This window comes from Schistosoma haematobium, chromosome 7 (genome assembly GCF_000699445.3).
Source record: "Schistosoma haematobium chromosome 7, whole genome shotgun sequence".
In the NCBI taxonomy this organism is placed as follows: domain Eukaryota; kingdom Metazoa; phylum Platyhelminthes; class Trematoda; order Strigeidida; family Schistosomatidae; genus Schistosoma; species Schistosoma haematobium.
Window position 1 is genome coordinate 5,723,461 of NC_067202.1, and position 144,179 is coordinate 5,867,639.

The 144,179-nt window shown below is 34.8% G+C and overlaps 3 protein-coding genes across 5 annotated transcripts; 1 reads left to right on the forward strand and 2 right to left on the reverse strand.

Moving 5' to 3' along the window:
- Positions 1-1,029: 1,029 nt before the first annotated feature.
- MS3_00009486 (uncharacterized protein) lies at positions 1,030-2,912 on the reverse strand (the record flags this gene model as incomplete). Its single annotated transcript, XM_012936797.3, has 1 exon — positions 1,030-2,912. Exon 1 carries the CDS (start codon positions 2,620-2,622, stop codon positions 1,030-1,032), a length of 1,593 nt encoding a protein of 530 aa, XP_012792251.2. The 5' UTR covers positions 2,623-2,912.
- Positions 2,913-65,584: 62,672 nt separating this feature from the next.
- Positions 65,585-88,861, reverse strand: HMCN1_2 (Hemicentin-1). 3 transcript variants are annotated; one of them, XM_051217864.1, is made up of 10 exons: positions 88,611-88,861; positions 88,409-88,578; positions 88,245-88,366; positions 88,117-88,203; positions 86,666-86,775; positions 84,718-84,884; positions 76,636-76,747; positions 74,474-74,630; positions 70,944-71,089; positions 65,585-66,429 (listed from the first exon to the last, which is right to left on the reverse strand). In XM_051217864.1, the coding sequence occupies exons 4-10, from the start codon at positions 88,194-88,196 to the stop codon at positions 66,296-66,298; spliced, it is 906 nt and encodes a 301-aa protein (XP_051064293.1). In that variant the 5' UTR covers positions 88,197-88,203; positions 88,245-88,366; positions 88,409-88,578; positions 88,611-88,861; the 3' UTR covers positions 65,585-66,295. The 3 variants fall into 3 exon arrangements, with proteins under 3 accessions (XP_051064293.1, XP_051064292.1, XP_051064294.1); XM_051217863.1 differs by lacking the exon at positions 88,117-88,203; XM_051217865.1 differs by lacking the exon at positions 88,117-88,203 and having other exon boundaries at positions 65,875-66,429; positions 88,409-88,861.
- A 4,924-nt stretch (positions 88,862-93,785) lies between these two features.
- Positions 93,786-120,756, forward strand: DEGS1 (Sphingolipid delta(4)-desaturase DES1). Its single transcript, XM_051217866.1, has 5 exons — positions 93,786-93,886; positions 107,801-107,910; positions 113,601-113,932; positions 116,234-116,720; positions 119,718-120,756. Coding segments are annotated over exons 1-5 (1,122 nt in total). The 5' UTR covers positions 93,786-93,885; the 3' UTR covers positions 119,910-120,756.
- The last annotated feature ends 23,423 nt before the right edge of the window (positions 120,757-144,179 follow it).

Consider the following 144,179-nt stretch of genomic DNA (forward strand, 5'->3'; position numbering starts at 1 on the left):
AACACAAGTATGAAAACAATATTACTATTCTAGTTAGAGAACTACTAGAACCATCATCCAGAAGATACAAGTGTTTATTAACAGTTGTCTACACAAAATAATTCGGATCCGTTAGCCAGACACTACACTATGAGCAACAACCTACTATGGGAGAGAACAAACCACATTCCAGCGGAGGAAGAAATCGGGAACAAGCACTGGAAGTGGATAGGAGAGATATTGAGGAAAGTACCCAACTGTGTCACAAGCCAGGCTCTCACTTGGAATCCTCAAGGCTAAAACAGAAGAGGAAGATGAAAAAACACATTATACCGAGAAATCGAGACAGATATGAGAAGAATGAACAAAAATTGGACAGAACTGGAAAGAAAGGCCTATACTCTATCGGGAGTAACAGGCGTAAGTATATAAATAAGTAAGTAAGTATTCCATATATATATATTACTTGATTTACCCACTAATTTCTCTCAGTCGAAACATTTTCTTTACTTACAATATATATGTATATATTTATCATCTATACTTCAACTAGGCAAATGAAACAATAATAAGCTGTGAAAATACAAGTCATTCACAATGTATATCCATGCATATATGTTCAACAATAGGTTATATATATATATAAGGAAAACAATTTACATTATAATTATATCTGGTTGTTTGTTTATTCATGATGAGAACATTACCATGAATACTTTGATTACTTTCAATGAATTCTATGATTTCATCTTCTTGGAACATTCTAGATTCTTCTATTGGAAAATTACTATAGATATACATAGATGGATTTTTCTTCAGTAAACATCAATCTGTTCCAAAGATTATCTATGTATACTCACAGGATAGATGAGTTGACTTTGATCTATAATCATGACATTCAGTTATTATGAATATTTCTAATGGATACTCATTAATAATTGTACTTAGAAACAGAATTATTTCAATGAAAGTTTATCACTATGAATTAGTGTTTTATCAAATGATTAATTATGATTATTGATATAAGTAATATTCATAGTAGTATAAGTATTATTGATATAAAAAATGTTTTAAACAAGTAATATTTTTCAGTAGTATATAACATGTTTGACGAAATCTTGCTGAAAATAATGAATAAAATACAAAATTTAATGCAGCATTAATAATTAATAATACATTTGATATATTTGCATAAATTAATAGGCACTTAGTTGTATATTGTGTTGATTGTATTATACCAGTATTCCATAAATTCATTATTATTGTTGGTACCATACTTGGTAATTGTAATAATACAAATGCTATAACAATTGTAATTAACATTAATGTAATACGATGTTGTTCACCTAATTTTGTACCTTTTTTAATATTCATAATTGGTAATAAATTTGTTTGATAATTCATTGATCGATATGATTGTGTTATACTAGATGTGATACCAATTGTTGTTCTCATACTTGCTTCTAATGCATCACGTACAATAGCTGGTACATTGTGACTTGTTGTAGCTTCTTGATTTAATTGAACCATACTATATTGACGTCCATTATTATTATTATCATAATTATCATTAGGAGTATTACTATTCGATAATAAATCAATATTTTTCGGATCATTTATAATATTGATCGATGGTATACAATTATTATTATTATTATTACCTTGTTTGATCAATATTCTTCGATCATAATTAGCTTTCATCACAGATCTTATTAATAAACTATTAAATATAATTAATAATATCATTGGTAATATAATAAATATAATTTGATTAATATAATCATAACCAATTTTAATTAAAATGATATTGATTTGTGTATCAACAACTAAATATTGATTATTATTATTATTATGATTATTGATTGTTATATTGGTTGAATTATTGATTAATTGATTATGATGATAATGATGATTACTACTATTATGAGTAGTATTATAAGTAGTATGATTATATTTGATGGTTTTTTTAAAATAATCTGGTAATGTTATTAAAAAACATATAATAAATATAATAATAATAACATAACGTGCACGTTGTTTAGTACAATAACGTTTACCTAATATAGGTGATGATATAACAATATAACGTTCTAATGTAAAACTTACTGTAAGCCATGTAGTAATATTACTAAATAAATTAGCAGTACCATGTATATATGTGATACTATATGCATATAAAGTTAATTGTTGAATAGATGGATATAACCATAATGAAAATAAATAAGTAAATAATAAATATAATAAATCACATATAGATACAGCAGTTAAATAAATATTAGTTGATGAACTCATCCATTCTCTTGTTAATATAATAATATTAATAATATTGGATATAAATCCAATTAAACATAATAAGGGGGTTAAAATTTTACCACATATTAAACGCATTATAGATAATATATGATCTAAATATTCTAAATCAATTTCATGTTGTTTAGATAATGTAATAGGGATGATATAAGTAGTATGATGAGTAGTAGGAATCGTTGTTGTTGTCGTCGTCGTAGTAGTCGTCGTAGTTGGATGAGAAGGTGGAGCAGGATGAGGAGAAGACGGAGTAGTAGTAGTAGTAGTAGTATGATTATTAATAATGAAATATAGATTTGTATAATTAGACATATTATTCAATAATTGATCAAACATATTTTGTATAGATCCATTTTAATTGAAGATCATTTTCATTTGGATAAGAGATCCTTTAACAAGTTTCTAAATACATATATGATTGAATATTAAGATCTAATTATACATTTGTGCAATTGAATTCTGATGTTCAAATTGACAGATGATCTTTGTTTGTTTATTTGTGAGGGTGTTTGTATGTAAGTGTGTGTGTGTGTGTTTATGTTGCTGGTTTGGTTATTCTAGTGTACGTTTCATGAATGCACAATCATTGCATTTTCATTACACATAATTATGATGATGATAATAATAATAATAATAATGAAGATATAATTGAAATTGCATTTTATCTTCATCATAAAAACGTTAAGTGTAAATAAGGAACAAATCAAATGAAATACTGACCTACAACATATGGATAATGGATGTACATATATATAACGTATTTTGTCTATTCATTTCTATATTGTATTCTGGTTAGATTATTGGGTTAGGCTAAGTGACAAGGGAGGGAAGAAAGAAAGAAAGAACGAAAGTAAACACACACACACAAATTCAAGTACATATGTACATCTTTATCACAATAAGTAAATATGATCTTAAATTCAGTGTTAAAAAAAAAGAGAAAAGAGACATTTCCTAATGTCCACCAATGAAGTTTCATTATAATTATGTGTTTGATTGAAATCATTAGTCATTTGAAACTAGACTACCATGGAAAACCTTCAAGCACTGAACGGCCGCTTCGTCCTAGTATGGGACTCCTCAGCAGTACGCATCCACGATCCCGCACCCGGCGAGATTCGAACCCAAGACCACTAGACCACTGAGCCGGCATCCAATGGTGTTGATGTATAACTTCAACCATTCTATGAAATTGCGTGACCATATTCCATTGTACCGAAGTGGATACCCGTCTCTACTTGACATAGATTAGCTCCACTAGTCACGACTTCTCACTAGAACTCCGAGAATTCCATCACGAAGCTAGTCACTAATGATCACATAGGATGAAACGGCCATCCAGTGCCTCCAGGTTTTCAGTGTTAGCCTAACATCAATCTGTTCATGATCTCAATCAAAAACTTAGTTATCTCCATAACCCTATACTGATATTTATTTTTTGACCTAAATTCACTTGATTTGTCCGATTGCTATGATAGAGTATTAATACTTATAAAATTGTCGATATATTTTACTAGTATGTATGTATCTATCTATCAATATGAAATTTGAGTACAGTTATCCTTATTGATTATACTTACTTGATGTTTAAATGTTTAATACAAAATTTAGGTCAAATTTTACACTTCTAGGAGCATTCAAATAAAGAAAACTACTGAAACTTTGTAATATTCTTTGAAGAAAGATGTAATTCATACTTCAATAAATCCATGTTGGATTAATATTAGAATTTGGTTATAAGAATAAGTAACAAACTTATGAAAAAAGAGGATAAGTGCTGAAAGTAAATGATTGAATTTCATTCTATTTTATAGTTTTGGATCTATGTCTGAACTTGATCGTTAAACCATTATGTACATAGAAAACAACTTTGATTGACCAGTCTCTTATTGGTATATGAACAACCAGTGCGGGTTACCTCGATATTGTCTTAAGTCACAAGCATTCGGAGTAGAGATGGATGGTGGTTAGCGGTGGAATCGAGGGCGCGTGTTTCGTCCTAATTAGGACTCTTCATTTGGATGTGCCTACATCTCAGAGTTGATGTTCACTTCAGGACTTGAACCCAGTACCGTTCACTTCAAATGCCATCATGTTATCCAGTTAACTACTGACTCCTAATAGCAACTAGCTTATGCAATAAGGTGAAGTGTATATACATTTTGTATTGTTTGTTTGAATCTTCCACTGCTAGCCACCATCCATCTTCTCTTATTTCTAAATTATTGTGTTGTACTAACGATTTACTAAATCAATGTCGAATATGATGTACGTATTCATCACGCAGATATATTTAATAATCAGTCACTAACTAAAAAGGATTAGTACAGTAAAACTATTCAATCAAGGTTTTAATTGTAAGTGAATTCGTACTGTGATCTATTTGTGGTGTGAGTTAATGACAGTGAGATTCGATTCCCTTGAATAATAAATCTATTGAATAAAATTATAATGAACAATGAACTGATTCAGAGAGATCTGACATTATTTCATGAAGCTTTTATTAAAGAGTAAAGCTTCTAAGTGGAAATACGTACCTACTTGTTGATTATCTAAACAATAATGAGAATGATAAAAGAATGAAATTTAGATTATTATTTGTAACGATTCGACTTATCATATTGTTGAATTCACCCCATTGCACAAGGAAGTGGCTATCAGAAATCAGTAGCTGAGTGAATAACGCGATGGGGTTTGAAGCGAATGGTACTGGGTTCGAGTGCATGCAGCTGACGAGTCTCAAGTAGGGCGAAACGCTCGTCCCAGATTCCGCTGCTAGCCACTATACATTATTGCTTATCATATTGTTAGTATAGAGGACTCAATTTTAATCAATCTTTATTGGTACTATATAGATTATCTTGATATATTAACGAATACTGATTATAAATCAATCTTGAATGCCGACAACGGAATATATCAACTTTTAATAGTAATAGACTCGTTGAACAACCTAATGGCTATCTAGATACCTCAATTAACTGAATAGCGTGTTTAGGCGTTTGAAATGATAGGGAGTTGACTTGAGTTCCAGTAGAAACGTCAACCAATTTACAATTATATCCAGCCGAGACCAAAATTCATTTTGAAAGATAGCTATTTGAATGAATACTTAACATTTTTGCATAGGATTACAAATATATTTTAGTATTGTGGACAAGAAAAGCTTATGAAACCATTTTCGACATTATAGAGTGAGTACCTGAGAAGATTTTTAATGCCCTTCGGAATTCATTCAAAGAACTACACTCAGAGTGGTGCTGAAAGTTTAATTGTAAGCCAAGACCGGTATCACAGATATCTGATTACTTTCGCTATTCCACTTTCCTTAAATGGTCGATTGGATTATAAATACGTCTACAGCTCAGTAGAACACGGAATGAAGTGGACAACTTGAATACAGATAGTCAATTAAGACTTCGCAGATGACCTAGCTCTTCTATCCCATACACAGTATCAAATACAGATCAAGACATTCATTGTAGCAGCAGCCTCCTCAGCAGTTGGAATCAACGTAAAAAAGGAAAAAGCAAGATCCTCAAAAACAACACAGAGTACAGAAAATCAATCACACTGGATGAAGAACCTCTGAACCAAGTAAAAATATTCACATACCTGATCAGCATCATCGATGAACAAGGAGCATCTGATGCATATGTAAGGGCATAGATTGGCAAACCAAGGACTGCATTCTTACAGTTGAACAACATATGAAACTCATAACAACTGTCAACCAATATCAAACTCACAATCTTCATAACGAACGTAAAGATAGTTTTACTGTACGGAGCTGGAACTTCGAGATTTTCTACAACCATCATCAAAAGTGTAGAAGTAGAATGGTGGTTGGATGCAATCAACGGGAAACCCTGGACTCGGGTTTCGTGTTATTTGGCACTTGTCAGCAAGGTGTTTATGTACAAGTATTTATAAACAAATGTTTACACAAGCTATTCAGTGTCACTTGACCGGATATTATCAGCAACAGCCCACTGTGGAAGAGAATGCACCAGCGTTCAATTGAAGAGGAAATTGTTAATAAACTTTGCATGTGGATGGGATACACATTGATGAAATCATCAAATTGCATCACAAAGAAAACGCTAACTTTGAATCGTGAAGGGAAACAGAAAGGTGGAAGACCAAAGAATACACTGTGTTGGGAAATGTAAGTAGATATCAAGAGAATAAATAGCGATTGAAAAGAACTGTTAAGGATTGCCCAGGACAAGCTTAGTTGGTGAGTGCTGGTGGACAGCCTATGTAACAAGCGTAACTAATTAAAAAATCATTTTTGGGTTGTGTGGAGCATGCTGGTAGATGGCCTGTGCTCCTGCACGCGGGATAACAGGTATAAGTAAGTAAGTACATGGTTACACGTATATATATATATATATATATATATATATATATATATATCACGAAGTCAGCATAATATCACCATTAATCAATAGTCTATCGGCTTCCGACATTTTAATTGATTTTATAGATAATAACTTTCAGTATAAAATATCTGTCTGTTACACATATATTCTTTAGTATCCTCACTACTGAGGAATCCCACAATAGAACGAAAAGGATGTCCAATGATTCCAGGTTTTAAATGGTTATATACCATCAATCGGTTCATGATCTCGATCAAAAACTTAATAATCTTGATACTAAAAATCAAAACACTATAACAATATGTGGATACAATTTGATTACATCATTTAAATTTAATGCAATATTTTTTTGTAAGCATTGATGGATAATGGCTAGCAGTGGAATCAAGGACGCGCGTTTCGGCCTATTTGGGACTCGTCAGCTGCATGCACCTGCATCTCAGAGTTGATTTCCACTCTGGGACTCCAACCCAGTACCATTCGCTTCAAAACCCATCGCGTTATCCACTCAGTTGCTGATGTCTGATAGCCACTTCCTTGTGCAATGGGGTGAAGTTTAAATTCATTTGGTATTGTTTGGTTTGTATCTTCCCATTGAGAACGTAAGGCGCATCCTGGATTCCACTGCTAGCCATTATCCATCATTGCTTACAAAAAGCTTGTGAATTAAGGTCATATCGAGACATACGCACAGTATGCACACGTGCCAATAACAGACTGATCGATTGCAGACTTAAACCTCAATGGGAAGATACAGGTCGAACAATATCAAGTGAAATGATGCACTATCGTTTAAAATAATCATTTAAATGTCAACATCAATGTTTTCTATACCAGATTAATCACTCATAACTAGTTTTAATGATGACTTCATTGGAAAGTATGTTAAAGTATACTTTCATTCCTTCGTTTTTTTTTGTTTTAATGTTTAAATTAAGCCCAAAATGTAACTTCACATTAAGTGAAGTAAAACGAACCCCGATTTGATATTCATTTACATCTAAGTTGATGAAGTCGAACTAAAGAAAAACAAAGAAGATGGAAACAAAAAGTAAAGAAAAGAGAAAAGTATTTGCTTTATTTCCATGTTGACATTTTGAATAGTTTGGTCACAGATTTGATTGTTTTGGTTTTTTCTCAATATATAGTTGTTAATGCATTGAATTTTTCAGACAGGATGGAATTACAGGGGGCTAAACAACCAAAATTATGCATACATGTACATACATACATACCAAGTGTGTGAAAAGTATACATTAAATACTTTATTTGAAAGTCTTCCATTAATTCTCTCTTATAAACTTCATTATTCCTTCATTTCGATTACTCTCTGTTTACACTGCTATTCTCTTCAATTCGATCTTCTCAACATTCTGCTGCCAGGTATTCCACTTCTGAATAACATTACATACTACTTATGTCGAAAGATATAATTAGCGCACACTATATATATATATATATTTATATATAGATATATATATTTGGGAGAGAGAGAGAGAGAGAGAGAAAGTTAGTGAATAAATATAAAACAGATCGTACGATTCAAATTATCTCAAGTGTGGTGGAGAAGATTTGTAGCTCAGGTGGATGATTTTGATGGAGTTTTGTTCTCTGAGCTGGATGGTTTGGTCGTGAAGCTTTCATGCACAAACATAAGAACAAAAATCAAAACAATGGGAGACAACCAAAACAAAGAAGTAAACAACGACAAATTTAAGGTCAGTAAGAACCAATCAACGTCGAGGTGCACAGAACAACCTTTGAGACACATATGGAGAAATTCAAACACTTCACTTCTATCTGAAGTTTGTGCTGATGATGTCGTTCAGAAGAACGATGAAAGCTCCACGACCAAACCATCCAGCTCAGAGAACAAAACTCCACCAAAATTATCTCAAGTGTACTAAACAGGGTAGTGAACTGACAACTTTCAAGTCACATGATGAGCTGTTAACGTTCGGTTCACCAGTGTGATCGAATGGTTTACACTGTTAACTTTAGTTGATTTTTGATATCACCAGTACAATCGCCAATAACGAATAGTGGTACTTAACTGACGCTAGGATTTTTCAACGGAACTTCAGAGATAATTTGAAGCAAGTTAATGGTAAATTAACTAATATGATTTGATTGATATTTTGTTATTTATTTATTTATTATTAGAAGCTTTATTCAACATTATATTTTTGGTACAATATAGAATTCTCAGCATAATGTATTTCAACAAGTTCCCTTTTCTTATATCTTGATCGATTGTGACGATAAATTTTGAATGATGACCAGTTAGATGTTAGGAGTTCGGTAATCCACATTTGATTAATGTTCATTCGTTTCAATGCATACTGCCAGCCACCACGATGTCGCTAATTGTACCTTTTTATATCCCGTATAGTGAAAGGTTGTAAACGTTTCATAAACGCGCCTGAATAAATTGTGAGCACAACAGACATAATGATGTCTTGAAACAAACAACAAAACAGATAACATGAAGAAATATCTAGATCGGAGGAACAGGTAGCCCAGATATTCAAGCAGGCCGCCAAATATGGTTATTAAATTTGTAAGTTGTATTTGCCAAAGACTGATCTTAGTCAAGGTACAGTTGTAAAGCAGAGAACATTTCATAGGGATTGTACGATTAAACACTGGAATAAAAATTCTAATAGTTAAACATTTGCTGTAAGACTTGAAGGTTGTAAGTTCGATCTCTAATGTAATCGTGAGTAAGCACTGATAGGAAGTCCCATACTGATGGAAAATAAACCTGCATTGTTTCTTGACCTTCAGTGATACCACAAATATGACCAATCTGTGATGCATTAAATCGATAAATCAACACCTTACAACTAATCTTTGAAAAGTTTTTAAAATATAACAAAAAGAGTAAATGAGGAAAAAAAGATAAAGTTTCATCTATTTGAGGTTAATTTTCACTATGGATTGTTATAAGGTGAGAAATCACTGGGAAATATAACGTTGTACATCTGTGTGGATAACGTTTTCGTGTCCAATGAAAGCTGAAGTAACCCCTGTTTGAGTCGATTCTCTGTTACTCCTTATCACAGCCTGAAATGTTACCAATGAGATCCGAATGATTTTCAACCATCTAATATTTAAAAAATATACACACAATATAAAAATCATCTAGTTTACTGGTCAACATGATGCTGTTAACAATGAGCATACATTCAATATGACGTTGATTATCTCTTAATGATTGATCAGTGTAAAAAAGAAAACTAAACTGGGTTTAAAATAGTCAACTGTAGAATCATATTTGTCTGTTCCATAATTGGATGATTTTTTTTCCAAGAATTTCATATGGTTCTAAAATATATAAACAGAAAATTCAACAAAATACGCCTATAATTAGTGAAATCCTGGATACGAACGATACTGGGTTCGAGTTCTGGAATGAACATCAGCTCACGGATATAGGTACTGTTAAGTTCGCTACTTCATTAACACAGAATATAGTATACAACTACGGCACTTGAATGTATAGAAACTTCACAGTCATGGGTATTTATAGACATTAGAGTTTGTTATATCAACATTATAATTCAACTGATCCTCAAAGAGGCATGTTATGCTACTGTACAAAATAGCATGTCACGTTGATATTTCAAAAAGCTTCATTACGTTCTGATTGAATGGAAATTCTTCGGCTCCTTTACGGCCTCTTGAGGTTCCGTCGTAGTTTTCCGAACTTGTCCCAACATGTACATTCAGTTGGCGAGTTCTAAACAGAAAGAAAAACGCGTCTTGGATTACACTGATAGCTGACATCTATCTTTACTTATAGTGCTTGTGACTTAAAGCAATATGTGAGGTAATCCGCACTCGATGCACACATACTAATAAGAGAGTGATTAATTGACGTCCAACATATCACTGAGAAGATTCAAACAAACAATACAAAATGAATTTATATCTACAACGCGTTTACTCAACGTTACAGAATCTTGAAAGTTTTAAAACCTTCCATATAATAATGAATAACTTCAACCCAATTACATAACTACATGTAAGCATGGGGGTTTTGTGGAGATTGCATTCATTTAACAGTTGAGTTCATAAGTCATTTATAACCTGATCACCATGGAAAACCTGAAAGCACTGTACGGCTGTTTCGTCCCAGTATAGAATCGTGCATGTGCACTGCTGAGGAGTACCATACTAGGATGAAACAGCCTTCCAGTGTTGCCAAGTTTTCCATGGTGATCTAGCTTTAATTGTCTGATGAACTCAACTATAAAAATTAAGCACAATTTTCCAAATTATTCAAATATACTCCAAAAATAAAGAAAGAAAGAAACCATACCACATTGCAATCTTATTATTATTTACAAAATATTACATTGATAAAATGGGATCACTTTTATTGTTATTTTTGCTTTGACCAGTGTGAATACTAATTTGTTGGCAAACATTAAGATCATTTCAATTAAATGAATGAAATCAAAGAATCTTATGGAGAAGTTGTGAGCAGTGGGGTTCAACCATGTCCGTTGTGAGAGTTAGTAACTCAGTGATGACAATAATGGACGGTGGCGCAACTTCATGGATTGGTTGAAATTTGACATTAACACCATTGGATGCCGGATCAGTGGTGTAGATAACAAGCACTTGTTCTCAAGATCAATACGTCCTGGGATCGTGTATGCGCACTGCTGAGGAGTCCCACAATAGGACAAAACGGCTGTTGAGTGCTTCTAGGTTTTCCATGGTAGTCTAGTTTCGATTGACTCATGAATTCAACTATTAGAAACTTATGGATATATATTTAATTCAGTGTATAATGGAACCAACTAATGGGTGAAATTAATGCATTCGGAGCCGTTTTTTAGGGGAAGGGGATTGTGTAAATTTAGATTTCTATAATATAATAAGGTAATTTTATATTTGAATTATTATATTTTCCTTATTGTGAGCTTACAGTGTTTTTGATGAAGTTTTATTCTCTGACAATCAATGATACGTTTGTATAATACATACAAACATTTGATTAAGAAAACATTTGATCACATTAATTTCAAATTAAGATTTGCCGCACTTTAACTTGGAATCTTGAAGGGAATTGGAAAAGAGGAAAGCCAATGAACATATTACGTCAGGGAATAAAAGCAGATATGAAAAGGATGAATAACAACTGGGAAGAGCTGGAAAGGATTGCCCAGGACAAGGTTGAATGGAGAGTGCTGGTGGGCGGCTCATGTTCCTCAACGAGGAGTAACAGGCGTAAGTAAGGTAAGTCTTTCTACACCTTTTATCATTAAACATTGATTTGACATGAGTCTTGGTTGATTAGATTGTTTATATTTGAAATTACTCGATATATGTATATTTTCATGCTTAAAATCACAAACTAATCATAGCTAAACTCTCAATGAAAATCTAGAAGCATTGAGAAACTCTTTTGTTATAGTATGGGACTGCTGAGAAATGTGTATTCATGATCTTACATCCGGTAATCATATCCAATATTCTCTGACTCATAAGTGAACGTCTAACTTCTAGGCATTCAAAGGTACACATATCTTACTTCAATCGACTCACAGTGCTATACAATCCCTATGCGACCAAATTTCCTGACTTCAATTTATCGGATTCAAAGTCGTAGATGTGCACGATTAACTATTTTCATACTAAAATGAGATGATTATCCAATGCTTTCAAGTTTTTTTGTAGCAATCTAGATTATATTAGTTCGTGATTTGAACCATGCAAATCATACAATCTCCACTTTGTATTATTCAATAAATCTATCACGATTGATTGATCACTAGGTGGTGATCAATGTCATGTGTGTCAAGTCCTTATTTAGTGCGGGTCGAATGCTGTCGACCATGTTGCATTGTGGCCACTAGTCTAGGTGACTTAACGCTGCGTGCATTATATATTGATATTAGATGGTGGTTCGTGGTGGTCGACAGGAAACCGTGGACTCGGGTTTCGTGCTACTTGGCAAGGTGTACCTGTAATCTTGAGGGAACTGGTACTCCCTGGCGGATTCGATCCCGTGTCACCCAGCTTCACAGTCAGAGACGTTACCAATGAGCTATCCGGGTCACGACTGACCTCCTGTAGGAGTGAGATGTAATCACGATGTAATCACAATCGACTACCTCCAACCACCATCTAATTTCAATACATCGATCCTTTTACAATCCCTATGGTTGATTCTACTGATAAATTTTAAAGTTTTTTCACAATTCTATGATGTTACTGTTTGTATAACTTATAATATCTTCTTTGCTTTTTCAAGTCAACTTGTCAAAAAAAGAAAGAAGAAGAAAACAACATTAAAATCATGGATACAAAAGGCGACAATATGGTAATAGATCAACAATGTGTTGATGTTTCCTTTAAGAATAACATACATCATATGATAGTATTAATTGTTTACTATTTCCAATGATAAATAAAAACAACTTATAAAATGGATAAACCTAAGCATCTTTACTGTTGACATGTTGTTTACTATTAGAATATCATTGTAAACTACTTTATTCCTTAAAGCAGAATATATTGCCTGACATAGTATGTATTGAAATGTGTTATGATTTGACAGATGTTAGCAAATATGATCGAAAAACTATGGTATTTAAAATGAAAAGAAAACATTTGTTCCCGCTTCTTTTTTTTAAAAAAAGACAGATCCTGGGTTCGAATGTTGCAAGGCGAGATCGTGGAAACACACCGCTCAAGAGTTCTATACTAAGACGAAATGGCCATCCACTGCTTCCAGGCTTTTCATGGTAGTGTCTAGCTTCAATTGACACATGAATTCAACTAGAAAAAAATTGTTGTGAGTGAAATGTCAAAATAAGTGTTGTGACTTTTTAAAATCTGTATTTTGAAATACTTAATGACATACTATTATTTCAGTGGTGTGATGTGTGTTACTGATGTCAACAGATATAAGTAGTATGTATCATCAGTCAAAAGTAAAATGCTTAATGGTAAAACATGAAGAAGATTGAAGAGAATTTGACGAGAACAGAGAATGTTTGGTGTGGAAATGATGAAACAATGAAATCTGAGACGATTAACTGATATTTTTGTAAATGAATTATTTACTGTATGGTACTCAGATTTTACGATGTTCTGTAATTTAGTATCCAAATACATTTAGCTGTACCTACTTTTATGTTCTCGTTCACTATAGCAGTACTATCGATTGGTATTTAAGACTTTTAATAACGCCTATTATTGACGTTTTTCTCTCTGAACTACACAAATCTGCCTACAAGATGTTAGAATAATATGTAGATAACAGAACAATATTATTTTCCATTAGATGTTCCCTGGTGCTTCCAGGTGCTTACATGGTGGTCTAGCTTCAATTGACTGACGAATTCAACTATTAAAATGTCTTTCATATCCATAAAAGCCATCTCTGATTATAATTAGATCTTTTTCAAGAAGGACATCATTAGATAATTTCTCATCGAATCATAGTTTTAAGCAAACGTGTATCTTACAATTGATACATTTCTCCACTTTCTGTTTACCTGTTCACGGGTACTTTTTAAAAATTTTGTGAGTAACGTATTTTCGTTAGTATATTGTTAATGAACTGAAACTCCAGGTTTGTGGCCTCATACAAACGTATGTTTGTTCTACGTGCAAGACATGCAGATAGATTTTCTTGGTGTTGGAATAGTGTAACATTGTAGGAGTGTATGTTTTGACACGTAGATACGTTGATCCTATAACACACTTCTATTTTGAAAGTGTATTTGTTTTCAGGTCATTGTGCTAGGTTGTTAGGTGTTTCATCAACCGCGTAAAACTTCTGATCACAAAAAACAGACTAACCCAGTCGGGTTATTTGAATGTAACAAAATGATTCATTTCAACAGTCAGTTATAGGATGTCTTGTTGCAGTAATTCGATTTTTCTTCCCCTACACCCTTTATAAACTACTCCTATCTCAACAAATCTTGCACGTCGGGATAGACAATATTCAGGTATGTCTTTTTTTCATTTAAATATAAGAATATTAAAAATTGATACTATTTTAATTAATACACTATTATTTGATGTTTATTCTTTCATAGACTGATCTTGAATATGGCGTCATAAGAAAATCATGTTTCTTTGAACCGCTATTTCATTCAAATACCTAACTACTCAGCGGTGCTCATTAAGGATCTCACCTGGGATCGAACTCGGGATCTTTGTGCTTCATAATGAATGCTTTACCGTTCGACTTCAGTTCTTTATGTATCCATTAAATTCTTATTTTTAAAGAAATAACGTGCAGTTGGGTAAATTAAAACGTGTTACTTTGTAGTGGCATTAGACAATAACCACACAGTCCACAAAGCTGAATACGAGACTACTCAGAAAATAGATATTCAATATTTAACGCGGATAAATACCTAACGATAGAGAAGGCGCGAACAAGGAGTTGAATGAATTGGAGTTGATCGAATGGCATGGCTCGGCCATGCAGGCGTGGTCCCTACTGAATGTTACCTTATATCTTTTATTCATATTAAATATATTGTTCTTTCTCCAGCCTAACCTTGTTCTACATCATGTATTGGTAATTGATGCGATACAGTGAGTTGGTGTAGACGATGATGTAACTTTCACGTACGATCTTATAGATTAGGCAGTTATATCATGATAAGTCTATAATTTTAGGATTAGGTCTATTATTCGAGCAGTACTAATATCACAGTAGACCATAATTCTACAACTTTTCCTCTAATAAGCTAAATAAATCTAGAATACATTGATTATATAGAGATAATCAAATATTGTTGTATAATTTAATCAAATGTTTTCAAGTCGTTTTTGTTTTCTTCTTTCATTCAATCAGATCATCCAATATATCAACGGCTAAGAAGTTTTACATTAGGATGAAATAGAAATCCACTACTTCAAGATCTTCTATGCTTATAATCAGAGAGGAACTTTGTGGATATTATACCAGGTTTATACTTAAATACATGAGTCAATTAAGCTAGACAACTATGGAAAACCTGGAAGCACTGAATGGTCATTTCGTCCTATTGTGGGATCCCTCAGCAGTTCACATCCACGATCTCACCTCGTGAGATTTGAATTCAGGACCTATTGGTCTTGCGTTCGAACGCTTAAAATCTACACCACTGAACCGGCATCCGACCGTGGTAATGTCTAATTTCAAGCAATCCACGAAAGTGCGCCACCGTCCACCACTGTTATCAATGAGTTACTACCTCACAACAGACACGGTTGTACTTCACTAATCACTACTTCTCACTAGATCTCCAGGAAATATCTCTCAGAGATCATCATTAATGACCACATTATGTTTATAATCAGAGAGGGGTTTTGTTGATATTACACTGATTGTTATTGGTTGAATTCATGAGTCGATTGTCTAACTTCTATCGATTCATGATCATAATAACATTCAACCAATGTCTGATATTATCTGCTTTTGAATATGATTACCTAATACCATTCAATTTCTTTTCATACTACTATTATTATGTTGTAAACTAAATTTTTAAAAAAGTGTTTGACTATGGATCATTTTATTCACTTGGGAAATTACCAATAGTTTACAATTTCTATGTAATAAACTTATTTATATCTGATTACATAACATAATACATTGCTGATAGTATATAATTACAGTTTCATTTCGGAAATAGTCAATAATATTTTGATGGAGTTTTGTTCTCTAAGCTGGATGGTTTGATCGTGGAGCTGAACGATCGTTCCGAAGAACAATGAAAGCTTCATGACCAAACCATCCAGCTCAGAGAACAAAACTCCATCAAAATCATCCACCTGAGCTACAAATCTTCTCCACCATCTCAAAGTCAATAGTATATTAGAGAAAAATAATTTGTCATATACCGATTAAGAACGGAACATTATCTCTGTGTACCCTGTTTATTGTTTAACGTAACGATACCGCCAATTAGAGAACAGTGAATGATCGACCGGATCAATGACGCATAAAACAAGTATGAGCAATCTAGAGTCCTTATAGGTCATGATTACCGCCTAGCCCTGCCTGTTAGAGTCCAGAACACAAATCTCAGCCTCTGTGATATGAATCATTAATTTAAAACATACTAGGTTTATATACCAATCAAACAGACTACATCGTACCATAGAGTAGGAGTCAACATTCGTACAAGATTGAGCCAAATGTGGCTGTGAATGTGGAAGATATTAATTGATAGATTGGACATTACTCAAGAATGGTAAATCATATAATAATCGTTCATAGGTCAAAATAAAGCTTATAATACGAGGAACACGAATATGCCTAGTTTAGTTGCTTAATAATCATACGATAAAAATATACGTATAGTGTTGGTCCATCAATGAATCCCAACAGTTACTGTTCACTATACTTATCGGGAAATAACAATCTCCCATCCTTTTTTTGTATATTCATGTTTACTAATATATTGTATTATGTAACAGTATTAGCTCAATAGTAATATCTTTCAATGTGTCACTAAAAGACAAAAGAAATCAATTATTGATTAGAAGGATTTCTTATCCTAAGAAGAATTCGAGATTGTGATACAACAATTTGTTTTGTAAAAACAAGCTATAACCTCAAGAGTATATAAAAAATCATGGACAACTATTCAATATAAAGAAATCTTTTTTTGATGGAGTTTGGTTCTCTGAGCGAGATAGTTCGGTCGTGGAGCTTCCAACGTTCTTCTGAACGACACCAACAACACAAACTATAGTTAGAAGTGAAGTGTTCAAATTTCTCCACATGTGGTTCAGAGCTTGATTGGCTCTTGTTGACCTTGAACCTGTCATTGTTTACTTCACAACTACCTGAAGTTTGTGATAATGTCGTTCAGAAGAACGATGAAAGCTTCACGACTAAACCATCCAAATCAGAGAACAAAAACCCCATCAAAATTATCCACCTGAGCTTTAATCTCCCCCACCATCTCAAAGAAATCTTCAGTAGAATAATCTGAATTAAAATAAATTTACAGAGAACTTCGTGAAAGAGAAAACTTAGATAATTTAACAGTTTCCTGACAGTGTTATACTACTCAGTAGTTGAATTCATTAGTCAATTAAAGCTAAACCACCATGGAAAACCTGTAAGCACTGAACGGCCAGTCTAGTTTTAATTGACTCATGAATTCAACTATTAAACTACTAAAATTTCCACAAAACCCCCTTCCAATCATTTTTTCGGGTAAGCATTTTTCAGCAAGTTAGTTTTCTACAGGATGGGGTCGCTAACCCCTTGCCTAACCCTACTCCTTCATCCGGGTTTGGGGCTGGCAGTAACCCCTGAGGGGCTCCGAAGGAGTTCCCTTATGATTATACTACTTAGCTAACATACATAGCATCAATCTAACATATATATATATATATTTCCATTGAAGAGAGGTGAAGAGAAGTGAGGATAATTTTCCAGTTGATAGCTAGTGAAAACAAAATAACCGAAAGGAAAGATGAATGGTGACTAACAGTAGAATGCAGAGCGCGTGTTTCGTCCTATTTGGGACTTGTCAGCTGGATCTACTTGCATCTCAGAGTTGATTTTCACTCTGGAACTCGAACCCAGTACTATTCGCTTCAAACTCCATTGCGTTATCCACTGCTAGTCACTATTCATCATTGCTTATCAAACTTGTGAATTAAGGCAATATCGAGGCATTATGCACAGTATGCGTATATGCCAATAACAGACTGATCAATTGCAGTCTTAAACCTCAATGGGAAGATTCAAGCAAAACAATACCAAGTGAATTAAAAATAAGCAAAACTTGTAATGATGTCCAATTGAGGAAGAAGAAATTTAAAAAGAAGATAGACTATAGAATCTAGAAAGGAAGGTTAAGACCATCAAAGAATAAGAGACTGAATATACTAATTTTGTATGCTAAAGTTATGATTGAGAACTGATGGATAACAATAAATAAGTTTTTCAATTTCATTACACTTGAGTTGACTCTTCTAACTGTATGTATGATTTTTGTAAGAGGCTTCTGGTGAAGTGGAGTAACTAGAATTGATTAGATACTACAAGATTTACTTTTTGATTGACTTCTGTTATCCTTTAGAAAGTCTGATAGAGTAATGCTTCGTGATGAGTTTTGTAAGTTCTCACTTTGTATGGCTAAAATAATTTGGTTCATATGAGCAAGTAAATTGAAAGACCCAAGTTATATTCTGACTGAGAAAGGCTCTTCTTGTACATTCAACTAGATGGTCATCCCTACTTTGTTAATTCACACTCATAATGATCAATATATGTTTACACACACGTATACACACACATGTAAGATATCACTTCATAAGTTATTCTTTTCTGCTCTATCATAATTGTAATGTTATTTAGGTTTCGCAAACATGAACATATTCTAATTCACTTGGTATTGTTTGGCTTGTATCTTCCCATTGAGGTTTAAGTCTGCAATTGATCAGTCTGTTATTGGCATATGTGCATACTGTGCGTATGCATCGATATTGCCTTAATTCACAAGCTTTTTGTAAGCAATGATGGATAGTGGCTAGCAGTGGAATTCAGGACACACATTTCGTCCTATGAACATATTCAGGTGTGAAATCATTCAGGATCTAAAAAGAGACGATTATTTTTTCTTGGAAACAATCTACCTTCATTATTATTGGTAATTTAATGTGGTTAAATAATCCGTAAATTTTAAGAATAATTAGATCACTACATGGATGTGTTCCCTCGGACTGAGATGAGTGTGTATGACTCTTGTAAGCGATTCATTACATAGTTTAACTTGAACTTCCACGTTATTTATATTCCGATGAAGTCCAGTCAAGATCTTTACATATTATTGTTGTATTCTTCTTCTTCTTCATCATCCAACCAATAATATTCTCATCGATTTCACTACTACATTAGTTATGCAATACACAAAACACACACAGATATTCATATTACGTTTATTTTGAATTATAAAATCAGTGAAACTGATGTGTGTTTGAAATGATCTTCACTACTTTAAATTAAAAACTCAATTTATTGAAGATGAAAAGCCACAAACGATCACAACTTAATAAGTCTAAATAGATACATAGCTAGGACATTTTAAATACAGGTATAATTGAAATATAGTGATCACTGGAGTTCAATCCATGTGAGATAGTTGTCTACCTCATACAACAGACGAAGGGTTACGCAAGATCGTGGATCGATTAAAGTTACACATTGACACCGTTGGATTCCGCCTAAGTGGTGTAGAGGTTAAGTGTTCGCGTGCGAGATTGAAGTTCCTGGATTTGAGTCGTTCGTGTGAAATAGTGGATGCTTACGGAATTAAATAGTCTCATACTAGGACGAAACAGTAATTCGTTGCTTCCGATTTGTCAATGGCAATCTAGCTTAGATTAACTTATGAATTCAACTTTAAGAATAGGATAAGACGTGAGACGACGTTTAAATTCAGCATAATACTTTTTCGTATTCATTTGGTCTCAAGTTCGAGTCCTGCGTGCGAGATTATGAATGCTCACTAAACTAAATAGTCCCATACTATGATAGAGTGGACATACAGTATTTCCAGGTTTTTATTGTTAGTCTATTATTCAACGATTTTTGATCTCAGTCAAAAAGAAATATCAAAGTTATTCTAATTTATCAATCATTTAAACACATTATAAACAACTATAAGATTAGATAATCATTTGTATACAAACATATTTAAAAGAATTCACAAAACAACCATCCAATGCTTCCAGGGTTTTTCATGGTGGTGAAGCTTCATTTGACACATGATCTCAGCTATGGTAATTTACTTGTACCTGATACATGTACTACTACTACTACTAATTTTATTACTACTACTACTACTACTACTACTACTACTACTACTACTACTACTACTACTACTACATGATGATGATGATGATGATGATGATGATGATGATGATGATGATGATGATGATGATGATGATGATGATGATGATGATGATGATGATGATGATGATGATGATGATGATGATGATGATGATGATGATGATGATGATGATGATGATGATGATGATGATGATGATGATGATGATGATGATGATGATGATGATGATGATGATGATGATGATGATGATGATGATGATGATGATGATGATGATGATGATGATGATGATGATGATGATGATGATGATGATGATGATGATGATGATGATGATGATGATGATGATGATGATGATGATGATGATGATGATGATGATGATGATGATGATGATGATGATGATGATGATGATGATGATGATGATGATGATGATGATGATGATGATGATGATGATGATGATGATGATGATGATGATGATGATGATGATGATGATGAGGATGATGATGATGTTCATAATCATAACAAAAACTTCCTAATTATATTGCACCTATTATAGAATTTAATTCAATTAAACAAAAAAATGTTTATCTTTTATTTTCATTCTTCTTTGTTTTTTCTCACAAACTTTAATATCCAAATTATTTTCCCCCTTTTTTTGGTGCGTGTGTGTGTGCGTGTGTATGTTTAAATGTTTAGCAAACCAAATCAGAAAAAAATGTTGATCAATTATTGATTCCATATGGATACATCATGGGCGTACACCAAGAAATCAACAAACAAAATTGTTAACAGTTCAAGTTGGTTAAAATTTTGTTCGTGTTTTTTGAATACAAAAAAAGAAAAAATAATAATAATGAAAAAAAGAGAAAAGAGAACTTTTTTTTGTTATTTTCAATGAGGTTTTGAATGTTCAATAAATGAGGATGTGTGTTTCAAATGATGATGAGAAAGAAAAAAAAGAAAGAAGTTAAATTTTAATGAGTTGAAAACGTTTATTTTTTTACTTTTTTATTCTTTTTTCTTTCTTTTTTCTTCTTTTTTGTTTCTTTTTCTTTTCTTATAGATAAAAATATCTTAACTTGATAATATTGGGTCTCATTAGAAATAAAATGAACCATTACGAAATAATCTAGTTAATATAGATAGAATAGATAGACATAGATTAATATGAATATGTATATATATGAACTTTTCTTTTATTCAATCAAACTTGACCTCAAATAATGAATGATGGAAGTTGAGTAATTATTATTGTATTGTTCAATTATATAGAAACAGAAAAGAAACAAAAATTAATGAATATTTTTTTTGGGGGGGAGGGGGACAAAACACTTGATTATTAAATGAGAATAAGAATGATAAAAATGATGATGGTGATAATGATGATGATGATAAAACTAGAGACATAACTAAACCTGTGAAGGAACATGAGTGAGCATTGTTGAAGAAACTCATACTATGACGAAGGAGTGGTTCAATGATTTCATGTTTTCCATGGTGGTCTAGCAACAATTACCATAATATCCACAAAACACTTCAGATAATAAACAAGAAATGCTCGATAGTGATGGTCTCCAATAGGTATTTTCTAGAGTTCTATTAAGAAGCAGTGACCAGTGGAGTTCAACCGGATCATTTGTGAGATAATAACTCACTGATAACAATGATGGATGTGTTGCTCAATTTTGGTGAATTAGTTGAAGTTAGACATGAACACCATTGGATGCCGGCCCAATGGTCTAGACGTTAGGCGTTCGCGTGCGAGACATGTATGTCGTAGGTTCGAATCTCGCGAGACGGAATCGTGCATGCTCACTGCTGAGGAGTCTCATAGTAGGACGAAACGGCCATCCAGTGCTTCTAGTTTTTCTATGGTAGCCTAGCTTTAATTGGATGATGATCTCAACTATTGAAATTACTATAATAACCACAAAACCCCCTAATCTGATAATAACGTGATTATCAGAAAACATTCAAAAGTTAAAAGTTCATAGTCAACTTAAATAACTGTTTAATCCTTATTAGTATTAAAATGGTTTTTTAATTAAAGTCGAAATGTACTGCATATCAACTACATTCATCAATATTCATAGGCTACCTCATCCTCATCATAATTGATAAAAGCAGATATCATCTCATCTCCAGGAAAAGAGACTGATCAATTGCAGTCTTGAATATTAATGCAAAGATCCAAACAATTAATATATATGAATTAAAATCAATAGAGAATTTACTTTCATTTTTTATATAGATGTAGAGAGTTCATCATTTGCGTGTGGGCTGCGATACTGCCCGGGTGCCGAGACCGAAGCAGGTGGTTATCTTAGGGGGCCACACCCCGAGCCTTTGAACTAAAGGTCTAACCCACAAGGCAGTGGAGCATCGTAAGGAGATGCAGTCCCATGGTAGCCGGTGACCAACGATCGGTTCATACGCCATTTGTTCCCGCAGGATACTGGAGCCCATGTGCACCATTGGTTTGTGATCCGGTTAAGGCACCGGACATTCGCTTTTCGTCCTCTCATTTTCGTAAACAACACCCATGGTGTGATAAGACAATGAGTAGGACTTCCCTGGCAGAGGTTGTATACGCGTGGCCGTGTGAGAGCAATTCGAGAGGGAGAGCGGACTCTCCCCACTCTCGGTCGTACCAGGGCATTTGTTTGTTTATTTAAATCTTTTCATTGATGTTAAGGACTGCAATTTACTAGTCTCTTATTGGCATACATGTTCAACTATTCATCAATGATCCGTTTTACCTTAAAATGAATATGTATAGATGTATATAAATATGCATATGTCTACTGTCCCCCGTTCCTTGTTTTATAATGCTCATAGAATCTGATTCCTTTGTCTGATTATATGAAAAAGCGTTATGAAATATCATTAAAAACAACCTTTGTACCCCACAGAAAACAAAAAAAAACAGAACCACAATTATAGTTATTAATCAACAATTTACAGTTTATTACATCATCAACATGATTAGTAGTAATCAATACTTTCAAATACATTACTTTTAAATATATAATGTGCAAAATTTGATTGAGAAGATTTATAGCTTAGGTGAATGATTTTGATAGAGTTTTGTTCTTTGAGTTGAATAGTTTGTTTGTGGAGTTTTCATCGTTGTACTGAATGACATCAATAGTACAAACTTCAGGTAGAAGTGAAGTGAAGTTATGAACCACATGTGGAGATATTTGATTACTTCACTTCTATCTGACGTTTGTGATGATGATGTTGTTCAGAACGATGAGACCTCCACGACCAAACCATCCAGATCAGAGAACAAAACTTTATCAAAAAGTTTAAATGTTTTATTGATTTTTGTGATGACTGCCGCCTAAATTAATGTGCACTGTTTTCAATGGCTTGATTTTAAACAATCAATTTAGACTGAGAAGGATTTGTACTAACTGGTCAAATTTTTTTAATAATTTCTTAGCAATCGAAATTCGAAATGTTTCATCATGGTTTTTAGATTGCCAAACTATATACACTTGTTTGTGTGATATGATGTAGACCCACTTATGATTAACATAAGTCGTCTGTAGAGATTGTAAAATTCTATTAACTACGTCAGGGACTGACGTTAAATGTTGGCTCCTAGCTAAAGCCTAAAGTTTTGGTTTCGACCGTCTCAAAGTAGTGAACTGTCATTGTTGAATTGTGCTGTCTATTTTTCGATCATTGTCCAATTAAGGTTAGTCTGTGGTAGAAACTTAAGAATTTAACTGTTAGGTTTGTCGATCATAAGCCATTACATAATTGAAAATCAGCTGTTTTATATCTGTTAAACTGTTGACTGATTAGATAATTGTTTCATTTCATGAGTAGTATTGAAAACTAACAGAATCACTTGTGGTTATAACTTTGGAGATTGATTGTAGTATGAAATCACAACGGTAGTGCAATAATTGTCAACCATACAACAGTAGAGTTATAGACACAAGTTTTTCTGTTGGTTTCCACTATTATTCATGAAATGATATTCATTTATGACATTAGCACTGTTACGTCCCGACAAGAACAATGAATGGTAACTTTTGGGATCTATTGATGGACTAATACTGTGCGTGTATTTTTATTGTATAATTGTCAATTAACTAAACTATTCATATTGCAGAGGCTGAGATTGGTGTTCTGGAATTAACTGGCTGGGGTAGGCGGGAAGCAGGACCAATCAGGGCTCTAGGCTGCTCACATGTGTTTTACGCGTCGTTGGTCCGATCGATAAGTCACTGCTCCCTAAACGGCGGTCACAAGTTATAACAAGCACCTAAACCTTTAAGTAGCATACTATTTTATTCCGAATTTATTTAATATTTTTGAGAAAATCTAACGGTTTCGTTGCTTTGACATACTAATTGAGAATTATTTAATGATTCGTTCCGAAATCTCTCACTGCTAGGTAGTTGAAGGCTGATGTATCGGTGAAAAAAGAATGAATTTTTGTTTGTTTATTTCCGCCGAGAGACTGGACCCCAAGAAAATAGAAAGAGATAGTTTTGGTCTAGTTGAAATATTGATTGGCACATCTAAACTGTCTTTCTAGTATCAATGACCTTTAGCTAATCATTGACACGATATATATAAGAAAACAACCCAGAGTAATACTAGATGACTGTTGGTCCAGGATGCAGTTTCCAACTCTCACTCACCGGATATGTCAAGTAGAGAACAAACTCAGCGATCAGACAACTGTATAAACTGTTCAAATCTATGAATCAATCGTATAATAATATAGAGCAAAATCCAAGCGGCATATCAACACAATTAAGAAAATAAACCATATGTGGAAGAGAACTGAATGATAGGTCCGTAATAAATTGACAGTAACTTGGAAAAGGTATATCACACAACGTTATTGTATGTGTCAAATAAAAGTTCACAAGTTAATGAATACAAAAAGTAGATATTTAATTATCATACAACAGAAATTGTGAACAATAACTTCCTATAGGACAGTTTCGAAAGTTTGCCTATCGCTGAATATTTATTCCAACATAGTAGAGGTATTCAAGAGGAAACCCTAAACTTTGATCTCGTAGTAGTTGTCGTTTGTCAACTAGAAGAACTTGCAATCTTGAGGAAACTGCTGTTATAGGTGGGGTACGGAACTGCATCATCCATCTCCATTGTTTACGACATAATTACTGAGCTATTCAGGTTAAAAACTGTCTATTTATATGACCGGAACATTAAAAACCTGTGATTTCCTGTTTCAGTGACCCTAAATCTAACTCCATTTGAATCTTATGAATGATTGTTATTGAAATATACATATTGTCGATCCTCATATACAATTGTCAACTTAACTTGCATTACTGAACAACGGAATAAAAACAAACCAAATACGAGAATGGATTTTGAATATGTATATTTCGTACAATCGTTGATCAGACCAGACAGTCACAGATACGTAGCAAAGAAAAGGAAGAGGAGAGAGCAAAATGAAAGGAAACGATGAACATTGGTGAAGGACCGTGTGCCAATTCAATTTAACCAAACGTGAATCGATATTTATAGTCGAACAAAAATAATTTACAGATACATAATGAGTAAGGTAAGTAATTAGCACACATACGAACATATGAAAAACAGTCAAGATGAGTAGATAAATATGTTCAGAGGCTAAAATAAGTTATGTAAGCCTGACGTAGTATCAGGCACTAAATATTGATTGGCAAGGCAATTGAAGAACAATTGAAGAACAGATGGAATTCAAAGCAACTTTCAACCAATATCAAAATCAGAATAATCAATACGGACGTCAAGGGAGTTCTACTGTATGGAGCTGAAACTTGGAGAACTACAACAACCACCATCAGAAAGGTACGAATATTTATAAATAGTTGTCTACGTAGGATACTCAACATCCACTGACCGAATACCATCAGCAACAGCCTTCTGTGGGAGAGAAAAAACCAGCATCTAGCTGAAGAGAAAATGAGGAAAAGACGATGGAAATGGATAGGACATACATTACGCAAATCACCAAACTGAATCACGAGACAAGCTCTAACTTAGAATTGTGACGGGAAGCGGAAAAGAGGAGGGTCAAAGAAAAAATTATGTCGGGAAATAGAACTAGATATGAAAAGTATGAATAACAACTGGAAGGAGCTGGAAAGGATTGCCCAGGACAGGGTTGGATGGAGAATGCTGGTGAGCAGCCTATGCTCCTTCACGAGGAGTAACAACCGTAAGTAAATAAGTAAGTAATGGTTGAATTCATGAGTCAATTAAAGCCAGACCACGATGGAAAACCTAGAAGCACTGGATGACTGTTTCGTCCTAGTATGAGACTTCTCAACAATACACATCCACGATCCCGTACGCACAACTCAAATTCAGTACTTTCAATCTAGTGCATGAACGTTCAACCTTTACACCACTGAGCCGACATTCAATGGTGTTATTGTCCAACTTCAATCAATCCACGAAATTATGTTATCGTCCACCATTATCTTCCGTGAGTTATTGCCTCACAAAAAAAAAGCATGTTTGAACTCTACTTCACTAAAACTGCAGGAAATGCCTCTTGGAGACCGTCACTAATGAGAATATGACGACGATGATAATCAGAAGGTTTTGTGGACATTTTTTTGTATTCTGCTTTTCTTTATTTTTTTTATTTTTTTGTTTTCATTACTATATTCTATTGAATAATTTAATTTCAATCTTCATCTGCTAATGACATTTCCATTTGAATAATTGTCGTAATGAAATTATCCAATGTAAATAATCATTTGTCTTTTTTGTTTTTCTAGCTGTTTTTTTTTGTTCAGAAATAAAGAAGATGGATCTTTTTATGCATGAATGAAAATTCGATTGATTTCCAATGTATGTTAGATATAAGTTATAATTTATGTATGAGGCGAACCTTAAATTGGAATTCTGAAGGGAAGTGGTAAAGTGGAAGGTTAAAGGATACATTACGTAGGGAAATAGAAGTAGATATGAAAAAGATGAATAACAACCGAAAAGAACTTAGAAGGATTGCTCCTCCACGAGGAGTAACAGGCGTAACTAAGTAAGTAATCAACTAGAAGCACACTAGTTCAAAGGATTTTTGGTATGTTATATTCAAACAAAATGATTCCATTACATTATGTCGCTCTCATCATCGATTGTACAACATTCCAACAAAGAGGTTAGTAAATTATTTAGATGTAGTCGATAGGGAACTCTCTATATTCTACTCAATAAATATTCACAATATAACTACAAATCAAACAAATTCAGTTGATGTATTTCATATCATATAACCTGAATTCAAGAAATAATCAAAATGCGCAAATGTGAAATAATTCTAAGATGTCGATGAGATATATACCTTTCAGAAGTCAATATATTGATTATCACATCTTAAATTAATACCAACAATTGTTGATCAAAACATAATCTCAAATCTATTTAGATACTGAATGTCAATTTTTAAGTTGTATTATTCACAAACTGATGTCAGTAGGAGTATCAACTATATCAGGGAACAATAGACAGTTGTTTCGTCCTAGTGTGGAACCACCCCCAAGCTTATATGCAAGAACACACCAGGGATTGAATGGTAAACCTTCAGGTATTATATATCGAATCTTTCTGTGTACATCCAGTCGTAAAAATTTCAATTTCCCATGTTGAATTCAGTGTCTAGACAATCTTGAATTCAACCACTAATTAGGTCATATGTTCACCCTTACGGAGCACCAGACTTAAGATGAAACATATGTTCAGTGCATCCCGAAGTTTCACTGCATTCCAATAGCGTTAGTTTTGACGAATAAAAGTGATAAATTATGTCACTTAGCTAAAATATTCTAATTTCAATCAATGTCAGAAGGGGTTTTGTGGATATTATAGTAATTTCAATAGTTGAGATCATGAATCAATTAAAGCTAGACCACCATGAAAAACCTGGAAGCATTGAACGGCCGTTTCATCCTATTTGGAGACTCCTCAGCAATGCGCATCCACGATCCCGTCTCGCGAGATTCGAACCCAGGACCCATCAATCTCGCGAGTGAGCGCTTAACCACTAGATCACTAAGCCTGTATCCAACGGTGTTAATGTCTAACTTCAACTAATCCACGGAATTGCGCCACTGTCCACCATTGTCTTCAGCGAGTCGATATCTCACAACAGACATGGTTGAACTCCACTGATTAGTGCCTCTCACTAGAACTCCAGGAAATACCTCTTAGAGTCAGTCACTAATGAGCATATAATGATTATAATCAGGGAATGGTTTTGTGGATATTATAGTAAATTTTATAGTTGAGATCATGAGTCAATTAATGCTAGATCATCATGGAATACCTAGAAACGCTGGATGACTGTTACATCAAACAATGAAAATCCGTAACCGACAACTAGCTATATGAAAAACTAGATCAATATTGACAGAAATAAACACGTTCCTTTTTAGTTGTTACCAAGACAAGAAAAAACATTTTCCACAATAATAGCAAATTCATTCCCACTGATAGTTATCTCATATTGTACATCAGAACAAACAAACAAACAATTAACACATTTAAACGTTCTTTTAGTCTTTCTTAAGTATATTTCAGTATTCATGTCATACAAAAAAATACCTACTAAGGATGTTTATGATAGAAATTAATCATAACACCCTCTTGTTGTTGACAAATCACAAAACTATGTTGTTTTTATCTGATGTTATTATTATTATTATTACTATTACTGTTACTCCATCTTTTCAAAACACATTTCATATTGAAACCATGACTATCTCAGTCATGAATGAGATCTCATTATATTGATACCATTGAACAACATGGAATCGAAATTCTGGCCATTTTAAAATTTTAAATTTTTTTGTTTATATACTTATATATGTGTTAGTGATTAGTTATTTCATTCCGTTTTTCAGATCTAATAGTTTCCTTATGAACTAAAATGTTAATAATTTGTTTATTTGTTTACTATTAGGAAAAAATCACTTAACTGTAAAATAAAAAAGATTATCGCACAAGCTAATGGCTATCTAGACTCGATAGCTAAGTGGATAATGCGATAGTGTCTGAAGTGAACAGTACTTGATTCGAGACCCTGAGTGGACATCAACTCTGGGATGCAGGTACGTCTAACTAACGAGTTCCAAATAGGAAGAAATATGAGATCTGAATTTTACTGTTAATCATCATTTATCTTTTCTTATAATACTGATAACTCGAAGCAACATCGTGGCATTCTGCAATGGATGCACATATGGCAATAAGAGACCGATCACTTGCAGTCCTAAACTTCAATGGGAAGATTTAAGTAAATAATATCAAGTGAATTCAAACTTCATACGATTGCATAAACAAGTGGTTATCAGGACTCAGTAGCTTAGTGGATCACGCGATGGTGTCTAAAGTGAACGGTATTGGTTTCGAGACCCTAAGTGAACATCAACTTTGCGATGCAGGTACATCCATCTGAAGAGTCCAAGATAGAATGAAACACGCGATCTAAATTCCATTACTAGCCGCTATACATCACTGCTTATAATGCATGTGATATCTAAACCATCCACGCTAGACACATATATGCCAATAAGACACCAATCAATAGCAATACTTAACATCAATGAGGTGATTTAAAAATTTAAAACACAAAAATGCATCGTAGAGATCAACTAATCAGAGCTATAGGGAGAACAGTTCGACTTTTTGTGATAAACTTTAAATAAATAATGAATTATCAGAAGGGGTTTGTGGAGATTTTGCAAATTTCAGAGGTTGACATCATGAGTCAATTGAAGCTAGACCACCATGGAAAACCTGAAAGAACTGAACGGCCGTTTCGTCCTAGTATGGGACTCCTCAGCAGTGCGCATCCACGATCCCGCACCCCGCGAGATTCGAACTCAGGACCTACCAGTCTCGCGCCGGGCACCTAACCGACTAGATGACTGAGCCGGCATCCAATGTTGTTAATGATGAATTAATACTTATTATTATTTACTATTATTATTATTACTTAGGAAACAAAGTATAAATAACTTTGTATGGTGCTTGAATCGTTATAAATAAAGATTAAATGTTACGTAACAATCCTGTAATTCTTACTAATCAGCATGCAAACCACTTCTGTCCATAATTCCTAACCGTGAACTACCAATCCCTACTTAATCTAAAAGTGACTCATGATAAAAGTAAACCCCTTATTCTAAATTTTCTATTTTTGTATTCTGGCTAGATAGTTAGTTCATAATGAAAATTCAAACCTTAATTCCTAAATCTAACTTCTTATCCAAAATCTTAAAACTAATTCGTTAACCAGAAACAACCCAGGGAACTTATAAAAATCTTTTTGTATTCATCTAAGTGTTTTTTTTAAAATGAATGTTCTGTATTCATTGGAAACACTGAAGGGCCATTCCGTTCTAGTATGGAACTTCTCAACAGTGCAAATACACGATCCCGAACAGACGACTAGAACCCGGGTTCTATTGGTCTCGCGCGTGAACGATTAACATCTACACCACTGAGCTGGAATCTACTGGTGTTAATGTCTAGCTTCAACCAATCCATGAAGTTGAGCCACTGTTCAACATTATCTTCAGTGAGTAATTGCCTCTACAACAGACACGCTTGAACTCCACTGGCCACAGATTGGTTGAAGTTAGACATTAACATCATGATCTAGCTTCAATGGACTCATGATTTCAACTATTGAAATTACTGTAATATCCATAAAACCCCTTCTGATATAAAAGAAAATTATCAAATCTACATCGTAGAATATGGTCGATTGTGAATAGTTCTCATCTTTTTCTTTTATGATACCTTTCATATGAACCGAATACAAGCCGACTGTAAAAAACAAACAATACAATACAAAACAATTCTATTTGATTTGAATGTAGGTATCATTTATAAATGAAGGTATATAAGATGTTACATAATCATCTCTGTCAATAAGCATGCATCCTGTAATTATTATTATCATCGTCAAAGAAACCCTCAAATTATCCTCTTTTTATAAACATAGATTGACGCTTACATTACAATATAATTGAATAGAAAAGAATATTTATAGTCTATACAACTCTTACACAATCACTAACCAAATAACATAAAGAAGTTGAGAAGAGATGAATAGAAAAAGTTGAAAATGTAAGAAACTATTGCGTAATCAACAATTATATATATATCCAGGCGGGGTCGTGGATGCGCACTGCCGAGAAGTCCCACAGAAGGACGAAACGGCTGTCCGGTGCTCCCAGGTTTTCCATGGTGGTCTAGCTTCAATTGACTCATGATCTCAACTATTGAAATGACTACAATCTCCACAAAACCCCTTCTGATATGCAGTAAAAATATTCGAATGTGAAGTCCTTGCTTTCATGAAAACGTTTCATATCACTAATTGATTTTAGTTACATAACTAGTGAAAATCAAAAGCATTAGATTGGTATTTTCTTCTAATCTAGAATTGTTTAGTAATGAGTATTCATAACTTTATCAGTGATTCAAGACGAAATTTTCAAGTTTCTGGATAAGTTATTGATTAAGATCTTGAACCATTTGATGTTAGACTACCATTGAAAGCCTCAAAGCACTGGAATACTGTTCTGTCACAACATGGGATTCTTCAACAGTATGCATGCGCGGTCCCGTACGCTTAAGCTTTAGATGATTAAGCTGAAATGCAAAGGTAATAGTGTCTAACATCAAGCAATTCATGATAATGCACGACTATCTTCCATTGTCTTCGATGGTAACTGTCTCACAACCGACGCAGTTTATCATTCCAATGAAATTCAACAATCTCCACAACCAAAAACTGGGAAATTTTCTCAATCCTCACTTCTAGAACGTTCATTTATTGAAATTACGAACCTGTCTAACCTGGAGTCTAAAGGTCCTGGGTCCGGTTCTCGTGTGTGGAGTCATCGATAAGCACTGTTGAGAACGAAACCACTGTTAGGTGCCTTCAGGTTTTCAATGATTCTCTAACTTGAATCCGATAAATTCATTGTATCTCGTTTATTATTTACGAGTACACCATTAAAAGAAATTATGAATATAATTTGCGAACTATTTAAATTACTTTGGTTGCCCTAAAATAAGTTAAATAAACTATTATTACTTTGCACGAAAAGGATTCATTTCCAATTCAACAACTAACTACATAAACAAATCGTTGAAGTGGTCATGCGGTCACCACTAAGGAACATCTTGGCCGATATTTTTATGGTTAACCCAGAACAAATGAAATTAAAACAAGAAATCTAGAACATAACATACTACTCCGAACATGTTGCTGAAACGTCTACAATTTTTTGATGATATGGATTACTCTTCTCAGCTAATTAGTCATTTCAATAACTCTCATCTAAACATAACGTTTGTAATGGTGGAATATGAAAGAGGTAACCAATGTAAAGTGTAAAATGATAGAAGTCTTCAGAAAAGTTTACATAGAAAAGAAACATGAACAGGACAATATTTAAACTTTAACAGCTTCATCCTATCAATTACAGAAAGTGTCAAGTCAAAGCCCACTTCAATCGGACAAGGATATTATGCTCACATTGTAAAGTAAATGAGAAATTAACTAGTTTAGATAAGTATCATATAAAAAAATAGATTTTCGAAAAAATTTGGAAAAGAATATTATCAAGAAAGATAAACAAGCGACTGTTGGATAAAGTCTGTTTTCTCATACTTTCCTTTCAAGAGAAGTAAGATTTCAGCTAGAATCGATAGGAGAGTTAAGGTAGCACTCAAAAGAAGCTTCTCTGCCCCCTATTAGTTTCATTATGTAACACTAAGTATTTGTTCAATGATTAATGTTATTATTTCTAGGTTCCATGAGTATAATAATCAGCTCAATAATATCACTCTTTGTTTAGTTAAGATCATGAAATGATCGATGTTAGACCACTACCGAAAACCTAGAAGCTTTGGATGGCTGTTTCGTCCTAGCATGAGACTCCTCAGAAGTGTGCGTGCATGGTCCCACATGTGAGACTTGAATCCAGGAATTTCGGCCTATCACGAATGCTTAACCACTAGATCCCCAAGCCAGTATCCAACGGTGTTAATGTCTTTTTATCACCATATTTGTGGCTTTAAACCCCTTTTTATCTTAGTATTATTAGGTTTTGTAAATCAACTTGATTAATTAAAGAAAGAAAGATTTCCGAGCGTGAATCGATAAATAGTTTCTTATATTCAGTGTTGCGGAACAGTCCACAAGAGAACCTGAACTTAGTAATTGATATGCCTACCACCCTGAAAAGCTCGTTAGTGCCTTTCAATCTCCTTCATAAATTCTCTAAATACTCATATGCTCAAGTACAGAGTAGTGAAGTAAAAGAACGAATTACTAGAGAGAAGCTTAATTTCAAGTATAATTTATATACAAAAAAACAAGGTTATTTCTATGTTTATAAATAGTCTTGTTCATCTGGAAGATTCTGTAACAAAACAAGTAATTAAAGAAGAAGAATGTTGTATTTGCAAAATCTCAGCGAAAAAATTTGAAGTAAATCCAACGCTTCACCTGGCAATCCGGTTCAAGCTTTTTCAAGGACAAAACAAGTAATTGCCTAATCCACATGTGATACTTAGTTTTTAATTTTAAAAATATTTCTGAAAATTTTCCATTTGTCATCGGTTGAATGTTTTCAACAACTTTTTTCCCAGCTTCTAAACAGTTTGTCGACAAATTCTAGCGGGATTTTGAAATTTCGCCTAGAAGAATCGTTTTCAATCTTAAGGGAATCGATAGTCACTATGAGGGCTTAAACAATCTATACAAGTACACAGACTAGGAAATTATCACTGAGTTGCTGTAAACATAATGGTGCGGATCGGCAAAGAAAGAGCAGTATATTTACAACTGAAATAAATCTGGAATTCAAAACAACCGTCTGTCAACAAACATCAAGGTCACAATTCTCAATATCAATGTCAACACAGTCCTACTGTATGAGGCAGAAACTTGCAGAACTACGAAAGCCATCATCAAGAAGATACAAGTGTTTATTAACTGTTTTCTACACAAAATACTTCGAATCCGTTGGCGAGACACTATAAGAAACAAACTACTGTAGGAGAGAACAAACCAGATACTAGTGGAGGAAGAAATCAGAGAGATGCGCTGGAAGTAGATAGGACACACATTGAGGAAAGCACCAAACTGCGTCACAAGCCAATCCATCACTTTTCATCCTCAAGGCCGAAGAAGAAGAGGAAGATCAAAGAACATATATGGATACAGACATGAGAAGAATGAACAAGAGTTGGATAGAAGTAGAAAGCAAAACCCAGAACAGAGTGTTTTGGAGAATGCTGTTCAGTGGCCTATGCTCTATTGGGAGCAACAGGCGTAAGTAAGGTAAGTGCTGTATACATGGTTAAACGTGACATTTTAACATTTCTTGATGTCATTTAAAACAAGTTTGCTAGTATTCGATTGTTTCTCTTAAAATACTTTAGTCTAGTTCTTTCTTTATTTTGTTTTATTCAACCAAAAGATAGAGATTAGTTTCAATTTTGAACTTATCATAAAAATAAGGCAGTTTTGTCGAAATATTTCATCACATACAATATATTAGTTTAACGTAATTGAGAAATTTCACTGTAATAAGTAAGTCTAAGGATGAGACTATAATGTGTAGACACTAAAATGACCTTGACAATGTCCATCTAGTACTTACTTACTTACGCTTAGGTACTCCTCCTGAAGGAGCCTAAGCCACTAACCAGCATTCTCCATCCAACTCTGTCCTGGACAATCCTTCCCACTTCATTCCAGTTACTATTTTCTATTCCCGACGCACTGTGTTCTTTAACTTTTCTCTTTTCTGTATTCCTTTAAAATTCTGCGTTAACGCTTGCTTCATGATACAGTTCACTTAATAACTAGGATTAAATCAGGTTTATAAACCAGTGTAAGTAATTAGAATTATGATTTACTGTTGATGTTTAGGGTTATGAATTAAATTTAGGGTTTTCATCACCAACTAACATAAGATAGAATGCTATTTAACCAAATGAATGACTAAATTTCGCTCTGAAACCCAAGACCTATTACTTTGTATCCGATTGGTTCGTTCATAAATTATTATCTCTTCGGTTTAAATTCAGGAATACATGTTATGCGATATTCCAGAATTGTGTAATAATTTCTAACTCATCACAGAACTAAACATCAGTTTTTAATAGATTTCTCATTCTGTATTGGGTACTTTTTATATCTATAGTAAATCGATTAATCAGAGAGGGGTTTTGTGGATATTATAGTAATTTAATAGTTGAATTTATAAGTCAATTGAAGCTAGATCACCATGAAAAACCTAGAAGCACTGAACAGCCTTTCATGGATCAATTGAAGTTAGACATTAACACCGTTGAATGCCAACTCAGAGGTTAAGCGTTTGCGCACGAGACCGATAGGTCCTATGTTCGATTCTCGTGAGACAGATTTGTGGATGCGCATTGATGAGGAGCCCCATACTGTGACGAAACGGTCATCAAGTGCTTCCTGGTTTTCCCTGGTTGTATAGCTTCAATTGACACATGAATTCAAATATTAAACCCATTAATAGCATTACAAGCAATACTGTAACCAATATTGAGAACAACTGTTAACGTGAAGAAAGAAACACAACGAACGAATAAAAAAACCTGTACAAATAAAGCCACTATGACTGTCCTTTATTCATTTTTTTATCATCTTTTACAAACGTATAAAAATGTAAGTAAAAAAATTGGGAAAAAATGATCTTTATAAGCAAAGATGGATAGTGTCTAGCAGTGGAATTCAGAACGCACGTTTCGTTCTATTTCAGACTCGTCAGCCGGATTTACATACATCTCAGAAGTGATATTCACTTTGTGACTCCAACTAAGTACTGTTCGCTTCAAATGCCATCACGTTATTCACTTAACTACTGAGTCCTGATGGCCACTTGTTTTTGATATCAGGTGAAGTTTATGATCACTTGAAATTGTTTACTTGAATCTTCCCATTGAAGTTTAGGACTGCAGTTGATCAATCTCTTATTGCTATATGTTCATAATGTGTAAATTGCCTAAATATTGCCTTAATTCACAAACATTATATGCAAAGATGAATACTGTCTAACAGTGGAATCCAGTTCGACGGTCTTTTCATCCTATTTGGAACGAAAATAGTCAATATCACTAAGAGATTCCGACCATTGAACATTGAATAACTAAATGTTGGTTTAAAGAAGTAATTAGATAAATAAACAAATGAATAACATTTAAAAGTGTGTTAATGTTATAACTTGTGGTTTTGTACCCTTGGTTCTTTGTTTTTCACCCCATCGCCAATTGTTATAACACTCGGTTTTACTTCGTCTAATGTTTTAACGGTTGGGTTTCCACGTTTCCACGTATCGGAACGTTAATTTACCTTAAACGAATATCTACACTGGATTCCCTCCCAGTGTCTATTCTACAGGACTTCAACACAACTCAGATGATCAAGAACACGTGATAAACCTGACCAAAACGTAAATATATTTCCACTTGAGTAGCTCGATTGTGTTTTTTTTGGGGGGGGGTTAGGGGTTAATTTTGTTTATCCCCATCATTCATTTTTCCAATTATATTAATAAAACAAAATTATTTTCTTGATTGACTGCAACTTTAATTTGAAATTATTATTGAATTATACATATAATTGTATATTGAATGTTGGTAACATTGAATGCCAACTTCTCTTTAAGCTTAAATATACATGAATGAATATTGTCTTATGTTAATTACATAATCACTAGAGGATAATTTAAGATTGATTGAATAAAGGTAATTTTGTACACAATCGGATGCTGATTTAGTTGTTAAGAAGTGAAGTATTTGTTATGTGATCTGAAAGATTTAAGTATGATAAGTGTTCAATTCTTAGGAGGTTGATACTAGAATGAAGTTTCTGTTCAATGTTTCTAGTATTTCAATGTTGGTTTAATTAAGATCAATCAGTGTTATAAATTATTGGAATGAATTCATTTAAATTAATAACGGCCTTCAAATACCCTTGTACGTTCAAGGGTAGAAAGAGTAAGCTCTTCTTCTCGAAATGCTCTCACATGACCACAAGTATACAGTCATTACCAAGCTATTCCTACATATGGTCTCCTCGCGAAGGGGGTGTTGTTTATGACAGCGTATGTCTTGAGCTTTGACCAGGTTCCACTAATAAGGGATGGAAAACCATGATTCGAAAATAATGGTGCATATGGGCGCCAATATCTTGAGGTAACAAATGGTGTATGAACCTATTCTTGGTCACTGACTACCATAGGACTGCATCTCCTAAAGTTGCTTCACAGCCTTGTGGATTAGACCTATAGGTCAAAGGCTCGGGATGTAGCCTCTAGTTTGGGCGCCCTGGTAGTATTCCAGCCCTCACACAAATCGAATGACGAAATGTACTTCATGTATATTTGGTGCCTACTTGTACCAATGTTTTTGTGTGTAAATAAATTTAATTACAAATCACGACTGTAATGTGGCTAATTTATCACTTCTGTAGAATGCGTATTCCTTTTGGCGAGATTTTTCTCAATAGAGATCACAAGCAGTATTTAGATACAAAAATGACGACAGATATTTTTATCAGTGAATTAATCTTTTCATTTTGCGTACTACTGAAATTAGATGGCCCTATTATCAGTCCATAATGAATCCACTTAGTTTGCTGAGTCATTCTATACTAGAATAAAACAGTTTTCAAATGCTCAAAGAGTTCTAGTCGTACTCTAAGTGGTATCAGTACAGCAGAGAAAAGAAAATAGAAATCGGAAATAATCTTTTTAAAATGCAATCAGTGTTTTGAATCAATTGCGAATAGTAATATAACAAGACCCTTTCAGCAATGTACACATGAACCATCACTCTGTGGACAGGTAGAAAATATATGTCAATTAAATATACCATAGTGTCCCGATAAGTTATCTCATATTACTTCAGACAATTAATCAACTGGGTTTATGTTGCCATAGGACAGCTCACAGACTCGTTCGAAGTGAAGAACGGTGTCAAGCAAGGTTGCTTAGGCTCAGCCTCTCCCTTTCTCCAAGTGATCGATTGGATTATGAAGACGTCAACATCTGGAGGAAGCACGGAATACAGTTGACAATCAGGATGAAGCTGGATGATCTAGACTATGCAAATTATCTGACTTTTCTATTGGACACGCAATAAAAAATTCAGGGGAAAGCGATCAGTGTAGCAGCAGTCTCAGCAACAGTAGGTCTCAACAAGATTCTCCGATACAACACAATACGCACCAATCAAATTACACATGACCGAGAAGCTTGGGAGTATGTAAAAACCTTTACATATCTGGGCAGCGTCATTGACGAACATGGTGGGTCTGATGCAGATATGAAGGCGCGGATCGATGAAGCAAGAGCAGCATATCTACTTTTGAAGAATATCTGGAATTCAAAACAACTTTCTGTCAAAAAACACCAAAGTCACAATTCTCAATACTAAAGTCAACATAGTTCTACTGTATGGGGCGGAATCCTGGAGAGCTACGAAAGCCATCATCAAGAAGATACAAGTGTTTATTAACAGTTGTCTACGCAAAATAATTCTGATCCGTTGGCCAGACGCTATCAACAGATAACAAACCAAATTCCAGTAGAGGAAGAAATCAGGAACAAGCACTGGAAGTGGATAGGACACATATTGCGGTAAGCACCTAACTGTGTCACAAAACAAGCCCTCACATTTCATCCTCAAGGTCAAAGTAGAAGAGGAAGATCAAAGAACATATTACGCCGAGAAATAGAGACAGACATGAGAAGAATGAACAAGAATTGAATAGAAGTAGAAAGGAAGACCCAGAACAGAGTATTTTGGAGAATGCTGTTCAGTGGCCTACGCTCTATTGGGAGTAGCAGGCGTAAGTACTTAAGTAAGTATATTGCCATGTCTATCGTCTATTCTTAGTGTTCATTTTATTGATTAATTGGTGCTCAATCAATATGTTTATTATTCATCTATACCTATTCCCATCCTAATTCACTTACACACCTATTCTCTTTCTTATCTCAATCTGTTTGTTTTATATGTTTGATGTGATACGTTAGCAAATGTCAAATAAATCACTCAAATCATAAGTTCAGACTTACATTTTAGATTCCCTCCTATAGAAATAAATCTGAGCATATATTGAGATTTTGCTTAAGAAAATCTAGGGAAAAAAATTACCCAGGGTCATTTATGATTGGAGTTAGCAAACAATAATTTATAATACTTTCAGTATAGATAATAAAAACAGTACATAAATACTTGAATGATCCGTGTTGGATGTGAGATAGTTGCCCACCTTAGATAATGGATGAAGGGTTACTCAGATTCATGAATCAATTGAAGTAAGACATTAAAACAATTAGATCCGGTCTCAGTGGTCTCAAGGTTGAGCGTTCACTCACGGGATTGAAGGTCCTGAATTCGAATCTATTTGGTACAGTATCGTGGATGTGCACAATTGAGAGATTCCATACTAGAACGTAATGGCCATCCAGTGTTTCCAGGTTTTCATTGATGATCTAGCATTGATCGATTCATGATATTAATCAAAAAATTGATGATGTAATGAAGTTGCTGAAGATAAACTATTGATAATTAAGATCAAAGATCAGTCAGTTAAAAATAAAATTATGAATTTAAAAGACGTATGGTAATGAAAATAAGAAAGGGTTACAAAAATGGTGTAATAAACTAATGATAACATTATCATGATACACAAAGATTTGTTAATGTTCCTGTGTTGTTTTTTGGATACATGAATCCGGCTTGAGACGTTTGAGATGGTTACAATTTTAGCAAATTAGAAGAAGAATATGGTTTGAATATCGGTTGAAAATTTTGGAAGATTTCCGACGGGTACTTCCTTTTATTTTCTTTAGGCTTTACAAACACTTGTTACTATGTTTAATAATTCAGAATCTTCTCCCATATGAGAACACTACTTTCCATTTCTTCGATGTCATTACATCTATTCGGTTCTTGACTTCTTCATGATATTACATAACCACTTCTTATTAATTTTACTATGTATGTTGTTTATGTGACAATTTTAAAGATTGGTATCAATACCAAGGTTGGACTTGATAGTTTCATATAAATTAAGCATTAAGTAAATATCATTTCAGAGCCTTCAAATGCCCTGGTACAGCTAAGAGTGACGACAGTCAGCTCTCCCTCTCGACATGCTCTCACATGACCACGCGCATACAACCACTAACACGGAAGTCCTACTCACTACCTTCTCACACCACAGGTGTTCTTTACAAAATCGAAAGGATGAAAAGTGAATATCCGGAGCATTAGGTGGGCTGATAGATATGGAGGATCTAACTAGGGAGTTGGAAAACCCTCATTTCAAACCAATGGTGCACATAAGCTCCAAGATCCAGAGGGAACAACTGGCATATGAACCAATTATCGGTCACCGGCCACCATGGGACTCCATCTCCTTACGTTGCTCTACTGCCTTTAGGATCAGACCTTTAGGTGGGAGGTTCCGCGTGTAGCCCTCTAAGAAAACCACCTGTTTCGGTTTGGGCACCCGGAGAATATTATAGCCCACACACAAACCAAAAGGTTTGTTTGGTGTATATGTATTTGGTGCCTCTTTCTACCAGTGTTTATGTGTTTAAATAAATGAATAAGAATAAATAAACTCCAGGATGCAGGTACACCAGGCTGATTCCAATTTAGTCATTAATAAAAAACATCATATGCTTACCGAGAGTTATGGCTTCTATTCCTCTCAGGCCCAAAGATACGTGTTGCTAAAGTGTATCGTCATAGGATGAAAAAACTGCTTTGTACTACCTGGATTTTATTCATTATATAATGAAAGCCGTCGTGTGATACTGGACTAGAAAAGTCATCAGTCTAACTCTCACTCTTGCCAAAAAAACACAGTTTAACTGATGGTAATCAAAGTATATTGGATAACTTTTCTGAACTGTAAAATAAAGAATAATAGGAAAGCTAGATGGTAGTTCACAGTGGAATCCAGGATACGAGACTGACCTTACGTAAGACTTATCAGTTGGATGTATCTTCATCCGAATCAAGATGTTTACTCAGAAACTCGAACTCATTGATTTACACTTCAAACTCCTAGCTTATTATCTAGTTAGCTATACAGTTAGAATAGTCACTTGCTTGTGAAATGACAGTGAAGAATTATTCAGTTGTAATGGTTTGAGTCTTCTTAGTGTTAATGTAAAAAACTGAGATTGGTCAGTTTCTGTTTAGCATATGTATATTCTGAACAATTTGACTAGATATTTGTATTAGGTCATATGCATTTTCGAGTAAAGTTAGATAACAACTCAAGTCATTGGCTATCTGAACTCAAAGGTTAAGTGGATAATTCATCGAGTGTTTAAAAAGAAATGCACTAAATTTGAGTCTCTTATTAGATAGTAATACTAGGATAAAAGTACATCCAGTTGATGAATTCCAACTCTACTTGAAATACTTTATGAACTACTGAACAATATTGAAACAATCCATTACAGAATGTACAAATCCTAAATCAACAATAAACAAATGACACATCTAATACACTGTAAACGAGAAGAATTAAGCTTTTCCAATTGACATTTCACTACTACAACCATCATTAAGAAGATACAAGTATTTATAAATAGCTGTCTACACAAGATACTCAACATCCATTGGCCGAATACCATCAGCAACAACCTTCTCTCGGAGGGAACAAACCAACTTCCAGCTGAAAACGAAATTAGGAAAAGACGATGGAAATGGATAGGATGTACATTACGGGTCATTAAACTGCATCATAAGGCAAGCCCTAACCTGGAGTCGTGAAGGGAAGCGGAATAGAGAAAAGTCAAAGAACACATTACGTCGGGAAATAGAATCAGATATGAAAAGGATCAATAGAAACTGGAAAGAGCTGGAAAGGATTGACTAGGATAGGGTTGGATGGAGAATCTTAATGAATGGCCTATACCCCTTCACGAAAAGTAACAAGCTTAAGTATTTTCAATTTCAGTTTCAATAAATAACCTTATAGATTGAATAGAAAAAAATAATAAATTAAAGATAACACTTGATTTTTTGTTCTTTTATTAAATTACTGAAATGGAATGAATGAAATTCATCAAAAACCCCAGTAACTTAATTAATTAAAACAATATGAAGGTCATTTCAATTAGTTATTTACGGATCAGTAAACACGGAAAAGTATAAGGTTTCTAAGAAGTTCTTTATTATACAACATAATTTAGTATTACTTTATGGGGATTAAATGAAAGAGTGAAAATGTGGGGGGGGGGAAGAATCTCAAAAAACTTTATAAATAAAGATGAATAGTGGCTAGCAATGGAATCTAAAACATGCATTTCATCTTATTTAAGACTCATCAGTTGGATGTACCTACATCTCTGGGTTGATGTCTACTCCAGGACTTATCAATGGGAATAGATTCAAACGACTAATACCAAAATGAGTTAAAAAGTTCATCGCATTGCACAAGTAAGGACTTAGTAACTTAGTGAATAACGTTTGAAGTGAACAGCACTAGGCTCAAGTTATGGAATAAACATCAATTCTGGGATACAGGTACATCTAACTGACGAGTCCCAAATAAGACGAAACACGCGTTCTGGATAGTGACCAATGAACCTCGAAATCACTAAGATATCATTCAGTGATTTAAACATTAAACTTCAAAAAATTTGCCATAATACACAAATATCACCCATTAACCTTAATGAACAACTGTCTTACATCTGACATGGTTAAAATCCTTTTTTCAATACTCCTGTAACTAGATTTCCAGAAATTTCATCTCCGAGTCAGTCACTATTGAACATACGATTATTATTATTATTATTGTTATTATTATTATTATTATTATTATTGCTAGTAGTGATAGTATGGGAGTGTTTTGTGGAGATTATCAAATCTTCATAATTTTGATAATTCACTCTTTAATGAGCTATGGATTTATAATACTGATGAGACCTATATTAAAACTAAACAACTATTCTTTTTATTGAGATCATGAACCAATTGATGTTAGATTTGGATGCGCACTGCTGAGAAGTCCTACAATAGGACCAAACAGCCTTCCAGTGCTTTCAGGTTTCCAAAGGTGGTCCAACAATAATCGGTTCATGATCTCAATCAAAAAAAACTTAATCATCTACACAACCCCTATACTAGTAAACAACTGTTCATTTACATTCTTATTTCTTCATAATGTAAACTAGGAAAAGTATGTGTGTAACCTATTTTCTTTTTACTGTGTAGTCCTGTATATTCTTATATGTACAACATCTTGTATAATACTAATCAATTGACTTTAGTATACTTTAATCCCATCTCTGAACAAGTATCTGCCAACATGTGATTTCCCTTAATTTGCTTACAGTTTTATTAAGCCATTTATATTAATCTGATTATTTCAAATCTATGCAAAATTATTAATTGATTGATAAATTCATGGGGATCATGTAAATTTTTAAGTGAGATTGAATAGGTTCAAGTAGAATACTGGATATTTGAATATTTATCTAATGTATGTTATATTATGATGTATGCTACTGATGTTGATAGATATAAGTAGTATGTATCATCGATTGAAAGTGATATGTTTAATGGCAGAATATTAAGAAGATCGAAGAAAAGAGATTGAGAACAGACAGCGATTGCTGTGGAAACTAAGGAACAATGAACTCTGAGACAATTGAGTGAGATTTCGCAAATGAAGAATTCATTGTATGGTTTTCAGATTTTACTGAAACTTAATTACTTACGCCTGTTACTGCCAGTGAAGGAGCATAGGCCGCTCACCAGCATTCTCCATCCAACCTCATCCTGAGCAAACCTTTCCAACTATTTCCCGTTGTTATTCATCCTTTTCATAACTAATTCTATTTCCCGACATAATGTGTTCTTTGACCTTTCTCTTTTCCACTTCCCTTCACGATTTTAAGTTAGGGATTGCCTCGTGATGTAGTTTAATGATTTGCGTAATGTACGTCCTACCCATTTCCATCGTCGTTTCCTAATTTCGTTTTCAGCTGGAAGTTGGTTTGTTCTCTCCCAGAGAAGGCTGTTGCTGATGGCATCCGGTCGGTGGATGTTGAGTATCTTGTGTAGACAGCTATTTATAAATAGTTGTACCTTCTTGATGATGGTTGTTGTAGTTCTACAAGTTTCAGCTCCATATAGTAGAACTGCCTTGACGTTTGTGTTGAAGATTCTCATTTTGATATTGGTGGAAAGTTGTTTTGAATTCCATATTTTCTTCATTTTTAGGAATGCTACTGTTGAGGGCTAATTTCCTCTATATCTGACTCCAATAAATGATATCCCGTTAACTGAGTATTTAAGGTAGGCTAAATCTCCTAGTACAACTATGGATTTACTCGAGATTATTCAGAAGCCTGAACACCAGTTGTAGAGATATTTTATTGTTAAAGATAAGTAAAATCCACAAGCGTACAGCGAGCAACCACACTGTGAAACCACGAGTGTGTGTGTGAGTTAAAAATCCATATATATTTTTGAGTGTCAATCAAAAATGGATAAATTATTGATTATCTGAATGTTACAACCAGTAGGAGAATAGATTAAGGTTGATGTGCAGACACGCGCTCAATCATACACATAGAGAAATCAACATAGTGAATTAAGTGTCTGAATTACGGTGAGTAGACAAATAATACAATAGTTGAATGGGCTTGCTACACTACTCTTGCTTTGCCAATCCTCGCCTTTACGTCTACATCTGATCCTCCTTGTTCATCGATGATGCTTCCCAGGTATGTGAAGGATTCTACATCTTTCACAGTTTTGCCATCAAGTGTGATTGAATTGCTGTTCTCCGTTTTGAATTTGATGACGTTGGTTTTTCCCTTGTTAATGTTGAGGTCTACTGATTCAGTGACTGCTGCTACATTTGCTGTCTTTATCTGCATTTGTTCGTGTGTATGCGATAGGACGGCTAAGTGATCTGCAAAGTCCAAATCGACTAATTGGTTCTGAGCTATCCATTTTATTCCGTGTTTCCCCTTAGATGTCGAGGTGTTCATATTCCAGTCTATCACCAAAAGAAAGAGGAAGGGAGAATGTAGACAGCCTTGTCTGACTGCGGTCCTTACTTGGAATACATTTGTCTAAGAGATTCTGTGTGTGTGTTCTCTTTCACTACAGTATAATTGTCGTTATTGATATTATTTAATAATCATGGAATAATATTGAAGATCTTTCAAATTTGGAAGTGTATATCAGGGAATTTAAACTCTGTCGCACTTACTGTGAGTCTTAAAAATTTTGGATTTGATCTTTGACGGATCAATGGATTTGCAGTGTAGTGTTCAGGACTATTGAGCCAAAGAGAAACAGTTCTCATTTTAAGTAGCAACACAAATGATATCATTTGTTTTACAAGAACAATCGTACATATTAATTTGATTTAGACCAGTAGTTCTTGAGTAAAACGAAGACTGAAAATTCTGCTATTTCTGAATTGACAAAACACTTCAAATTCACAAAAACGGAGCAATATATTTTGTAGAATAATATCGAATTTCATTAAGTTGAGATCATGAGTCAGTTGAAGTTATACCACCATAGAATACCTAGAAACACTGGACGGTCGTTTCGTCCTATTGTGGGACCCCTTTTGATATTAATTAACATACGCTCACTAGTGACTGGCTTCAAGAGGCATATCCTGGAATTCTACTGAGAAGCCGTTATCAGTAGAATTCAACCGGGTCTGTTGTGAGATAGTAACTCACTGATGACAATGGTGGACGGTGGCACAATTTCGTGGATTGGTTGAAATTAGATATTGACACCACTGAATGCCGACTCAGTAGTGTATATGTTAAGTGTTCACACGCAAGACCAATAGATCCTGCGTTAGAAACTCGCTAGGCGAGATTGTGGATGCGCACTGCTGAGGAGTTCCACAGTAGGACGAAACGGCCGTCGAGTGCTTCCAGGTTTTTCATGGTGGTCTGGCTTTAATTGACTGATGATTCCAACTATTTAAAAAATTGCTGAATTCTTTTTGTCTTAGTGAGCAGATATAGCTGTTCCTGGATCTCAAAGCGAACGATAATCCATCAATTCTCAACTATCATGTATGTCACCCGTATAATATACTAACTGATCGTTTTAAGATATTCACAACCCATAACAAAGTATAATTTTATTTATTCCTAAGACAAACTAGTCAATGATTACAGTGTATCAAATACATCTGAAATGGAAAAATGCCAACAATAATAACAATATCTCTATTCCATACTATGTGTTTGGTACAATATAAGATTTGATTACGTCACCTCTGTCAGACTCCTTGTTGTATTCAAGATGTGCTGGATACGATACTGTACAGCTTTTGTACTTCTATTTTCATACCTGAATCCTAATTTTCCAGTGTATCGTCTTATCAGAAGATGAAAAATAAAGAGAAAGGATGTAAATATTGTGAATGTTTATCATTTGATAAAGTAACATTTACCAGGAGTTTGCATAATTTAAAGTGTCTATCTACAATCATATTCACAATGACTTTAAATGATTAGTCACACATCATGATAATGGCATTTAGTACTCTCTGAAATAAAGCAAATTCTTTTTTATTCAAGAACTCAGGAAGGAATAATGGGGAATAGTAAAGCATGATGATCATAAATGCAAATAACGAATAATGTTAAAAGCATGTAGCTTCTTTATATAATAAGTCAACTGGAAAATGTTTATGATATGAGTAAAGAATGAGAAGATCAATCAAGATCAGAGGAAAGAAATACACTAAGATGAATGACTTTTGACAAGGTTCTTATTATAGAATCTTTAATAGTACAAACACCTTTGGATTCGAACAGAGTGTCTAAATACATTTCACATCTCAGGTTAAAGTTAACAGTATAACATTCAGAAGTATGAAATGTAAGACCACCATTCATTTTAAAATTGCTTAAAGAATGAGAAACTGGCATATATGTAGTGAGATTATTCATATCCTTAATAAAGGTGACTTCGTAGATCATGACAAATCATTTAGAAAAAAGTAAGAGAAGGAAAATAGAAAAAGAAACAGTTGTATGTGGCATATCAAAATAAGTTAATAAAGAAGCAAGGTATTTTCATTTAGATTCAGTATATTCTTCTCTTACAGAGAAGTAAAAGCACAGTCAATTAGTTATCCAGATCACAATGTTAACACTGGAGAACTTGCTTAATAATAGTAATCTTGAAACTGTTTCAAAGGTAGAACTACAGTCGAAAGATTAGCATTAAACATACTTATCACATATTTCGATAACCTACCACTATATCATGATACTTCTTTCGTACTTGTTAGTAAAACTGTTATAGATCAATGTACTCCTTTAATGCAAGCTAAAATAGGAGATAAATTCTCTAACATATTATATACTTTGTGCTGACAATTCACTAGTATAATAGAAACCATATAGAGTCGAGTACACCAATCATTACCATGAGTCGATGTTTACATATTTTGATCTGTGACATATGGTGTAGCATGGCGACATTTTTGAACATCTAGGCTACCTGTTCCTTCTATCTAGATATTTCAACAAGTTATCTAATTCTGTGCATTTCCGGAATATGTACAATCTTTCGTTGTACAAGTTACAATACGCCAAATCACAATGATCGTGGTTGCTGGCAATAAGCATCGAAGAGAATGTATATTATTTAAATGTTGGTTGACTAGACTGCTAGCATCTACCTGGCGATCACTTAATATTTATCGTCATGATAGACGAAGAAGTAAGAAACGGAAGCTTTTTGGAATATTTTGTGTTGAGAATTCCATATTGTAACAAAAATATAGTATTGAATAAAACCATTACTAGTAATAGTAATAGTAATATGCTACTTATGTTGACAGATATAAGTAGTATATAGTATTAATTAGAAACTGAAACGCCTAACAACAGAAGATTGAGAAAATTAAATTGAAGAAACAGGAGAAAAAAAACATAAAGTCATTGGAATAACAATCAAATCTAAAGTGTAAAGAAGTGTATACAAGATAACTGAAAAAAAGATGTACACAATATAGTATCTAATGTATTTCCTAACCATTCGCATTCGTACACTACAAATCAATACTTACGACAATCGATACACGATCCATATGTGTTTTAATCACTGGAAAACATAATTCTTTCAAAGTCTATTACTTTATCTCTGATTATGTAATAAGTTAAATTACTTTATTGGAAGGAAACCAAAAAAACAAAAAATTCACACACACAACTGGATACTGAAATACTACTCAACATTCATATATATGAAGTTGAATTGCGAATTTTTCTTTTTTTCTTCTTTTTCTTTTTTTTTCTTCTTCACACATTTTATATTCATTTTTTGCTTGTATTGAACTTCTTCTTTTTCTTGTTGTCGTTGTTGTTGTTCTACTTTATTGTCTGTTTCAGTAATATATACCCTAAATTGTTTTTCTTGATTTTAAATGTTTAGACATATTTCAGGTATGTGTAGTCGGTAATCAGTTTTTTTTTCTTTTTTGAAAGAGAGAGAAAACCATTTTCAAAAGTATCCGTCAAATATCTTTAGAGCTGTGAATAGAACAATATAAATCATTTTCATTTATTTTTGTAGTGGTTGTATAAATCTTCCCATTGATGTTTAGGACAGCAATTGATCAGTTCCTTATTGGTATATGTATGTCCAATGCGGATTACCTCGATATTGTTTTGAGTCATATGATGAATGGTGAATAGCAGTGAAATCCAAAACGCGTGTTTCGTCCTATTTAGGACTCATCAGATGGATGTATCTGCATCTCAGAGTTTATTATCACTATCAGAATTCAGTAGCTAAGTGGATAATGTGATGGCATTTGAAGCGAACGGTATTAGATTTCGGTCCTGGATTAAACAGGCCATCCAGCTGATGAGTATCAAATAGGACAAGAGATGTGTCCTCCTTCCCATTGTTAACCATCATCCATCTTGTCTTATAATATAAATAATTGTTTTAATCAAAACGGAGATTTAAAAAATGCATCAGTTAAGGTAATCATCTGTGAACATGATCTAAAATTGTATGTTTAACTGTAATTTATAACATATTTTGGGTAATTTAAGAGGTTTAATGGTCCTATATCTGACTCCAGCTAGAACGTGTGGTAATTGTTGTCGAAATATTCATGCCTCTAATCCTCGTCTATAATTATAGACGTAAATCACATTACTGAATAACAGATTAAAAGTAAGACGAATATGTGAATGAAGTTTGAATATGTATATTTTGTACATTTATTGATCGGTAAAGACAATCAGGGAAACGAAGAAAAGAGAAGGGAGAAAATCGAAACGAAATGACAAGCAGTGGAGATGATGAGTGAGCCAACTCGTTTTGATTAGGCTTGACTCGATAGCTATATTCAGACAAAAATGAGTTATAGGTGCACAATGAATGGGGCAAGCAACTAACGCACATACAAAAACAGTCAGGGTTAATAAGCGAATAAGTGGCAAGGTTAAAATATGATTTGAAAAGAATGAATAAATTGGTCTGTTAAGATGGTAGAATAGCCTATGTGGACTTGACATAGTACAAGCCACTACAGGGGCTTTCGGAAATTATTGAATTTTATTGGTTTAAATCATGAATCGATCTTAGCTTAAGGACTACTGAAAAACAGGAAACACCGAACAGGTGTTCTGTCCTAGTATGGGACTTCTAAGTAATGCGCACCCATCATTTCACCAAAGATCGAACGCAGAACATTAAGGTCTCGCGATCGGAGTTTAAACTCCAAACCATTGAGCCGGTATCAAGTGGTGCTCATTTCTATCTCCTATTACTTAGTTAGTCGACAAGTGTATTGATACGTTTACCTTAAGCTTATACGACTATTAGACCGTAAAACGTCACACACTCATGAATCTAAACCAGGACCTCTGGACTCAGATAGGAACACCTAACCTCTAGACTGCTTAGCTGACATCTGCTTTCTAAACATTTATTCTGTAGACAGGATTGAAACATTTGGAATAATTTTATTACCCAACTTTGACTAATATCTTCGTCCTTTTAGTCTACTGATGGTTTTAACTGATGGGAATGATGAGTATTCTTAGAATAGGAAGAACAGCTGTCAGTGATTTTTGGTTCATATTGGCTCTCTCACTGTTCTTACTTCAGTTTAGAAATTTATTTCCAAGTTATTTTGATGTTCAGTTCCAATGAATGGTTCACTACTATCTTTTAAGCTCACATTTGATGCGTAAGCGTACTTAAAGTCTAATTCTATCTACAATTAACTGATTAATGACCATTAAAGGAATTCATGTATGTCCTAGAACTGATTGAATCCTGTCGATCAAGTTGCGATCTGACCGCTAGTTTAAGTGACTCCAATTGGATCGTATGAATGTTATTGAAATATGCATATCGTCAATCCTCGTATATAATTGCGTTAATGAATAACGGAATTGAATGAGTCAAATACGAGAATCGCTTTTGAATAAGTATGTTTTTTATAATCGTTGATCGGGAAACAGAAGCAAAACAGAATGGCGCGTTGTGGAGAAAGCAAGTGAGCCAACTCAATTTAATCAAGCGTGAACCAATATATACAGCGGTGAATAGGATTAGAAAAACACACACACATCCTCATATTAAAACAGTCAAGGTTGATAAGTGAATAATTGACAAGGTCGAAATGTGGTTTAGGCGAAATGAATAAGTTGGCCTAATCGGAATTTAGAATAAGCTGTGTTGGCTTAACATAGTAACCGACACTGCAGACTTAATATTGCGTGCAGTACACTGAGGTGTAAATTAGTGATAACGTATCTAATCATGAGACTGTATAACATGGAATTGAATCTACTAGGGAGCTATCCTTCCATCAGGATTAGAAGTACATCATACTTAATAGTGCCAAATACTATAAAACCTAGATTAAGCAGGTTTTCTGGTCGACTACCTTCAACAGTCATCGTACAATCTAATTTTATATCCAACAGTAAAACGAACGATCTTTGCATTTATATCTCTGGAAAGTTTGATCAGACTCTTTATCAGATTAACATCATACTATCTGATTTAATTACAAAAATGCGAATTTTAGTTTTGTGAAACTGGATGAATACGTCAAAAATCTTTGCTTCATCAATGATGTCAAATTGTGTCATTGATTAAAACTCCGGTTACTGACAAAAAAACAACATGAAACCATTTATATATCGACACAACAATCGATTATCTGAATTCAATAGTTAAGTGGACAATGCTGTTATATCTTGAAAAGCTGATTTTCTCGATATACCGCGTGTAGCAGAGCACTAGAACACCAAAACCCTTCCAAGTCGCAATAAGAAGACAGAAGTCTAATGAAAGGAATATTATTCCAAACAGTGTCAATCATAGTACAAAATTGTCAGGTATTTATAGTTTTTAGTGAGAACGAAATCATCATTACAGTCTTCCGATCCGCATACAGGGGGTTATTAGCATTATCCAATCGGGAAGCTACACGTTGGAATTCTAGAACATTCTTCCGAAAGGTGATTGGATGGGACGTCTTCGGCTCCTTCTGAGCCTCTTACAGCTTCCTCGAGTTCACCGGTGGTCCGACGTCACAAATGTAATGACGTTTGAAGTAAAACAGTACTAGGTTTAAGTGACAATGTGAACTTTATCCTTCCAGTTCAGTTACATTCTACTGATGAGTCCTAAAAAGTAAAAGAAAAAAAAGCGCATCCTGATTTCTTTGATTGCCATCAATCAAAGAGTTTTTATTCTCTTGTTGTTGTTGTTGTTGTATATTCAAACTGAATTCCATCGATTACAGTTTTGTGTAATTGGGCATCTTAAGTGAATGCATATCATTTCATAAGAATGATATAAATAGATATACAGTTAAATTGTTTGGCAATAACACTTTACACAAAGATTACAATATTATGATGTAACAGTTAGAATGTATTAAGTCTTAGAAATTGGTGAAAACATCCTACTAATGTACGTTTTATATACAAAGTGATTATAAACTGATTATGTTCAAATCATAATTAACTATGAAGTTCAGTTAATATGTTTATTTGTATTCTATACTTATCATATTGATACTTCTTTATTTTAGTGTTAATTTTCACACAAATACATCAATTCAATATTTATCAGTTTAGGGGTTATGGAGATTATGTTTTTGATTGAGATCATGAACCGATTGATGTTAGACCACTGATAATTACCAAGTGCTCACTAGTGACTAGCTTCGTGAGAAAATTCTCGGAGTTCTGGTGAGAAGCCGTGACCAATGGAGCTAATCCGTGTCGGGTAGAGATAGATATCTACCTCACTACAAAGGAAGGTGGTCGCGCAACTTCGTGGATTGGTTGAGGTTAGACATTAACACCATTGGATGCCGGCTCGGTGGCCCAGTAGGTTAAGCGTTCGCGCGCGAGACCAGAGGCCTTGGGTTCGAAACCCGTGGGTGGGATCGTGGATGCGCACTGTTGAGGAGTCCCACGATAGGACGATACGGCCTTCCAGTGCTTCCAGGTTTTCAATGATGGTCTAACATCGATCGGTTCATGATCTCAATAAAAAAATTCAATACATTATGTATCAACAGTTAACATGTTATTCATTAAGCTGTATAAACCAAGTTGTGTAGTGAAATGTTTAGAACAATACATACCACATGTGCATCAGTATGAACATCAACTCTGAGGCACAATACATTATCAACTGAAGAAACTTTCAATAGGATGAAACTTATATCCTAGATTTAGTTTATATTATTTTAATGCATTTCAAATTCTCAAAATGAATGGATTAGATCAATTGAATTAATAATAGTTTGTATTATCATTATTAGTATTATTATCGATGACAGTGATAGTGAATTTTTATGAGAATTACGTAATTATTTCATTCAGAATTCTCATCACCGTATCCATGGAATTTTATTATTTGAAACTCATAGATATTGGTACAAGGAGGCACCAAATACATATACACCAAACAAACCTTTTGGTTTGTGTGTGGGCTATAATATTCTCCGGGTGCCCAAACCGAAACAGGTGGTTTTCTTAGAGGGCTACACGCGGAACCTCCCACCTAAAGGTCTGATCCTAAAGGCAGTAGAGCAACGTAAGGAGATGGAGTCCCATGGTGGCCGGTGACCGATAATTGGTTCATATGCCAGTTGTTCCCTCTGGATCTTGGAGCTTATGTGCACCATTGGTTTGAAATGAGGGTTTTCCAACTCCCTAGTTAGATCCTCCATATCTATCAGCCCACCTAATGCTCCGGATATTCACTTTTCATCCTTTCGATTTTGTAAAGAACACCTGTGGTGTGAGAAGGTAGTGAGTAGGACTTCCGTGTTAGTGGTTGTATGCGCGTGGTCATGTGAGAGCATGTCGAGAGGGAGAGCTGACTGTCGTCACTCTTAGCTGTACCAGGACATTTGGGGGCTTCATCCTATTTAAACGATCATTTTATCCCAAATAAGATTTATTCATTCTGAACATATTCATAATGATATATGTTGTGACTTTAGGTCAGGCTAATTATCACGTAACTTATCTGCTAATCAGTATACGACTTATACAATCTTAACTCTGTGCCAAACCAATAACCTTCGACCTGTATCAGCAGTCTAGCGTCGTTATTGGTCCTTTTTCCTCTTAGCACTGCTAGTTGAGTTAAGAACACCATTATAAAAATAATTTATTTCAAACATACTTGGTTTATATAGAAGCCAAACAGTTCACATCACTCCGTAAAACAGGAAATAACATTTGTACAAGATCAAGCGAAAAAATGTCTATAAACGTAATTAATAAACTGGACATCATTTGGCAGCAATAAATTGTATAATAATAGTCTATAAGTTGAAATAAAGCTTATAATAAGAGGAATATATATGCATAATCTAGTTACTGAATAGTTATACAATAAGAATATTGTAGTGAACGAGAACGCACAAGTGGGAGCAATCGAATGTATTCAAATACAAAAACTCAGAATCACTTAGTAAGATCTGAGAATCATACAGTAAATAATTCATTTACAAAATGTCAATCAATCGTCTGAGATTTCATTGTTCTTTCGTTTCCACAGCAATCACCTTTTGTTTCCTTCGTCTTTTTCGGTCTTCTTAACCTTCTGCCATTAGATATATCACTTTAAAGTGATAATACCTACTACTTATATCTGTTGACATCAGGAGCACATACCAGAATATATGTATAATATTAGCTCATTAATAGTCCTCAGAAGTTAGCAGTAATTTATTCTCCAGTAAGATTTAACAAGATATATATATATATACATAGCTCATGGGTTCAAATCCTGTGGGGTTGAATTGTGGATGCTCATCGTTGAGGTGTACCATACAAGGACGAAACGGCCATCCAGTGGTTTCAAGTTTTCCATGATGATCTAGCTTTAATTGACTCATGAATTCAACTATGAAATGACTAAAATCTCTACAAAACCCTCTTCTGATATACATATATATATATTACAATATTAAGGTGAAAATAAAAGAAATGAAATGTAATAGATTACGTAACATAAGAAAAGTAAACAAGTTTTAACAGCCGATATATAATTTCTATTTGAAATAAATAAATGAATATAAATTGCTTTTAGGCAAAATCTTCATCATTCTGTATATGATTAGTCAAAGTGATTAGTAATAATGAATGTGAATTGCCTAAAGTAATAGACTTCTTTATATGAACGATATATATATATATATATATATATATATATATATATATATATATATATATTCATCTTTTATAATAACCATAGTAACTGGATAGTAACGCTTAAGAGATTGAATGAAGTACATCATGTCTGGAGGGGGTTGAGGTAAGAAATTAAAGGTGGAATAGCTTTTCTAGAGGTTCTATGTACAAAGAGAAGAGATAGGTTTCAGTGAACGAGAACATAAGAGGATATAATCAATTACAGAATCTCTTAGTAAAATTTGAGAACTATACAGTAATTGATTCATCTGCATAATGTCGATCAATTGTCTCAGAGACTTCATTGTTCCTTCATTTCCATATATAAATCATTCTCTGTTATTGGTCACTTCTTTTGAATCTTCATTAAACTTCTACCTCCAGGTATTTCATTTTCGACTGGTGATACATACTACTTATATCTGTGAATTCAGTAATACAAACCAGAGTCACATGAAAACTGCTTGAAATAGTCAAATATTTCAAGTTCTTTTTTCCTCTATAATATAAAAGGAATCTGATTAACACAATTCATTATAGAATCAAGATCATATGCTCCCCAGATGTGGTTGAAGATGAAACAACGATTTTACGTACTACTCTGAAAGAAAAGTGGATATCTGGAGAACTTTATAAATGAACATTTAGCCTTGAAAAGAGAGTATAAAGAAGAGCTAACTGTAAACACGCTGTATATATGCTTACAATTCAGTGGCGATAAATCTAGCGAAATGTTAATACTATAGTTGCATATAGCAATCCAAACAATCTATAATCCTGGCAAACTACCAATAATGTCTTTTTACACTTCTGACGGTCACTCAGAGATTGAAAGTTAGATTACCTAGACAGCCTACTTCTTTCTGTATCCATCAAATCAACGGATCATTTGGAGCAAATTATGTTGACAGGTACTCTAGAAATTTGCATTCTCGTGTTCATTCGTAACTCTCAGTGTGATCAAGCAAAGATATAGTTGAAACTGATAACAGTTCGATTTTAGCTCATTAAATACAAACGGGCTACATAACCATTACAATAATAAATCATGTAAACAACAATCTCCCTAAATCCAACAAACTAAGAATCCTTCAGACAGCTGAAGCAAAAGTTTCGCATACAGAGGAAATATATCCAACTGTTCACTTTACCTTGGTCAAATTCTCACCTAATTAATTAAGGATCATGTGGAGATATGATGACGTGATTTGACTGATCCTCATATACATTCCTCCTTGTCTTTTCTTAGCTTAACCTTATCTTATTCATACATCTTATCATTACTGTTATTATCACTTGCCAACGTTTCTCGAGGAATTCGTTCAGCATCCATCCCTACTTACTAATTTGTAGCCAATTCATATTATTCTACATATTACGTAATTTCTAATTTGTAATAAAATCATTATCTCTCTCAACCCCATGTTACCCTTGTTTAATCATACAATTTCATTTAACGTATAAACTTCATATTAGTGATTCCAACATTGAAGATTTTATTTTATTCTATATTGCAAGCAGTCCAAAGTGTATTCATGAATTTACTTGTTTGTACGGAGCCAGGTATATAGCTCGTTTGATGCGTACTTTATCCAAAGGAATTCAGAAACACTACCCGAATTGAATAAAAAGGGACGGAAACAGTTCAGTAAGAAGGTCGATAATCGAACACCTTGTGAACATAGGTCACTCAATCAAAGCCGACTCTGTTTAAAGTCATTTACATGGTACGTAGAAGACTACCAAAGACTGTTAAATTGAATGTGGAAAAACAAGAATTGTGTATCTAAAAGAAATTTATACAACTTCTTTTTCTACCACGATCTTAATATCTCATAATTTTCCTTCTTCTTCTTCATACTTTTCATCCTTCACTGCCATCTGCTTCTCCATCTATCTTCTCCATGAACCTTTTATCCCAAACCGGTTTATTTCTCTTTCTATAATCCTCCTGATTGCATTTCATCTCAATTTCAACATTCTATTTTATCGTGCTGAGTCATCCTTTCCGAATGATAGTTTTCATATCTATCTTTGTGATAAGTATTTAAGCCCACATCCATCATGTCACCACAAAAGATACAAGTTAAGACCATTGAACTCACTCACGAACGCTTAACATCTAGACTACTCCATTAATATCCAATGGTTCATATGTCTAATTCCAATCACTTCATGGAATTGCCTGTAGTAGAGAACTATCTCTGAGTTGACGTAGTTCAACTACACTGGTCATGATTTCTCAAAAGAACTTTAGAAGTTTAGTTTAATTTCATTTCTTTATACTGTTTAATCATGTGTTAATTTATTTCGATTGTTTATTTATAGATTCTTTGAAAAATCAACTTACAACAAGCCGATAAAACATTAGTTAAAATTCAATTGTTTACTCATTGGGAAATTTTAAATCTAACAATGTATTCAATTCACATGTTGTTGTTTACTTGTATCTCCTCATGGTTATCTAGGACTGTAATTGATCAGTCTCTTGTTGACATATGTGCATCCTGTGCGGATTTCCTCGACATAGCCTTAGGTCAAATGGTTTATAAGCAAAGATGAATAGTGATTAGCAGTGGAATCTAAGATGTGTGTGAATTTAAAACTTTATACCATTGCACAAGCAAGTGGCTATCACGACTCAGTAGATGAGTGAATAACGCGATGGCGTTTGAAGCGAATGGTACTGGGTTCGAGTGCTAGAGTGAACCTCAACTCTGAGATGCAGGAACATCCAGCTGATAAGTCCTGAATAGGACAAAGCACATATTCTGGATTCCACTGCTAGTCACTATTCATCTTTGCACATAGAATGCTTGTGAATTCAGACAATATCGAGGCAATCCACACAGTATGCATATATGCCAGTAAGAGATTGATCAATTGCAGTCTTAAAATTTAAATAGGAAGATACAAGCAAAACAATACCAAGTGAATTCAAATTCACCCCATTGCACAAGCAAGTGGCTATCACAACTCAGTAACTGAGTGGATAACGCGATGGCGTTTGAAGCGAATGGTACTGGGTTCGAGTCCCAGAGTGAACATCAGCTCTCTGAGATACAGGTACATCCAGCTGACAAGTCCGAAATAGGACGAAATGCGCGTCAAACTGGATTCCACTGCTAACCACTATCCATCATTGCTTACAAAAAGCTTATGAATTAAGACTATATTGAGGCAATCCACACAGTATACACATATACGCCAATAAGAGAATGATCATTTGCACTCCTATACATTAATGGGAAGATTCAAGTAAACAACAATACCAAATGAAGTTATTATTATTATTAATGTTTTCATTCAATATTCCCAAGTTGGTAATTATCATTACTATGATGAATACAAAAAATAAATGTATATCTGTAAATAAGATTTAAATGACAATAAAGAACTATACTTCATTTATTGACTTATTTATTCATTCCTCTATTTAGTTTTTCTTTTCTTTATTTATTTATTGATGTAACTATGTGGTTGACATCTTACTTCATTGATTCCTCATAATAATAATGATGGTACTAATAATAGTAGTAATGGTAATTAATAATAATAGTGGTAAGGATAATAATAAACAACATTAAAAATCTTGTTAAAATAGTATAAACAAATTACTTAATTGAATTTGTGCGTTACCATCTTTTATTGTTGTCATTTTAACTATGTTAAACAATTACTAATATTCAACATTCAATGTTGTTCACTTGAAATTGTTTGGTTTCTTCTTGTTAAGAAATAAATAAATAAATAAATGTTTGTTATAGTTGAGATTATGAGTCAATTGAAGATAGATCACTATGAAAAACCTGGAAGTATTCGACAGCCGTTTCGGCACATCCACAATTCCGCATCGTGAGATTGGAATACAGAACCTATTAGTCTCGAGCTCGAACGCTTAAAATCTACACCACTGGACCGGCATCTAATGGTGTTAATGTCTAACTTCAACTAATACATGAAAATTGAGCGATACATTCAGCAATGTCATTAGTGAGTTACTATCTTCACAACAGACCCGGTTGAACTCCGCTGATTAGTGATTTTCACTAGAACTTCAAGAAATATCTTTTGGAGACCGTCACTAGTGAGCATGTGTTGATTAGTATTAGAAGGGGTTTTGTGGAGATATTTACTTATTTAATTACATATAAGTTAAACAGGATGAAGGACTGCGTAGACGCCCAACTTCGTGACCAACAGGCAGGATTCCGTAAGGATAGATCGTGTACAGACCAAATCACAACTCTACGGATCATTGTGGAACAATCAATTGAATGGAATTCATCACTCTACATCAACTTCATTGACTACGAAAAGGCATTTGATAGCGTGGACAGAACAACACTATGGAAACTTCTTCGACACTACGGCGTGCCTCAGAAGATAGTCAATATCATACAGAACTCATATGATGGATTACACTGCAAAATTGTGCATGGAGGACAGTTGACAAAGTCGTTCGAAGTGAAGACCGGTGTTAGGCAAGGTTGCTTACTCTTACCTTTTCTCTTTCTCCTGGTGATCGACTGGATCATGAAGACGTCAACGTCTGAAGGGAAGCGCGGGATACAATTGACATCTAAGATGCAGTTGGATGATCTAGACTTCGCAGACGATCTGGCCCTTCTATCCCAAACGCAACAACAGATGCAGGAGAAGACGAACAGTGTGGCAGCAGTCTCAGCAGCAGTAGGTCTCAATATACACAATGGGAAAAGCAGGATTCTCCGATACAACACAGAATGCACCAATCCAATCAAAATTGACGGAGAAGATTTGGAAGATGTAAAAACCTTTGCGTATTTGGGCAGCATCATTGATGAACAGGGTGGATCTGATGCAGATGTGAAGGCGCGGATCGGCAAAGCAAGAGCAGCATATTTACAACTGAGGAACATCTGGAACTCAAAGCAACTGTCAACCAACACCAAGGTCAGGATTTTCAATACAAATGTCAAGACAGTTCTACTGTATGGGGCAGAAACCTGGAGAACTACAAAAGCCATCATCCAGAAAATACAGGTGTTTATTAACAATTGTCTACGCAAAATACTTCAGATCCATTGGCCGGACACTATTAGCAACAACGTACTGTGGGAGAGAACAAACCAGATCTCAGTGGAGGAAGAAATCAGGAAGAAGCGCTGGAAGTGGATAGGACACACATTGAGGAAAGCACCCAACTGCGTCACAAGACAAGCTCTCACATGGAATCCTGAAGGTCAAAGGAAAAGAGGAAGACCAAAGAACACATTACGCCGAGAAATGGAGATAGACATGAGAAAAATGAACAAGAATTGGAAGGAACTAGAAAAGAAGGCCCAGGATAGAGTGGGTTGGAGAATGCTGGTCAGCGGCCTATGCTCCATTGGGAGTAGCAGGCGTAAGTAAGTAAGTAAGTAATATAAATAATATTGTACATTTAAAATAGATTATAATAGTATTGAAATAAATAATACAATTGTGATGAGTGAGAGCATTTTTACGCATTGCATGTTGAAACAAGAATCGTCTAAGCAAGGACAGTATTCTTACAGTTGAAGAATATATGGAACACAAAACAATTGTCTGTCAACTAATATCAAAGTCAGAATCTTTAATATGAACTCCAAGACAGTTCTACTGTACGCACCTGAAACTTCCAGAACTACTAGAACAATCATCAAAAATGTACAAGTATTTATTAACCCTTGTCTACACAAGGTACTCAATGTCCATTGAAAGGATATCATCAGCAACAGGCCTCTATCGGAGAGAACAAATGAACTTCCAACTGAAGGGAAAATCGGGAAAAAACGTTAGAAGTTGATTAGACATACATTACGGAAATCATCAAACTGTATCTTGAGGAAAGTCTTAACTTAGAATCTTGAAGGGAAACGGGAAAGAAGAAAACCAATAAGAACCACTGAACTGATGACACTCAAACAGCATAAAGCATACATTCTGAATTCTACTACGAATCACAATTCAATATTTATTAACTTAGTTAATATTTTCACAGATTGAAATCATGAGTCAGTTGAAGCTAGACCACCATTGAAAACCTGGAAGCACTGGACGGCCGTTTCGTCCTAGTATGGGACTCCTCAACAGTGCGCATCCACGGTCGCGCACCCCGCGAGATTCGAACCCAACACCTACTGGCTTCGTGCGCGAGCACTTAACCATTAGACCACTGAGCCGGCATCCAACGGTGTTAATGTCTAACTTCAACAAACCCACGAAGTTTCGCCACCATATACCATTGTCTTGTTAATATTCACAAACAATTTACAATAATAAGAATACTCAAACATACCTACATAGTTTAAACAGGAATATACATCAATTGCAGCTGAATAAAAATATTCCCACTTCGAATTTTTCTTTTGTTGTTGTTGTTGTTGAAGAAGAAGAAGAAAAAGAAGAAATAACAAAGAAAATAGGTAAATCTATTTATTGATGATTAAAATGAGGTGTGAACAGAAGAAGAAAAGGAATAACCTGTGAAACTTCTTTCCATTCAAACTAATTTCACATAATGGTTTACCATCTAAAAGAAAAACCCACACAATCAATAATATTGCATTGAAACATATTGACTATTGACAGTATTTATTTATGTTTACTATAAAGGGATTAAGTCAGCTTTTTTTTTGTTTTCAACTTCATAGTTAAAATCACGGATAGAACTTAGTTAGGCAGTCAAAGAAAATCCGAACAGAATTGGATAATTGTTTTGTCTTTGTATGGAGATACATCAGTGACATTGTAGTGTCTCAACATCACCAAGGATTAAACTCAAAACTCTTAGAAATCATGACAAGTGTCTAACTTTCAGGCTACTGAGTTGTAATCTGTAGTGTCAGTTACTATGTTAAGCCTATATGTAACTTATTCGAGCTTCTGGACAGGACAATTTATCCATTCTTTTTGAGTTACGTTTTAACGTTGTTAATTATTCCCTGATCAACCCTGATTGTCTTTATAAGAGCGTATATGTATGTACACTTCTTATCCTATTCATCACATTTTTATCTGTCTATAAATATTGATTAACGCTTGATTAAATAGAATTGGACAAGACATCTTCTCCACCGTGCGTCATTTCCTTCCGCTTCGCTCTTTCTTATTCGTTGAGGTTATCTGATTGTCTGTTCTTATCAACGAGTATAACAAAATATACGTATTCAAGAATCCATTCTCATATTTGACTTATTTAATTCCGTTATTCACCAACACGAGTTAATTCGATTGACTATATACGTAGATTGACGATATGTATATTATCAATACCAATCATTCATATAACGTAACTGGCGTCAGATTCCGGGTCAATAAAAATCCATTGGTTTTTACTAAAGCTGATATTGTGAATGAAATTCAAATCTGGCTCTCGAATTTTGTTTAAATTGAATACGGTGATCAAATACAACCTACACATTGTTTTGAAAAACAAAGTTATCAGTCTTTTTGAATTAACTGGAAGAGTTTGACGTATAGATTCAGGAGAAGTTTGTAAGCTTTCTCTTTACTCTGACCGAATTCAAGTCAATATGCACATAATACATGATGAATAACTTCCAGATGCCCATGTTTGTCTGAAATGTCATAAATAACCTAATTGTTCTGCACATAAACTAATCTAAAAGTAAACCGGTTTTTTTTTCATATTTCGCGTCTTCACTCTCGTATTCCCGTGACCGTGTAGACTTAACCTAGAGTTACTAGAAGACCTTAGGAAACCGATTCAAGTGTTCAGTAAGAATATTTGTCATTCTTATTATAAAAACTAAGGCACTATGGAGTGCCTGTGAAGATAGTCAACATTATACGGAATTCCTATGATGAATCGAACTGCAAAATCGTGCGTGGAGGATAGATCACAAACTCATTCGAAGTGAGAACGGTGTCAGGCAAGGTTGTTTACTTTCGCCCTTTCTCTTTCTCCTGATGATCGTGAAAACGTCAACATCTGAAGGGAATTAGTGTAATTACTAAGCTGGCCATCCAACTTTATCATCAGTAACTATTCATTGAGCCAAATATTTTTAAGTATAGTTATTGACACTAACTGATTTTAAGATGAGCGTCAACAATGTAGTATGGATACATACATTCAATCGATGATTCTTGATAAAGGGAGGAGCTGAACTGTATTTCTGATACTAACTGCTATCTGAAAACCAACCTCTATTTATTATCTAACAATTAACGATTTTTTTGTGGACAACATTCATCAAAATTATTGTTGTATGACACAAACTGCTATACAAAGTTTTCATCTTATTCACAGAACATTTTCTGTTTAAAACTGAGTATATATTCAAAGCGCATGTACTTACCCTCTTCAATAGAGTGTTTACAATCTATTGCCTATCTAATTACTAAGAAACTCAAGAAGTATACTTTCTTCCTCTTCTGACATTTCAAGAAATGATAACCATTGAAAGACTCCAAGAATCTCACAATCGAGTATTCAGAGGCCATAGAAATGGCTAAAAACATCTCTTTCTATGAGGATCAAACAGAAGCCAAAAACAAAATATCCAGAAAAACTAAGGCCTATTACAATTGGGTTACTTATTTTGTTTTTCTATTAAATACATTTCCAGAATCTTCTGTAAGACTAAAACTATCCATAACTGTATCGGTAAGCTTGTCTGTTTTTTTTCTGTATAGAAATTAACATTGGAGCAAGACTAGTCTTTTATATCACGGATCAGTTCACTCTTACACGAAGCTTAAGCATAGAAGTATTTGAGAAATCTAAAGAGTGATCGAAGAAATTTAGTAACCAGTTCAAGTAGTATATAAATCAATTTCTATTCATAAGGTAAATACTTTTAAATTGAAGGCATTCTGTCACAATTCCGTACATTATATTGTATTAAGAATCTTTTCATTGGGATTAAACTTTCAGTATTGAATACTACTGAAAACGATCATCCATATTATTATTTATTATCTTGGTGTATGAATGATAAATGAGATGATATTGATTGAAGTACTTAAACTCTCTTTTAATTCACGTTTTCTTCTAGGTTACCTATCATAAAATTAAGGACAAGTTAAAAGTTTGCTTAGAGATAATTACGAATCAATTAAATGTAAATGAGAAAAAGAGAATTCAGAGAAGAAAGTTTTCTTTTCGATGAAATCATTTACTTAAGCTGTACATTCGTATATAGTTAGTTATATGGAAAATGTATGTCTATAGAAGGATATTTTCAATAATTGTCATCCATCAATTAAATTTACGTTAGAAGCAGAGGCAAATTATGAATTTCATTTTCTTGATGTCTGTTTAAAAAGAATGCCTGACGGTTTTTTACAGAGATCTATATACAGAAAACTTACTTGGAATGGACTATACACGAACTTCCATAGTTGGGTTCCATTAAGTAGAAAAAGGAACTTGATTCACTCTTTATCCTCGAGGATCAAGCGAATATATTCCAATGACACAACAGATGAGGAACTATTTCATCTTCGACAGACCCTCATCAATAATGGTTATCCACCGAGATTGGTTGATAGCAACTTGGCACCCAGACTTCATGACAAAGCATCAACAGTAGAGAAGAAAACTCTATTTATGAATATGCAATTTAAAGGAGACACGGCTGCTGAAATCTAAAATAAACGGATTTCGAAATCATTGAATAAAACATTCTACGCAGCTAAGCTCCGAATCGTTTTCTCTAGCCGACCTACCATTCTGGGAGGTGTTAAGGACAAACTTCCGCTTTGGGCCACATCAATGTGCATATATAAATTTACTTGCTCATGTGGGGCAAGTTACATAGGCCGCACAAAGCGATCATTAGCCAAACGCATCTCGGAATATTATCCTGCCTGGCTCTTAAAAGGGGAACGTAAAACAATCACTAGTTCAATACATGAGCACTTAATTAACTGTGGACACATCGCTCCAAAGGACTCTGCATTTAAGGTAGTCTACAAAGTCAAAGGAACTAGATCGAAGGGCGTTCGAATCAATATTTTATGCACCTCAGAGGCATTGGCAATCCACAAACTTTATGTGAAGAAACGATTTGTCCAACCTCTCATCCTTCCTTCGCCCTAATTCCCTTAATGGGTATGTTTCTGTGTTGGTGTTTTTTGCTGTTGTTTTTCTGCACTTGTATTTAATTATCATCGATGTTTTTTTAAAACTACTATTTTGCATTTTAAACTCGAGTCATTCATTATTATTACTTTATAGAAGTTTTCTTGATGAGATCTTTGTTGTTTGTCGCTTTTCTTCATATCTGTCAATTGAACTATTATCTGACCCATTAATTCTGTTCTTCCTTACCCTTTGATTAGTACGTTAACCACATTTGTTATTTATTCTTGAATCCATTTTTGTGATACGATCCTTTCTATCCTTCTATAGACATACATTTTCCATATAACGTACAGCTTAAGTAAATGATTTCGTCGAAAAGAAAATTAGTTTCGCTAACTTCTCTTTTTCTTATTCAATAACACTATGGGTTATTTTAATTATCTAAATATTTTCACACACGCACACACACACACACACACACACAAATATTGATCACAAATAGAAAAATCCTATATATAGTTATGTAATATTTCTTGTGAAATTTACAACAACAAAAAAGGTGAAGTAAACGGACTCTTGTATAAACCTTGACAACAAGAATAACAGTAGAAAAGAAAAAAAACTTAGTACAATTATTCGAACATACAAAAAAAATCATGGTCAATTGAATAGTTGACAAAATTTACTTAAACTTCACGATACTACTTATTATTCAATTCATCAACGTTATAATCAATGTCATATAAAATACAAAATCAAATTATAGTAGTAGTAGTAGTAGTAGTAGTAGTAGTAGTAGTAGTAGTAGTAGTAGTAGTAGTAGTAGTAGTAGTAGTAGTAGTAGTAGTAGTAGTAGTAGTGTTAGAAGTAGTAAGTAGTAGGGTTATGAGAAGTGAAAAAAGAAATACAAATTGACATTCTCTTCTTTTTCTTTTAAAATAATCCATTTATGAATAACAGATTGAAACATTGAATACTTATAAATAAGTATGCATTTATATGAATCCAATTTACAGCATGATTACAAGCATATCTACCATTGATAAGTGGTACTTCAGTGAAGGATTCTATAGACAAAAAAATTAAACGATTAGCATAGTAAATTAGATAATGATATCTGATTAGTTCATTATTAGGGAGACCCAAGAAGTTCGTTAAAAAAAGCCTAGAAGGGCCCAAAAACGATGGGAAACATTTTATCTAAACAGTATTCAAAAGACGTTTCTCAGAAACATCTAGAAAGTGAAGAGTCAAATGTCGTATTTCTGTTTGAGTGATAAGCTATTCAACTACTATGTTTAGTAGGGTTCCAGAAGATTCCAGATTCCCATGTTTGTCTGAAATGTCATAAATAACCTAATTGTTCTGCACATAAACTAATCTAAAAGTAAACCGGTTTTTTTTTCATATTTCGCGTCTTCACTCTCGTATTCCCGTGACCGTGTAGACTTAACCTAGAGTTACTAGAAGACCTTAGGAAACCGATTCAAGTGTTCAGTAAGAATATTTGTCATTCTTATTATAAAAACTAAGGCACTATGGAGTGCCTGTGAAGATAGTCAACATTATACGGAATTCCTATGATGAATCGAACTGCGAAATCGTGCATGGAGGACAGATCACAAACTCATTCGAAATAAAGAACTGTGTCAGGCAAGGTTGCTTACTTTCGCCCTTCCTCTTTCTCCTGATGATCGTGAAAACGTCAACATCTGGGGGAGGCATGGGAATACAGTGGACAGTTGCGATGCAACTGGACGATCCAGATTTCGTAGGTGATCTGGCTCTTTTATCGCACACGCAATGAAAAATTCAGGAGAGGAAGATCAGTGTGGCAGCAGCCTAATCTGCAGTTGGTCTCAACATACACAAAGGAAAAAGCAAGAATTTTCGATTCAACACAACACGCAACAATCAAATCACACTTGACGGAGAAGCTTAAGAGGATGTAAAAACCTTTACATATCTGAACAGCACCACTGATGAACATGGTGGATTTGATGCACATGTGAGGGCGCGGATCGCCAAAGCAATAGCAGAATATCCACGAATAAAGAACATCTGGAACTCAAAGCAACTGTCTGTCAATCAACTTCAAAGTCCCAATTCTCAATATCAATGTCAACACAGTTCTACTGTATGGGGAAGAAACTTGCAGAACTACGAAAGCCATCATCCAGAAGATACAAGTATTTATTAACAGCTGTTTAGGCAAAATACTTCGAATCCGTTGGCCGGATACTATCAGCAATATCCTACTATGGGAGCGAACAAACCAGATCTCAGTGGAGGAAGAAATCAGGAAGAAGCGCTGGAAGTGGATAGGACACATATTGAGGAAGGCACTCAATTGTGCCACAAGGCATACTTTCACATGGAATCCTCAAGGCCAAAGGAGTAGAGGAAGCCCAATGAACGCATTACGCCGAGAAATGGATACAGACACGAAAAGAATGAACAAGAATTGAATAGAAGTAGAAACGAAGACCCATGACAGAGTGAATTGGAGAATGCTGGTCGGTAGCCTAAGCTCCATTGAGAGTAACAGGTGTAAGTAAGTAAGTAATTGTAATTAAACTATTCGATTGTTAACATACATGTGTGTAGATGGTGAATAAAAACGATAATATTTAGTTTACAAATTGAAAACGACGTTATACTTCATGTGAAATTATTACTATCTATGTTTTCTACAACCAAACAAAATAAAGTATACCACTATTCTCTAAATTAGAAATTTTCGACTTCATAAGAGAGATGTTGTGGATGGACACGACGATAGAAAGTTCTAAATAATGGGACAAAAATCCAACAACTACTAAGTACTCATTAGTTGTCTCAATTTAATGCCCTAACTATAGAGACAACTCCGCCTGGAGCCACTCTGTGGCTACATTCGGTCCCAAGCCCGGATAAAGAAGGAGAGTTGAGCATGGGGTTAGCAACCTCATACCGTGGAAAACTAACTCGCTGAAAAAACGCTACCCAGAAAAAAGTATTCAAACCACTTAAACTCTGCCCTGGGATTTAGAAGGTCTTGAGTTAGAAGAGTTATGACGACTCATGGTGAAAGCCGAGTTCCTTCAGAAGTCACAAAGCTGATGTCCCTTCTGACAACCAGAGCAATCATTAATTTAGGTACATGGAATGCTCTTACAATGTAGGAGACGGAGAGAGTCATCCAAATTGCAGAAATGAAAAGGTACAACCTAGAGGTGCTGGGAATCAGTGGAACACATTGGGCGCAGGTTGGACAACAAAGCTTAGCTTCAGAGGAGCTGCTGTTATACTCCGGTCATGGAGAAAATGCCCCACATACAGAAGGAGTTGCACTGATGCTAATTATAAAGATAGCAGTTTTGACAAAATTTATTTGAAAAATCAAAACTAATCTTTTCCATGTTTCAACTATTTAAAAATTTTTGCATTTTATGGGTTTTAGGAGATTATTGAATGTTATGAATATCGCAAATTGGTCTAAGTTGGTCAGAAACTGAAAATCATGAAGCACTGAACAGGTGTTTCGTCTAGGCAGTAATCACTCTCGAATTCCATACTAAGTATCAAGCTCAGGACACTAGGTCTTATGTGCGATTCATTAATCGTTAGACCACTAATTCATAATACAATGGTGTATTTATCTAACCTCAATCTTATCATGATAGTACAAGATTATTTTTCATAGTTTTCGGTAGATAACTATCTAAAACCCTACACAATTGGATCCACTTGGTTACAGATTCACATTAAAATTCTAAAATTACCTCTTGGAAATAAAGACACATCGTATTTGTTCCGGTGTTAATTTATTTAAAAGAGTCAATAATAAACAACCTAGATAGTGAACGATATGTGCATCTATGCAAGTCACTAAACCACATTAATAGAACGAGACGAAATTATCAAGTCTAAGAGTTGTAGAAATAGTAATACCATTTATGGTAGAAGGAAATAAATGAACCAAGACATTATGGATTCATAGAATGAATAAGTATGAGACAGTTTTAAAATAGAGGAGAATACTTATGGCACATGATGAGGATTATGAAGATGTTTTGTCTTCTGAGCTAGTTTAAAGTATCTAACTCAGAGTTCAAAACTTCCTCACGATTGAAGAGAAGAAAAAGAGTGAATGCATCTAAGCTAATGTGAGAGATTTTTTGAGCCATATCATACGGATCCAAAGCATGTAGTCTGTACCTGCCAACATGGTTCAATGTAACGGTTAACAACTTCATGGACAGATAACATTTATCGATTTCCCCGCTATTAACTTCCTTCCAACTTACTCCTACACCAGACAACATTGAGTTTTCATGTAGGTGATGTTTAATTAATTAAAAGACAAGAAATTAAGGTATTCAAAGGTCATATTTGACCTTAAACCTTCAGAAGATCCTAGACAATATGTAGAAATCAGTTAGTTGTTCTCTAATTGTAAAATCAGTATAACGAAAGCATAATTAGTTATTTTCTAGAATTCTGTTGGAAGATTAAAATAAACTCTGTTTGCTCACAGTATTTTCAGCATTTTCCTGTTTACTGAAGACTTTTCAAATTGAAAAACTGAAATGAATGGACTTATTCATGTAGTTGACAAGCTTACCATATACACATTGTCTTTTGTAAACTCTCTCACTATAATAATTTGATTGCTTAATGACAATTACATCTTAATGGTTGAGATCATGAGTCAATTGAAGATAGACCATCATGGAAAACTTGGAAGCACTGGACGGCTCTTCCGCCCCAGTATGGAACTCCTTAGCAATGCGCATCCACGATCCCGCCTCACGAGATTCGAACCCAGCACCTATCAGTCATGCGCGCGGACGCTTAACCCTTAGACCACCAAGCCGGCATCCAACGGTGTTAATGTCTAACTTCATATAATACACGACATTGAGCAATACATCGACCATTGTCATTAGTGAGTTACTATCTCACAACAGACCCAGTTGAACTCCACTAGTCACTGCTTCTCACTAGAACTCCAGTAAATACCTCTTGAAGACCGCCACTAGTGAGTATATGTTGATTACATCATTTCCTAAGATTCAACTTATCATAGCTGTAGATAGTTTTATTCTCATCAAGATTTTCAGGTATGTTTTCCTAAAATATTGATACTATTTCACAGCTGTGAATTCACTTATATCAGTAAGCACAGTTGTACTGGTTATTTTTTTATGACCCAGTTCATTATTACAACCATCAATTGTGTAAGGGTCATTATTCATCGAGGAGAAAAAAGTCATCACTCATTCACCTATCATATCTAAATAATTGGTACTGAAATATAACATTATTACGTTTATCTTGACATTCCAATGACTTTATTTCCACTACACAATTGTATGAAAGTTTTTTCAAAGCAATTCCCTATCTTGCTCATGCGATCTTAAGTTAAATAAACTAGTAACCAAATCACAAACTGATCGGTAAAAATTAATTAGAACCAGGAAGGACTTGACATACACAATTTTAGTCACTATTCAGTCTTTGGAAAAAATAATGTTTTAAGTGAGAGAATTGAGCACAGAATCTAAGAATAGTATTATTTTTATAGTTTCACACTTACCTGTAATCATTGTGGTAGCACTGACGGTACCTAAACTATTCGATGCAGTACATGTATAAAGATCACCAAAATCTAGTGTTTTTATTGGTGTCAAATCCAGAACGAGATCACGAATTAATCCAGCATTTAAATAGGTTAATCTTGTTCTGTAAGAAATTAGAGTAAAACTTTTTGAAAGTTAACAAAGAAAGACATTTTTTTAAGCAACTTGTCAATGTATACTGATTAACTAATGAGTAGTAAATAATGACATGTATTATTATAAGGGTGAAACTGTTGAATTTTCCGTGTAATATCGTGGTCTATTTTTAGTTAAGCAGCCTTGTAAAATAAAGAGGCATTGAACAATTGTTTCGTCCAAATTTAGGACTACTCAATTGTGTGTATCCACGATTACACTGTTAGACTGTCATCGGAATCTTCAGGTCTTTCAACGAGTAATTAATCTTCAGACAATTGAACTGGCATCCAATGGTTTGTATATTTAATTTCAATGAAGTTGAGATACTGTGCAACCACCTCTCAACATAATTATGAGACGAAACAGCTTTATAGTGGTTCCTAGTTATCAATAGTCATTAAACTAAGACCATACAGTAATATTAACTATATAATTCAACAATCTGCACAAATCTGTCCTCTACGTGATTAACGCAGAATACTATGTACAACAAACGGCACTTGAACGTATAGAACCCCATAGTTGCAAATCATAAGACAGAAGAAAACAGGAAGTCATTGTTCGATAGAAATCAAAGATGTACAGAAAAACATTTGTATTTCTAGTTATTAGTGTTGGTTATAACATCAATATAATTCAACCAATACCCAGGGAGGAAATTAGTGCTACCATCCAATCATAGCATGCCACGTTGATATTCTAGAAAGTTTCATCAGGCTCTGAGTGGGTGGAAACTCTTCGGCTCATTTACGGCTCCTGGAGGCTCCGTCGTGCTTTTCGAAGACCATCTCAACAATATGCTTATTGGTGATTACGAGAAGTAAATTCCATGAGTTCTTGTGACAAGCCGTGACTAGTGGAGTTGAATCATGTCGAATATAGGATAGGTACCCATCAGTGATATAGGAAAATTGCAAAGCAATATAGAAAATCAACTGAAACTCAACATGTAAACCACTGTGTATCAGTTCAGTGGCCAAAAGGTTAAGTGCTTGCCGTCAAGTTCATAAGTTTGATTCCTACTAAAGTTGTAGATGCGTACTGCTAAGTAGTCCCATACCAGGATGGGAAAGCTGTTTGTCTGGTGCTTCCCAATCTTCTTTGGCTGTTTAACTAAAATCAGTCAGTGATGTTTACCAAAGAATATCATGTATCTTTAAATTTCTTATTGCTGTTGATTCAATTCCATCGGTCAAGTCGTAACATGGTGACTGTTCTTTAACTGACCTGAAGGTTGAAGATCGTCCAAAAGAACGTTCGTCTAATCTACAAGTCGTACTAGTTGATATTCGTCGGTAAGATGTATCCCTAACTTTGTGGGAATCGATGCTTGTTGTGAGATACGAACTTACGTCATTTAGATTCACACGCAGTTTTGTTATCAATGAACTATTAGGGCCATAGATAAGCTGATGCCGTTCATTCATCACCAGCTACTAGACACCATGAAATTGATTGCTACCAAATTATCAATCAACTTCAAAACTTAAGTAAACATAACCTTTATTTTCTACAGATGTAGAAACTGTTTTCCTGGGATATCGGAGATTTAGATAATAGTTTGAAAAACATGACCTAATTCATTTCAATTTTGTTTGTTTGCATCTAACAAGAAAAATCCCATATGTTGATATGGGATTTTTCTTGATTCAACTACGTTTGAGGTTTAAATTTTTGCTGAGATAATATTTTAACATCCTTTTTCTGTGGACTAGTTTACCTATAAGATATATAGTAGTAATAATAAAGCAGATATTTCAGCACCGTGAAATGATGAGAACAAAGCATTTAGATCCCTCAGCAAGGGGGAGGTATTGGAAACAGTTCTTTCAGGATAACAGGCGCGCCTCACTGACGAGTACCAACTAGTACGAAACCCACCTAGGTCTAAAAGGATTTCCTATGGACTATATTCAACCGTTTATCATCTCGTCGTCATGCGCCAGATATCGAGTTTCTTATACCTGTGGCCACGATAGAACTGAATCAGTAGAACTCGATCAGTAATCGAGACTAGACAAATGTGAAATTAGTTATCACTTAATTGTAAATAATAAAGACGGTAACAGGAAAAATCTATGATTGTAAAAAATAGATTTGGTACATTTTGAGTATATTTGGATAACGATTGGTAGTGGAATCTGAGACAGGTGTTTCTTCCTATATGAGACTTATAAACTTGTACCCCAATGTTGATGCTTACATCGAGACTCGAACCCAATATCTGTTGCATCAAAATACCAATGCGTTATCCACTTAGTTACTCAACCCAGACACCAATGGCTTGTTTGATGGGGATGAATTTCAAATCAGTTGGAAGGGCTGTTTGAATCATGTTAAGGACCACAATTGATCGATCTCTTTTAGAATATCAGCATTCTGTGCGGACTATCTCGATGACACGATATCAAATAAAGTGAAATGCTGTGCAAAATACTTTAATATGCTTGAAAAGCGAATGTATTACTAATTTCATCTTTTAAATATTGTATATTTAGTGAAAGTTATTTCGGAAGCTTTTCATAAGTAGTAGCGTTGTACTATGACGAATCGTACCACCATAGATAAAGACTATCACAGTAATCAGTGGTATGTCTCCCGATTCTTTGCCGCGATCAAATTCTATTTATTTTTATGAACAGAATCAGTTAAATTATATACAAATTAGAATGGAATGTAGCCAGTAGTGGAATCCAGAATACGAGCTTCGTCGTATTTAAGATTCTTTAACTGGATGTAGCTAGATCTCACAATTCGGACGCGGCAATTTTCGAACCAAACACCAACGGATTATCCTCTTGCCCATTGAGTCCAGACAGCCACTCCTTTAGACAACGGTTATGGATTTTAGCTTTATTTATAATGACTTGAATTATCCTGTTGTTCGCAAATTAAGATTAAATATACCTGAAACTCAATCTTAGTTGGCATATGTTTACAATATCTTTCATATTTCTGTTTATTTATTGAGCGATTCCTGCAATACAAATGAATAATTTTGACTGGAGGCTTCATTTCAGTCAACTATAGTTATCTATATGTATCTTCTGTGAACGTGCCACTGTAGCACATTCCAACATACCGTTTGGAAAAAAAAGACAATAAAATGAATGGGCACGTTACTTCAAAGAAGCCGTCCTTTGAAATAATCTATACAGTCAAAAGAATTAGATCATAGGGGGGTCAAATCAAAAACTTATACAATGCTGAGACGTTGTCGATCTATCAATTCATGCTTGAAACGATACGATCAACATTTCACCGTTCTTTGACCCGAATTCTATTCAGTTATACTTATATTTATATCGCATAGTTAGAATATATGCAAAGAAAAAACAACACCTCTTACCCAACAGATCCTGAAGTAATAGTGCCTGTTCGATTTGATATCCATTGACAAGCATGTTGTTCTACTGGAGGATTAGCATCAATTAAACATATTAGTCGTAGATTACAACCAGATTTTTGAAATGGTTCAACAGGGAATATTCGAACAATTGGTGCATCTATAATATAATTATTTTATTATAAACAAAATCATTGATGTGATATATATGTCTATGTAAATACAAAAAGTAATTTAGCCAAGATGAGTTTAACTTTTAAATATCTATGAAATAAGCTTATTGTTATTATCAGTTACTGATTGATTATTGATAAATGGCTCAAGTTAAAATCAATATTCTAAAGATTTCTTGTGTCATATAATTGGAGGTAATATGGCAGAAAATCCATAGATATACGTTTTGTGCTAGTTGGTACTCTTTAGCAAGGTATACTAACAATCTTAAAGGTAACTTATATTTCTTGTGGGATGTAAAATTGAATCACATACTCTCATAGTGTGAGATATTATCATTGAGTTTTCTTGTTTGTGTAGTTTTTCCTACAACTGATTGAATTCTATCGATCAAGTTACAATGAGGCCACGAGTTCAAGTGAGTCAATATCGCGTGCATTATGTTACAATCTTACGTGGTTAGAGGAAATCTTTAGAGAACTGATTTTAGGAGGTTAGTAACCTATGAACACTTCTGTCAGTTTTTAAATGGTACTTCAGTAGAAATCTAAAACGTGAAGTTATGTCCATCGTCTAACAGTTTAAAAAAATATGCCAAATCTCACCACCAATGACTTTCTAGAAACAGCTCTGATGGATGTAGATAATTATAGTGTGGATCTGTTACCTGGAGAAATACTTTTCGACTCTGAGTATGCGGATCATATTATTTTACTGTGCGATGATACCCAGGCCTTGCAACCCGCACTTAATTAGTTGACTATCAGCATTTACAAGTACGACATGTGTTTTGCACCTTCCAAGCGCAAAGTACTTTTGCAAGACCGGCAGTAACCTACACCTGTACTCGCTCTTTGTAGTAGGCAGGTAGAATTAGTTGAGAAATTCATGTACCTCAGTAGCTGTATAAATGCTGGTGATGGGATGAGCGATGATAGCATTTCACGTATAGTGAAAGCCAAAGCAGCTTATTCCAAGCTGAGCCAACTATAGCGCCTGTGTAATGTTAGTCTGACTGAAATAAGGTCATATCTACAATGAATCAGTGAGAGCAGTTTTTCTGTATGCTTGTGAAACCTGGCCTCTCCGAGTTGAAAATGTCAAGTGACGCTGTTTGATCATCGTTTTACTCGAAGGATTACTGACATTAAGTGACAACACCATCTTGGTAATGTGGAGGTTCAGCAATGTGTGTTTTGGCACAGCCGCGATAACTGAATTGGTGTCACTATCTTGAAACACCGACTTCAGTGGCTTAGGCATGTACTATGAATGTCGTCCCAGTAAATTCCACATCGTGCATTAATTTCCGACTCTGGAATTGGTTGAAAATAGTGGATGTGTTCGGTTTATGACATGGTGCTGGTGTATGAAAAGGTGTACACGACCGTCTTCCCTCAATCCTTTATGACTTCCTAGTTAGGGTCCTAGAGATAGTGTTATACAGTGGATGAAGACCTTATCAACATAGCTCAGAATAAAAGCCGGCGGTGATCCTGTCGTAATTTTCTTTTACTTCATATATATAAATGAGAGGAACGTCTCTAGTTAGAAGAATCCTTTCTGGTTGTATTTTTCTAATAAACTGCTTCCCTCATCATCTTCTTTATTCTTATTTGATAATTTCTATTTTTTTGTCCTTTTTGTATTTTACTCACCTTCCTGTCTCCCAATAAGTAAATTGTAACCAACTCGAGAGTGAGTTAAGCATAGCTGGTAACAACCATTGCGTTAGATAAATACAGCATTTGAATATTTTAATATCAATTATATGATTCCTTGTCAGTATTCGAAATGTAGCATCCTCTTATTTACCTTCAATTCTAAGTAGTTTGATGAATGACCAAAGTACTGTAGATTTTTAAACTTGAATGGAAATTGACTATTCTATAACACTTAATAGTTCACCAGCTTAGATCAATCTGTAGCAAGAAACGTGATCTTATGTTATGAATATTTACTGGAATATAAATATATTATGGAATACTTACGCCTAACTTGCAATCGAACGCGCCACAGTGCACGACCCATAGAATTCTCAGCATAGCACATATACTCACCAGCATCGTCAGCTTCAACCTGATCAAATTTGATTACATTTCCCTAAAAAGAAGGAAAGAAATCAACAAAGGAGCAACGATAGTTTGTTATCAACGTTGAAGATTAAACTTTTGAGCGAAACAGGTGGTTTCGATTGATGCAACAATGTTAACGCTGGAATAGGTGGACAGATATTAAACCAAGAAAAAACTTTGAACGGTATTCATTTCATTAAACCAGAATGGCAATGATTTAACGATAACCACTGATAAACCATTTGAAATTACAGATTTCATAAAATGTAAAAATCATACATGAAATACATTAATTGCACATCTTCCTTCAGTTGTTCTTTTACATGTGTTTAATGATTCTTTTAATTCTGTTGATATTACAATTGCTTTCTGTTTCCCTTCGTGTTCTCTTCGATTTAATCTTCTCAATCTTCTGTTGATAGGCATTCCACTTCCGGTTTGTGCAACATACTACTTATATCTATCAACATGAGTGGCATACACCACATAATTAAGTATTTGTCTAAGTCTAAACAAATGTACTTCAACTTTCTATGTTGATATGAGTTGTATATGTATAGAAGTGTAGGTACGATACTCTACTGATACATTAAAATACATAAAATGCAACATTATCAATCTATTTCAGTTGTTGAATAGCGATTTGTTTAATCCTTAGATTGTATTAGAAATAAATTAATCTCAGTTGAGATACTATTGAAAGTCAGAGATCACTGGACAGCTGACAACCTCAGCAGAGTTCATACACGATCTTAATAGCAATCAAGCCCGAAATCTTCAGATCTTGTAGTTAACTCTGTTCATAAATAACTCACAGAAATTTATTTCAACCATAGTTATTTAATTGTAAACCACCGAATCAATATCCAATAGTGTACATGTCTAATTTTAATCAATTGACGATATTAGGTTACAATTTTTGATTATCTGTAATAAATAACTATTTCACACTTGACATAATTGAACTCAGACTACCATGGAAAACCTGTAAGCACTGGACGGCCATTTCGTCCCATTGTGTGACTCCTCAGCTGTGCGCATCCACGACCTCGCCTCGTGGGACTCGAACCCAGCACCTATCAGTCTCGCGTCAATCGATTAACCAACTATACCACTGAGCAGTGACCCGTGAAGTTCAACCGGGTCAGTTGTGAGGTAGTAACTCACTGAAGACAATAGTGTTAGGTTGCGCAATTTGGTGGATTGGTTGAAGTTATACATTAACACTGTTGGATGCCGGCTCAGTGGTCTAGTTGGTTAAGCACCTGACGCGGGACTGGTAGGTCCTCAGTTCGAGTCTCTCGGGGTCCGGGGCCGTGGATGCGCAGAGCTGAGGAGTCCCACGATAGGACAACACGGCTGTCTAATGCTTCCACGTCTTGCATGATGGTCTAACTTCAATTGACTCATGATCTCAACTGTTTAAATTACAACAATCTCCACAAAACCCTTTCTGATAATAATTGAACTTCACTGATCTAAGCTTGTCATTTCAACTCTAAAGACTGTATTCTAAAGCTTATCATCAGTGAAAATATGATTATCATTAGTTTACAGTGATTTGTGAAGATTATAGAATCAGCTAAATGATCTTTCAAAAAAAGAAAAAAAGGTTAATACTTGAATGAAACTACAAAAAAAATGGAAATGAAAATGTAAACAAACAACATACTACTCACAAAAACATTTAAGTAGATGATATTTACTTTAATAAAAAGAAAAGAAAGCAGAAGAAAAAACAACTCCCAATCACTTTGTTTACTTTAGAAAAGAACAACTTGACAAAATTTCACTGATTACCTATATTTTGAGCACAGTTTTTGTTTGTTTGTCATGTTAAACAAAAACAATATTTATCATGATCAATAGATAAATAGAAGGAATTAAGTAGAAAGCATCATAAAGAATAAACAATAAAACATTTGAAAATTATATCATTATAAAGATATACCTAAGACAATATGAATATAATCAGAAACAGATTTTATTGATGTTATAGTAATTTTTAATAGTTGAGATCATGATTCATTTGAAGTAAGACCATCATGGAAAACCTGGAAGCAATAGACAGCCGTTTTGTTATAGTATGGGACTCCTCATCAATGAGCATCCATGATCCTGCCTCACGAGATTCGAACCCAGAACCTATCGGTCTTGCGCACGAATTCTTTCAGGTTTTCCATAGTGGTTCAGCTTTAATTGATTCATGAATTTAATTATTAAACTATTATAATATCCACAAAACCTCACTTTGATTATAATCATCATATGCTCACTAGTGACCGTTTCCAGGAATTATTTCATGAAGTTCTAGTGAGAAGCAGTGACCAATGGAGTTCAACCGGGTCTGTTGTGAGATAGTAACTCACTGAAGACAATGGTTGATGGTGGCACAATTTTATGGATTGGTTGAAGTTAGATATTAGCACTGTTGGATGCCGGCTTAGTGGTCTAAATGTTAAGCATTCGCGAGCGAGAATGATGGGTCCTGGATTGGAATCTCATGGGGCTGGATAGTGGATTCGCACTGCCGAGGCGCTCCATACTAGGACGAACCGGTCGTCGAGTGCTTCCAGGTTTTCCATTTTGGTCTAACTTCAACTCACTCATGAATTCAATAATTACATTACAATATGAATAATTCATATTAGTTAACTGTATTGACTAAGTGTAATATTATAATTTTTGATAGTAATATGGTTCCTTGAATGAGACGATTTGTTTGTTATTCTGGACAATGATATTAGCGCTGACTTGAGATAGAAATATGATTTGAGAACTGTTTTCATAAGTGTCAAATCAATCTGCATGGATAACTTTATTTACATCTCGTTATCGGATATTATATTGTAGTAAACGAGAACACCAGTGAAGCCAACTAAACTTATTTGAGTACAGAATTACAGAATCTTTCAGTAAATTCTAAGAGCCATACAATAAATTCTTCATTTGCAAAATATTGATCAATTGTTTCAGACTTGACTGTTCCTTCGTTTCCACACTAATCACCTTTTGTTCTTGTTCTCTTCTCTTCGATCTCCTTAACTTTCTGCCACCAGGCATTTCACATTCGATTGATGATAAATATTATTTTCATCTGTCGACATAAGTAGTACACACCTCACTAGTAATTCTCCGACAGCTTAACAGTTTTCTTGATTCAGAATTTGAACATTTTCTCAATCGAACTCATATATGTAATAAGATGGTGATTGGAGATAGTGGATAGGAGACGCTGCTTGTCCTAGATTTTTGTTATGACCTTGAATCGCTTTTACCCCGTGATACTTGTTATGACTTCACCTTGATCTGTCTAGTCCAAATCATGACCTTGACGCGTTAGGCTGAGCGGCTTAACCTTGAGTCTAATACGCGTGAGTTCGAGATGGGGTAGAGAGAACTATTCTAAAACCTGATTGGTTGGCAAGCACGCAAGTGAAAGAAGACAAGACAGTTGGAACACTGAACTCTGGATTCTCTGAATTCGAATTAGTACAAAAATGTACATGAATAAATAAGTGAATATCTTGACCACGACGTACGATAATTTGGAAAAATACAGTTATGCCTGAAACAGGGAATTAGGGTAGAAAATACAATGCAAAATATTATGTTTAAATTACAATATTTTCGGAACAAAAAAAGGTATGCTAATGAATGATACATAGAACGAAAGCTCGTGTTATGTAGAATAAGATAGGGACAAAAATAAATATAAGTGTTTTACAGGGTTTGGATGAAATGCAATAACGTCCCAAGAAAATAGCTTTCGTAATTGTCTGGGCTTCTTAATTCCCCGTTCACAACAATTTTTTGTGATATTTCGGTACTTGTTAATAATAGGTATTTGTAATCTTGACAAGACTGATATTCTCTGGCTGATTCGATCTAGTATCACCCTGCTTTACAGTAAGAGAAGCAACCACCTAGATATCCGGGCCGCGACTGACCTTCTGTAAGACTGAGATTTAACCGTTCTCAGACACTGATATTAATGATGACATATCTTTTCGTTTAACTACTAATCTCTTTGTTTATCCATAAGTGAGAAAACTATCATCTCATCATTTCTGACGTAGGGATTCTCACAGATGATGTAATTTTTTTGTGGGTAATGCTGGATTTATCTCCATAGTTGTTCTTTCCCTCAGTATACACAATATACAACTGAATAGTTTTAAACAGTGGTGACTCTGATCTAGTAACTCATGGAGATAAGGTATATAAGTTATATGATTAGAGGTTAACCCAAACTAAACAGTTAATGTGAACCCAAAAGCATATGAAATCTACAAAGATAATGAACCACACATAAGGTTATTAAAATAGTTTGATCAAGTGCTTGTGTAATAACTTGAAGCAGTTGATAGTATTGTTGTCCAGAATGACAATGAAAGTCTAATAATTTAATCATTGAATTCAGAGAACTAGATATTGCCAAAATTTCAGTGTTGTATTCATTACAACAAAAATTATTATTCAAGTAGATAATTGTTTCTTCAATACTTTCTTAAACTCACTGCTGTTAAATTCACTTGGTATTGTTTGGCTTGTATCTTCTCATTGAGATTTAAGACTGCAATTGATCAGTCTGTTATTGACATATGTGCAAACTGTGCGTATGCCTCGATATTGCCTTAATTCACAAGCTTTTTGTAAGCAATCATGGATAGTGGTTAGCAGTGGAATCAAGGACGCGCGTTCCGTCCTATTTGGGACTCGTCAGCTGGATGTACCTGCATCTCAGAGTTGATGTTCACTCTGAGACTCGAACCCAGTACCATTCGCTTCAAACCCCATCGCGTTATTCACTCAGCTACTGAGTCCTGATAGCCACTTGCTTGTGCAATGGGGTGAATTTGAATTCACTTGGTATTGTTTTGCTTGTATCTTCCCATTGAGGTTTAAGACTGCAATTGGTCAGTCTGTTGATGTTAATTCATAAAAAATGAAATTTTTGATATCAGAAAAATGAAGTTAAAGCTGATTGAAGAACTCTGGTTTCTAATTTTTATCTGGAAGATTTTGAGTTATTTAGGTTCGTTTAAATAAGTATTAGTTCTTGTAATGATAATATCGAGTATAATCTTTCTAGAATTCGTATGTTTGCATGAACTTTGCTACTACGAGTATACAGTTTTGGAGATTGTTAAGTTTCATTGAAATTATGAACCAATCAATTCTAGGCCACCATTGAAAACCTGGAACAACTGGACAGCTATTTCCTCACAATATGGAACTCTCCAGAAGTGTGTGTCCATGACCCTAAAACGTTGCAATCGAACACAGGACCTTCGGTATGGTGCACAAAGACTTAAACTCTAGATCACTGAACCGAGATCCAATGGTATTAATATCTAACTTTAATCAATTCACGATATTGAGCGACCATCTTCTATTGTATTCGGTGGGTAACTGTGTTATATTCGAACAAAGAATAAATGAATGGTAACTCGTAGGAATTATTGACGAACTCTGGTTACATATATTCTTATTGTATAATTATTAAGTAACTGTACTATATGAATATTCTTATTCCTTTTATCATAAGCCTTAATATGACCTACTGACTACTATTCTACAATTTACTATTCTTAAGTTATTCCCAATTTATTAGCCACATTCTCTCGCACTCACAGCCACTTTTTGGCTCGATTTTGTATAATTGTTATTTTTTGTTTTATCGTGTGATATGGTCTGATTTGCCTGCATATAAGCCAAGTATGTCTGAGTTACATTATACATACGATGGAGGCTGAGATTGTGTTTTGAACTGAACGGGTTGGTTTAAGCGAGAAGTTGCTATACAAAGGATCATTAAGGACTGAGCGTTGACTCAAGGCTGCTCAAGCTGGTTAACGAATCATTGGTTTAGCACAGGAACAAGGTGATAGAAGTCGATATTCTGATTGACGATTTTGTCACTTGGTAATTGACAGGACCATAAATCATAACAAACTGCCTCTGTTGATCATGGCCTCTCCAAGAACTCTGAAAATTCCCTCTCAAAGTTAGCCATGAGTGGTTGCAAATTTACTTTTGCTAATTTTACAATACATCTCAAAGTCATGTTTAGTTACTATGCACAGAGATTTCTTCCAATTACATTTTATTCTTTAATGAATAAACAGTTTTCTACTTCACTGTTTGCCTTCTTCTTGTATTCTGTAATTTGGAGATCAAGTTGCAGCGTTGTGTGTCAGTTGTTGTAACATTCAATCCACATTGACATTCTAATCTCATCTATTAGATATTTGACACAATGTTGACATTCTAAAATCGTTCAAAATGATCGATATTCAAACAATCTTAAATTTGTTACATCTCGCTGAGTTCAACCACTGGTAATCAATCAAAACCGAAACTTCATATTTAAAAGGTACAAAATCAAATCTCGTGCCACCCTGGTGACTTATAATTTCTATCATTCTACTGCGTAATACCTTGCTTCACATTATGAAATATAAATCCCTTCTCTCTATTCTTGCGCTTTTTTGGACCTTACTCATCTTACTGTATTAATCTTTCCAACTTTATAGTTGTTGTGATGTAACGATAACATCAAATCTCATTCTTTAGAAATATGTCCCCCTGTGATTTTGAATTGTCCTCTAGAATTTTCGTGTTTGGTAACATACAACATATAACCTGCACACGATGCATATGTGTCGAAAGAGACTGATCAGTTGCAGTCTTAAACGTCAACAGGAAAATTCAAACAACCAGTACAAATGAACTGAATGGCGAAAAGTTGTGTATAATTGAATTATGTTAGTTTCAGTTGTTTCAGAATTTCAACAAAACGATGTAAAGAAAGTGTAGTCAGATCAGTATGTTCAGAAAAAATTTAGATGAAAAAAATACTTTTTTATTAGATCACCACGAAACAATGTAATTGATCATCAAGTCGACCTAATGTTGTTGGTTATTTCACTATTGACTTTAACTACTTATTAGTAGTCAATGTTTTATCGCAAAACCATTTTAAAAGTTTTCGTTTACTTGAGTTAGAGTTAAACTATCGTGAAAACAAAACATGAGGAGGAAATCTTAACAAGAAGAATGTGAAATAAAACTAGGAATTGTCATCTCAATTATTCTTCGGCTTTTTTTAGTTAATTAAGCTAGCCGATTTACGAAAATAACAAGAGATCCCTATAGAGTATTTCAACGAACAGGGCTCTACAATTATTATACATTTAGAACTATTGTATCATATCACCATAGGATTGTGAAGATTGTTGAGTTTCAATTGAGATCATGAATCTGTCAATGTTGAGCCACGATAGAAAGCTATTGGACCCTGGTCCAGTGGTTTAGGGGTTACGTGTTTGCGAGCGAGACCAAATGTCCAGGGCTCAGGTACCGCGTTAGGGATCGTGGATGCGCACTGGTGAGGAGTCCCATACTAGGACGAAACGGCCGTTCAGTGCTTCCAGGTTTTTGATGGTGGCCTAACATTGATCTGTTCATAATCTTAATATTTTATTATATGATGGACAAAATAAGTCATACGTAAACGATAGTGACTTGGACAATGTTATATGGTAAAATCGTAAACTTTTGTATCAATTACAACGTAAATACGTCCAAAATATGTCAGTTTTAAGGTTTTAAGGCCACCTAAAAAGTGACAGGAAAATTGAGGTAGAATATAAGTTTCTTTTACAGTGTTCAACGTGTGTGCAATCAATCACGAACTGATCTTAGCTGGACCACACATGAGACCGAAGGCCCTAGGTTAAAGTCATAGGTGTGAGGTTGTGGATACAAACTGCTGAGGACTGCCGTAGTGGAACGAAACAGCAAAACAGTGCTTACCATCTTTAATAGTAGTCTAGCTAAGATCAGATCGTGAGCTAAACTGTGACAAAAAAATCAATTATATTTAGTTTGACAGCGTAAAACATTGACAACAATATAAATATCAGTTTTTTTTAAATCAACAAACTGTTTTATTATTTAGCTACCTATTATTATCTTGCTTCAATTACTTACACTTTTCACAGTACCGAAATTGCGTATTATACTACTTGCTCCAGCTGTACGTCTCCAATAGATAAATGGTGGTGGGATACCATCTGCATTACAGTGCAATGAAACTGGGTCACCAGAATCTGCGTCTGTATCGTAAGATGACATATGTCGAACGATGTTTGGTTTTGCTGCGAAATAAATTAGTAAAACGACTAAGATTACTGGTTAAATCACAATTTTAATTGTGTTTTTGTCAGCTAACCTATGATATGTAGATATCAATTTGGAAAACACTCAAGGCTTTAGTATTTATTACAAAATCGGTTTAAGAACTTTAGTCGATCGACTGAATGTGCGAATAACTATTCCAAAGTCATAAGACTAGATTTATGATAGTATAGGACTATTATAAGAAGATATAAACACAAGAAATATGCAAAACTCAGAGCGTAAATTATTCAGGACTTTCACAATACCTACAAAACAGTAAAAAGAACGCATGTTCTCAAGCTAGATGAGTAATACAACAATCACAGAACACATTGCAATTTGGCAAACGCTACAGGGTTGTGTCAAGCGGAAAAATTTAGACACAATTTTACAAAAATAAGGTTTGATGGAAATCAGTAAATTTAACTAATCAAAAGACATCCAGCCATAAGTAAAGTACAACCAAGCACATTACTGCGTCACTTTATGTCGCCATGCTATATCAACACAGCCAGATTGAATTATCAACAAAAAACCAGAGCTTCAGAAGTAGTCACACCGCAGGTGGTAACAGAAAGGGTTAAGCATGGGTAATATGACCCAAGAAGAAAAAATTAATTGATGGAATAAAACATATTAGATAACTTTAAAACTCAAGATTTTAAAGAAGACAAGGAGTAAATACATCTGCACTATCTCCACTGAATCGGATCAATGTCAATAACCTCCAACCATTGCTTACGATGATTGCATGGATCTTAAGTAAATAGTCCAAACTAACCAGCAAGGCTCAGTACAACAGTAGATGAATTTATGACTGGTGGGACTTATTAGCATGGGTCCGTCTAGCATTCTTCTGGTCCGTTATACCAATAAACATCACGCGCTAAAGCTGGTGATAGTTGATGAAGGCTCACATCCCCATTAATCGCTTTTTTATCTTCACGTACTGTCTAAACTCAATACTGGTGACTTAGTTGTCCGAAAATAAACAAGCAATACTTTGAAAACATCTATTATCAAATGCTAACAAGCAACTGATTTAATCTGTATTTGAAGGTCATAACTTACGGTCATAATTTGAAACAGATAGACTTTTTTTCAGTGTACTCCTTCTTTGTTTAAAAAACCAACATCTCTCATTCCCAAAATACGATTTATATATGCAAATGTCAAACGAGCTTACTGTATGAATGTTGAGATTTCGTCAGACACTAACCCATAATAGTTAAGAAGACATACAAAACAAGTAAAGTGATTGGAGTTTACAGACCAGTTATGAAACAATACTTTTCAATTGGAGAGATACCTATTTTATACATAATTATTTTGTCACTAAATGTGTTTGGAAGAACTTATTATGTAGTAGTTTCCTTTGGGCAATACTACGTCATCCATGTATTCAGGTTTTACAAGTAAATCTCTTGGTAGAAGGTCAATCTTTTAAAAGTATATGTATGTACATATATATAATACGTCTTTGAAGGAGTTAAACAGAAATAAGAAGAGTGAACAATCCTGATTTAGTGTTACGGATTCTGACCAAAACCTCTAACTTCACCAGTGCAGTTTGAGTAAAGAGCTCTCAAAGGATTAACGCACCACTTTGATATCCCTTACAATATAAAAAAAAAGGTTTTTTTAATGCTTGGCACTTTATGACACGAATCTTGCGTATTTATTTGACAAGTAATGCATTTATGCAGGCATATATATATATATATATATATATATATATATATATATATAACCGACTTACCAAACACACGTAGAATTCTATGAACTCTTGCTGGTTCCACAGACCCAGTGTATTGACATTCACACGTATATTTACCTTCATATGATTTGTCCAAAGACATGATTTCTAAACTTAAAATATATACATTTAAGGTATCAAACGTATATCTATATATAAAGGGTTTCTGAACATTTTTTTAGTTTTTAACGTCAACTTTTATCAGAGATTGTGGCCAGCTAGTAAATAATATTGAGTTAGACAGTTGCTCATAGATAGTATTAAATAGTGATAGCTCTAAGTTTATAAACGACTGAAATTTTTAATATTCATCCAGAGGTTTAAATGCACAATGCTTATCAAGTGATCTGAAATTCACCGATTTTGGTTAGATCGTGAAGTTGTGAGTTACAATCTTCTGAGTAATCATAAATTAGGGGTAGATATGCAGATCTCTTTTGTTTTATAAGTTTCTCCTACTGATATTAGTTTGTGAAGGAAATTAACTGCAGAGAAACATATTATAAAGAAGAAACATCAATACAGTTCTTCCTCTTCATGGAAAATATTTTCGTATGAATAGTTGGTGTTACCTTACATAACAACTTCGAGTATTAAAAACTAAAGTAGATAGACACTGATTAAGGGTGATTACTTTAGTACACATTGATTATGTGACAAAAGGCATAGTTAGTTAAGAGAAACAAGAGATGACGGAAAGCGTAAAACAAACGTTTTTGTAAATAATCGCGACGCCCTACGACCAGGCTTAATGTGAATAAAATCGAATAGTGTCACAAACATTTAAACTTGCGTGTGCAGTAGATAGTAAACATATATTTTAAACCATGTCTGCGTTTCTCACTGCAAAAGGTTGTTAGATGATAAAATAAAAGCATGGAAACTACAAGTATTTTAGCTCTAAATTTTATTTTCAAAAACAAATAACCTTTTCGGTAGAACTATTATGCACTACTTATGCACCAAAGTTTGCGAGATATCCATCTACCAAGCATTTTAATCCCGTTTCGTAAATAAAGCGCAAACGAATAACATTTAATTCTACTGGGCAAGTATATGAACATTGCATAACCCGAAGAATTCCCTAATATAACAGAACTCCCGACGTAGAAATGATGTACTTTCAGATTTCCAAAAGGTTAAGTTCCAGTACTTCGAATGCGATTTCTTAGTCTAACAGGATTTTCCATCAATTTGTTCAACAACAAAATATGAACATTTATTTCTTACTTGTGTAAGTAGATGACTAAAAAGTATTAAAAGTTATCAGTATTTAAACAATTCATTACAATAAAACATAATATCATGATAGTCAGTCAACTATTATCAATTTACAATCTGACACCGTTATGAGTAACGATAAAACAATTTACAACGTAGACAATCATGACACCCTGCCAGAAAACTTATATCTAAGATATGACTTAGCAAAACACTCAGGCTATTAATCTCACCTCGAGTTGTAGTCATGTATTAGGAATTGGATGACACTGTTGAAAGACCTAAAAGTAACATCATTTAATAATCGAAACATATATCAGCTATATAAATATGGGATTTGTATTCATAAATTCAAACTAACCGAACAGAATCTTGCTGCTTTCCTTGGCCAATTTCCCACCTAGACATATCACGGGACATGAGACCATCATTTATTACTTCCGAAACTTCATCCCCCGATAAACTGTCTCTCCGCCAAAATATCTATAAATATGAGTAAACTATACTCTTTATATGTAGTAATACCCTAGCTCCACGAGGCATATTAAAAACGTTACATTGTATGATAACTTTTTCTCCTACTAAACCATTTATTAAAACAGTTTTATTCTCAAGATAAACAACTCTGCCAGTGTGTGCATCTGGTGTTTCATCATAAATCGACACTTCAGGCGTAACAACCTGCTCACAAGGCACTAAAAAGAAGGTAGATAAGAAAAACACAAACCATATGGAACGAAAAAGACAATTAGGACGACTATTATATAGAAATAATTACAATGGTAAACCGGAAACGATGAAAAATGATCTGACACATGTGTTGAAGTAAACCTTGTGATGAAAGCAAATTTCTCCCTCATTTGTAGTAAGTAGAAGACAACTAAGCACGGTATTTCCTCTAAACAAGTCTAACTAAAAATTCCAGGCTCATTCGTATTTGTGGTAATAAGAAGGTAAGCAGTAAAATTTTGAATGGTGTATAAAAACAACTTTCATCCAGTTTTCAATTTATCAGAAATAAACTTGTGTATATCGACCAGCTTATTTTTACCTCTCTCTTGATTTAATATGTTTACAGACATTTTATATATTCAATGAGCCGTATTCTAGTCACTGGACTGCACTAATTGTAGCCAGTTTGGTGGGTATTTAAGGTCCGTGTAATTCGAGTGATTACGTTTGTCTCAGGGCAGTACGATTCTGGATACCAGAAGATATCAAATTACCAGGCAGGGGTATGATTAGTTGCGATGTAAAAACATAAAGTGATGATTTGACTGCGAAGAGGAGACGGTTGTTTCAAGAGTAGATAATGTAGCGGTAAATAAATCCCCAAAATAAATAGCACTGTAAGTTTTCGACATTGGATGCTGACCATATGTTTTAGTGGACTCATCCAGCTGAAGGCGCTCGGTCAGCCATCCGCACCAGATCACGTGTGGTAACGCCGCGCTCAACATCAACCGCAATCGCTAGCCAGATTAGATCAGAGAATTCCGATATATTGGTCATCGCCAAATATACTCTTCCGATCTCCTCGACTCTGTCTTTTGATTTCTCTGGGTGGGAACGAAATATATTAGAAGGTGTTACTGGTAGAAGCGTTGTCAAACACTGAATACCTGTGACATCATCATTGGTGAGACCGACGTGATCTGGTACACCTTATTGCAACTGTGAGTCTGTTCCTTTTTGGGATTTTTATATATCATTGCCTTATTTTTTATTTTTTTTTTAAACATTGTGATTTTTTTCGTGTTTTTTCTTGGATATATATATATTTTCCCCTCGTTCATTATCGTACTTCATACTTCATCATGACTGAACAGACACCTAAAGTACTCAAGCTTAAGACTTTGTCCCCGCCTTCGTTTCAACTGATGCCTTTCTGGCCCGACAACATCGAAGCCTGGTTTTGCTACGCAGAAGCCGACTTCCACGAGCACGGCGTGATCGACACGCGTGCACAATTCCTCGCAGTAGTCAAGGCACTACCTCGCGAATTCAACAGGTACGTAACACCTAGTATGTTTACTAGTGATGTTTCCGATCCTTACGAAATCTTAAAACGCTCGATTCCTAAACGAGGAGACCTAACCGATCGACAAAGAATAGGTCAACTCTTCAACAATATCGACCTGCAACACGGTTCTGCGACGGACATGTTGCAACGGATGAGAGAGGTAACAGGCCCAAGAACTTTCGACGAAGGTCTATTCAAACAACTCTTCTTGTCAAAACTTCCCCAACAGGTGCAAGCAGTTCTGGTCTCGTTCCAGAACAACGCTTTAGACGAGCTAGCTGCATCAGCCGACCGCATTCTAGAAATTACGAAACCTACTACCCAGGTATTTTCAGTCAAAGAAAAGCCTCACACGACTCAGAATGATATAACCGACTTATGTCACACACTCACGCGTTATCTTAGTCTTCGTACCGACCGTAAGAGATCGCGCACACCACGTAGAAGCATTTCTCGTCAGCGATCTGTCTCTAGACCACGAGAGACAGATAACCCCGACTGGTGCTGGTATCATAACCAGTATGGAAAGTTTTCCAGAAATTGCAGAAAACCCTGCAATTTTCCCAACACGAAACCGACTGATTCGAAAAGCAATTCGGGAAACTTCCAAGCCGGCACGCGTTAACGGCAACCGTAGCCGGCGAACAAAGCCGTCTGTTATTCGTCACAGATGTGACAACGAGAGTTCGCTACCTCGTCGACACTGGTGCAGAAGTTAGCGTTCTCCCAGCAAATCCTAACGACCGACTACACGAATCGACTCTAAAATTACAGGTGGCAAACGGAAAACCGATCGCTACGTATGGCAAAATGTACGTTTACCTTAACGTGGGTTTACGCAAACCCATTCACTGGATCTTCGTTGTTGCTGATGTTTCTATGCCAATCATTGGTATGGATCTTCTACAACACCATAATCTGATCATCGACACGCGCAAACGGAGGCTAGTAGACGGAAACACTAATTTATCCGTTTGCGTAACTTCTTTTACTGGTTGCAAATTATCCCCAGTCACAATTAAACATATGATAGACCCACTCTATCAGCCACTTCTCGATAAGTATCCTGGGATACAACAAACGCAACCGAGATTACCGTGTGTAACCAGCAACGTTACACATCACATCACGACTACAAGACCACCTGTATTCTCTAAAGCACGACGACTAGCTCCTGAAAAGCTAAGGTTAGCGAAAAACGAATTCGATCACATGATGGACTTAGGAATCATACGACCGTCAAGTAGCCCATATGCATCTCCGTTGCACATGGTCCCTAAAAAGGACAGCAACGATTGGCGTCCAACTGGTGACTATCGGCGATTGAACGCGAAAACCATTCCCGATCGTTACCCGTTGCCTCACATTCACGATTTGACAGCTACCTTGAAAGGTACAACTGTTTTTTCGAAAATCGACTTGGTTAAAGCGTATAACCAAATCCCTATGGCTACTGACGACATACCGAAAACTTACAGTGCTATTTATTTTGGGGATTTATTTACCGCTACAATAAGTATATAGCGGTAAATGATTCTTTTAAATCACTGGCTGCCTTCATTGTATAGCTGAGGTCGCTCCGTCACGCATCAACATAGTATCATGAGTGGGCATATTGTGATACAAATCCCCTTCAACCATTAGCCAGCTTAGATCAAACATTACTCGACATACCGATAGCTTCACAAGTATATCTTCGACCTCCTTAATCTCGAACTTTTAATTTAAGTGGGTTGGCACACCTTGATTAAAATTTGTTACTGGAAAGGGAGTTGTCAAACTCCAAACACTTGCGGCATCTTTAAGCAGTTTGCCTAATTGGTAATATGTAAGGAGACGGAATGGTAAGATTAAGAGAATAAATGCAGATGATAAGGAGTTGGGAAGTGGGTGCTGCTATGTGATTCTGATAGACGTAGTTAACTATGAGAAAAGCATCATACACAGCCGGTTCAAGGTTGAGGCGACGATCCATGGGTAAGGAAGCGTTTGACAAGACCCCAGTTGCAGCTAAGTGGCTTAGGCCACTTAGACTTGGTGAGAGTCACAGACAGAGGAAGTGTCTAATGAGGAAATGTGTGATTATATATGAGTTTTTTCTCTGCGATGTTCAGTCTCTCGAGAGCTGATGCTCAAGAAACTTGAACTGAGTCCTTATAGAAGTTAAAATGGTTATCCATGGATATCTGTCGAGGAAGCAAAACAATATATAAAATCCGCAACAAAATAAAATCTTAGTATCAAAAATGTGCGAAACTTAATATCAAGTGCACTCAGAAGGAATCGACGTCTTTTGTTACATGATAGATATTTGCTATAATGCTATATATGGGGTTCACTTTCAAGTCTAAACTTGAATTTTAATAGGTTTATCGATGGAATGACTAGTCTGGGTCGGTCACTAGAGATAAAGTTATACATATGCTGTTTACAGTGCTAGCCCGTAATGATTTGGACTAATAAGCACTTGGGAATTCACTGACGTTATTCTATGGATATTCATAATCACCTAGCACTTTTCCATACGTAGTCAAAATAGTTCATTTGATAAGGATCACTCCTTCATGACAATGAATTTAGGCTTTTTAGTGCTTTCTGATACTAATCGTCTCAAGTTTCCGCTACCTTCATAACCAGCTGGTAGAAGCTAAATTTTATGATTGATCTGAAGGATAGCTTGAATAAATTTTCATTTCGTAGTCAGTTATTGTAGAGCAAGCCGAAAACCGGGAGTATCCTATGAGTAACGGTCTCCTAGTCGTTTAGAATTAGGCTAAAGTCTGGAACCAACAAAATGTTTGAGTAAATTAACCACTACGTTTCAAGTAGTGACAGTGTTGAAGATGCCACAGGTATTTGCAGTTTTGACAACGCTTTAACCAGTAACACCTAATATGAAGCGTACCCACCAGGTGAAATCAAAAGACAGAAGCGAGGAGGTTCCAAGATATATTTGATAGGCTATCAATATATCGAGGATCGACTGATCTAATCTGGCTAGCCATTACAGGGGTTGTTGAGCATGGCGTTCCCACTCGTGATCTGGTGCGGATGCACGACCGAGCGCCTTCAGCTAGGCGAGTCCATTAAAACTAATGTGGTCAGCATCCAATGTCGAAGACTTGCAGAGCTATTTATTTTGGGGATTTATTTACCGCTACAGTGTATTTATATGTGGTTGATCACTTCCTTTAATATAAAACTTATCAACACCAAATGCACTCATGATATTCATGTCTCCATTATATATTAAGCTGCAGTATGTTGCTTAATGAGGCTAATTATAATTCAGTAACTATTTTTCTCTCCAACACTCCTGCGCGTCTGTAGCTTAGCAGACCCATTTTGATATATAGATCGATTAAGTATCTATGATGTGTCTTCGCGAACCTATGACATTTCTTTTCATTTGCCACTGAAATCAAGATGTCTTAACACTTGTGACAGCTGCTCATGGCTTAAGTAACTCCTTCTTACTCTTTCCATTCTATCTTCGTATACATTACCAACTAGGCAAAATACTTGTTTATTCTTAAAACAACCGTCTCCTCTTCGCAGTCAAATCATCACTTTATGTTTTTACATCGCAACTAATCATACCCCTGCCTGGTAATTTGATATCTTCTGGTATCCAGAATCGTACTGCCCTGAGACAAACGTAATCACTCGAATTACACGGACCTTAAATACCCACCAAACTGGCTACAATTAGTGCAGTCCAGTGACTAGAATACGGCTCATTGAATATATAAAATGTCTGTAAACATATTAAATCAAGAGAGAGGTAAAAGTAAGCTGGTCGATATATGTAAGACTGTGAATTATATATTGGATATTTGATGTAAATATTGTATATTGTACATATGACCTCTTTACTGTCGCAAAAATAAAACTTACTTCTCTCGTAATATTATCTCGCTGTTTGTTAGTATCTTACAAGCTATTCATCAGAAACACTGCAAAAGTCTGACCACAAGAAAGTGAGTCATAATTCACTTCCGAACGTTTAAAGTATACCTTAAAATTCCTTGATAAAATTTATCTGCTGAAGTAACTGCTGAAAATTCTGTTTGTTAAGAAATTTCTTCTGTTTATGGATTTTCAAGGAAAGAGCTTGAAGTGCATTCCGCAACTAATATTTCGCATTTATAATCGTTTGTACAAACTAAAACTATGACTCGATTTTGAACGTTTTTACTATTGATTTAGGTAGCAACTATTTGATTTATTTACACCACCTAACGGTTTTCGAAAAGTTCGAGTTTTCTTAACCAATGTACTCATGACTTTGTTTCACGTGTTTTTTAGTTTGACCTGTTTCTTCAGTCACAGTACCAAAGCTCTTGTGAATGAAGGAGAGTAATAAACTTGTTTAAAGTGTAATCCCACTTTTTGCATTTTTATTTTATTCGCTTTTCACGCTTTATCCACATTTTTATTCTTTACCAACAAAGACATGAAATTTCACTGAGACGGCTGAGCTTGCTCCTAATTTAGGGAGGGAAACGCAAGTCCAGACACTTTTTGGCTAGGATAATTATTTATTGAACTTTACGAAGTAGATTATTCGCACATGTCTTGATCCTTTTTGGCCAGTGTTGACACTCATTACGGATATCATTACAATCAATATAGACTGCTTTTTACTATACTTGTTAACGCTGATCTGTTTGGGGTTTACAGTAGACCTGATTGGTGTAATCTAGTGGTAACTAATCTAAGATGTGATATAAGTTAACGAAGTCGTAAATTGTCAGTTCGAATCGCTTCTATAGTTGTAAGCTTTCTATTTGGAGAACTTGGGTATTTTGGCCGAAATACATTATCAGTGAAATAAAAGAATCTATTCCCTTTCTCCCATAAACCATAGGCTTGGTATTTCTCCAAATTTCTCATCTCGCCATTTTGGTTGTTATTTTCGAATGATACTTTCTTTGATTTGTTTAACTCTTGTTATTTATATCCAGATTCTCGTACCTATCATCACTAATCTCATTTTACTGTGTCTGTAGAAAACTTGACGACTTATGTCTACTCACATTTATGTGAGGTCTTATGTCTTATGGTTTGTTCATCCAGTCATAGTCCTTCGACGTAGTGGGTGCATAAAGATTTAGGCGTATGAACTTTATCTATAGACCTACTGGCGACTAAACACTGAAATAAAAAAATATGTAATTTTGGAATCGCTTATTATCTAGGAGATTTTCAGATTATTTTCACTTATTCGAATATCCATCCCATATTAATCAACTGGTATCGGTAACTAAAATGTCAAAAGTGTTTGTAAACAACTGTGGAATTTTTAAAAAATATTCAAATGATAAATCATGATTTTTCATTACTGAGCTAGAATCCAGAAGTTTCAATATTTTTGATGCTAGTTTATTTACAACCTAGCACGCAAATTATTCATCAAACTTATCTTCATAACTGTATGATTAATCGTTAACAATGTCATACAGCTGCTGTATAATAGACAAAAGCAGACTTTCATTGACCCGATTATATTTATATTAGTCAACTGCTTGTATGGATATTGATTCTAGTCATGATCTGTAACTAATGTAGTGAACGAGAACACAATTGGGCACAGTCGAACAAGTGAAATTCGCTGTCTATGCACTTGATATGTAGATTTTTTCCCATCAACGTTTTTCATATTTCTAATACAAGCAAACTGACCTGAGACAAACTTTACTTACATACTCACTCCTGTTACCGCCCGTGGTAGATCATAGGCCTGTCACCACCATTCTCTATCTCACTCTGTCGTGGACAATACTTTCCAGTTCTTCCCTGTTGCTATTCATCCTTTTCATGTCTTTGGTCTTCCTCTTTTTCGGTTCCATTCAAAATCTTGCCTCGTGATGCAGTTTTACGATTTACAAACTGTATATCCTATCCACTTCCAACATCTTTTCATAATTCCCTCATCAGCTACAAGTTGATTTGTTCTTTGCCACAGTAGGCTTTTGCTGATGGTTTCCGGTAAATGGACATTAAGTATCTTGCATAGACAACTAATTATAAATACATTTGCCATTTTGATGATGATTGTAGTAGTTCTCCACATTTCAGCTCCACACATTAGGACCCTTTTGATATTCGTATTGATGATTCTAACCTTGATATTAGTTTGAATTTGTTTTGAGTTCCATATGTTCCTCAATTGTAGAAATGCAACCCTTGTTTTGCCAATCCTCACGTTTATGTCTGCATCAGGACCTCCTTGTTTACCGATTATGCTTTCCAGGAACATAAGAGTTCCCAGGGCTTCCCCATCAAGTTTAATTGAATTGGTGTTCTCCGTGTTGTATTTCAGGATTTTGGATTTTCCATTGTGTATGTCGACGCCTACTGCTGTAGAGGCTGCTGCTACACTAGTTGTCTTCATCCACATTTGTTTGCGTGTATAGGATAGAAAGGCCAAGTCATCTACGAAGTCCAAATCTTCTAATTTATTCCGAGCTGTCCGTTGCATTCCGTGCTTCCTCTCATATGTGGAAGTCTTCATAATCCAGTCAACCACTAGAAGAAAGAGAAAGAGGAAATATGCAGCCTTGTCTGCCTCTGGTCCTCACATGGAATACCTCTTTCAGCTGACCTCTATGCACGACTTTGCAGTGTAGTCCGTCGTATGAATTCCGGATATAATGTTGATGATTTTCTCAGGTACACCAAAATGTCGAAAGAGTTTCCATGATGTTCTCTCATAGTCAAGGAATTCAATGTATAGTGACGAGTTCCATTCAACTTATTGTTCAATGATGATCCGTGGTGTCACGATCAACCTCACAAGATCCGGCTTATCGATCTCAAAGCTGAATGTCTGTCGAATCTTTCATCCGGTTCAGTGACACTCTGTTGCAAATCTTTCCTAATACTGACGGTAGTGTGATCCCTCCATAGTTTTCACATTTGCTCAGATCTCTTTTCTTTAGTATTTTGATGAGTTGTTCTTATTTCCAGTCCGTCTGTGACACTTGTTCTTCCTCTCAAATAATATTAAAGAAGACTGTGGAGAATCTTCACAGTTAATTCTGTGCTTTACTTCAGTGCTTCAGCTGGTATAGTATCAGGTCCTTTTGTCTTCCCATTGTTGATTTGTCTAACGGCCATCCTGATTTCTTCCGTCGTTGATGGAGTGACATCCATATGAAGGTCTGTGTGTGCTGATTCTACGTTTTGTAGGTTCACTTTTTCTGGTCTACTCAATGGTTCTTCATAATTCTCTACCTACCTGCTCCTTGTTCTCGAATCTCAGCGATTCGCTTGCCTTTTTTGTCCTTGACCAGTCTCTCTGGTTTACCATAATCCCCCACCAGTTTCTTCGTCACACCATATAGTTGTCTGATGTTTCCTTCTCTTGCAGCTTTTCCGCTGTCGTCTTTAGATCTCCCACGTATTTCTGCTTGTCGGTTTCGCTGCTCCACTTCACCGTTTTTTTTGCATCTGTGAATTCAGCTTGTGTTTTGACTTTCGCTGCTCTTGTCTAGCTGTTTCTGATTGCTGTCTTCTTGTTCTACCTTTCTTGTATCGTATCCAGGGTTTCGACTGAGATCCATTCCTTATGATGATGCTTGCTGAGACCCAGCACCCCCTGACGCGTTAAGTTTAATGTTTCTTTGATCCCCTTCCAGTTGTCCTCCATCGTAGCTTCTTCTTGTTTTAGTAGATCCTGTAAGGCTTAGAGCCTGTTGTTAAGAGTTTGTTAGCATCCCGAAGGAACGCTGTATTTAACCTTTATACTGCTGTTTTCTTAGCTGTCCAGTGTTTCTTTAGCTTCATTATCATGTCGGCAACTACCAGTTGATAGTGATCTGAAGCTATGTGAGCTCCTCCCCGGTCCTTAGGTCTTCCATTGTACTTCTGAATTTTCCGGTGATATAGATATGATCCATTTGATCCGCTGTAGTGTGATCCGGTGAGCTTGTAGCTTTGTGTGTGTGTTTATGTGAGAATACTGTGCCGCCTATAACCAATTTGTTGAATGTGTATAGATTTGCAAATCTCTCATCATTCTTGTTTCGTTCTCCCAGTCGGTTCATGTCGTCCCATGATATCTTCATATCCGATGTTTTCCATTCCGACTTTGGCATTTAGATCTCCCATCAGGATGATAAGGTCCTTTCTTGAGCATTCCGCTATGGTCGATTGCAGCTTTTCATAAAACTGACCCTATTGTTGTCGTTGCTATCATTGGTGGGTGCATAACATTAGATAACATTCATCGTAATTCTCATCTTATAAGTTCATTTTGTACTTCTTTGAACAGCATCAGAACAACTTTCTGAGTGTGTGGAGCACTTTCCTCTACGTGACCAGAGTACAGCACCATCTCTTCTGTATCTTGCCTTTGCTGTTCAGCTTGTGTTTAATGAGTCTCACTGATTCCGATGCTTTCAACCTGTATCTCCTAATTTCCGTTGCTATTTGACTGATTCCCCCTGTCTCCCACATTGTCAGGACATTTCATGTACCTATGTTAATTGTTGCTCTGGTTGTTAGAATTGACGTTGGCCTAATGAATTCCAAAAAATCTGGGCTTTCAACATGATATGTCATAATTCTTCTGAGTGAAGATCTTTTAACTCCCCTGAGCAAATTTTAAACATTCCGAATGATTTTTTTCTTGTTAAATTTTTTTAGCAATGTTGTTTCCTATAGAATGGGGCTTGAGATCAACAGTAACTGTAGAAAAGTTACAGGCGGAGCTGAGACAAAATTCACCATACATTAAATAAACAAACAAATGATTTGCGTTTTCTTGACATTATCCTTACTATTGTCAGAGTAATCTGGTGTTTTTAACAAACACAATGATACAAAGTTCTATGCACATGGGATTATTATTATTATTAAGTATTTAGACGGATAAATATTGGTATCAGTGGACAGTAAGTAAATATTTGCGAATGCGAGATATCCGTCTACCAATTAAGGGACGAGTATACGGCACGGCGGTTCGTTCTGTTCCACTTAACGGTTGCGAAACGTGACCATTAAGAATAAAAGATACTCGTAAGCTACTAATATTTGACCACAGATGCCTTAGAAATATTGTTCGCATCTTCTAGGATCACCGGGTAAGTAAGAAAGAGGTTAGACTGATGGTATGAGGGGATAATGGTAGATTAGTTGATGAAGTTTTGAATCTTCATCTACTGAGATGGTTGGGCCACGTGTTGCGTATGCCTGAACTACGATTACCACGACGCGCAGTGCCGACTTGTGTAGGAGATGGCTGGAAGAAAGTTAAGGGCGACCAAATCAAAACGTGGCATCAGTTATTGAAGTCACTAACCTATATTCTTAGCCATGTTCGTAGATTCAGACTACTTGGTTGCGCTCCACGTGACAATCGTAACCAATGGTTGGAGACTGTGTGACATGGCTCAGAATCGATCACAATGGGGTAGGTGTATACACTCTCTATCCTCCCTTAAAACGTGAGATTGAAACTGCTTCATATCTTACTTTCTACGAACTAATTCTTTCTTCCTGTATTATATCCTTATACACAATCTTTTATATATTATCACCATTGAATTAACTACTTCTATGAATCCGGTGTTCATCTTGCTGTGTAAATGAGGTATGACAACTTGAACCGGTGTATATATTTGTCTGGTCCTATGTTGTAGCTGACTGACTGACTGGAATATTTGCGATATAAGGAAAGATATGTGCTGGTGAAGAGATGGAAGGAGAAGAAAATGAGTATCATCAAAAAACAAATGACCAAACAAAAATCAGTGAGAGTATTCCAGTTAAAACAGTAATACTAAAGCTCAACTTTTTTTACTTTTATGAGGCTAAATAAAACTATATCAGGACAGTCATTGGCTTTTATTCCGGGCCATGTCTGATAAAGTTGAAAGCCACTGAGTTGCACTATCTTACAGAATCAAACTAGGCGTTTCCATTAGACCAACATATCTCAGTCCTACACAGCTTTATTCACACACCAACGCAATGTGAAAGACTGAACAACTCTTCGTTCTTTCCGATCAGTCTCAGCTTAGCCAAATAAAGAATGATGTGGGTGACATTTGTAACACATGTCCGAACCACCAAAGCTGGTATTTCCAAATGTTGACGTCCAGTCTGTTATCGTCACTGTGCCCGAGTATACACTGTCAAATTTTATTATGCCAATATACGTCAAGCTATGATTAAATATGCAAGTTGTAATCTATAAGGAAAGTATAAATCCAACTGGTTTTGTGTTCAATTTCTACAACGATCTTATACCAGCATTAGCTTTCTTAGCCCAAACCCTTAACTCAAAAAGTCTAGTTTGTTTAATAAACAACTTGGATTGAAAAGTTATTAATGCTGAATTTATTTTCATCACAGTTATATCAGACTGTATCGTGACAGAAAATTTCAAAGAAGTCAAATTCTATATAATCCACAACAATCTAACGACTATGGTTTTATGCTTTCTTTCTGAAGCACAGAATTACAGACTTTTAACCCTGTAGATCAGAGATAATTAACTTCTGTTGGACAGTTCTAATGGGATACAACAAATAAGCACACTCCAAATGACATTTTTACTTATAAATAACTGATTCCAATGTGATTTCATTCATTTACAGCTCACAATTAAAAAAATGTAGATAAACCAAAATGGTAGATAATTAAAGTGAACTACGTTGATGCGAATTACTTGATTCAAAAAACATCACTACTATTTAATACTAACATAGATATTTTATATAGATAACTTCCGGATACCATCGACTCAGCTACTGACAAGGTTACCAGAAATGGTTCTGGAAAAACTCATTGACTAAGTTTAAACACATAATCTGTTTCTATCCACACTTTGATAGTTAATGCTACTATCTGGTCACTCAAACCGAATTGACCAATTTAAATTCTGCAACTGTGACCTGTTGGTTCGAATTTCAACTTCTAATACAAAACTGTTATATCTCAAAGGGGCCGCCGATTAGAGGGCAGTGGTTTATCGATCGGATCAAGGGATTCGGAATCTCGCTAGGCTATTCTGGTCCGTTGTCCCCGACTCAGCTAACTTGATCAAGAAGTCTTGGTAAGACGTAGAAGTGTATTCTACAGACAACCAGCAGATACCAGGTCAGGTCAATCAGGCACACAAGTCAAGTGTATTTATACAGATATTTACAATCGATATTGTCATAGTAAAATGTTTTTAAACATTAATCAATAAGTTCACCAGTTGACAGCCACTCAAATATTCAATCGATAAGTTCGTCAACTGACTTCTATTTAATCATTTAATCGATAAATTAGACGATATGATAAAATTACAAAATATGGGTTTTGGGGATCTATCATCCCCAACAAAAACCATTACTCTACATAGATTAGCCCATAAATTCTTGTAACAAATAACTTTTAATATCTCGTCCAAATATGACTTACAATAAAAACACTGAGAAAAAAAAACCCAGAAACTCTCTACTAAGGGATCCGGTTTTAGTTAATGACCTCATTTATATATCTAGGTAAATGTTCCTCACATATTCTACGAATACCAGTTATGTAACTCCAGGTTTATTCTTACTCAAAATTAACTTTTTTTTGAATGTCAACTTCTCTCAAAGAGTTAATTTCCTAGGCTTTATTAAATTACGTGTAATGAGTTTGGTAGCAACTAGATCTAGGTTCTTTTCTGCTTAGCGCTAAATATCAGGGTTAATTTAATGTTCCCTACGAGAACTGAACTCGTTTCTTTCTTTCTCTTTACGTTTCAACTAATAAGAATGTAGATGAGATAATCAATAAAGGCTTTATATCCTAAGTGATGACGACTAAATGAATAGCATCATAGCATGTATAATAGGTAGGCGAATTTCAAAAGTAGCTGACTTTCCAAACCGTCAGGTTAACGTACCAAAGTACTATTCATATATTAAATTTGATCTTTTTGATTTAATCACCAATAAGTCTCTAATTAGTCACTTCCATAACTAATTAAAATGAAATGAGATTTTATGATTTCGAATTCTATTGAGAGTATCATTTATTTCAAGGATTTAATTACTTCTAATTGACTATTTCTGATATTGTGTGAAACTTATATTTCATTCTTTCTCTTGATTACATCTTATCAGTTAATTTTTGGACTCTATTGTATTCAATGAGAACTTAATTATTCAGATCAGTGATTCAATTACAACTTGTTCGATAGAAATTAGTTTAGTATTAAACACTAGATAAAAAGAAATACCATGTACTCACTAGTGACTAGCAAAGTGAAGGAATTCTCGGAGTTCTAGTGAGAAACCATGACAACTGGAGCTAATCCATGTCAGGTAAAGACAGGTATATACCTCAGTATAATGGAAGACGGTCACACAATTTCGTGGATTGGTTGAGGTTAGACATTAATACCATTGGATGACTGCTCAGTGGTTTAGAGGTTAAGTGTTCGCGCCAAAGACCGAAGGTCCTGGGTTCAACTCCCGAGGACAGGATCGTGAATACTCACTTCTGAGGAGTCCCACAATAGGACGGGACGGCCTTGTAGTGCTTCCAGGTTTTCAATGGTGATCTGACATCAATCGGTTCATGATCTCAATAAAAAAAATACTGATCATTCAATATAATCTGATAAGTATAGATTTTTATTTCTTCATATAATTACCCATTAATTTGTAATAATCATCGAACGAGTTTGATAATTCTACTGTTTTTTTTAGTATTTTCAAACAATAAGTCTGTTGGTTGCCGCAGCAACAGCATTTATTAATTTATTTGTATATTTTTTGTTTATTATTAATATTTTTTAAAGCTCCATTTATTATACTTTAAATTTTCGAAATGAAAATGGTACAATTGAAGTAAACAAACAAATAATGCTATATCATCCACCCATTTTCATGTGTTAAGAAGAAAGACTTTCTCCTAATTGATTATTTAAGTAGTTTGTTATGATAAACTTGTAGTTAGAAATGTCAGTCATATCTTTAGTTCACATAAATTAATTATCTTGGATTATTATCCTGGATTGGTTGAAGTTAGACATTAACGCCGTTGGATACCGGCTCATTAGTCTAATGGTTAATCGCTCGCGCGCGAGACTGATAGGTCTTGGGTTCGAATCTCTCGGGGGGCGGGATCGTGAATGCGTGCTGCTGAGGAGTCCCATACTAGGACGAAACGGCCGTCCAGTGCTACCAGGGTTCCCATGGTGGTCTAGCTTCAATTGACTCACGATTTCAACCATTGAAATTATGAACAAGTCAACATCATTCTCTTGTTCATATGTTTAAACTAATAGGTGATTGTGATTTATGAATCATACCTATTAAATGGAATGAAACATTTTTCTTTTTGGTCACACTGACCTTAGTTAGACAATAAACATTCTCAGCAGTGCACATTCACCAACATACTGGAGATTGAATCCAGGATTTTTTTAGTTTAATAGCGAATGATTAGTGTTTAGATCACTAAGTTGTTATACAATGGTTTATATGTTTAATTGAAATTAATTCTTAATATTACACAGCGGTTTTCAATCTTAATGATTAGTAACTGACTTACACTCCATGTGGTTGAACTTCATTGATCAGTATAAAGTAATCTGATTAATAGATATGAATCTAAAGCTGATCATATGACTTGAAAAATAATACAATTCAAAAAACTCATGTACAAAGTTATCAGAAGCATATCGATCATATCTATGAATGGATTTAGTTTTTTCCCGTTTTTGATATTAAGGACTGTATGAATCAATCTCTTTTGATATCTGTATATCCTGACCAAATTACTTTTGTAGTATCATTGATTATAAGAATGAATTGTGCCTAGCAATGCTGACGTTCAGAACTAAAGGTATCGGTTTTGAGTCTCAGTGTGAACATTGACACTGGGACCCAGGTAAACTCAGCCAAAATGTTTCACAAAGAACTAAATATGTGTCTTGAATTCCATTATATTATTCATACATAAGTCGGCTCGACTGGAATAGATAATGAATTGATTCAAAATCTTAGTGTTTAAGTAGTCAGATCACATCATTACATGTCTATTAGTTAACCAGCTTTAACATATGTATATGTAAAATAGGGTTTATTCAAAGTATAAAGTTAAAGACTTATCAGGTAAAATTTATGCACCTACAGATAAGTGACTTTTGACTTGAAATAGCTCTTACGTAATATCAGGAAAAAGTAAATACATCTATACAGCTTAAAATTAAATTTTATTTATGTTCACAAGGGGTTTGTGGAGATTTTTAGAAATTTTCGCAGATTGAAATCATGAGTCAGTTGAAGCTAGACCACCATTGAAAACCTGGAAGCACTGGACGGCCGTTTCGTCCCAGTATGGGACTCCTCAGCAGTGCGCATCCACGATCCCGTACCACGCGAGGCTCGAACCCAGGACCTACTGGCTTCGCGCGCGAGCACTTAACCGTTAGACCGCTGAGCCGGCATCCAACAGTGTTAATGTCGTGGATGCGCACTGCTGAGGAGTCCCATACTAGGACGAAACGGCCGTCCGGTGCTTTTATTTATGTCTCACATTAGAGCTAGAGAACGACGCGAATGTAGATAGTACTAAAAAGCTTTTTCTATATGTAGTGAGTATCCATAAACTTTTTTAATGTAAATAATCTTTACAAATTGGTTAACATAAAAATAACTCAATGCTCACTACTTACTAGCTTCACAATTGAATCTTGAAGTTTTAACGAAAAACTTATAAATGTTGCAGTTCAACCACAGAAATTGATGGCGGTTGCACAGTACTGAGAATTGATTTGATTTCGAAATAAATAAATAAATATTGATTTATATCTTATTATGGTTTGGAATAGTACTGTGATCATGCACAACCGAAAATGACCAAAGGTTGACTCTTATTTATGTTTTGATTGTCGATTGTTTAAGGGGAATCTTAAACTAGAATGAAATGACTTCCGAGTGCTTTCTCATTCTAATTGGTTATACAGCAGACATCAATCAGTGATGATAGTTCAGTTTATTCTGAACAATCTTCAAGTATCAGTCCCTTAATCGTAATCGTATTAAAAACTTGTTCATTATTTCAAGAGTATTCAGTGCTTTTTTCTTCATATATGTGTAATATATCTATCCACCAATTGTCGAATGATAAAGAAGAATGCAGAACTATTGCAACACCTTGCAGATTAGCACGAATATCTGTTAGCATAAGTTACCATAACACATCAGTACGACAAGATCAACAACAAAATAACCGAAATAATTTAGTAGCTATGATGAGCAGGAACACTAAGCATAGAAAATATTGTTCGAAAAGCTGGGAAGAAAAACATATGTATGAAAGAGTGCTGAAGCTGAAAATTTAGGTTTGAATAAAGAGTGAATGCATTTGTGTCATCGTTTGAGTCACTCAACATTTCTAACTGTTGGTTACAATAATAGCACGGATATCAATTGGATAGTCCTACAAGGTCCAGATCAATAAGTTCATGAATTAATACCCTTTCTAACTGACCACTTCTAGCTTTATTTCAGTTGACTTCAGCAGATATAGCTCTTAGAGATAGGTGGTGTTGGGCATATGTAATATATGTCCCAACCACGTCAATCAATCATGATTTATGAGTTTGCAGCGTACTATACAAATTACCATTACTGTGGATTCTGCTGTAATTCTAATCCAAATCAGTCCTATCACAAACAGAAAGCAGTCGTAAACACTAACTTTGGTGTAAAGAAGCTTTGGTTTATCAGGTTGACTCGTTTATCACAGAATCCTATCAATTAACCCATTTGTGATACGTTTCAAATGATTTGTTGGATACTGATGCATTCAACATTACATTTTATACACATATTTCTTCCTTTTATTATTTTATTACGATAAATCTATCAAGCATAATCTGTTTATTACTATTTACTTAAGTTCTATTTTACTTCACATACACTGTAAAACAATCAGATATCAACTTTGAATAATCTTTCCTATACTTATGAAACATTCTTACAACTGTATACTCATTGGCTCGATTCCATTCTTTTGAATAAGAATAACTGATACTTATCAAAGTATTTTGTTCTGAACAGCTATATGTAAATTCAATTTACTCCATAACCTAAATAAAGCCAGAACAAACATTGATGCAAAATAATACGAATTCACTATATTTCATGGTTTTTCATCAGCTGCTTGCAACCAAATATGTATTAGAATTTTACATTAAAGTAAGATATAGTGTGGAACAATTAACATAAGAGAATGCAATGAATTAGAATGACAAAGGTTACCAATAATAACTATATATATGCAAGCACAGATCAAAGGTTATAAGCAATGATGGATAGTGGCTAGCAATAGAGTGCAGGGCGCGCATTTTGTTCTATTTGAGACTCGTCAACTGGATGTGCCTGCACCTGAGTTGATATTCACTCTGGGACTCGAACCTAGTACTGTTCACCATCGCGTTACCCACTTAGTTTATAATGCTTGTGAATTAAGGCAATATCGGAGCAATACGTACAGTATGCACTATAAGAGACTGATCAAATGTAGTCCTAAACATCAATAGAAAGATTCAAGTAAACTATACAAAGGTCAGAGATTATTTGGTGTTAGAATCAAGGAAACATTTGGGTTGGGCGAATAGTTGAGTGAAGTTCAGAGACAGATAAGATAAATTATGTGATAATTTTAAAGATGATGAAGGATTTGCATAAGATTCATAGAATTTAAAAAACTGGTAATATGGGTTGCATCATAACCTTGAACTGGTAACTATGGTAAAATAAATAATGGGTGTGTAGATTTTAAATAGTCTTTGTTTTATACACCTATCTATCTATCTACTTCATAGACTTTTGAATGAATTGTTTGGTTTACTATTTGTTCAATAGTTACCAACATATTGTTTATCATGGTTAACAATTAATTTGTATTCATTATGATTATCTGTGTTACTAACTTGTTTAATGTTTAATACACATTAGTTTATTGTCTATTACTACTTTGCTACATAATTTATAGGTTTTATAAAGGCAAGTGAATGTGAGTTGGATGTGTAAACAATGATGATAAATAAAAGACTATGAAAAATATGTCATTTTACCAAACCAAGAGTAAATAACAATCAATTCAATGTTTTTATTAAAACAGGGTAAAAATAGTCCAGATATTAGTGAACCATATCCATCAGGAGCCTAAACTGACTACTTTTTGTTAATACAAAAGAAAAAAATACATCGACTAGATTATTATTTATCAGTATAAGGTTCATGATCATAGTATGAGACTCTTCGGTTGTGCACATCTACGTCCTCACATTCATACGTGAATGGAACACAGGACCTTCGATATCACCTGTAAACGTTAACTTTCCAGACCACTAGACCGGCATCAAACGGTATTGATGTCTAACTTCAATTAACCCATGATATCTTCCATTGTCTTCGGTGGGTAGCTGCCTTACACCTGACACGATTAAACTCCACTGGTCACGGCTTCTCACTAGAACTACGAAAATTTTCTCTTGAAGCTAATCGCAAGTGAACTCATGATCATTGTCAGTGTATAGTATTAAAAATTGCTCATTACTTTTTTTTAATCTAAGCGATATTTTACATCGCATAGATTACAAAACATTCAGATCTCACTTTCAAATGATCTTTCTATATATATATATATATATATATATATATATATATATATATATATATATATATATATATATATATATATATATATATATATATATATATATATATATATATATATATATATATATATATGAAACGTCCCTATCCCAAATCTCCCTTTGACTAAACTTCATTCTTTTGAATAATAATAAGTGATATTGATCAATATATTTTACCCCAGTCAATGATATGTATACTGATTTTATTCATTTCAACTTATATTTCCAGTGACATCAGAATCATGGAGTTTTTTCCGTGGTGTTACTTACTTATTTCGTATGGAAAATGATGAAGATGAATGGAGCTATGATGAAGAGCCACATGTGTCAAGACGAAAAGTATGTTATCGAATATTTGATTATGATTATTATTACTTTGTTCTTTGCACCTTGTTAAACTTATCGAAAAAATATTATCATTCAATTAAACTATCCAGCTCAGAAAATGAATCTTTACCGACATCATCATCCGAAACTATAAATCTTCGTTCTAGTTTAATTAGTGTATGTATATCGGTACAGTAAAACACGACAATAAGCGGGGGTTAACTTATCAGTTGGGAGAAGTTACAAAGTATTTATATAATAATACATATACATAGCCTTCAAACGTCCGTTTACATCTTCCAGGTGTGTTCTATAATCTGAATTGTCTTCGCAACTGACCTTCAAGTGTATTGCCAACACCATCATTTCAATGCATTTAAACTCTTCGTTCTGTTCAACAATTGATGCAACTTTGACGCCGCGTTCCGATACACACTACTTACAAACATCCTTATGAGTAGCGTCCACTACAACATATATATATATATATTTGAACCAACAACTGTCTGATCCTGGACAACACTATCTTATAAAACAGTGTGTGATCTAACAGTTTCTAGGATTGATCAGACATCATATGATTGTGAATGCTCTTTAAAAAATAATGAGAGAAAAATAGCTAGTTTTCTTTATAAAGTGGGTGATTAAACTTTGATTACATAATAATTTACATATCTGTGTATCTATGATTATGAAACATTCAACAACCAAGTCTCTGAATGTTTCATTTGAAAAATGTTAATATCAAATTCATATTAAAGTGAAACGTTGTCAATTAAACAATTGAGCATTTAAAATGACTTGAGTCTTTATGATAGCCAGACATGGATATTCAATTATTTATGGATACATTAGTAAATATAATTAATAATATAATGCAAGAAAGGGTTTTGTGAATATCATAGTAATTTCAATAGTTGAGATTATGATTCAATTAAAGCTAGACCACCATAGAAAACATGGAAGCACTGGATAGCGTGACTGGCTTCAAGAGGTATTTCCTGGAGTTCTAGTGAGAAGCAGTGACCAGTGGAGTTCAACCATGTCTGTTGTGACTTATTAACTCATTGAACACAATGGTGGATGTGTCTCTCAATTTCGTGGATTAGTTGAAGTTAGACATTAACACCATTGGATGCCAGTTGGCTCAGTGGTCTAGAGGTTGAGCGTACGCACACGAGACTGTTATGTTCTGGGTTCGAGTCTTGCAAGACGGGATAGTGGATGGGCATTACTGAAGAGTCCCACAATAAGACTAAATGGCCTTCCAGTACTTGTAGGTTTTCCATGGTGGTTTAGCTTCGATTGACTCACAATCTCAACTATTAAAATAATATAATAATCAAGATCTATGCTTAACGAATTCGTGATAATTCATTATAACTAACTTTAATTATAGTGAAAACATGGACAATATAACAAAATACAAATCAACAAAAAGTCTACTCAATAGTCATAAGTAATGATGATTAGAGATAGTTAAAAGTTTTTACTTTCATTGATAGTCGACTAGACAACTTCACTTCTAACATTTAATTAAACTTAAACAAAATAATATAAACTGTTCACTTAGTATAACTTGTTATTGTCTGAATAAATTCTTATTCTATCTTTAAGAACTCATCTTAAGTTATCCATAAACTATACCATTCATTATTTCAAACATATATGCAAATCTAAATGATAACGATGATGATGATGATGATGGTAATGAACTTAAAAACATGTAAACCCATTTGGTTTGATTGTATCAATGATTCATACTGTATTTTATGAATGAAACTAAAACAAGTTCAAATGAATGAATAATTGGAAGATAGTTTGATTATAGTTGTTTTAAGTATGTTGTGAACATTGTTGAAGTATATTTTTAAGTTTTACATCAAGGATTGATTTTGATAAAAGAATTGGTGAAATCCAGAAAGTAATCTATAGCTCTTTATCTTAATATACGCTTCAGTCAGTCAGCTACAACATAGGACCAGGCACATACATACATCGGTTCAAGTTGCCATACCTCATTTACACAACAAGATGAATACCAGATTCATAGAAGTAGTTAATTCAATGGTGATAATATATAAAAGAAAGATTACATATAGGGACATAGTACAGGAAGAAGCAGTTAGTTCGTAGAAAGAAAGATATGAAGCGATTTCAATCTCATAGTTTAAGGGAAAACAGAGAGTGTATACACCTACCCCATTGTGATCGATTCTGAGCCATGTCACACAGTCTCCAACCATTGGTTACGATTGTCACGTGGAGCGCAACCAAGTAGTCTGAATCTACGAACATGGCTAAGAATATAGGTTAGTGACTTCAATAACTGATGCCACGTTTTGATTTAGTCGCCCTTAACTTTCTTCCAGACATCCCTAACACTAGTCAGCACTGCGCGTCGTGGCAATCGTAGTTCAGACATACGTAACACGTGGCCCAACCATATATGCCTAAAAGCCCTAGGTTCGATTCCTGGCAATCTGTTTCAAGTACCTATAAAGTGAGTTGTTAATGTTCAATTAGAAATATGGTTAATAAAATCGATGGAAATTCGCACTTTGTTCAAATAAATTTTATTGTACTTGACCTTCATTCTCTTTATTTCTAAATTAAGTTTTTCAAAAATGAAGTCCTGAACTTATAAAAGTATAGAATTATTTCCAAATTCGATTCTTTAGTATATAAACCTTAAACGTTTCAGTTGGGACCGTGAAACCTGGAACCTGACGATCATCAATTTATCAAATTTGTGGTGACAGTTTACATCTTGAACTGGTCTTAGTTGGTCACATAATAAAAATCAGTAAGCACTGATGAGTTGTTTCATTCTAGTATGAGACAACATATCAAAGTGAGTTCACGACTGCACTTGAGACTGAACCCTGGAATCTTTAGGTTAAACCACTAAGTTACCATTCAATAATCTACATTTTTAACCTCAATCGATTCAGGATATTGTACAACCATTTCCCTATGCTATCAGTAGATAGCTCACTCTTAATCAACATCGCTAATATGTTATCTTACGTACCTATATTAATGGTGCTTTTTTCGTAACTAGAAGACAACTGTTCAGGAACATTCAGTTTGGTATAATAAGATCTACGTTTTTCTCATAGAAATGAAACAGAAATAATTAATTTTCTTCTTCAGTGTCCTATTAATCATTCGGCCAGGAACTCAGTTATTCTATATGCTAAAAAGAGGATTAGTAGTCTATGTAATATTTGATTATGTTTCTTTAAACTACAAAGTATCAAACAATCATGTTGTACTATTCTTTATGATTCAAACTTTAAATTGTATATGACTGAACATGTAAATTCCATGGATCATGACAAATAATGAATAATAAATCTCAATTTGTAGATAACTAGAACACCTATGATATAAAATTAAATAATAAGTTTATAGATTACGATAAGACTAATCTATAATGAGTTAATAAATTAAAAAAATGAGGGCTTAGAATTAGGACAATCTACAAAATACTATCAATCAACTGTTTAAGAAATACACATATAAACATATTAAAAGAATATTTATTATTCTATTTTAATAGTTAAGATCATGGAAAACCCGCAATTACTGGAAGGCCATTTTGTTTTATTGTAGGACTCCTCAGTAATGCCCATCCAATATCCCGTCTTGCAAGATTCGAACCCAGAACATAACAGTCTCGTGTGCGTACGCTCAACCTCTAGACCACTGAGCCAACTGGCATCCAATGGTGTTAATGTCTAACTTCAACTAATCCACGAAATTGAGAGACACATCCACCATTGTGATCAATGAGTTACTAACTCACAACAGACATGGTTGAACTCATTTGAACTTGTTTTAGTTTCATTCATAAAATACAGTATGAATCATTGATACAATCAAACCAAATGGGTTTACATGTTTTTAAGTTCATTACCATCATCATCATCATCATCGTTATCATTTAGATTTGCATATATGTTTGAAATAATGAATGGTATAGTTTATGGATAACTTAAGATGAGTTCTTAAAGATAGAATAAGAATTTATTCAGACAATAACAAGTTATACTAAGTGAACAGTTTATATTATTTTGTTTAAGTTTAATTAAATGTTAGAAGTGAAGTTGTCTAGTCGACTATCAATGAAAGTAAAAACTTTTAACTATCTCTAATCATCATTACTTATGACTATTGAGTAGACTTTTTGTTGATTTGTATTTTGTTATATTGTCCATGTTTTCACTATAATTAAAGTTAGTTATAATGAATTATCACGAATTCGTTAAGCATAGATCTTGATTATTATATTATTTTAATAGTTGAGATTGTGAGTCAATCGAAGCTAAACCACCATGGAAAACCTGCAAGTACTGGAAGACCATTTTGTTGAACTCCACTGATCACTGCTTCTCACTAGAACTCCAGGAAATACTTCTTGAAGCCAGTTACTAGTGCGCATGTGCTGATTAGTATCAGAAGGCGGAATCGTGGTTACATACTGCTGAGGAGTCCTGCAATAGAACGAATCGGCCGTCCAGTGTTTCCATGTTTTCTATGGTGGTCTAGCTTTAATTGATTCGTAATCTCAACTATTGAAATTACTATGATATCCACAAAAACTTGATTCTATTCTAATAGAGAACATTTTTCAAACTTTATCATTTTTTATTTATTTGCCCATTAATGACGAATTCATATTGTGGTTTTGCTCACATTAAATAGTAAGATCATTATCCAGTGTTCAAGATTTAAACTTTGAACTCGGTTGAAATTTGATACACTACTAATTCTTAAAGTATGAATTAAATTAAATATAGTTGTAAAACCTCCAAAAACTAAGGAATAAATGATGACTATCTTGTATAACCTCGAGAATTTTCTGCTATAATTCTCCTATACGAAATCAATACTCCAATAGTACGTGGGTCTCATAACGATCACCACGTTTGTTTTACACAATACAATTGACAATCAATGCAGAACACCTAATTAGTTCAATTTGAAACTCGTTATCTGAATCTACCTATATCCTGATATTAATCTTCAAGATGGGACTTGCAGTCAGTGACTATTCCTTCAAATGTAAACCTTTTATCTACTAAGCTCCCCAATACATTATAGCCAATAACTTCCATGACATGTGTTAATGGGATCCATACAGGTTGCACATATCCCAACTAGAACTTATTAGAATTTAATCCTGAATATCAACAAAGTGGTAATCCAAACCGTTGGAATTCGATGATCCAAACTTTTTACTCTTAGCAATTTATGGTGTTGTTGATCATCTAACATCTCACTCTGACTATAATTGACCTTTACTAGTCATTAGATAGCGATCTCATACCTGACACGACTGAACTCCACTCGTCACGGATTCTCACTAGAACTCTATACTGATGGTTATCATGTGCTTACTAGTGACTAGCTTTAATAGGTAACTCTCAGAGTTCTGGTGTGATTGAGAAGTTCTTATGCGAAGCTGAAGGTCCGGGCTTCGAGCCTAGCATGCAGAACCGTGGGTGTCCACTGCCGATGGGGAGTGTCATGCTAGAACGTAACAGTCATCCAGTGTTTCTAGGTTTTCAATGGTAGTCTAACACTGATCAGTTCATAATTTCAATGAGCCTCAACAATCTCCCCAATCCTATGCCAATAATCTCCTACTTTCTCTACTTCCTCTATTTCCTTTTTTCTTTCTTCTCTTTTTCAAGGAAATTTTGTCAAAATATCCAGAAGTGAAAAATCTAATGGGACCAGATATTAAATTGGCTTATTTTAGTTCATTTGAAGTATTCTTACAATTTATTGTAGCTGTATACATATCAATTTATCAACCACCATTCTTAATATGGTTATTTTTAACATATGCAATCAGTGGAACACTTAATCATTCACTTGGTTGTGCTATACATGAAGTTGGACATAATTTAGTATTTGGGCATAAATATGGTAAAGCAAATCGTTTATATTCAATATTTATTAATTTACCAATGGGTTTACCTATTGCTATATCTTATAGAAAATATCATCAAACTCATCATAGGTAAGATAATTTCTATTGATATTATATTACTTATAAGTAATATAACTATGTCCTGATTGTCTTGATATAACGATTATGATACAATATTACATAGAATAGATTAAATGTAACTAGTAATGGAATTTGTACTCAGTAGTTAAGTTGGATAACATCAATGTTTAAAGAGAACTGTTCTGGGTTCGAGCCCCGGGATGAAGATCAACTCTCTGATGGAGGTACACCTAACTGATAAGTTGTTAATAGAACTAAAATGATAGCCACACTTCATGTATTCTATAAAATTTTATTTATTGTTGTTATTATTATAACGTTAGGGAAATTGTTTCACATAACAGTTTGAATGTGATTAGACAATCAGTAATAATTAAGAAGCGTTACTATCGGTCAATATTTATCCATTGGCCCCTTAGTAGTTTAAGCACTGGGTGCGGGGCCCAGAAATCTTAGATTTGATCTCTGTTGAAGTTATGGACAAAGCAACTATCCAATGCTTCCTAGCTTTCAGTGGTGACGTCCAACCAGATTCAATTAAGTAAATGGAATCTGCTTTATAACACCTTATGACAACCAAAAGTTTGTCATATTCGCTTATGTAAGTTATCATGTTTTAACTTCATCATTAAGCGATGAGTGTGTAGTTTCCATGTGTATGAAACATATAAGTTTTTATCAAAGAAAGAGAGGAATATGCTAGTAAGCTAGCCATAACTCCATAATAATAATACATTAGATTTGTGTAAATGATAAGACTATAGTTCACATCACAAATGACCTCACTTGGAGAAGCATACAAAAAACTAAAAAGTACTGAATAGCTGCGTTTCATAATATGAGACATCTCATTGATGCGCATCAACAACCTCAGTGGGAATGAAAACTAGAGACTTCAGGTCTCGTGGTAACCACCTTACCTTCAGATCACTGAGTTGACATCCACTGATATATATCTCTAACTTCAGTTCATTAACGACATTTCACAACCATCTTCCCATGGGAGTGGCGGAAATTGATTCACACTCGACATCGTCTAACTTTACTGGTCACAGTTTCTCACTATAAATCCGAAAGTTATCTCTCGTATATTACTACCATTAAGCTCGTGGTTGTTATTGTTATGTCAACCATTGAACTTCAACTCAGTCGTTTGATGGCTAAGTGATCACGGTGACACTTCTCTGGTCCTAAGTTTTATCCTCTCGAGTGATTGAGGATTCACATTGATAAGAAGCCTCACACTAGAATGAAATAGTTGTCTAGTACTTTCTGGCTTTTAGTGATTGAATAACTAAAGTTTGTTCATGATATAAACCATAAATTTCTTGATTGAGATCATGAACCGATTGATGTTAGACCGCCTTTGGAAACCTGGGAGCACTGGACGGCCGTTTCGTCTTATTGTGTGACTCCTCAGCAGTGTTCAGCCAAGACCTTCGGTTTAGCGCACGAACGCTTAACCTACTGGACCACTGAGTCAGCATTCAATGGTGATAGTGTCTAATTTAAACCACTTTCTACCTTTTTCTAATTTAGACCAGGAAATATATGTATATACTTAGTAAGTTCATTAAGCCTATTACCCATCATGAAGCATAAACTCCACACCGACTTCACACTTCCAATAGTTACAATGTACCACTCACGATATTCAATATCTCTATCAAATTCCCTACTCTATGCGTCTCTTTTCCTTTTTATTTATTTATTTATTATTAGAAGCTTTATTCAACATTATATTTTTGGTACAATATAGAATTCTCAGCATAATGTATTTCAACAAGTTCCCTTTTCTTATATCTTGATCGATTGTGACGATAAATTTTGAATGATGACCAGTTAGATGTTAGGAGTTCGGTAATCCACATTTGATTAATGTTCATTCGTTTCAATGCATACTGCCAGCCACCACGATGTCGCTAATTGTACCTTTTTGTATCACGTATAGCGAAATGTTGTAAACTTTTCATAAACGCGCCTGAATAAATTGTGCGCACAATAGACATAATGATGTGCTAAAACAAACAATAAAACAGATAACTTGATGAAATATGTAGATCGGAGGAACAGGTAGCCCAGATATTCAAGCAGGCCACCTGTTATAGTATTTCAAATTAAGGTTTACCTCATGTGATATAGTTTGATGAATTCCACAATGTATATCCTATTCACTTTCAATAACTTTTTCGTAATTTCCTATTCAACTAGTAATTAGTTTATACTTTGTAACAGTACATTTCTGTTAATGATATTCAACCAATCGATCACATTTTTTTTTCCTTTATCGTTTTCTTTTTTCTTTTCCAGATGGTTAGGTCATGAAAATGGTGATGCAGATATGCCATTAAATTTAGAAGTGAAATTATTTACTCATCCAATAAGTCGTTTTATATGGATTATTATCCATCCATTATTTTATGCATTTCGTCCTTTTATAAAACATCCATTACCATTAACATTATGGGAAATAATTAATTTTTTTATTCAAATTATATTCGATCTATTCATTTGGTATTATTTTGGGATATGGACATTAAATTATTTCATTATTGGTACATTACTTGGTTTAGGTTTACATCCATTAACTGGACATTTTATAAGTGAACATTATTTATTTATTGATCAACAAGCAACACATTCATATTATGGTATTGCCAATTATTTAATGTATAATTTAGGTTATCATGTTGAACATCATGATTTTCCATATATTGCTTATACAAAATTACCTAAATTAAAAGAGATTGCTAGTGAATATTATGATCATTTACCATATCATACATCATTGTGTAAAGTAAGTTGGTGTTTATTGTTGTTGTTGAGTTTTGTTTTTTTAATTTATTTTGTTGAATGATTGTTTTATTATTATTATTATGTGAGGGCAGTGATACTGTCCGGGTGCCCAAACCGAAGCAGCTGATTTTCTTAGGGGGCCATACCCGGAGCCTTTGATCTAAAGGTCTGATCCATAAGGCAGTGGAGCAACGTGGGGAGATGCGATCCCATGATAGCCGGTGACCAATAATTGGTTCATACGCTATTTGTTCACTCAGGATACTGGAGCCAGCCCATGTGGACCATTGGTTTGGAATCAGGGTTCTCCAACTCCCCCTAGATGAACTCTCCATGTCCACCAACCCGATTAAAGTGCCGGACATTCGCTTTTCGTCCTCTCATTTTCGTAAACAACACCCCCGCCACGAGAAGGCAATGAGTAGGAGTTCCCTGGAAAAGGCTATATACGCGTGGTCGTGCGAGAGCATTTCGAGAGGGTGGGCGGACTCTCCCCACTCTTGACCGTACCAAGGCATTTGAGGGGATGATTGTTTATTAGGTGACTACAGTTTACGGATGACCCTTGAATGACGCTAGAATGGCCTTAAGAATACCTATCAACCTGTTAGCGTTATAAGAGGGTTATAAATTAATGTGAACGAGAAATCAAAATATCTTGATAAAATACGTGAACCATACATTAAATACTTCATTTGTAAAATTCCATTATTTATCCTTCACATTCTGTATAGTTCTTCCAATTCACAAATCTTTTGCATTTCCGTTTCTGTTCTAGTCAATTCGATCTTCTTAGCCTTCTGCTGCCAGGTTTTCCACTTCCGTTTGGTGTTACATGCTACTTATGTTGACAGAGATAAGTAGTATACACCACATGAAGAATTGGGAACTAGTGTTAGTATTTCGATCACGAACTAGCATCAGTTGCAAAGTCAAAATGTCATTGAATCATTAGGATTAATGAATTCCACGCCAAAAAATCATGATTCTCTATCTTAAATCTGATTGGCTCAGAATCGATTACAATGGCGTCGGTGTATACACTCCCTCTCTTCCCTTAAACCATGAGATTAAAATCACTTCATACCTTTCTTTCTACGAACCAATTTTTTCTTCTTGTACTATATATCTATATGCAATCTTTCTCTTATATATTACCACCTTTGAAATAACCACTGCTATGAATCCGGTGTTCATCTTGTTGTGCTGATGCGATATGGCAACCTGGACCGATGCACATATGTGCCTGGTCCTACGTTGTAGCTGACTGACTGACTGAAATCTGATTGGTTGGTTTATAAATTATACTCTCGACGTTTATTGCTTGTTCGAGTATCCTACTAACATCTACACTTCTTGTATCTGTGCTCAATAACTGTTACTCGAGTGATAAAAGCAGTAGTGTGTAGATTAGTCAACCGAATCTAAAATATATATACATCACTCATATATAAATATTCATCTTTCTTCGTCAAAAAAATAAAACCGGATTGTCAACTAATAAGGATGAACTAACATACACAGATTTTCTCACCTATTATTGGTTTCTGAAATGAACTCACTGAGTGTATACTGTTTGTTATTGTGTTGAATAAAATATTGTCTACTACTACGAATCTTTGTTACTAGACATAAATTCAACATCATAAATATATTGTGTTCCCATTTGTGTATTGGGTATCAATCAAGCATGAAATCTAGTGTTAGCAAAATGTTGATCACCGATCGTATTATCATATTACAGTTGTATATCGTAACAAGGGGGGAAACATTTTTATTTAACCGTTACATCACAAATTTAACCACGTTTTATCAGTTATACATAACATGTACTGAATTTCACACATGATCACTGATTCAAACACTGGCTGTATACATATATCTTCATATCATGGTTACTAAATTTTCATTTTCATCATAGTTAATTTACACATAAGTATTCAATGAACTTCCCTTATTTGTATTCTATGGAATTTTAATACAAACATATATATTCATATATATTACGTATCTACTTACGCTTAATATAAGATTTGATCTATGGTTTTAAAGATTTCATCACAAACTGACAATTTTGAGTATGAATTTGAGTTCGTCTAAATTCGAGTTATCGAGGATTTAGAAGAGTACATTAATGATTTTACAGAGATTGAATGACTGAAGAATTCCCAATTTCACTATTGTCATAATATTATTTCGTTCATCAGTTAGTACTTTCAAAAGTTGACATTTCAAACTTCAATCAGCTTACAGTCATTCGTTTTCATTAATAGTCTATCTAATCCATACTGTAGGCATACAGATCTCAACCAAAACTTCAGATGAATTTATTCAAAATTTAATCACATGTTATAACTTTTAAAACTCCAGATAAGATATAGGTACATCAAAGTCAGAATCTTCAAAACGAATGTCAAAACAGTCCTACTCTACGGAACTGAAACTTGGAGAACTATTACAACCATCATCAAGAAGGTACAAGTATTTATAAATAGTTGTCTACGTAAGATACTCAGCATCTATTAGTCGGATACTGTCAGCAAAGGCCTACTGTGTTACAGAGCAAATCAGCTTGTAACTGAGAAAGAAGTAATGAAAAGACGTTGTAGGTGGATAAGATATACATTTTAGAGAACATGAAACTACATCACGAGGCAATCCCTAACTTGGAATACTGAAGGTAAGCGAAAAAGAGGAAGGCCAAAGAACACATTACGTTGGGAAATAGAATCAGATATGAAAAGGATGAATAACTGGAAAGAGCTGGAAAGTATTGTCCCGGACAGGTTTGGATGGCGAGTGCTGTTGAGTGGCCTATACTTCTTCACAAGGAGTAACAGGCGTAAGTAAGTAACATCGACGCCAGTATTAAGACAAATCTTGATCCACGTTATCCAATACCTTCAATTATTTCATGATAATCATCACAGGCTTCCAATATAGATAAATTTAACAGTCATTCATCTTATTTAATATTATTTTACTTTGTTTTTATCAGGTTTTATGGGATTTTGTATTTAAACCAAATAATGGTCCACAAGCTCATTGTGTTACATCACAAGATTTATCAAAACCAGAAATATATAATCATCAACCAATATCAAGTAATGGATTAAAATGTACTAGAGAACTTTTAAAAATATCCGAATGTGAACAATGTAAAAAAGAGAAAATAAAAAAGAAAGAATAAATCATAATACCCATTTGACTATGATTCACAAGTATGTTTGTGTTATTGTGTTTAGTTTGTTTACACATCTATAATGAAGTAGGTTGTGTTTTTTTTAGACTTTGTTACTGATATAGTTTGTATATAAATATGTTAATTCCCAATCATTTGGATGTTCAACATTTAATATTGTTCTCTTCAAACTTTCATTTCAACAAAATAATAATGATTACATTATGATAATAAGTAATAGGCAGCTATATGTAGATATATATAACCATTACTATACACATATCATGAACTAAGAAATGATAGAGTTGAGCAATTCAATGATCAATGCATTATCATATATTAGCTCAATCAAATGTAAAGATCATATCAACTTTGAATTGTTTTGAACAAATTATACTTTACCTTCATTCTTATTACAGTGTTGATTATTTTCAGTTATATTTTCTTTCTTTAGTTCAATCTTCTTAACCTTCGGTTCACAGATATTTCATTTCTGAATGATGCTACACATTACTTATATTTACAATCATAAGTTCCATATATTACATATATACATATTACTTACGCTTATTACTCCCAATCGAGCATAGACTGTCGACCAGTATTCTCCAATCCAATCTGTCCTGATATATATATTACATATATAGATATACATAATGATAAACTCGCTTTCTCCTTCTCACATTTCTTTTTTTTTTGTTCATTTTATTATCATTTATCAAACTATATTGATCATCATCATTACTATTTCACAATGGTATATGATTTAAATTCATTTAACTGTGTGCTTTTTTATTTATTTCTATTCTTTGTTTTCTTGTTTTGATATTCTGAACTATTCAATGTTCAATGTGTGTATTGTATTTTGATTGAAAATCGTTTTTTAAAAAAAAAAGTATATACACTTAAATGTATGTGTTAACTATTGGTTTGTAATGTTAATAGTAATAGTAGTGGTCTATAGAAGTTGACGATTGACAAAAACTGGAATAACTGAATGGTGATATTAGACTTATCAAATTGGTACAATCTCTACAAATCTAATTCTGTGATCACTAGTGACTAGTTTCATGATGAATTTACCTGAAGTTGTAGTGAGAAGCTGTAACTAGTGGAGATAATTTGTTTCAGAAAGAGAAAGTCATCAGCCTCAAATAATTGTCGCGCAACTTGGTACAATGGTTGAAGTTAGACATTATCACTGTTAGATGCGTGTCTATTGTCTAAGAACTAATCGTTTGTTGGCTAGAGCGAAAGTCTTGGGTTCGAATACTCTTAGTTCGGGATCACAAATGTTAGCTACCATCCTCTGGTGGTTGATTCATGAATTCAATTAAAATTACTACAATCTCCACAACTCCCTATTTTGATATTTATTTTGTGTACTTAATCTAGTAAAATTACTTGTTAATTATATCCTTAAGATATTTTCCAAATGTCGTTGTTGATTGAATAGTTGTATAATTAAAGCCAGTAACTACAATCTTCTGTGTACTAATAATCATGTGCACATTATGAGACCATTATGAGTCCAGGAAATCTAGTGATAATGCACGTGCATCGGACTCCAATCGTTTAATTGTGAGATGGCATTCAATAACAACGTAGAAAAGTCATATGTCCACTGGAGATGAAAGCTTGTAAAAGTGAATACCAACTCAATGCTTAAGTTTTTAAAGAGAAGCCTGAATTTCCTAGGTTCTAACATTAGTGAAGTCATGAATATGAACTTATGAAGAATCACATATTAACAATCCTAAAGCATTGAGAATTGTGAACAGTTGTATAAGGTTGACTTGAAAATATACAAAGTCAATCAGAATTGATTATTCAGTAGGTTCTCAACAATCGTTTCATTAGGCACTGATATCAATGTTTAAAACGACAACGGAAATTACACAACAAGCAATTCCGCTCAGAGAATTCAATAACGTCAACATTTCACGTAGTGACGTTAAATTCAACTTTTTACAATAAAATATTAGACCTAAGGGAAGACAAAGAGTGAGTGCATTTGTCCCTCTTGTGATCGATTCGGAGTCATTCGGTGTTGATGTTGGTTGGATGTGAGTATCATCTACAGTCATCCTTCGGTTGTCCAACTATACTCAAGAGATTTATGAATTTCTTTAGAGGCCATATTCCCCATCAACAATTCAAAACAGAATGAACAGATACACAGTATACTAGTTCGTAATATGGAAACTCGTAAAAATGGGAATAATTCTTAATACCCTAACAGTAAAAATGAGATTTTCCCAATTGTTCTTATCGAGAAAGAAAACCCACTATGTAAATAACCCACTAAATGTGAATAATGAAACAATAAACAATTCAAATATAACTTAGTAATATCGAAAGATTCATCTTCAAAAAAGAACATCATTTCATTATAGAAATTTTATTAATTAATTAATTAATTAATTAAAGGTTACATTTAGTTTACATACCAGTTTAACAATCATATTCTCATTTAATACTTCATTTAAAGTATACCATTGTCAAATTGCAAACACATTTATACCGGCGATATTATGACAGCTCATTTAGAATGAATTAATATTCTTTTGTCTAAAGTGTTGTACAATCGATATCACTGTGGGGATTAACGAAACAATTGCTTGAAATACTGTCATTAGTAGAAAACCGAAGAAACCCATCACGTCTTGATGATGATGATGATGACGGAGAATCAGCAGAAGGAATGCAATCTAGTCAAACAAATTTACTTGTCGACAACTTCATTTATTTAAACTGTACAATCGTATTTATAGTCATTTTTTTATCTCCTAAATTAGTATTCTATAATGAGATAGAAAGGGGCTAATTAATTTTTTTTTTTAAGTACCTGAAATTGATATGTTGTCACTAATTGAAAATGGACAATGATTTCACCACCTCAATTGTTCACTAGACGATTATTGCGTAATCGAATATATATTTGAAACCCTTTTATGTTTAAGTATTCATTCCATAAGAACATGTGATCAAAGCCTAGACATGATGATGTAATCAAAAGATTACAATATAAGATTACATAATGTAAATGATTAAAATAATTGAAGGTAATTAATAAGGCAATAGGGATGTATAATTAAAACATAATTATGAATAAAGTCTAGACAATATGAGACATTTTGTAATCCCCCCACCGTCTCATTTTATCATAATTGTGTCTGATATCAATATCTTATATAATTTCACACCTTTATTGCCTATAATTATTGTAACAAAAATATTTTTTGTTTATTTCACTGCATTCATATAATAATTTGTTGCTAACTTCATAATTGTGTTGTTAATATTCACATTACGTAATCTCATATTGCAACCTTCCGATTACATCATCATGTCTAGGCTTTGATCACATGTTCTTATGGAATGAATACGTGAACATAAAAGGGTTTCAAATATATATTCGATTACGTAATAATCGTCTAGTGAACAAGTGATGACCTTTGATAGGTATTATAACTGCAGAATAAATAAAAGTTGTTGATTGAGATTACGAACTGATTGATGTTGGACCACGATTGAAAACATGAAAACACTGGAAGGCCATTTCGTCCTACTGTAGGACACCTCAGCAGTGTGCAACCAAGATCCCACCTCATGGGATTCGAACACATGGACTTCGGTTTCGTGCGCGAACACTTAACCTCTAGACCACTGAGCCGTCATCTAATGGTGTTAATGTCTAATCTCAACCAATCCACGAAATTGTGCAACCATCTTCTATTGTACTGAGGTAGATACCTGTCTTTACCTGACACGGATTAGCTCCAGTGATCACGGTTTCTCAATAGAAACCCGAGAATCCCCTAACGAAACTAGTCACTAGTAGGCACATGGTAATTATCAATATACGGTTGCGGAGATTATTAAGTTATTGATTGAGATCATGAACCGATTGATGTTGTAACTACTACTAATTAATAGTTGTGAATATAGGTAGAAAGGAGTAAAAATGACAAAATAAATAAAAACATTAGAGTATGGTTGATAGAAATGAAGGTTTGGTCCATGGAAGAATGACGAATAATTGAAATTGCTACATTCGCTAGATGAAATTAGGCTTAAACTGATGGAAAGTAATAGCTTCTAACTCCCTAAAGGTTTTCATTTGCATTCTTATTGAATCAACTTCTCTGACTGTATGTATAATTCTTAAAGAGGCTTTCCGTAGAGCAGAGTGTCCGGAATAGACTAGATGCTCCAAGAGTGACTGCCGTAACCCTATGAAGAGCCAGGTAATATAATGTTAGAATATGCCTTTTGTACTACCAATATGATCAAGTTAAACGAATTCATGAGTTGATCTGAAAAGTTCAATACTCGGACAAAACAATCGGCCAGTCCTTCCACCATTTCAACGGTCGTCTAGCCCACTTTTGAACCAGTTATCTTTGTAGACGATATTAAATAACGATTCACGTGATGAGGTGTGAGACTATTTAATCATCTGTCCTGACCGTTTTACATACGTCTTTATATAACCATTTACGGTCGTGCTCAAATGTTCGTACATCAAATGTGTGTATGCGTACGTGTTTATGAATTTGGAGAAACTACTATGGTTAATCAATAGCCATCCATCCTTTTCTAACGGTCATGTAGTTGTTACCTTTTGTTTTAGAAATGGGATTTGTAGAGATTGTAGTTATTATAAGCACTTGAATTCATGAGTCGGTTTAAGCTCGACTACTAATGATAACTGAGAAGCACTGGACGACCGTTTATTCCCAAAATGGGAGTCCTCAGCAGTGTTTATCCACGATTCTACATACAGGACTAGAACTCAGGATCTTGAGTCTCGTGCTCAAACTCTTGAACTCTAGTCAACTGAGCCGGCATCCAACGGTATTATTGTCAAAGTTCAATCAATCCACGAAATTACGCATCCATCTTCCATTGACTGAAGTAGATATTAGTTTCTACGCGACACAGATTGAACTCCACTGATCATAGCTTTTCACTAGAACTCCGAGAATCACCTCCCAAAGCTAATAAGTTCTATACTAGGATGAAATATCCATCCAATGCTTTCTGGTTTTCAATGATGATCTAACGTCGATTGATTAATGATCTCAAATCCAAAACTCAACAATCTCCACAACCTTATACTATTAAATCCATTTAATCAATTATTCAACAAATTCTACAGTTAACATATACAAAATCATCAAATACTTCTCTATTAATAACAACACAATCTAATCGAACAAAGTTAATGTAACCTACTCATATTGATTTATGAACAATCGATCACAGATAACTTTTCATGATGATTATTAAAAAATAAAAACATGGTCAGTTGTTAATAGCTGCACACACACACACACACACAAAATGACACCAATGAGTTTAAAAAATTTTAAAAAAAAACAGAAATTGAAAAGATTTTGATCCATTGATCAGTTCATTCAACTAATTCAACAATTCATGTACATCTATTTCAAATAATCAGATCAGAACACATCATATACGATCACTTTTGTTTAGTGTTAAATAAAAGATAAATTTACATACATTTGTTTGTGATTCATGATTCTATTCATTAACAATAAAGGAAGGCGTCGGTGTATACACTCCCTCTCTTCCCTTAAACCATGAGATTAAAATCACTTCATACTTTTCTTTCTACGAACTAATTCTTCCTTCCTGTACTATATCCTTATTGCAATCTTTCTCGTATATATTACCACTTTTGACCTAACCACTGCTATGAATCCGGTGTTCATCTTGTTGTACTGATGCGGTATGGCAACCTGGACCGATGCACATATGTGCCTGGTCCTACGTTGTAGCTGACTGACTGACTGACTGATTGTCTATATATGACACGAAGTTAGACATTAACACTGCTGAATATCAACTCAGATGGATGGAAGTTAAGAGTTTGCGCGCGATAGTGAAGGTGCTGGGTTAGAATCCTATATTTGCGATCATAGATACGCAGTATTGAATAGTCCCATACTAATTCCATCTGTCAAGTTCCAAATAAGGAGAATCATGTGTCGTTGATCTAATTATTAGCCATTATCAAACTTTATTTGATAAGTTTTATGTGACTTAATGACAATATCGAGACAATCCTCTCAGAGTCTATATATGCCAACAGAGACTGATTCATTGCAATCTTGGAAAACTATACAAGTGAATACAAATGAGTAGTTTAAAGGAAAGGAATAGTCAGTTTCTTTTTGGAGGAGGAAAACTGACAATAAACAAAGTTTATATTGATATAATGAATGGATGAATGTTAGACCAACATTGAAAACCTGGAAGCACTGGACGGCCGTTTAGTCCTAGTATGGGTCTAACATTCATCCATTCATGATATCAATTTAAAATCAACAATCTCGACAACCCTATCATGTGCTCACTAGTGACTGGCTTCAAGATGAATTTCCTGGAGTTCAACTGAGAAGCCGTGGTCAGTGAAGTTCAACCGTGTATGTTGTGAGGCAGTTACTGAAGACAATGGTGGACGGTGGCACACTATCGTGGATTAGTTACCATTACATTCTACCAAACAAATATGATTGATTTAATGCATTCTCAGTTTAAAAATAATAATATCATGACCAAACTGTTCAAGATAACTTATCAAGTGGGAAAATAGTAGTCAGAAAGCCATTAGTTTGATACTTGATGCAATCCTGGTATTATCAGGACTATGAAATATCAGTTGTATATTGAAGAGAATAACCATGATATAACTTCATATAATCGAGAAAGAAATATGTTATCTACAGAATATATTTACACGTCTTTCTGAAAATTAGGCCATAGTATCGACCAATACCTCCGCCTGTAGCTCTTATAATGTTACTGCCGGTTCCAATAACCCTCAAAGTGTGGATGGAAACTGAGATTATGTGTCTAAAGTTAGTCAATGAGTTTTTCTAAAACTATTTCTGGTAACTTTGTCGGTAGCTGAGTCGATGGTATCCGGAAGTTATCTATTTTAAATATCTATGTTAGTATTAAATAGTAGTGATGTTTTTTGAATTAAGTAATTCGTACCAACTTAGTTCATTTTAATTATCTACCATTTTGGTTTATCTACATTTTTTAACTGTGAGCTGTATATGAATGAAATCACATTGGAATCAGTTATTTATAAGTATATCATGGGACGACATGGATTGACTGGGAGAAAGAAACGAGAATGATGAGAGATTTGAAAATCTATGTGCATTCAATAAATTGGTTATAAGTGGCGCAATATTCCCACATAAACGCATGCACAAAGCTACATGGGTCTCACAGGATCACACCACAGAGAACAAGATATATCATATTTGTATCATTAAAAGATTCAGAGGGACAATGGAAGACAAGGAAACCAGGAGAGGAGCTGACATAGCTTCAGATCACCACCTTGCGGTCGTCAAGATAAAACGGAAGCCAAAGAAGCACTGAGCAGCTGGGGGAAACAGCATTAAAAAAGTTCAATACAGTCTTCCTTTGACATACAAACAAACTCAATGAATTCAAGATAACTCTCAACAACAGGTTCCAAACCTTACAAGATCCACTGAAAAAGAAACTATGATGGAAAACAACAGGAAAGGGATCAAAGAAGCATTAACTTCAACGTATCAGGAGGTTCTGGGCCTCAAGAGGCACCATCATAAAAAATGGATCTCTATGGAAACCATCGTCAAGATGCAAGAAATGAAGAACAACAATAGAGCAATTAACAACAACCGAACAAGAGCAGTAAAAATCGTGGCACGAGCTGAACACAATGAAGCAAACAAGCAAGTGAAGAAAAGCATTAGAGCCGACAAGCAGAAATACATAGAAGACCTAGCAATAACAGCGGAAAAGCTGCAAGAAAAGGAAATATCAGACAACTATATGAAATAATGAAGAAACTGGTAGGGAATCATAGTAATCCAGAGAGACTGGTCAAGGATAAATAAGACAAGACAATCACCGAGATTTAAAAACAAAGAAACAGATGGGTAGAATACTTCAAGGAACTCTTGAGTAGACCAGCTCCACTGAACCCACCGGACATCAAAGTAGCACCTACAGAACTTCCTTTAGATGTCACCTCACCAACGATCGAAAAATTCAAGATGGCTGGTCATTAGACAAATCAAGGATTGTAAAGCAGCAAGACCTGACAATATACCGCCTAAAGCACTGAAGCAAAACATATAAGTAACTGTGAAGATTCTTTACATTCTTCTTCAAAATAATGTGGTTACAAGGAAACGTTTTCAACAGAATGCCGCTGAACCAGATGAAAGATTCAGTAGACATCCAGCTTCGAGACCACCAGGTCAAAAACCGTATGGATAAGTCGTGCACAGACCAAATCGTGACACCACGGATCATCGTTGGACAATAAGTTGAATGGAACTCGTCACTATACATTAAATTCCATGACTATAAGAAAGCATTCGACCGTGCGTATAGGAGAACATTATGAAAACTTCTTCGACACCATGGTGTACCTGAGAAAACCATCAACATTATCTGGAATTTATATGGCGGACTACACTGCAAATTCGTGCATGGCGATCAGCTGAAAGAGGCATTCCATGTGAGGACCAGAGTCAGACAAGGCTGCATATTCCCTCTTTCTCATTCTTCTGGTGGTTGACTCGATTATGAAGACTTCCACATATGAGAGAAATCACGGAATGCAACGGACAGCTCGGAATAAATTAGAAGATTTAGACTTCGTAGATGACCTGACTCTTCTATCCTACACACGCGAACAAATGTGGATGAAGACAACTAGTGTAGCAGCAGCCTCTACAGTAGTAGGCGTCGACATACACAATGGAAAATCCAAAATCCTGGAATACAACACGGAGAACACCAACTCAATCACACTTCATGGGGAAGCCCCGGGAACTTTTACGCGCCTGGGAAGCATAATCGATAAACAAGGAGGATCTGATGCAGACATAAACGTGAGGATTGGCAAAACAAGGGTTGCATTCCTACAATTGAGGAACATATGGAATTCAAAACAAATTCAAACTAATATCACGGTTAGAATCACCAACACGAATGTCAAAATAGTCCTAATGTACGGAGCTGAAATTTGAAGAAATACTATAACTATCATCAAAAAGGTAAAGGTGTTTATAAACAGTTATCTAAGAAAGATACCTAATATCTGTTGACCGGAAACCATCAGCAAAGGCCTACTGTGGGAGAGAACAAACCAACTTGTAACTGAGGAGGAAATTATGAAAAGATGTTGGAAGTGTATATGTATATCTATACACTTCGGAAATCATGAAACTGCATCACGAGGCAAGCCCTAACTTGGAATCCTGAAGGGAAACAGAAAAGAGGAAATTCAAAGAACACACTACGTTTGGAATTGGAAACAGACATCAGAAGCATGAATATCAACTGGAAAGTGTTGCCCAAGACAGAGTTGGATGGAGAATGACGGTGGACGATCTATGCTCCTTCACCAAAGATAAGAGGAGTAAGTAAGCAAGTCAGTAGGTAAGTAAGTATGTAAGTAGGCAAGTAAATAAGTAAGCAGTATGTATGTATGTATGTATGTATGTATGTATGTATGTATGTATGCATGTATGCATGTAATTCAGTAAGTATTGACCAGTAGTTTGTGTCTGTATACAAAGAAAGGTAAGCTAAATTTTGATTAGTATCATGTGCTCATCAGCATCTGTTTTTTATTGTTTGGCTTATTTCTGTTTGGTCATGCGTATTAACTCGATATCAGATGTCAGAAATAACTCTCATGTCCTGAATTAATCAATATCTGTGGTCATTCAGTAAAATAATGTGAACTATTCGATAACATTCATTCAATCTCATGATCAATAAATCAAATGTATATTTATGAAGTTTGAATGTGTTGGTGTAAGTCAATTCATTTGAAGAGATTAGTTATCAATTGTATAAGGAAATCAAAATCTGATTAAAATTGACTTGTATCACGGTGTCTTCAACTTGTAGCAGTCAATAAATCCCCAAAATCAATAGCTCTGTAAGTTTTCGACATTGGATGCTGACCACATTAGTTTTAATGGAATCAACAAGCTGAAGGCTCTCGGTCATGTATCCGCACCAGATCACGAGTGGGAATGCCGTGCTCAACAACCACTGCAATCGCTAGCCAGATTAGATCAGTCGATCCTCGATATATTGATAGCCTACCAAATATAACTTCGAACCTCCTCGCTTCTGTCTTTTGATTTCACTTGATGGGTACGCTTCATATTAGGTGTTACTGGTTAAAGCGTTGTCAAAACTCCAAATACCTGTGGCATCTTTAAACTGAAGAAACTATGAAAATCCAACAAAAATAGTCTTCTGTTTTGTATTGGTTTTTAAAGTTTTCAATGAGACTACCAACTTAGAGCTACTTCAAGAACTCACCTTTGTAAAATTTCAATAATTCAGTGAATAACAAACACCAATGTATAACTTACATTGTATTCGCCAAATGATATAAGTTGGACAGCCACTGAAAACCGGAAAGAATTGAATGATCGTCTCGTCACAGTATGGAACTCCTCAGTGGCAGTATACTTTCTTGGTCCTACGCACAGGAATCGAAACTAGGACCTTTAATCTCTCACGTGAACACTTAACTTCTAGACCACTTAATTGGCATCCAATTGTGCCGATGTCTAACTTCAATCGATACATAATATTGCGTGACCATCTTTCATTGTCTCCGATGAGTAACTTTCCTACACTAGACACGGATTGGTTCCACTCATCACATCTCACTAGAACACCAGAAATTTCCCCTCGAAGCTAGTCACTAGTGACCATTTTTGGTATACGGGTTGTGGAGATTGTTAAGCTACATTGAAGTTAGACGTTGACGCTGTTGGATCCTGATCCATTTGTTTAGAGGTTAAGTGTTCACTCATCATATAGATGGCCCTGGGTTCCAACTCATATGTGTAGAGATTCGTGGATGCTTACTGATGAGGGATCGCATACCACGACGAAACAACCATCCAGTGCTTCTAGGTTATCAGTAAGGGTTTAATTTAGATTGGTTTATGATTTCAAAGAAATTCAACAATTATCACAACCCCATCTTGAAAACGGATAAATAATTTATGATGCAAAATTAAAGGACTTGCCAAAAATATATAATGTTCACATAAATAGTGAACTATTAGAAGTTATCTACAGGATATAAAATCCAGACATCGTTATGTACTTATGGTAGGTTACATTGTTGAGAAAAACACCCACCTGTGAAATAACTGTCCGGTTACCTGGCCTGTCGTATGCCCTGATGGTGTTCTCATGACTTTAGGTTGCCTAATCTTCCAAGGGCGATGGAAGAGTGCGTGATGCTATTGTTGTGTGCTAGGTTCAAAGAGAATTCTATGCTATATGCAAGCAAATCCGTCCCGTTATTGTTCCTATTGTTCCTATATTGTGAAATAATTGTACGTAAAATAATTAAAAAGATTGATTTTAGATAAAAGGTAATACTAAGAAGGATCTATCCAGTGGCCAAGTTAGTCTCTCTATATTAAACCATACTGTAACTTTAACAGTAAAATTCGAGTAAGGTCTCGACGAAATACTGTCATCCAAAAGCAATTCAAATCATAAGTACAATGTATAAAAGCATGAAAGAATCATCAAATCGTGGCACATTTGTAACTTTATACGAAAGATACTTGCTCTCTATCTAAGATCATTTGACAGGATATATAATTATCTTTACGACTAGTTACATGTAAACTATTGAATGTCAACTTGTTGGTCTAGAGGTTAAACACTTGTCTGTGTGAGTTGAAGATTTTCCGTTGGTGTGGCAGATTTGTACTCCTGAAGAGTTTCATACTAGGACGAAACAGCTGTCTAATAATTTCTAATGTTCTTTTAGCTTATTATTTTCCTTTATCTATAAATATATAGGTCAAGTTATAATTGATATATAGATATATAGATTAATACAATTTATTGTTATACTTTTTAAGGTTAAATGTTGTGTGATTTCTACAGAATGATGTGTATTAAACTAACATTGTGAATTAATCTAATTACTCTGCACGTTTGATAAAGTTAGTCTGTTTCAATTGACAAGCCCTCTTAAACGAAAAACAGCCTGTTCATAGAACTGCAATATGATTGACAGTGTAAGGCCAGTGAAATGTCACTAAGTCGTAGCCAAATCATCCGGCAGTTGGGTCACTGAATATTGAACAGATCATCGATCCCTGTCAAGGTCAAGGACGACTAAGTGCATCAGTTCATTGTAAGCCATGGACTGGCTCATGTGGCGGTGGTCTTACTTTCGCTTGTATCTACTTTAACTAATATATTTTTGTAATAACGTCCTTTGTGTAGTACGGTCTTCAAAGAATCTGTAGTACTTCGATACGTCGATGGGGCAATCCACGTAAGGTGCTGGCCACGAGGTGGTTCGTCACACCATTCCCATCTTACTTTAGTAGACCCCCAATCATTAGACATAGATCATCTACGCTGGTGATTTACAACAGATATATTTAAAACTTCACATCTTAGTAATAAAATCTATTAGGTAGTTAAAGACAATTGTCAAGAGAACTTGAATCTAAGTGTCATAACCCGAAATGTTATAACTGAGCTATTTAGGTTGTAGTGCAGTCAAAATTTTAGTGATTTAAACTATCGGATAATATCTCAATGATCTGAAGTCTAAGTGACTTGATGGTTTTACGTTTAATCACTTCTGTACTTGTGGTTGCAAGCTGCTGAAGAGTATCATGTTATGAAAGAACTGTGCCTTCCATTCTTCAATAGCTGTCCAAACGAAGTTAGTCCATAATATAAAACTTAAAAGTTGGAAATCGCCACCATACCCTAAAGTAATGATTACAGATATACATATGGTTGATAAGTGCCAACTAAAGTCAAACGAAGGTCATAGTTTCCAAGTGATTACATTCAACTACCTAACTTTGGGTGTTATACTAAAATATCAAACATGGCATAACACAACACTTACAAGTGAGAATACAGAATATCGTTTACTAATGAAAACAACAAATATTATGGTAGAGAGTAAAGTAGTTAAGACCAGCAACCACTTTACTTATCTTGATATCTGAAGTCTCGGCATGGATTCATCAAACTCAGCTGATTTTTGCAACTTTTATCACTAGTAACGTAGATGGGAGGTCGATCTGTCAACAAATGGGTGAGTATATTATGCAGCAGTCCACTATGTACTCATTTATTACTGTGCAACATAATTAATTTCGTTAGTAGACGTTTGTAGAATACAAGTATTTGATCATTGCTCGGGTTTGCAAAAACCACCTAGTGAGTAATCTTGAGACTAGACGTGAGGGTTATTGGTAGAGATAACAAAATGGTTGATGAGATGGTGAATTCTCATCAACTGAAGTGTGTTACGTAAGTCTAACCACCGCCTTCCAAAACTTACAATGTTTACTGGTGTAAAAATCGGTTAAAAGAACATGTAGCATCAGTTCAAGGAATCATGGAGTGTTTAATTGAGCCATGTACTTAGTTTCAGACTTCCTAGTGGAGGTTCGCATGATTATATTATCCGATAGTTAGAGATGTTGAGTGAAATATGCTAAGAATGGGTTGCAATGACCCAGACGCCTTCCCCACCTATATTCCCTTATATCATGATTCTGAAATTTATTTGATACTTTCCTCTTTCACGAATTCACTTCTTTGTTTCTCGTACCATGTTGTTTACACTTGGTCTTTTCTATTGCTACTGAGTGTCACTAACTCTACTACTCTCGAATTTCCCTTAATAGTCTCATCTCACTTAACTAATTTGGTGTGGTGACTTGACCTAATACACATCAGTTTCAGGCTCAAACCCAGAACTAGTAATGATGTAGAAATATACCGTAGATTATTAACGTAGATGATCTATGTCGAATGATTTGGGGCCTACTTGAGTTAGATGGGAATGGTTTAACGAACCAGCTAAATTTGAAGTCACACTTCACAGTCAGAACCTAACTTGGGTTAACCTTTCGTCATATCAAGGTACTATATAGCTTATAGCTTATACTGCTTACAAAACATGTATAGGGTAGTAAGTGAAATAGCCCAGCCTGAAGCGTTAGGGCTTAAATAACGCTTAAAACCCATTGTTTGATGTCGGAGTTCTATAACTGGACCACCAAGATCATTTTTATCGCATTTGCGAAATTTTCATTTTTCCGACTTTTCAGACCTTGAGTTAAGGGTATGGCTATAGAGCTGAGGGTCTCATATGAGGCTGGAGGTTCGCCATTGTTATTGTGGACGGTTCGGCATTTCGTTGGCAAGTTTTGCTGACTGTTCATGCAAAAAATTGGTTTGCTGGTTAACCGACTTCATTCATACTGGTGGTTGCTTTTCAGTGTTCCCGAGGGCCATTGTCATTGGGACATTGTAAGGCATGCCGCCATTGCTAATATTAATGAGTTTGACTGTCGTGTAAGCGGAATAGGTCAACTTTGGCCTATTCGTGCTGTGCATAATTGATTCACGCGATCATTGATCGGAATAACTATACATGTGATGTGAATGTGTATATGAATGGTGCGAATGGTCCACCAGGGTGCTTGGTACCTGTGTGGTTGCACCACAGGATTGAGCTGTACTATTCAAATTGTAGCGTTAAAGCCTGTACGGTGTCTGGTTCCCCTGCTAAACGGGGTTGAGCTGTAGTGTTTGGGCTTCTACGTGAAAGTCTGGATGGTGTCTGGTTCTCCTGAAAACCAATGTAAAATTACCCTGGCCCACAAGGGTATATTATAATAAATATCAAGGTACTATAGATGCTTTGAAGACCGTACAACGCAAAGGATGTTATTACGGAAATACGTTATTTAGAGTATGTACAAGAGAAAGTTCGACCACTACCGCACAGATCAGCCCATAGCATGAGATTAACCGATGCGCGTTGATTGACGTTGACCTTGACATTGACCTTGACGAGGATCAATGAACTGGTTCGACCATCAGTGACCCAACTGCCGGATGACTTGGCTAGGGCTCAGTGACACTTCATGGATCCTACAATAATTTAAGAGCATATAATGTTTAAAAGTGGTCATGTAACTCTTGTTAATTGATAGCATATTATCTATTTGTCCATTCAGACAATGGAAATACATCAGCACGCTAAATCGGTAAATTACTTGTCTCGAGAAATAAAGATCACAAGTTCTTACATAGACAGAACAACTTCTCATGGATGTTGATCTTCGTTGAGTTATCTGATACTATTATGTTTCCACAGTATTATATAAGTGATCTTCAATGGATGTTATTTCTTCAAGAAATTAGTGGTTCAAATAGACAAAATTGCATGAAACTTAATGGAATAAAAGTTCTTTCTATGAATGATTTTGAAAGTTACCTTTTTAAAATTTCTAATTTTGGATCCATGTATAGAACCAAATAGTGGAAATATACCGTAGATTGTTAACGTAGACGATCTATGTCGAATGATTTGGAGGCCTACTTGAGTTAGATGGGAATGGTTTAACGAACCAGCTAAATTTGAAGTCACACTTCACAGTCAGAACCTAACTTGGGTTAACCTTTCGTTCTATCTACTTTACACATTATGTGGTCGATAAACTTGAGGACACTATTCAAACAATGGAAACAAAACCTACTCCATTTCTATAATCAATATGATCATGATCAACTTTTATAATCCCATGTCAATAATTCGATAATTTCCTAATGGTAACTGTCAATTCACAGTAGTTTTACTTGTAGTATATAATTACATTTTTATTAGGAAAGTATGACAAAGATTGTTAATAACAACTCATTTAACACACTTTTATCAGATATAAACAGTGGACACTTACAAAAACAATTCATAGGATTAAAATTCTTTTTAAGTGGTTTTATAGAAATCACAAAAAGTGTGAATAACAACTGGAAACAACTGGGAAGGATTGGCCAAGACAGAGTTGAATGAAGAATGCTGATGAGCGGCCTATGCTCCTCCATGAAGGATAAAAGGTGTAAGTAAATAAGTAAGTGAGTAAGTACATAAATGCTTTATTTTGTCAACATAACTTTTCATGGTCACATCACAACTTGTCTACTCGAGATATTTATAGTTCAAAGTTGTTTTGTTCATTGTAGGTATCAATTAAGTGATATATTGCAAATAGGATTGTAAGTGTGTACTACATTTCACTATTAACCACTATGAAATAATAATGGTAAAACTACATCATACTGACAATTGGATACACCAGTTGGACTTAAGATAGAATCTGTTGGATTTTGCAAAGCATTCAAAGCTTAGCGAAGGATACCATCAATCTGATTCTATAAATAGCTGAAATTGACAACAAATACATTTTGTGAAACTACACAGTTAGTGTGATAAGGTGTGTAAGTTAAATTACAAGAAATACCATCTGTCAGTTAGAGATTTATATCTGAGCCTACCTGATATGATTCAGAGAATAATCAAGAGTGTTCACGGAAATTAAACATATAATTGCATTCGAACCACCTATCATAACCATAACTCCTTAGTTCTACCATAATGATTATTGTTGAAGATCAACAACGTAGATTATCTATGTCGAATGATTGAGAGCTTACTCGAGTTAGACGAGAAATGGTGTGACCAACAGATAACATTCGACATCACACCTCACAGTCAGCATTTAAAGTGGATTTCCCCTTTGTCGTATAAAGATACTATGAATGCTTTGACGACCGTATAACACAAAGGACACTATTACAGAAATATATTAGTAAGAATAAGTACAGAGAAGATAGTGAGACTACCACTGCATTGGTTAGTTCATGGTATACGATTAACTGATGCGCGTTGATTGTCGTTTGCCTTGATAGGGATCGATGATATATTCGATATTCAGTGACCTAACTTCCGGATGATTTGGCTAGGACTCAGTGACATTTCACTGGTCTTACATTGTTATTTTAGTAAACTGGTTTAGATAAAATAACTAATTCCTTGATGTAAGATTCCTTTCAAAGATTTCATTCATTTTACAATCTTATAAACAATATATATTGCATAATAAACATGTAATCACAATTGATTGATCACTGAGTGGTGATCAATGTCATGCGTGTCTAGTCCTTATTAGTGCAGATCCAATGCTATCGATCATGTTGCAATGTGGCCACCAGTCTAGGTGACTCGACACTGCGTGCACTATATATTGAGATTAGATGGCGGTTGGAGGTAGTCGACAGGAAACCCTGGACCCGGGTTCCGTGCTACTTGGCACTCGTCAGCAAGGTGTACCTGTAATCTTGAGGGAACTGGTACTCCCTGGCGGATTCGATCTCGTGTCACCCAGCTTCACAGTCAGAGACGTTACCACTGAGCTATCCGAGCCGCGACTGACCTCCTGTAGGACTGAGATGTTGTCACAATTGATTGATCACTGGGTGGTGATCAATGTCATGCGTGTCAAGTCCTTATTTAGTGCAGATCCAATGCTATCGATCATGTTATTATTACTTTAAACAACCGAGAAAACAATCACTGGATCATTGATGAAAAATTAAAAATTATTTAGTTCGGAAATTCGTCTCAATGATCAAGACAAATATGTTGACATGACAAATATAATGATTTCTAAATATATATGTGTCTATTGAAGTGTTCATCAATACGGATAAAAAACTTGATAGCCTGTTCTAGTTCTGGTAATGATGGTCTCTCAATTGATCCAACTTTTGTTTTGTTTAAAAGAGTCGACGGATGGAGCTTCAACCACTTGCTAAGGTAATCAACTCCACTTGTTGATGATTCGATGGGAAAGTCAATAGTCAACTGGCAAATAATTTGTCCTGGGCTTGTGAACTATTTTGGAGTGTCCTCGTAAATTCTCCATTTTGGAAGACAAGCAAAATGAGGGCATATCAGGTGAAAATTTATCTCTAAGTAATTTGAAAGCTGTAATCAAGTCACCTCTAGTTCTACGATATGACAACGGAAATAGGTTTAGCTTGGCCAGTCAAGCATCATATGGAAGCTTCGCTATACCGGGAATCAGCTTAGTTGTTGTTCTCTGAACCTTTTCCAAAAACTCACCGTCATTTTCTAAACAGAGGCTAGCTGTTTGTATGCAGTACTCAAGTTTAGGACTCACGAACATTGTATACAAAGTCAAAAAAGTTTTAGCGTCAACATGACTAAAGGCCCTGCGTATTGATTATAAAGTTCTAAAACTTTTGGCGGCTATCGCACAGCAGTGTGCAGTAATGTTTAAGTCTTGGCTAACGATGACTCCTAAGTCATTGTGTGTTTGGACAACAGGTAGATCAGTGTTATTCATCATGTATGTATCTGTACCTTGATAACTGATATGTATCACAATACACTTGGAAGTATTTATCGGCGACTGCCAGGTTTGAGACTATTCAGATAATTTCTCCAGGTCATTTTGAAATTCAAAGCTATCACCCTTACTTCGTATCGCTCTCCATATCTTGACATCGTCAGCATATAGCAAGACGATAATAAAAAAATCGATTGAACGAAGTTCAGTTGTAACAAGTGTGTTCCAGTTACTGATCAAAGACAATAGGAAATGGTTGCGTAACATTGAAAATTAATTAAAAGTAGATAAGTAAATCATTGGATACCAGATCATTGGTTAAAGTTTAGGTTCTCACTCAGAGTACTGAAGGCCATATGTTTGACCCTTGGTAAAGTGTTGGATACATACTAGTAAGGAGTTCTATACTAGGATGAAATAACTGTACAGTTTCTTGGTTTCTAGGAGTTGTCCGATTTATGTCGGTTGTATCAATTGACTGATTATAGTTTACTTTTTTACGTGATGATTAAAAAGGATCAAATAATCGGATGATATAATAACACTCAACCAACAATTAGAGAAAGTGAACAACCCACTGCTGCAGCGAACAAATCAGCTGTCAGATGAGTAGAAAATAGGAAAAGACGTTGAAGGTGGACAGGATACACTCTGTGGAAATCATTAAACTGAATAACGAGTCAAGCCCTAACTTCAAATCACCAAAATGAAAGGAAAAGAAAAGAAGAAGACCAAAGGACACATTGTGCCGAGACTTAGAGGTAGATACCAAAAGAATGCATAGCATTTACTACCTCGTCGACACTGGCGTAGAAGTCAGCGTTCTTCCAGCAAATTCTAACGACTGACTGTATTAAGCAGTTTTCAACTTACAGGCAGCAAGTGAGAAACCGAATACCACATATGGTAAGCGGTATGTTTATCTTAACGTGGGTTTACGCAAACCCATACGCTGGATTTTCGTTGTTGCAGATGTTTATATGCCAACCATTGGTGTAGACCTGCTACAACACCAAAATTTACTCATCGACACGCGCAAACGGAGGTTAGTAGACGGAAACACTAGTTTATCTGTTTGTGTAACTTCTTTTTCCGGTTTTAGATCATCCCCAATCACAATGAGGCACACGATAGATCCATACTACTAACAAATACTCGATAATTACCCTGAGATATATAGCAAACGCAACAAAAATTGCCATGTGTAACTAGCAATGTCAGACATCACATCACGACTACATGATCACCTGAATTCTCGAAAGCGCACCGACTAGCTCCCGAAAAGTGAGGTTGGCTACAACTGAATTCGATCATGTGATAGGTTTAGGAATCATTAGACCATTAAACAGCCCATGGGCATCGCCCTTGCACATGGTCCCTAAAGAAGACAGCAATAACTGGTGTCCAGCTGATGACTGTCGGCGATTGAATGCGAAAACCACTCTTGATCGTTACCTGTTGCCTCACATTCACGATTTGACAGCTACCTTGAAAACTACAACTGTTTTTTTCAAGAATCGACTTGGTTAAAAGATACAATCAAATTCCTATGGTTGCTGACGACATTCCTGAAACAACTATCATCACACCTCTTGATCTCTACGGATTTTCGCTCATGCCTTTCGGCTTACGAAATGATGCACGAACTTTCCTGGGATTCCTCGATGACGTATTTCGAGGACTTAACTTCTTACAGGAGTACGTTGATGACTGCTTGATTGCAAGTACAGATAGAGAGTCTCATCTCCAGCATCTGGACGTTGTCTTCGAACGACTACAAAAGCACGGCATTACTGTAAACATTCAAAAATGTCAAGTCGGCACCAACTCTAGATTTTCTCGGACATACTATTGATTCTCAAGGCATCCGACTTCTGGAAAGCAAAGTAGCGGCTATTCCGGATTACACAAAACCGATCACAATCAAGCAACTACTCACGTTTAACGGCCTAGTAAGGTTCTCTAGACGATTCATACCAAATTACGCGTCCCTTACGAGATCTTTAACCAACCAACCTCGTGAAAATGCGAAATCCATCAATATGGACTATAATACGAAAGAAGCATTCTCCACAATTAAGGAAATCATAGTAAAAACAACCATGCTAACACACCAGGACACCGAAACACTCATTAGTATCTCAGCAAATGCATCCGACTGGGCGACCGGACGAGTCTTACAGCAATGGGTTAACTACGCATGGCAACCTATGGCATTCTTCTCAAAGCGGTTGTAAGACACCGAATTGAGGTATAACACTTTTGACAAGGAACTGCTAGCCATGTGTTTTTCTGTATGGCCCTTTCAAAACCGTGGAAGGCCGAGAACTCACTCCGTGTACCGACCACAAACATCTCATCAATTTCTCTTTAAGCCCATCTTCAAACAAGTACTCCCATCGAAAGTCCCAAAAACTGGACTAGTAGAACGCTTTCACCGGCAGCTTGAAGCTTCACACTCAACTCTAAATGTTTCACAGTGAACCGACGCTCTTTCACTCGTTTTGCTCAGTACTTGCAATGCAGTGAAAGCCGACATTGGATACACTGCAGCTCAACTGGTTTGTGGAACGACACTCCGACTTCCAGGAGAATTCGTGGATCCGTCATTTTCTTCAAGGATCTAAACTCTTACACGAACAGGCTTTAAAACGCCATACGTTCAGTTAAATCTGTTTCCACTTGACCGCAGTCAACTGATGTTTTCGTTCAACCTGATTTACGATATATTACACGAGTCATTTTACCTCGAGACTCACATCGACGACCTCTCGAATCAGCATATGAAAGACCCTTCAAAGTTCTTCAGCGCAAATCTAAGTACTATATAATCAATAAGAACGGAACTAACGATAGCATCAGCATCAATCACATCAAAGCAGTGTTTAGAAAAAAACCTATTTATATCGATTTTCCTTCGGTACCATCGAAAGTCACTAGTTTCACAATTACGATAGTTCACCCGATAATCAACACTGACGATGACACTTCGGTGGTATCTGACAACCGATTAAAAAGAATGCCTTCTGGAAGAAGATTAGGATTTCCGGAACACCTAAACGATGACTGCACATAAGACACTATATAACACTGTTTCGTCTGGCATACATTTTGTATTTTGTCAAAAACAAAACAAACTATTTTAATATGCTTATGTATATGTACATTCTAAAAACATTTTTTGTTGTTGTTAATATGCTTACTTATGTGTGTAAATCATTCTGCAGAAATCCTTTTTACGCTATTGCATGTTTATAAGACGCATGTATGTGAGTTTATTTTCCTTTTTCGCCCGTTTTGTTTCCTTACGCACGTACAGGTGTAATCTGACATGCATTTACATATGCATTTTTTTCTTTTCCAGGACGTTTGGAAAGTTGAAATAAAACGACGAAGTTCACGATGAATCGAGATTTTTATTGTACCTGTTTTCCATTACTGTATTATACCACAAATGACTCCTTATAGTAAGGAAACACGACCAGACGCTGTTGAACACAGCAAGCTATCAGAAGAGTGTTTACTAACGACAAACTCGTTGGGTTTAAACTTCTGGCTGGTCACGTTTTAGGGTAATCACCACATCACTAAAGGGGTTAGTAGTCTGTAGTGGTAAATAAATCCCTGAAATCAATAGCACTGTAAGTATTGAACATTTGATGCTGACCGCATTAGCTTTAATGGACTCACTTAGATGAAGGAGTTCAGTTATGCATCCGCACCAGATCACGAGTAGGCACGTTGTGTTAAACTTCTCCTACAACCGCTAGCCAGTTTAGATCAGTCACTTCTCAATATATCGATAACCTATCAAATATATCTCCAAACCTCTTCGCTTCTTCCTTCTGATTTCACTTAGTTGGCACGTTTCGATTATAGAATGTGTTACTTGTGGCATCGTTAACAGTGGCAACTAGGGTACCATTAACAAATTTGCTGATCCAAGAAAGAGTAAATGAAGAATGATAAAGATCATTCCGCAAAACAACATGTATTTCATGGATTAAACCTTCGATATTGGTCAGCAGTGAAATATAGGACACAGGTTTTATCCCAGATATTTTATAATTTTCTCATAACTATAATTCATTGTGTTATATAGAGAATTCACTGCTCAAACTCGTTATTTGTTATCGTTACGAAAGTTCTACATACAATTTATCATCAAACTTCAAAACATCACCATTATTTCATTCGTAAAGTATTGTCTTCCTAAAATATAAAAATAACGCAACAAATACTTCATTTGCACATATTCCATCAACTGTCTTTTACAAACTTCATTGTTCCATATTTCCTGTTGCTATTACAATTAATATCTGTTCACATTCTTATTCTCTTCAATTCAATCTTCTGCTGTCAGGCATTCCACTTCTGACTGGTGTTACGTACTACTTATATCTGTCAATATAAGTAGCATACACCATAAATATCACAGAGAACAGAAATAATTTTGAAATAGGATTCTGATCAGAATAAGTTAAGATTTTATTGAGTTAAAAACGATACTATCGATTAGTTACGATACTTTAAAACATAATCTTACAGGTCATTGTTACCAACTTAAATAAAGATAATTTGAAATGAAAACATATAGGTAACCAGTTTATATACTAATAACATACAGACGAAGGTGGAAAGAAAGAAAACTCGTGTGTTCTCTTGTAAAATCACCTAATTTATGCAGCAAAACATCGATAATCAGTCGTAAAAAAGTGTAAATAAATATCACAGTTTGTCTGTTATTGCTTAATCTCATGGTAGCTTTCATTATGACTAGACCTATGGTTGAGAAAAAGTGTTGAAAATCAGAGTATTTAACGAATCATCTAGTCCTTATTTAGGAGTATTCGTTGATGTGTAACTAAGATTTAATAATAGATTGAATCTAAGTACTTGTATCTCTTTCAATGAGTATAATTTGAGAACAGAGACTGGCTGAAATAAAACAATTGGGAAAACACGAACACTTATTTTGAAAAAAAGAACCCTTGATTTTCCCATGTTTTTTTATCATAATCCTGTTCTCCTATTATTCTCCCTGTGTCCTCTGTCTTTTCAACTGTCTATAGAGGTAATATTTAATTATCACAGAGTATTATGAAAGTGGTTGGTAACTGACAGATACTACTCGCACTATTAATCATACATCTAGATCTTATAAATTCCTGATTCATTTTTATACTACTAACTAGTAGTCCAAATCAGATAATGAAAATAAGAAGGTAAATCCATAGAATTTCGTCATTCCAACATAGAACTAATAGTTATTTATAAATATCATTTATTCTTAGTCTAAAATGAATGACGCTAGTGAAAAACTGCTCCTATCTCATTAAATACTGATTCATGGAATATATGTGATTGTCACTAAAGCCTTAAATTTGGAATAACTAAGTTGTATCTTTTGTAGTAACGAATGAATCATAAATATTACCCACAAAACATAACATTATAGCTTGGTATCATATTACCAAGTTTGTGGTAATATTGTGCCACCTATAACCAATTTGTTGAATGTACATCGATTTGCAAATCCCTCACCATTCTCATTCCTTTCTCTCAGTCGGTCCGTGTCGTCCCATGATATCTTCATATCCGATGTTGTCCATTCCGACTTTACCATTTAAGTCTCCCATCAGGATGGTCAGGTCCTTTCCTGAGCACTTCGCTATGATCGATTGCAGCTTCTCATAGGATTCATCTTAATTGTCGTCGTCGCTACCATTGGTGGATGCATAACGTTGAATAACATTTACCGTAATTCACTACTTTTCCATTTGAAGGATGCTTGATGATCCTGGATCCATGAGTTTCCCATCTTGTAGGAGCATTTCGTGCTTCTTTGGACAGCAGCAGAGCAACTCCATGAGTATTCTGAGCATTTTCCTCTTCGTTTTCAGAGTATAGCAGCATCTAGCCTCTGCTGTCCAGCATGTGTTCGATGAGTCTCACTTATTCCGATGATGTGAAT

Bases quoted from the DNA above. Each gene is read 5' to 3' on its own strand.
- DEGS1 (XM_051217866.1), top strand. The intron at 107,911-113,600 runs GTATGTTATCGA...CTCTTTTTCAAG, and splicing joins CACATGTGTCAAGACGAAAA to GAAATTTTGTCAAAATATCC. The intron at 116,721-119,717 runs GTAAGTTGGTGT...TGTTTTTATCAG, and splicing joins ATCATACATCATTGTGTAAA to GTTTTATGGGATTTTGTATT.
- HMCN1_2 (XM_051217863.1), bottom strand. From the start codon at position 88,743: ATGAGGGAGAAATTTGCTTTCATCACAAGGTTTACTTCAACACATGTG. The intron at 88,579-88,610 runs GTTTGTGTTTTT...CCTTCTTTTTAG, and splicing joins TGTCTTTTTCGTTCCATATG to TGCCTTGTGAGCAGGTTGTT. The intron at 84,885-86,665 runs GTAAGTCGGTTA...TTTATTTCGCAG, and splicing joins TAGAATTCTACGTGTGTTTG to CAAAACCAAACATCGTTCGA.